Genomic DNA, 144179 nt, shown 5'->3' on the forward strand with positions numbered 1-144179 from the left:
ATGACTTGGATAAAGCTGCCCTGCTGGGAGCTAGACCTTTCATCCCTGGATCAAACAGCTTTCCTTTCCAATCACCACAAACCAGGAAAGAACGTTTGCAGACAAAAATGCTGTCTCCAGGGACAGTGACTGGCTCTGAGTCTGTGCTTGTACTCTGCCAGAATCTGGGTCAGGTTAAATACAGATGTCCCCTCCAGGGCAGATGGGTACATAGTGTTTGGGACAGAATATGTGGTATCCAACTCGGGTATCCCTTGTTCTAACACAGAGTAAAGAACACACTGCTCTCCTTTGTCACTGAAAGTAGTCCATGTAGATCTGAAACTCTTTCAAGGGAATACTTCATCATGGAACGTGGTAAAATTTGTCCAGCATCCCTGGATAAGAGTTTCAGGATTCAGAAAAGATGACAACAGTCAAGTCTGACAGAGAGCTATATTAGTTAATTTTGAGAAGAAGTTCCTAACATTTTGGGATCAAAACGTGACAATGGCTGCGATGAAATAATTTCAATGTATAATGCAATAATTTTTGCTAATGTTTCCAATATCTTATATAACAACAACAAAGCTTAATTGCTTTAGATAGCTGGTTAATTGGGTCTGAAAAAAAAAGGAGGATCATTATGAATTTTCAGTGTGGTTCTTGTCTTACATAAAATTATCACCACATCGATCTACATTAATGAAGGAATCAACCTAAGCAAACACTTAATGATTACCAAATATCTTTACGCTGCTCTCACAAGAGTTGTCCAGTTGTATTTTTGGTTGTAACCAGTTGTACTTCTTAGCAGAAGATGTAAATATTTAAACCTCACAACATCTTTGTTTGCTTTACTGATTACACAGTCGTGTTGTAGCCTTGAATAATGGCTTTTCATATCTTCGCCCCCTTTCATATCTTCGCCCCCTTCTCTTTCCTTCCATGAATTCACATCGCACGGTTTTGAAATGACTTTTTCCCACTTTTCATTAAATCCAAAACAGCACATGTTCTAATGTGAAACATCAGGGTAGTCTTCTCCTCCCTTTTGTGCCATTTTCTCATTTAATTCCAGCTGCGTGAAGCTGACCCATTTACAAAACAAACGTGTTAGAGACCTGATTTCACCCTTCAGTCAGCCCAACATATGTAAGCTCTGTTGTTCTTCTGTTCAGCTTTTTTTTTTCTTTCCGGTAAGCTTGTTTGCTGATTTGCTAACAAACGAGGATTGATTAATGCCACACAGGCAGAATAAAGAGTTCTCAACTTCGGTTTAACTTTTCCTCACAGTTTATTTTTTGAGCGGGTGGTAAAATCACATCAGTATTTGCTTAAAAGTGCCTTGTTCAATTGAACTGGTATTTGATCAGTATTTTTGTCAAACAGACACTGGAAGAGTGTCCAGTGCCTTCCCATTACTCACAGTAAATCACAGAAGTACAGAACAAATACACATGTATTTCTAAACCAATAATAGCAGACTATTCTTATGACTGCCTTCAGAAATAACAGTTTTCCAAATGTACGACTCATACATGACTTAAGAATCTAATGTGAGATTTCAGCTCATGAAATTTCAGAAATGCTACAGTGATTTGGTACATTTTTGTTATTGTTCTAATGGAAACTTGAATGTCAAAATAAATAAAAAAAAATAAATGATAAAAACCTTGAAAAAGTAAATATCGGAAAAGAAAAAGCCCATTTTGCTTTGCAACCTATCACAAATATGCACTGCTCCACTTCTACTACTAATATGCTCCTCTGCTAGGTCAACTGATGAGCAAGTGATAATCAGGATGAGAAACAGAGATGGTTAAGAAGCTGTCTACAGCTGATGTTATGCTTCTGGTATGTTAAGAAAAACCCTGCTTTACAAATAGCAAAGTGAAAATGAAGAAAAGGAGAAGGTTCAGTAAGTCATCTTTCTCTTTCGATATCTGAGTCTTAGGCAAAAGGCAAATGGCCACATTTTTCGCTGATTCAACAGTCCACTCTGTGTATCAAGTACTTGTTCAACCTTCCTGAAGAGAAATGCCTAGAGATTTGGGTCTGTAAATATCAGCTGCCAGTTGATCCACATGGGAGAAGCTCTTATTTCACTTCTTATTTTCACTTATGAAGTCAGCACAGACATGGGCTATGCTTCTGCTGAAATGAGGCTGAAAAGAGTTCTGTTCCCTGCAAGCTGAGCAAGGAAAAATATAAAATCCACATCATTCACGGTATGGTTTCACTTGGAGTACTTTGGAAAGAGTGCAGAAGATATTTTGCTGCATGCACACCATGGATACAGGAACGATGCTTGTGTTTTCTTGCTTTCAGGTTTTTCCAAGTTCCAGAGCACAGGATGTTTTATTTCAACACACTAAAAATCCAGCAAACATCCTGAAAGCCCCTAAACCATGAGCTGGGATCAGTTAAAAATCATTATTGGGCCCTGAGCAGCTTGTACCTTAAATAAGGGTTATTAGGTGCAACACTGCAAATTCTCTCCCTTTACTCATTTACAAAGACCGTTTTCAGCTGCTGATACCTTAGGAAAGGTTGGCTTTTAGACTATCTGCAAAAGAGAGATTGCAATGTATGCTTTACCTTGAAGGCAAGAGCAGTGAACTCCATTTGTTAAACAAAAGCATCCACTAATTTGTGGGAATAAGATAAGTAATAAATTCAAATATTTGCGGAATATTTTGTAATTTGTTTAGAGGACAGAACCTCAATAAATTAAATAGAACTTCCTTTATAAACCGAAAAACTTGTTGGTATCTGCCGATAGCTTTGTTTTGGAGAGGAACTTATTTGCAGTGGCATTAACAGACACATAGCAAAAAGGTAATAGGTTTCACAATAAAAATGTAGCCTGTGAAATGCACTGCTTGTACTTTCTTGCAGGCAGCAGAAACTTGACTGCCAGTGAAATCCTACAAAAAGCTTATTTGCTTAGGAACGATGTAGTCTGCATTGCCTACCCTGACATCTTGCTAGTAATTCAGGATGACGGTGGGAGAAGGATTAAGCTCACATTTCCTTTACACATCAGCTGTGCCTCACGCTGATGCACAAATCTGTTTACAGAGAAGGAAGCACAGGCCTAAATCTGAGCCATTAACAGCACTCACACAGTAGAAGTATTTAGAGTCACCGAATGAAACAATGAATGTTCGAACTACAATCAGGAAAACAGTTATACATTTATTAATTTTTTAAAAATCAGATCTTTTATCTTTCTTCAACACAAAAACTAAAGCCAAGTTATTTTCCTTCTCTCAATTTCTGAGAGCAAAATGTGCCTCACAAGCTGCGCATTAAGCAATGGGGCAAATGGATGTAGGTCCTTGCCACACCTTAGAACTATGGCATTTATTAGTATTAAGCTTCTTCCCTTATCCAGCAAGAGGTTCTTACTTGCACCTCCGTGCTCGCGTTGCACACAGACTTGTTGCTGTCAGCTTCACTCCAAGTCACACAGCGCCGCCTGACGTCCTCAAAAAGCAACAATTTCTACAATTGTTTTCTACTATTTGTGAAGCCACGGAGAAGCCAAAACCTCAACGTTACGGGACATTGCTTCCCACGTCTGCTACAGAAAGGGTCGCTGGAATGACTTGCCTCTGCTTTCATCAAAATAACCCTAATATCTCGTGCATGAAGCGACGATCTCAGAGTCAATCGTTGCTGCTCCTGATGGAGCCGCTGGCCGGGAACTCTGTGCAAACGTTGTATCAGTGCTCAGCAGTATGAAACCCCCAAATATTGCGCTGGAACTGCAAGAAGGGCAGCACGGAACAAAGCAGAGAACACCGTAGGTGCGTCTCCTGTTCATCCGCGCCTTGTGCTTCTTGTCCCTGCACACCAAAATGTTGCCGTTGAAATTGGAGAGGGCCCAGCAACAGGCAGCAAGGACAGTCACGGCTGGGACCTGCTTCAGCGGCGGAGCTGCAGAAAGAAAGAGTGCTCCGCGGCTCCTTGTCTCGACTGAAGGAAAATCGTCTTTAACCAAACGGGGACGAACGCGCGAGCTCCTCCGCCGGACTCGCGGGCAGACGGCGCCACCTGCTGGCCGTTCGCGGCGGGCCGGGGCTCGACCCGGATGACGGGCGGTGCCCGCCAGCCCCGCGCCGCCGCCGCCACCATGAGCTTCGCCGCGCTGCTGCGGCTCCGCGGGCCGCGGCTGCTCCGGGCCGTCCTCCGCCCGCAGCGCTGGAGCCGGCGGCGCGGCGGCAGCTGCGAGCCTCCGGCGGGCGCCGCGGTGCGCATCGGCTGCGCCTCGGGCTTCTGGGGGGACACGGCGGCCGCGGGTAGGCGGCGGGAGGCGCTGGCGGGCACGGGGAGCCGGGCCGGGCGGGGACGCGGCCCGGCGGGGAGCGGGGCTGACGGAGTTCCTCCCTGCAGTTCCGCAGCTGCTGTACGGCGGGAAGCTGGATTTCCTCGTCTTCGATTACCTCTCCGAGATCACCATGTCGCTGCTGGCGGCTGCCAAAGCCCGCTCTCCCGTGAGTAGCGGCTGTCGGCGTACAGCCGGCTTTGGACTTGGCTCCGGCTCCGCCGTGCCCCTTCCCAGCCCCGTGTTTGCCGTTGCAGGTGCTGGGTTACGCTCCGGATTTCGTCTCCGCTGCCATGGCTCCGTACATAAAAGATATTCACAGGAAAGGTGCGCTCCTCTCCGTGTTCGCACCTTCATGAAGCGCGGTTGCGAAATGAGCTCTGTGTAGGCTGTGTTCCTGTTTGTCACACCGGTGCTGTGCTGCCCTATGGACGTGAGCTCAAAAGACGCGACAAGAAGTGCGCATCTGGTGGGGGGGATGTGTAGGGCACGGGTGAAATGTTTGCCTGCGATTGTAAACGTGTATGCATGCCTCTGGGTAATTCTGTTTGTAGCTTTAGTTTGAGAAGGGAGAGTTGCCTGAAAATCTCTTGGTTAAAATATGTAAATCTCGTGGTTTAACACGATCTTTGTCAGCATTCCAAAGCAGTTCTAATACTTCGGTTTTGCCTAATGCAGTTGTTTTTGTTTACATGACTACATCTTTACAGCTTACTGAGTTCGGGTGGAAGAGAGAAACCATTTCCTCTGAGCACCCAATACCATGCTAATGTACTCTGGAATTCAGAGAAATAGATGTTTCTGCTAAAGTGACGTTGTTTGGAAAGTATGAGTGCTTTAAAAGGTCGCTGTCCCCATGTTGTACCTGTAGGAACTGGTATGATGCTGTCATTTCCTCATAGTGTTTGTCTCGGTGGTCACTTTCACCTTTCTTGCAGGAAGGGAAGAAGATAATTGTAGAATTGTAGAATCACCCAGGATGGAAAATACCTCTGAGGTCATCCAGTCCAACCATGCACCTATCACCAGTATTTCCCACTAAACCGCATCCCTCGTACAGCATCTAAACATTGTTGAACTCCTCCAGGAGCGGTGGGGTCATCCACATCATAAGGCCTACCTGCAACAATTAACTTTTCTGAAAGCAGTCCCTCATTGGCTTAGTCTGATCTCCTTTTGTTTTACCAACTTAATGGGGCTCAAGACTTAGTATTTCACGTGATTAGATGCCTCATACCTCGCAAAGGTTGTGTCTTGCTTGTCTTTCAGCTTGCTTTGAGTTGTAGAAATGGAAGTGACTGTTAATGCTTCTGTGCTTGTTCTTTTTGCAAAGGTGTTCGTGTCATCAGTAACGCGGGTGGGATCAACCCTCTGGCTTGTGCGGCCGCTCTGCAGGAGGTGGCAGAGAAGGCAGACGTTGATTTGAAAATAGCTGTTATTACTGGAGATGACCTAATGAGTGAGGTATGGCACTTTGCCTTTAGGCTTAGTAGGACCGTGCGAGTTATTCCGTATTGAGAAAAAAATTAGCCCAAATTTATTTTTTGCATCTTTCTGTATTATCTTTATTCATGGCATGGATCAGAGAATGGTTTAAGTTGGAAGGGACTTTTAAGATCGTATAGTTCCAGCCCCTCTGCTATGGGCAGGGACACCTCCCTCTAGACCAGGTTGTTCACAGCCCATCCAGCCTGGCCTCAAATGCTTCTAAGGAGGGAGCATTCCCTTTTAAAAGCATTTAAAACAATCACTCTTGTTTTTTTTAATGCACAGAGCATGGTGAAGAAGGCTAAGTTCAACTCCTTATTTGCAAAGTACACCTATGCCTCTCTGGGAACTTAATGTGCTCTGAAATTAACTGCCTGGAGCTGCAGAATTATCCTTGTTTTCTGGCCACGTCACCATTGCTGTTACAGTGAACATTTCTGCTGGCAAGGTTTGACTTGCTCGGTCTTACAGGAATTAAAGATGATTTGAAAGCCTAAGGAGTATATTATGTCATGGTTGTCGATCATCTTTGAAAGAAAAACCGTTCTTTAACAACTGACTTAATCTTTATTTTCCAGCACTAAGAAAAATAAGTGTCTAGAGCTTTTAGTCATTCAGCTGATTTGCATTTGTTGTTAATTTTAATGATTACACTTCATAGAGTTGCTGTGAAATGAACCTGTTGTCTGATGCTAATGGAAGTTTTACAGTAGATGCTACAAAATACTCCTAAATTTGGTGGTCTGTCTTCTGACAGAAAGAGAACCTAAGAGGAGCTGGCATCACTGATGTGGAGAGTGGCAAACCATTTCCAGAGAGTGTTCATAGCATGAATGTGTATCTTGGGTGAGTTACTTTAACAAGTTGGTTTTTGAATGGAAAAATAATTTTTAGTATATTGACTGCATGAACCTGTTTTGATTTGCAAGTAACCACCTAGGCACTTAAGGTTCACCTTTGTATGATTTAAGAAACTAGAAAATATTTTCTCCTTTTAAGCTGTAAATAAATTTTTAATTTAGAACCTTGCCAGTTGTGACTTTAGCATTACATCTTCTGAGAATCCTCAGGTTTGATTCAACACCAAGTTGCCATAATTACAGTTATTAAGACTGTTTATTCCAAAAGTGGAGCATTCTGTCACTGCATGGTGGAATTGTTAAGGATTGCCATTGCTGGAGTCATGCACAGCCCTTCTATTGAAATAATGAATCATTATGACTGGCTGCTGTTCTGGCTTGTACCATTATCTTGTACCATTCTATTGCACTTTGCAGAAATGTGTCCAGGCAAGACAGCAGGGGTTTGGCTGTGCTTAAGACAGCATATATTTGTTCCTCAGAAATGAGAATATTTTAAGAAATTGCTCTTTACATTTGTATTCAGGGTTTTCTGTTATAGTTGTTGCTAGATTTTCTTTTTAACCTTCTGTTAATCTTTGCCTTGCAAGATTACAGACCATGAGTAATGTAAATGAAATTTAATAAACAGTGATTAATGTTTATAATATTGAGAAGGTGTTAATTCCAGTTCAGGTGATTCATGATTCACAATTTTAGGAAAGGCAACTCATAGCAGAGAGGACAAAAGCAGACTAGTATGAGGAAGGTACAATTTAAAAATCCATTGTGTATGGCTCTGCTTCACTAATGGAAGCTAAAACAAGTGAGTCTTGATGTTGCTTTATTTTTTTATTTGTTTCAGAGAAACAGTATTTCTTTATGGGCCCCTTCTCTGGGATGCATTGAAATGTAAAGCTATGAACCAGCTTCTTAAATCAGCAGTTTCATCATGTACATTTTTCTTTTATAGTATCTGCATTAGATGCTTAATCATATAAATCTCTCTTTTGGTTTGTATATGTGTATGTAGGTATATATACACAATTCAACTTCATAGTGTACTGGATAAAATCAAGAAGTTCTGTAGATACTTACAATAACTTTTTAAATTCCATAAACTTAGTTATGTTTACAGTTTGATTCTTGGTTCAGTACATGAACTACAGCTGAAAAATTATCATTGTTATAGATTATGAAGTATTTCTTCTGTCCCTCCTGATTTATGTTCTGTGGATTGAGTTCATGTGTTTCGTTTTTTTTTTTCAGTAAGATGCAAGCTTACTAACTGACTGCTTTTTAGATGTAGTTACATGGCTTTATTAGTATCCCATAGAAATCCATTTGCATTACACTGTGCCCAGTGCATGAGTTGTTGTACACTGTGTATTTTTTTGTCTTTCCAATCAGTATCCTTAATTTTTTAATATTAAAATGTCAGTAAATACGTATTTTTGCTTACATCATTAAGAACTTCTGTGCATTACTTTTTTCCTTAAAAAAAAAAGTAGGAGTAAGTCTATTAAATCTGTCAAAGAAGAGCATTCTTAGTTTTTAAAGACAGATTATGGTTTGTGTTTTTCAATCCACAAGCAATGGCAGAATCATTAGATAGCTTTGACCAGAGCACGTGGCTCTGGGGTTCTAAACCCATGCTTTCTCACTGCTTGTCCTTGGAAGCAGTGAAATTGCTTCTAATAAATTATTTGAGATACGAGGCCAAGTATCACTGAGGATATCAGTAATCACATATAAGAAGTTGATGACAGTTGGTCATAGGGTTCTGTGGCTACAGAGCACTCTTTGGAAAGCAGCCTTCATCCAGAAGAGGTTTGTGAGTTGAAGGCTAACCCTCAAATGGCCCAGGAAGGGGTTGGACCCAGAGTCATGCAGGAAGCATGGGTGAGTTACTTGCACCTGTGCTTCCTGGACCAGCCACCCCTTCCCCAGGTGCTCAGTTCAGGCCATGACATGACACTACCCTCACATTTACCAACCTCTGCAAGCCCAAGCAGTTAAGTTCAAGCCCGGCTAATTCTGACTGGGCCAACTTTTACTTGACCAATCTGGAAAACCTGTTGCTTGAGTTTCTTCAGAAGTAACAACTGCACGACACTTTACTTGAAGTTGGCTGATTCTTTGAGTTCCAGTAATTGAGATTGACGTCAAGGGTTTAAGTTTGGAGGACCACGTCAGCAGCCTGTCTTTGTGAATAATATCAAATTACAGAATAGTTTAGGTTGGAAGGGGCCTCTGGAAGTCATCTGGTCAACTTTTGTTAGTGTTGGTGTCCCTGCTGTTGGTCTTTATACACTCACCTACAAATGAAATAGGAGTAGTTATTATTTTCTCTCAAAAACACTTTGTATTTTCTATTACTCATGGTAAAAGTGATCCAAAACCAAGATACATTGTGTTTCAGGATATTTTGAATGAATGTCAAGACAAGTCTTTCAGTTGTCATGAAATTGTCTGAATGTTTGATGCTTGCTTTTATAAATATTAACAACCTCTTAGTTGTTGTGTGAACAAAGCTGATTTCATGCAGACTCATTAAGTGATTCTTGTTTTGTTTGTGTCAAAAAGTAAGAATACATATTGCTTTTTACCTGTAGGGCAAGACCAGTAAGCAGAGCTCTTGACCTTGGGGCTGACGTTGTAATCACTGGTAGATGCGTCGACAGCGGGATTGTATTAGGGCCACTCATTCATTCTGTAAGTACAAGCTATTTACAAGGTGATGATGAACAGAAGTGAATGACTATTTGGAAATCGTTAAGGTTTTTTTGCTACTTTGGAAATTTTAATTGAAAAATGATGAGCTCTTTCATTTTTGTTTCATTTTTTTGGCATGCATGTATGAAAGTTTTTACTGCCTTTTCACTTCAGCTAAATCTATAACAGGGATATTTATGTTCTCAAGTACAGTGAAATTTGAAACAATTTCAGTGAAGTGGAGGGAACTTTGCCACGTTTCACCAGCATTTTGCTCTTGTTTTTGGGTTGCTTTTTATTTTTCCCCAGCTTTAAAATTCAACGTAAGGTTAAAGAACAAATGTATTTCAGTACCGCAAGGTGGCAGTAGTAGATCTGGTCTTGTTCAGTGGGTAAGCAGTTTTATTTTAAGTAGTTGAACAATGTATCTCAAATTCACCAAGTTTCCACAAGTAATAGGAGCAGGATATGTGGATTTCTGAACTGCTTTGAATAGGCTGTAAATACAGCAGGTCGAGGGAGCTGATTCTACCACTCTGCTCTGCCTTCATGAGGCCCCACCTGGAGTTCTGTGTCCAGTTCTGGCCCCCAACACAAGAAAGACATGGAGCTGTTGGAGTGGGTCCAGAGAAGGCCACGAAGATGATCAGAGGGCTGGAGAACCTCCTCTGTGGGAACAGGCTAAGAGAGCTGGGGCTCTTCAGCCTGGAGAAGAGAAGGCTCCAAGGGGTCCTTATAGCAGCTTTCCAGTACCTGAAGGGGCCTGCAGGAAAACTGAGGAGAGACTTTTTATAAGGGCAGGTAGCGACAGGACAAGGGGAAGGGGTTTTAAACTGGAAGAGGGTAGATTTAGACTAGATATTGGGAAGCAGTTCTTTACTGTGAGGGTGATGGGACACTGGAACAGGCTGCCCAGTTAGGCTGTGGATGCCCCCTCCCTGGAGGCATTCAAGGCCAGGCTGGATGGGGCTGTGAGCAACCTGGTCTGGTGGGAGGTGTCCCTGCCTACAGCAGCGGGGTTGGAACTAGGTGATGTTAAAGGTCTCTTCCAACACAGACTATTCTGTGTTTTTGTTAACGACCAATTGCTATGGAAAATAGAGGCTTTCTTTTGATGCATATTTTAAAAATCACAGAATCACGGAATGTCAGGAGTTAGAAGGAACCTCAAAGATCATCTATTCCAATCCCCCTGCTGGAGCAGGAGCTCATAGATTAGGTCAGCCAGGAATCATCCAGGTGGGTTTTGAATGTCTCCATAGAAGGTGACCCCATACCCTCCCTGGGCAGCCTGTTCCAGTGTGCTGTTAGCCTACCTATAAAGAAGTTTTTTCTAGAATTTTTGTGGAACCTCTTATGTTCCAGCTTGCACTCATTACCCCTTGTCCTATTATTGGGTGTTACTGAGAAGAGCCTGGCTCCATCCTCCTGACATTCATCCTTTACATATTTATGAACAGTAATGGGATCACCCCTCAGTCTTCTCCAAGCTAAAGAGACCCAGCTCCCTCAGCTTTTCCTCATAAGATGCTCCACTCCCTTAATCAGCTTTCTGGCTCTGTGCTGGACTCTCTCAAGCAGTTCCCTGTCCTTTTTGAACTGTGTCCCAGAGCTGGACATAGTACTCCAGATGCAGTCTCACCAGGGCAGAGTAGAGGGAGAGGAGAGCCTCTCTGGGCCTACTAACCACACCCCCTGTAATACACCCCAGGATGCCATTGGCCTTCTTGGCTGCAGGGGCACAGTGCTGGTTCATGGTCATCCTGCTGTCCACCAGGACCCCCGAGTCCTGTTCCCCTATGCCTAGGATAAGTTGTTCCATCACCTTGCCAGGGATGGAGGTGAGCCTGACGTGTCTATAGTTACCTGGGTTCTTCTTGGCCCTTTTGAAGACTGGAGTGACAGTTGCTTTCCTCCAGTCCTCAGGCACCTCTCCCATTCCCCATGACTTACCAAAGATAATGGAGTGGCCTAGTAATGACTTCTGCCAGCTCCTTCAGCACCTGTGGGTGCGTCCCATCAGAACCCATGGATTTATGGATGTCCAGGTTGCTTAATTGGTCCTTAACCCAGTCCTCATCAACTGAGGCAAACTCCTTGATTATGACTTCCTCTGGAGCCTCAGGGGTACAGAGCTCCTCAGGACAGCCTCCAGCAGTGTAGACAGAGACAAAGAAGGCATTGAGTAACTCAATGCTGTGTATCTTCTGTCACCTGGGCACCCGCCTCATTCATTAGTGGCCCGACATTGTCTCTGGTATTAAGTTTTATCTGCAGTGTATTTGAAGAAGCCCTTTCTGTTTTCCTTGACTCTTCATGCAAGTTTTAATTCTAAGAAGGCCTTAGCTTTCCTCCCTGCATCCTGACAACAGTCTTGTATTCCTCCCATATGACCAGCCCCTCCTTCCATGGTCTGTAGACTCTCCTCTTCCACTTGAGTTTGCCCAGCAGTTCCCTGTTGAACCGTGCAGGTCTCCTGACTCCCTTTCTTGACCTGTTGGGATGCTCTGATCTGGAGCTTGGAAGAGGTGGTGCTTGAATGCTAACCAACCATCTTGGGTCCCTTTGCCTTCAAGTACCCTATCCCATGGGATTTCCCCTAGCAATTGTTGACCTTCCTGAAGTCCAGAGTTGTGATTCTACTCAGTATTCTGTTCCTGCCACGTGAGTTCCTGAACTCTACCATCTCATGGTCGCTGCAATCGAGGCTGCCCTCAGTCTTCGCTACTTCAGTCAGACTCTCCTAGTAAATGAGAACAAGGTCCAAGAAAAAAATACATCAGGGAAGTTTCTGTTACACTGATTGTTTTTTACTTATCTCTTGCTTTCTGTTGAAGTCTGTAGTTAAAGAGAAGGCATACTGCTAGGTGGCATACTGCTAGGAACTGATGATTTTCAGAGGTTGGAAAAATATAGTGCTTTGCTTACATGTAAAAAAAAAAAAAAGGTGCTAGACTTTTTTGAAGAGGGATTGACTTTAAGAATTTACATTTTTGAGGGGTGATAAAAAATTTCAGTGAAAACTGAAATACATCAGACTATTTCCAGGGATTTTCTGCTTAGCACCTCAGATCCACCTACAGCTCTTGCCAGTTAACTAGATTGTTCTTTTTGCAGTTAAGTAAAAATATGATAAATATATTGTTAATCAAGTCCTGTACTGTGTGAGACTTCTATATAAGTAATATGTTTGTATTTCTCTTCTAGTTTGGCTGGAATAGGGATGAATTTGACTTGCTAGCTGCAGGAAGGTAAATGATATAAGAAGAAATGGGTAAATCTGTATTTCATTTGTATAATGCCAGGATAATGATTTTTGAAGCATTTTGGGAATTTGGATATTATTACTGAGCTCATTATTAGAAAGTTATTCAAAATAAAGATTTTGGTTATGGTTCTTTAAGGCTCACTTAATCCTATTATGTTTGAAACTGAAATTTAAAAACTATTGTTTTGGAACCAATTCAGTAAAATAAAAGGAGAAAATTAATGATTGAACAGGTTAGCTTCCTGTGACGTCTCATGGTACAGAACAGTGACTCCAGCTTTTTCTGTTTGTCCATTAGTTTGAGTAGTTGAGGTTGACAGCAACTATTGTCTTCAAAGATATGCCAGAGGAGTCCTGGTCATAGGTCAGCATGCTTACCTGGTGTTGCAGAAGCTGAATATGAATAGCCCCACTTGCAAACCCTAGCTGTAAATCCTAAGATTATGAATCTGTTGTGGAAAGTACTAGGTGAAATCCTGTCATCTAATTTTGTTTTTCTGCAGCTCATCGTACTGCACAGAAGCCCATTAAAATGGGTGGCTACTTAAGTAGGCTGATTGCACGTAGTAGTAGTGGCATTAGACCTCCTATTGCTAGAGAATTATTGCAGAAAGAAACTCCAGCTCTGCTGACTTGGGATTGAAGTTAGTAATCAGTTTTGAGAGATCAAGATCTTGCCTGTAATTCACTCACACATTTAAGAAATACCACAGTTAAAGATTTGAAAATTGCAGTGTGTTCTGTTCAGAGATATCCTTCATGCTGTGTGAGATTGTACACCTCTTGATTAAAAATGGGCCTTGCATGTTTTCAGTTACAGACAAAGTGAAAAGCTAAAATACTGACTTTAGATCAATACTTTCTGAACTGACTAACAGAACTTGACTTTTGGTGGAATGTGCCAAACGTTTTTTCATGTGAAACATTGCTCTTTTAAACTCTTAGTCATCTTCCAGAATTCCTACTTATGTTTAATGTAGTTTATAAACAAAATTCTAGGGAGGAAAAAAAATGAGCATGTTCTGATATTTAGCTTTATTTCCATCGTATGATTATATTTTCAGACTGGATTTGTGATGCGTCCTTTTACAGAATATTTTGTTATTTGAGCACTTGCTGTTTTCCCAGCCTTGCAGGTCATCTTATTGAATGTGGTGCTCAGTGTACTGGTGGAATATTCACTGACTGGCATTTGGTACCAGACTGGTAAGTAACTCTGACAACAGCACGTGTGTTGGTATGTAGACCAAATCATAGAATCGTAGAATGGCTTGGGTTGGTAGAATCATCGAGTTCCAACCCCTCTTCTGCAGGTGGGGCTGAATATAAGGTCATCTGTTATAAAAATCAGTTTCTAATTCATTCTACCAATAGAGCAGCTTGGTTTGAAAGATCATCTGCTTCCAGCCCCCATGCCATGGGAGGAGTGTGTGTGTGTAATGGAAAAGACAGTAAGAATACTTTAGATGTTGAGTTAGATCAGAGTTGTGCATTGTCCAGGCTTACACAGCTTGCTTTGTCAGAGATGCCAAAGTCCTCTCCTGCTATGTATTCCACCGTGCTCCTTTTCTGTATGTCCCAGTCTCCCAGTTTTGAACTGTCGGTGTCTGCATACACATTACTGATCTTTGAAATGTTTTGTTTTTGTAGCATGTATTACTTGTGTTCAGATGTACTAAGTGAGACCTTCTCGTAGGTAGGTGTTTCTGCCTGCTGAGAACTGCCATGAGAAAAGGCTCATGTAGTCTGCTTTTGATGAACTTGTTTTTAAGAGTAGCTTAAAAGCAGTTGTGGGGCATATTTGGCATGCAGTAAGTGATTCTCCAGTTGCAGTTTATTCCTGTTTTCCTTGGGATGAAAGGAAGGAGTCTTGACTCATGCGTTGTCCATCGAAGTCAACACTGCCTTTACATGATGGAGAGCTAAAGAACTGTGGGAAAGATACAAGAGAAAAGGATGGTTTTTGTTTGGCTCTGGTCCTGCGGGGAACCACAGGATACATTTTTCCTATTAAAAATCTTGGCAGCTCTGTATTTTTGAGTATTTTTCAATCAAAAATGGCAGTCACAGGCTCTTGTTTGTTGCTGCTGAGAATGCATGGTTGATAGTGATGACTGTGTTGAAAAACAGTGTTTCGTAGCTGGGAATTTGTTCTATCAGAAAATACTATTCTGTTCTTTGTATCTGTTGTAGTCTGCGTAGGAATAAATAGGAGGCATTACTTTGAGAGTGCCCCAAGTGTTATGAAAGCTCTTGGTTTATAAGTAAATGAATTTTCCATTTGATAGCATAGTTAGTAGTAGCCTGTCTGTAAGTTCAGGAAACTTGATGGTATGAATTCCTCTGATTATTTGGACACCCTGAATCAGTTTTCAGTGTGTGCAAATCTATATAGTCAAATTCATTTCTTCACTAATGATAGAAGTTGGAGGCCTGCTGGCTCAGGGCTTGCAGAATTCACTTGAGTATAGTCTGTTAGTGATTTGTACTTACTTTAAAAAGAGCTACGTTTTTAAGCCTTCTGAAGTAATCTGTGTAATCTAAATCTCAATAAATCAGATATGCAAGTTTATATCTAAACCAGCCCAGTGAAGTCATTAAATGTGGGAAGAAGAAGCCAGGTCGAAATGTCTGTTCTCAGTAGTATGTTATGTCAAAGGCACGTTAATTTCTCACCTCTGTGAGTGTGGTCCTGTGACTGAGAATGCTTAGCATTCATGTCTGCAAACAGTTACTGGGCCTTTACATTAGAGCTTAAGGATATTTTCACAGTACTTACATTGTTCTCCAGTGAATGCTAGAAGGCAATCTCTCTTGTTCCCTCACATTTCATTGCAGAAGGTAGGTTTGGTTTTGAACAGTAGTCAAGTTGCTGTTCAGTCTTTGGCTGATGAAGCAGATCTGAATGCACTGCTAAGAATGACTACTGGCTTTTCTGAGTTTTGAACAGGAAGAAAATACAAAAGAAAATCAAATTTTAGGCCTATGAAACTCAACTGTTTGTTGTTCCCAGTTAGGCAAAAGCTGCTTGAGTCATTCCTTGTGTGGATTCTCTGATGCTTAGCAGAGAAAATTGAAGAAATCATTGAGTTTGTAGAAGACTAATCAGCATTCTTAAATTACTGATTATAAGTAAATGCTGTCAAAGAAAACACCTACTCCTTTTCTGTTATTTGTGCAGTGATATATATTAGGTGAAGAAAAGTGAGTAACATGTCACTGCTCCTTGTTTGATCCCCAGTGGCATGGCACTCAGGAATTCATGCCAGTGTCAGAATGGACTGTGATGTCAGAGGTATATTGATAATGCACAGCTTTGTATTTCACTTTGATTAACCCCAGACGTTGCTGTCTCGTTATTATTTAGTGTCAGTGGGTGACTAGTACACTGTTCTGTTTTGTTTTGAAATGCAGGAGAGAATAAGCTAATGCTGATCAGTAAAATAATCATTTTGAGGAGATGATAAACACTGAAATTTTGCCCTAAGCCAAGAGTGTACAGTGGTTGAGACTGCATAATCCTCTGGCCTGGGATGACCAAAAGGGTAAGTCAGTAGTTGTAGTCTCTTAAGGGCTGGATCCAGATTGCTGTGGGGACTAGCATACTGGATTCTGTTCCAGTCCCAGATGAAGCAATGTGGTGTGCCTTTTTCTCTGTAGCACCACCTATTGCACGCAGCTGAAGCTGCCTGGCAGCTTGTTTGGCCTGAAATTCTCAAGGCATTTAGAGTACGCATGCTGTGTATACTGTGAAATTCCCTAGTTAGAGGAGGTAGGTGTTATGATCAGTACACAACAGTGCACAACAGGAGTTTCAGCAGTGCTTGGATATGTGTTGATACCTACATGTAGGTATGCATGTGTGTTACCTATCCAAAAGCATGTGCTGACCTTGCTGGCCACAGATAAATAGTTTTGAATGGGTTATAAAAACATTGCTGGAAGTGATAGCAATTCTTACTTTTTGCCCAATAACATTCTGTCTAAAATAGGTGCCCAGGGAGTTGGGGCACGTGGTTTAGAGTTCTCCTCAGCATAATGTTTGTTGTGTCACCCAGGAAACTGCATTATCTATAAAGCTAAAAGTTGATATCACAGCCAGACTGGACTTTGGTCTGCCTACATGTCGTATGCAATATTGTGGATTCTTTTTCTTTCTTGTGATCTTCTGCTAGTGAATGTACAACAGTATGCTGTCCCATCTTCTGTTGCCAATAATCAGAAGATGGCTTCTTCAGCAAAACCAGTTTGGGGCCTTTGTTACCACTGTAGTCAATGAGGACCCACTTTAACTGGTAACTCCTCCTCTAACCAATTGGAACGAGATTCTGAGGATTAGTCTTAGCTTGGATTTATTCAGTTCTGTGGTTTACTGATACATATAATTTAATTGTTAAATACCAAAAATGCAACTCAAAACACATTTTGGATGAAGTGATGTTTGTTATTCTCTCCTTTCACAAACTCATGTTTATTATTCCTTCTGCAGTTTAACTATTAAAGAACTGCTCAAAATGTTTCCAGAGTAGTACTTTCATATTTATCTTGAGTATTGTATTATATTAATTACAAGATGATATAGCAATTAGAATTCATTTCAGGAGTTTCTTTTCAGAGTCATTTATATTGCCTCATCCCACTGAGGAATTTTATCTCCTCCAGTAAAGAAAGCTGGAGAAGGATTCTATTGGGAGTATAATGACAGGACAAGGAAATAACAACTTTAAACTAAAAGACCATAGATTTACATCAGGTATTAGGAAGATATTCTTCCCTGAGAAGGGTGATGAGGCAGTGAAACAGGCTGCCCAGAGAAGCTGTGGATGCCCTCTCCCCAGCCATGTTCAAGGCTAGGCAGGATGGGGCTGTGAGCAACCTGTCCTAGTGAAAGGTCTTCCTGCCTATCGCAGAAGGTTGGAATGAAATGGTCCTTAAGGTCCCTTCCAACACCAGGCATTCTATGATTCTGTCACTAAACTGCTGTAGTTCTCTTATTGAAGAAAGAACTGCAGTGCCACCTCACTCTCTGCCACTTTGGGTACTGTAACTGTTGTTGACTACTAGCAACGTTTAGGTTCAGTTTTGTGATCTTGCTGTACTGTGCTAAATTACAGCTTGGCTGTGGGCTGTGGTGGTTTGTGCTGGCATGCTACAGAGCAAGTGTCATATGCTCCATAGTCATTCAGCACAGTGGTAAGCTGGGGAAGGAATTTCTTCTTCCAGTGGAAGGTAGATATAGTATATACTAGAAGACCTCGTGCAGGTGTTTGCTGCTAGGTGGCTGTAACTCCAGGATTAAATAGCTGTCACTTGACTGAATCATGTCATAGGGGTGGCTTAGCTCTGTTTGTTTCCAAGATAAAAATTAAAATTAAGTGTTATCTTGCAGCAGCATAAAAATAGGTTTTTATTTTAAGAAGGCATGCTTTAATATGAATGGTTACTGACATCTCTGAGGTAATATAGAACACGTGGATTTTCACAGTCATGTTTTGTGTAATGAATCAAGTCTTCTGAGGGTAAGGCTTGGTTAAACTGAAGTTCAGTCTGTGTTAGTAGTTCAGAAGCAGTGGTGGGAAGGTGTGTGTCTGCAGTTTACCTCTTTTTCCTTCAGAACAATTTCACTGGGGAGTAGGTGCATGAACATCCTGTCTGTGATGGCGACTTAAAGTAGGTTACAGGCAGGGATGTCTGCTCCTGGTGCAGCAGGGCAGACTGGATTATCTGTCTCAGCGGAAGCAATTTCACGTTGGGTAAGTGATTCGAATAAGCTGCATTCAACCTGCTAGCAAGGCACCTGATGCAGGCAGATAAGGGATAGGAGAATAGCACTGAGCAGTTGACAGCTCTTTAATTCTTGTCTTGTTCAGTCTGTGATCATAGGCTGTGTGTGAGTTACTTTGCTTCCTGCATGTGTCTCATTACCTGTAAAGTTGGGATAGTTACAGACCTTTAGTAGATATTATAGAATAGATAAAAGATGATTGGTCTTGACTTAAGAGGTTTGATGGATATTTCTTGGATGATGGATGATATTTCTTGTATGATGGATGTTTCTTGGATATTTTCTTGTCACTTTAAAATGGAGAATGTTACATCCTGCTGCCAACTTTCATCCCTTTCTTTCCCTCCGAACAAACAGACAAAAAACAAACCAACCCTATATAGTAATCATTTAGAATCAGATTTATATACTGTTTGTTGTATTCACAACAAAGTTCGGTTTATGTTTTTTCTTTTTCTCCCTCTTTTTCTTCTTTTCTTTCCTTTTTTAATACCCTCTATCTCGTTCATGGTTTAAATAGTTTCAAAGATGAGACAAATGAAGTATAATCCTTGCTGATTCCTGGTGGGCTTTTCTAGGTGTCCTCCAGCTACTGTACTTTCCAAGTTTTGTATGCTAGCAGTATTAAAGTTGCTGATCTCTGGTAACAGATCTTCTCTCTTAACTCCATTATTTTAAAAAAGGATTATGTTTTAAGCTTCCCAAGATAAGGAATCTGTCCAAACTCCCATGAACTTTTGCTAATGTCATTTCAGAGTTCACTGCTTTCTTTGCTTACTTCCTTTAAAAGTTTGTGAATGCATGTTATGCAAACTATGTTCTTGTAACCTTTGCTAATAGCCAGTTTGGTTGTACGTTCAGCGCATGGTTCCCTCCAGCACCCAAACATAATTAATTTCATTTTAATTATATACGAAGGACCTGAAGATCATTGACTGTAATGGGAATGGTGATAGTAAGCACCTTTTCATTTGAGAAGGGTTTTGCTTTTTCAGGGGGCTTTATCTCCTTTATTTGGATTCTTTTTCTCTCTCTAACATTGATTTCCACAGATTTCTAACTTCTTTTGAGGGGAAGTGAGCCAGGTAGCCCTTCTGTGAGAGTGTAAAGACTGCTTTAATTTTCAGCTTTTTAATTCTAGGTTATTTCTTTTGCTCCGAGAAGTGATCTGTAAAGGAAAAGCCTTATAACATGGAAAGCAAATACCTGGATATCTTCCACATAACCTTGAAAAATCTACCCTGCCACTATATAAATCAGCACGAGCTCATTACTATGAGCTATTTGATTGCTTTCTGTACGTTAATCTATAGAGAGATGTAGTTTTCTATTTTACTGCTTTTGTCTTAGTTACGCCTTGTAATTTTCTGTTAATTCCTGCTTTTATTATTGTTTTGGGCTAGACATCTTACTTTCACGTGTTCCTGTCTTCTGATTATAACTCTTCTGTGAAAACTTATCAGAAAAAAGGAAATATTGTCCTTCCTGTGTTTCTGATTATTTCTGTTTCCTACCCCCTTTGTGCTTTGCCATCCTTTTTACAATTTCAGACTGCAGAATACATTTCCTTGTGTTCACCCTTGATGCTGGGTGTGCTGCTGTAGCCAGCTGGGCTAGAATTAGCCATCATGTTTTTCTGCTGAATTTACTTCCTTACTAAAAGTTATCTAAATCTTCCAGCTTCTGCTCTGCTTTTGGTGGTTACATTAGTAATGTAGTTAGCAGTGTCATTCTCCACTCCTGCCTGCTTGCAGTTGGTGTTTGGTGTTCCACGTGTCATTCTTTGATGGGCAATAAAATGCATCCTCTTATTTTGGTTAACTTATTTAGTGCTTTTCCTTCGCTTCTGCAGAAGCGCCAAGCTACATTCTAAATCTTGATCAAGTTTACTTAATTAGTAATTACCATGAAATTGTGCTATGTCGTTCCTCTTTTCACCTCATATTTATCATGGCTTCTTTCAATGTTTTCATTATTTTAGGCACAACATAGGCTTTCCCATTGTAGAGTGCTCTTCTGAAGGAGACTTCATTATTTCCAAACCACCGGACACAGGGGGGCTGATCTCCTTTGGCACTGTGGCTGAACAGCTGGTGTATGAAGTGGGCAATCCTCAGCGCTACCTTTTACCAGATGTCACCTGTGACTTTTCTCAAGTTTCCATCACTGAAATTCCAGGTTAGTCTGCCTGTATGTTAAGAGATGTGTAAACTAGATGATCCAACTGAAGCCATTGCTTTAATTTCCGTGTTTTATCTGTGTATTCCTTGCCATATCAATTCCTTAAGGCATCATATTGTAACCAACTGATTTTTTTCGTAGAAATAAAGTTCCTTGCAAGGACTGAGTTCATTTTTTCCAAGGAACTTTGTTAGAAATTGTCTTAGGAATTGTAACCATACTCCTAGTGTTCTTACTGGTAATCTAAGTCTTTGATCACTGCTCTTACTGCTTCACTTTTAAGGCATATCTAACACCAGCCAAGACTTTGAACTGTGCTCCACTGTGATTTTGTATTTTTTTTTTTAAACTCCAGCTCAGTTTATTTGCTCAAAAAGGTGTATTTAATTAAAAAAAATCATTAGAAATGTAACAGTGAGCAGCTGTGTTGTTCTAAGCATCACTTAATCATAGTGTTTTCCCTAGGCATACTTAGTTGGATCACAGTGGTAGAAGCTTGCTTAGGTAGAAGACATCCACTGGAAAACATGTGTTAGAAGAGGTGGATTTCCATCCTCAAACCTGCAACAGTCACATGAACAGCCAACAGGCTAAAGGTGCATATAACACTTGTTTCAAGTTTGGACTAGAAGGCAAAGCAACAAAACAAAACTCAAAAAGCCCTGAACTGCGAGATTTGTTGATTGGATTAGAGCGTGTGATCAAGTTTTACTCCACCTGTGACACGTATATTCATTTTCCTTCTAATGGAACTGAACCTGTGACAGTATGCTGAGTGCCTTTGTAAGACTTACAACAGCTGAAATTTCAAATTAAGAACTTCCTGGGAAAAATACATTGGTTCAATAATAAAAGTACTGTAAAACCGTACAGTGAACCTTGTGCTCATGCAGCATAACTGAACGGCACTCTGATAAGAGCAGTTTATTGCTCGTAGTCACTAGTTTTGTCTTTTCTTTTTTTTTAAGAAAAAAGAAAAAGAGAACACTAACCTTCCTATGAACTCTCAGCTTACAAATGACCCGATATGACATGTTTGAACTTAAAATGAACTTTCACATGAACTTTCAGTTAGTCTTCTTAGAAATATAGCAGATGGAAAATGGACAGATTTCTTAAATATTTTTAGTTTGAAGTGCTTTGACACGTACACCAGTAAAAGCAGGGCATGCTATCTGGTTTTGCTGTTTACATTGCTGATTTTATTGTCCTGCTGGATTAGTGACAATGTTTGAACTGAGAGGTGCTTCTGTTTTCTTTTAGTCAATGGATGTCATGCATTTTGTTTTGTTTATGTTACTCCTCAACCAGCTATATGAAAGTCTTCCAGATTTTTACTGACCGTAGAGATATTGTTTTCTGTTGACAAAGAAAACAGTTTCTTCTGTTGAACAAACCTTATTTCAGCCTTGCAGAGAGTGGTGATATTTATGCGTGATACATAAAACTAAGGTCAGTCTGATTCCGTTTTTCAGATATGTGCTGAAGGGATTTTTTGTTTGGATCACATCAAAGTATTTCTGTAAAGCTCGAAACTGTTTCCTAAATATCTGCAATCACACATTAGCTGCTGTGTAATGCTGTCGTTTTGACATGAGATGCTGATCCTGCACTGCTGATTTTTAAGGGACTTCACCTACTTATTCCAGTTCAAACTTGAAGTTTGAACCTGATGACATGGCAGCATTTTCTCGTTTCTTCTTGTTATTAATATACCTGATACTGAACAAAGGAGTTGCACAAGAACATATATTCAGATTGTTCTGTTTCTATGATCAAGAAGAATGCTGAAGTTAAACGATCCCTTCAGTTATGAGCTATCAGCAAATAAGTTTTCACATCGTTCTGGTTCTGTTTCTTTGCCAAGTGTGAGGGACCGTTGTCCACTCCAGCAAGCTGCAGTAAATGATGTGCTTTGTGTGTGTGAGCAGTGACTGGTTGTTAAGTGGAAAATAACTACTGGATCTGAACTTCTAAGGTTTCTTTCTGTGTTAAGTAATTATAATGTTGATATAAACATTTCAAGCATTTTGTTAAAAGACACGTTGAAGTTAGAATTACAGCCATCATGTTTCAGTTCAGAAGGCAGAGAGGACTGTTTTGTAGAAGGTTCTCTCTTCTGTGGTGGTACAGCTATCAGTGATTTGTTTTTCTGATAAAATGCATTTGGTTAACATAAAGCATGTCTTTGAAGTTATTCTGAAGAAGCTTCAGTATTGATTTTTTTTTTAACCACTCCAGGTTTTGAAGGTGGTGCAGTGAAAGTTCATGGAGCGAAAGGATCACCTCCTTCAGCGTTTTATAAGGTATTACTTTCTTTCTAAGTAAGGAGTACCTTACACTCTATATAAAATTTGATATTTTGGAGAAAATAAAAATATTTTCTGCCAAAAATCGTTGCCTCTTTAATGTCTTTACACAGACACGCATCAGTGCACACATGAAAAAGACCAAACGAACATTACTGGATGTATAGAAATGTGATTATTTATGTAACAGGAAAATCCACATATAGCCAGAAAAGGCTGAAATGGTTTTTTTTTAATAATAAATTGTGATAGATTACTCAGCTTTTCAGCTCCAGAATGCATCTCATGTACCAAAATGTGTAGGTACAGGAGATATGTAGAGGTATAGGAGATAATTTAAGATGACAGTGAGTAGTGATTGTGAGTTTTACAGTTCTACAGGTTTGACTTTTCTTGTGATACCATTTCACATTTGAAGTAGTAGAGTAAGTTTACTGATTATCGTGCTTTCTTATCATTCCACTACTGAGATTGTAAAAAATGTAACTGTTAGAGAGCATTTATAGTGTATCATTACTGAATCACGTGTGATTTTTAATCCCTTTCTTGTTAGGTAAGTGCCACTTACCTTGATGGTTTCAGAGCTACTGCTGTCTGTCCAGTGGGAGGTCCGAAGGCTGTACAAAAAGGAAAACTCACTGCTGAAAGTATTCTCAAAAGGTTAGTATTTGTTGCTCAAAAGGGGTTTTGGTTATTTGATATTCGGAGATAATGAAAATAGAACGGTGACACGATGGTATCACATTAACCTTTAAGAACCATAGAAGACAGAAGTCGGAGGATGTTTCAAGACTTCAGTTAACTGAAATGAGGTTTCCTACACAACCTGTAACTACACTTTTAAGCTGTTTGACAGAGAGGAAAGGGTTAGGAAGTACTGTTCAAAGTGAACAGGCGAGACCCAAATTTATTAGATTTCAGACAGATTTTTATTTGATTTGTTTTCCACAGAACTCATTATCAAAAACTTGGAAGCTATGAAATGTAGATGGTTTACTAAAATTGTTTTAGACAAAATACCGTATTACCTTGAAAATGGGACTAATATTTATTTTTGCTGGAACAATTCTCTTGTTGGTAAACAGCCTGACAGACCTCTGGTCATGTTGTCATGCCAGGATATTTGTAAGAGGGATTCCTCTTAAATATAATTGTACTTGCAGAAGTCTTGGACCATTTATTCCAATAGCACCCAAACTTTGTAGTTATGTGAGCTACTGCTTTCCTCTCAGTTTTATATAAGACTTCTCTGTCAGTCCATCAAATTATACACCTGTGGAACAAGCTCTCTGGGCTCTCTAGGCATCTTTTAGAAATCAAGTAAATCAAGTATTATTTTTTTTCCCATGCTCATTGGAAGAGAAATGGCCTCAGTGGTAGTATACTGACCACCTTCATTTTTTTTATATCAACGAGAATCTCACTTTATATTTAAGCCCCTCTCATGTTCCAGGTGCCTTGTTTAATATTCACAACAGTGGTGATACTGCTACTGTCTTCACAGTAGTCAATTGATGGAAAATGTTTTTCTCATCCTAACATAATTCCAGTGTTTCAGCTGATTAAATCTCTCAAACAGCTAGAAAGTTGCCAGACAAAGAAGGAAAGGAAAAACAGTTTAGTTGATTCAGAATCTAACTTATTTTTCCAGTCTGCAACATGTTAAAATTTTGGACTACTTCTAATAGTTTTATTAGGTTAAAGCATTTTTCCTCTCATATTTTTTACTGTGAGTTTTCTGTCTTTGGACTTCGTACGACTGTTAAAAAATTAAAAGATGAAGATCATTCTCGGTTTGTTCAGTGCTTGAAAGTTAGGCTGCCTTTTGATGAGAGCCTTTAGGAATACCAATTTAGTTGTTGAGCCTGCCCCCAAAAATGTCTGTTGCTGTTTCTCTAAAAGCAGCATGTGTTTTTATTGTGTATTTAAAAAAAAAAGAAGTTAATTTCCATTATTAATCACCATTGGCCAAACACAGCATTCTTGAAACAGCGTGCTTTTGGTAGAAATAACCTTACAGAATTACTGTGAGGAAATTCACGGGGCCAGAATAGACAGGCGTGAGTAGTGAAAATGAGTTATTAAAAGTTTTGTCAAATTCTTGGCATTGGAGTTGTATGTTCATTAGTGGGAACTGAATATCTGTACGTTTGAATAAAAGTTCATCCTCCAGTGGTATTTTTCTGCATTGATGGCTGTGGTGTAGTGAGGGAGCTGCTTGTATTTATTGCTGGGTCATAATGTCTTGCTGGAGAAACAGAGGTAAAAACTGAATTACTAATGTGAAAAACATTGCATGTACTGTAATACTCTTTCAAGCAGTTATTTTTTTTTTAATATAAAAGACCATTTGTCTGGCTTTGCTCATCATCTGTCATAGAACTTGATTAAAGAAAAGGCTCAAACTGAAATGGAGGGATAAATTCAGAGGTACTTTGCCTATATCACTTTGGATGCAATATTTCTGTTTGTTTGTGTAGTAAAAACTATCAGTAACCAGCTTACATTGCAGAGCTAATTCCTGTGACCACACAGGGATACTACAGAGAATTACTTTGAGACAGTTTACTAATTAAAAAAACAATCATTTGTTGCAGGACACGTCTCATTTTCAGTCAGCTTGGGTACGAAGATTACAGTGCAGTTAACATACAGGTTTTAGGGTCTGAAGATACATATGGGCCGCACGCTAGAAGGAGTATAGATGGTGTAAGTATGCAGTGCAGTGTTCTTAAACTTGTACTGACCTCCTCTTCTTAATCTCTCCATATCATTATCTTGTTCCCTAACTTTAAAGAAAGTCACTGTCATCCTGGAATTTCACCCTGCCATCTTGCAGAGAGTTCAGTGTCGTACTTAGTGTACAGAATTACTGACAGAGTCTTTGTATTGGGTCTTGCAGAAGATAAGGAATCTTAATGTTGTTCTGATCTGTTCATCTGAAGAAACACCTGAAATGTTCTTACGGTGTAGACTTTCATTGCGTTAGGGCACAAGTCTAGAAGACAGCAGTATAAAAGAAAAGGCAGAGTTGTTATTGCTTGTGCTAAAGCTCTGTGGGTCCCATCTGTGGAACAGTCCTCAACTACATAATCCTGTAGCATGTCTTGTGGCTTGTTGCATTCATCTGTAAGAATGTGAATGATGACTGCAGCCACTGCAGCCACTGCAGCTGTGATATCCAGATTGCTTTCCTTATCTAGAAATGGAAGATCTTTCCATAGGAGGAAGACTGTAAATTTTGTCCCCACTTACATATGCTTAAAATATTTAGACAGTTTAGATTGTTCCAAAACAGTAGGATCTAATTCTTTTCTGTCAATGAAAGCCTTACAAAAACCTTATGATACATTTGTCAAAACTCAGCTCTGTGAGCTTGGTCTTGGCAATGCCAACATGTGAAAAGCTGAAAATGTGTCTGTGTAAGGAAAGAAAAAGAAAAAAAAAAAAAAAGAGAGATAGTGAAACTTTTATTATAGAAATTATTTGCTCTTAGAAATGAGACAAGTTGTCTGCAGCTGTGTGTGCTTTAGTGCTTGAGCTTCAGTTTTGTTCTGCGCAGCAGCAAGAGTTGCTTCCTGCAGAGCCATCTGTGATGTGGTCTTTTCAGGATGACAAACCCTGCTACATTAAATGTGTTACTGAGATTGCAGAAGGAAAATACTGGAGCATTGGAGCACATTTTCCAGATATTCAACTTCAGTGTTCTCTTTGCACCAGTTCCTTTCAATTAGGCATCATAATTCATTTTTTAATGATATCATTACATGAGAAGGTTTCTGTGATGCTCACTAGAGTGAATAATGGTTTGGAAAAGAACAGCTTCTCTGCTCTTACTGTTCAGTTTGCCTTGCTTACATTATACTGAAAACATTTTCCAAACCAAGTTGAATATTTACAGTATTTCCTGTATTTTAGCCTCAGTTTCCAGGTCTTACAATAAAATTAAATGCAGCAGTTTCTCTGTACGTGCTTTCCATACATGCCTGCAATAGGAAGGTTAAAGCTGCAACACAGGAAGCTGCTTTGCAACCTTATCTTCTTCACACTGGTTCTCTGACAGAGGATCCTAACCCAAATAGTTCTCATCTGGAAAGCAGTCGCAGTAGCTTCAGAGGAGTGGGGGAAGAGTGAGGGTTGCTTTGCCATTTAAAACAAAGCTGTAAACTCGTGAGAGAAACACATGCCCTTTGGTAGATGTATTGTCTTTCTGATTATGTCTTTCTGCACGAAATTAGTTGTGCTTGTTTGGATTGCAAATAACAGTGGTCAAAATCAGAGCCATGTTGTGCTGAGTGGTATGTTATCACACAAGGGAAACAATCTGTGCTTCAAAGATTCATCTGCCTGAATTTAAACTGTGCACTGGCTGTGTATCTCAGAGTTGGATCCATTTAGTCTAGAGTGAGATGATGTTTATAACACTGAATATTCCCAGCAGAGGATGATAGCCTTGAGAAATACGAAAATCCTTGCTTCCTTTCCTGTCTTTCCAGTCTCTCCACCTGTTTCCATAGCTATTCTTTGCCACTCTGATTGCTTGCTTTATCAGCAGAAACAGTGGACCCGAGTCAGCACTGAGTGACTCTGGTGGTATTTAATTGCTAACACTTCCTGCTCTGATTTTTCTGTTCTTGAGGAAGAAGGGATTATGGCAGTGTCACAGTATCAATGAGTTCATGATTTAGAAATACTGGATGTGTTTCACGTGAAAGTTATATATTAACAGTACCTGACTTACTAGTTGGTTTTGCAAAAGCAGCGCTGAGCACGGGTGTGAGCAAATCCTTAACAGTACAGAAATAATGCTTCATTAACCAAAATGCAATAGTTTTCTTCTAGCCCTTTTACGCCGCATTTCTGAACTTGAAAGATAAATTTGTTTTGCTGTTTTTTGGTATGTTTTTTAATCGTACGGTAATAGAAGTGACTGAAATGGTCTGCAACTTCAGTTTTGGTATTGGATGAACGCACAGAGGTCAGGACTCTGCTTTCATAGACCACTGCATGCTCTCGTGCATCTGGACAGGGCACGAGATTGGGGCTTAAGTGCAGTATTGAAGAGGTAGTGCAGTGCAGAAGCAGGAGCAGATGCAGATGTGAATACATAAGCATGCTTTCTGTGAGAGTATTTTTATGTGAATCTCCAGACAGCTTTGTGAGCTCTTTAAAAATAAAAAAGAGGAAAGAAAGTTTCAATTTGTAGCATTGCCACGTTTTTCTTCTAAGGCCCTTCATTATTGTGCTTTAGCTGGAGAGCTGGGAGCTTTTTGTCTTGCTTTGAGTTTGTTCATTTTGGGATTTTAGTATGTATTTGAGTTGGAGTACAGCACTTAGTAGTCTGTTAAAATAAAATAACTACCTCTTTGGGATGATCTTACAGTAGCCGGAATGACTGGCATAGCAGTACTGTATGCTGCATGTCTTCTGAGCACCATTTCAGCAGCTGTCAATAGGAAGTGCAACCGTGTTCTTACATTTTGAAGTTACTTAAGTTCCTGAAGCTGACTTGAGATTTTTCTATTGTTGTCATGTTCTACAGTTATTATTTTTGTGAAAATGTATGGTGTATATGCTTGGAAATCATACTTACGAGACATCTGTATTTACTTTTATGCCATGTTTTTAAAGAATGCAACTTTACAGAAACATTGGTAATGAAAATAAACTAAACTAAATGAAACTAACTAAAGTTAGGAGATGTATTAAGAAACAGACAGTTTAGGAGTTTGGATCCGTGTTTTCTTTGGTTATTTTGAAGAGGAAAGCATTTATTTTTGTAAGTTTAAAATGCTTACTTGAGTCTTAAAACTTGCTAAGATTTTTTTTTTTTGTATGATACTTGTTAAATTTACTTGAATTGTAATTAATGTATTTTTTTAGGCGTGATGGCTTAGTGGTTTTCCCTATGCCAGCTGTGCAAATTAGCAGTCGCTCCAATATAGAACTATTGAATTCTAGTTCTTGAAATCAGGAGCATCCATTCAACTTCCTTCAGTGAATAAGCATCTAACCATACCACAGGAAAGCTGAGTTGTGAGTTTTGTCTGACCACAACTTGAAGTCATTTAACAACTGCCTGCATATATTATCTTCTCTCCTGTTCCCATCTCTTAGGAGAAAAATGCTGCCAGCACAAAGGCTCTCTTGTCTTTTCAGGGTTAAGTCATGAAAAATTTGGTCAACTGTAGGGTAATGCTGTTCCCTGGTCCAGAAAAAACTCCCTGCAGGAGTCATTCCATTCTTTTCAACTGACATAAAAACATGCACTTTTGCTCCACACCTCATCTCCTGTGCTTTGAGGCTGTAGGTGCTCATAGGTGTTTGTTTCTGGCAGCATGTGGATCTCGAGTGTGGATCTTCTTGTGGAAATGTCACCAATTTCTCTATAGGTAAAGAAATAGGCTTTTTTTTTCCTAAAATCTGGTGAATGTTTTACACTAATAAGAGAAATGCTATTTTGAAATATTCATGATTTTATGCATAATTAGGGAAGCTATCAAACACTTCAGAAATTGCTACTTAAAAGAAGTTGGGATGAACTATTGTATGTATTGTTTTTGTTGGAAACCTGGTATTTTTTTAGTTCTATTCTCTCTTTAAACTCCCAAGGATTAGGTTTGACTTCTTTTCTGTGAGCAGATCTATTTACTTTGTGATGCTAAGGGAAGTAGCCTTGGCCCCAGAGCATTCTCAGTCCATTAGAAATAGGACTACAGTTTGCTTGCCCATCTCACTAAGTGAAGCAGTTTCCTTACAAATTAGTGTTTGTTACAGTACTTGATTTTGAAGGATGTTTTGATGCACAGCATTGTAGCAGTCTGAAGTACCCAGTGGTTGATGTACTGGCAAAGATGATGTTAACTGAAAGTTACAGATATGTTGGATGGAAAGCCACTAACTGAAAATCGTAGTTAGTACTGAGCATGAGATGTCCATTACATCTGCTTTGAATGCTGACCTACAGTTGCTTTTTGATTTGACAGATATAACTGCTGTTCTGCTGCTAAGCTAATCTGCTTTTTCAAAGCAGGGTCCTCGAGAAGCTGTTATTTGGCTTGCAGTACATCATAAGCAAAAAGAAGCTTTAGAAATCTTCTCCAAAGAGATTGCACCAGCTGGAACTGGCATGGGTAAACATTCACATCTTTCTCCAACAATATAATTTAGCTGTTTATGTAGAGAAGTCAAACTTTCGGATCTAATTTAAAAGTTTTAAATAGTATACTGCAGAGAGAATGCTGATGGTCCCCATCTGAGTCTTTACTCACACTGTGCATGTTAGCTCCCCAACTTAAATTCTGATCTTGCACTATTATGTCTAGCCTCATGTTAATGTATTTAACTTTTGACTTGGAGTGAGTGTGTTGTACTGGATTTTTTTCATTGACCTCTGAAGTAAAGACAAAACACCAGGATTTAATTAAAAGTCAGTCTTGGTTTTAAGAGTATATAGTTTTAAGTATTTGCACAAAGGTCACCTGTTGTGAAATCGTCTCTGCTTCTTTTGTTTTATTAGATATTTGTTCCAAGAAAAACTTTGCATTTATTCACTGTAATTTTCATTGCACTGTCATAGCTTCTAGGAGAACTTATTAACGGATCACTTTGAGCACATTTTTTTTTCTCTCTTTTTTCTCTTCTCCACCCACGTCAAATCTAATTGTTACCACTGTATTCATCTTAGTTGTAAGGTCTACATTATATGCTGGGATCTGACTGCTGCTTACGCTACGAACACTCATTTAATCTTTTTAAAATCCATTTAAAATTTGGAGAGCTTCTTCTGGAAGACTGGAGGTCGCCTGCGTTGCAATTGCTTCTCTGTATTAATAGAGAAATGTATTGGGGATTTACATGAATCTTCAAATTAAATTGTTTAACCTGAATGTCAACTTCCAGAACACGTTTAGAATCCTGATTCATGGTGGCTGAATGTTGCTGTGCAATTAAACAATTGGTCAACATTTTCTTTTGGTGGATTCAAAATTGTTTGGAACTAAGCATGTTCTCTGTTTTTAAGGTGGTGTCAGAGCTGCAGATAGCATAGTATCTCTTTTTAGTTGTGTTTATAAAAGGATTGATGCATGGTCCTCTTTTTTTTTCCCCCTTTTTTTTTACTCCCTCCTACAAAACAGAATACAATCAGTTAGAAGTAATTAGGAAGATTCATTTTAAAATATTTTGCAATTGTGAAGTTTATTTAGTGGATCAGCATTTACCATAGATGTGCATTACTTCCAAAGACTGTTACGTTAATGAATGATACTGTTTTCATGGTTAGATTGAGCCACCATTTCTGAAGTTAGTTAAGGATTTACAATTGAAGTAGTGTTTTTCCCTTTTCATCATTCTTGTGTTCTGTTCCTGAAAGTAAAATCTCTACTTGTTCTTTATTTTATATGTACATAGATGATCCCCTAGCAAGTGTCTTTCTGAACAAAGGAAAGATGGTTGGATTTAAAACAGTTGCTTATTTTTAGGATCTGAAGTTGACACATACACAGTTGTCTCTCCAAAATTCTTGGTGTGTGCTTTGTCCAGTTTTTTTTCACTACTATTGTCTAAAAGAATAAACAGTAAAAAGTCTGTGGTACTTGACTTGAGTAGCACAGTACTGTACAGTATTAACAGTGAGTTTCCACAGTATGTGAACATTTGTTTCTTAAGGTGACTGGCCAGCTTTCAGCTCATGTTATCAGAGCAGTGTCTTTTACTTAAGTGAAATTTAATCACTTTAGTCCAAATATATTTGAGCTATTTACCTGGTAAAACTTAGAGGGCAGTTTCAGCTTTTCAGTCTTTACAGGGAGCAAGAGCAGGATAAAAAGCAGTATTTTTTCCTTGTGGTTAGTAGGTGTGTTGCAGCAGTGTTCTGCATAATGCTTCACAGCAGAGACTTAAAACTCAGGCTGTTAGATCTTGAACGTCAGAGATGTGGTTTTTAGCTCATTTCTGTAATGTGTTTTTAATTCCCCTTGTTTTTATTGACCACCAGTGAGGCACTTGAGCACACTTGCGCGCTACCATTCTGCTGTACAATTTTCATATTATTAAAGTTGCAGATGCTTAAGCAAAGAGAAGAATTTCATGCTGCTGTATGTAGATGTCATCCAGGAGAGAGGGATTTTATTATGTGTTTGGAATACAGCATTTGTACTGTAAACTGCTGTTGAGCTGGGTACCTCGTTTACCACTTCAAACAGTCAGTTTTCAGTTTGATTACTTAATGGGCTTAAGGAGATACAAGCTATTAAAAAACTAAACCAATCATTTTCTATTTTTTGCAGTTAGTACCTGAGATTGGTTAACTTCCATTTGGTGAAAGAATGCTTTTTGTTCTCTGGGTTTCTCAATAATTTGAAAATTGATAATTGTGAGTTTATTTAACAGTGGCTAGCAATTTAGCCTTTAATTTTCAGACTTAATAGTACAATTTTAGAGCTGTTTTCTTGTTCTACAAAGTGTGCTTTTGTGTACTTTTTAAATTTGGATAGATTTTTCTGAATAGAGCCTAGTGGGGAAGAGTCTCAAGAAGCGCCTTGCAGAATGGAAGTGTCGCTAGTTGTAGTTTAATAGTTCAGTAGCTAAGAAGTGTTTTATTAATAGCTTAAATCATGTGCTGACCCTTATTTCACATTGAAATGACCAGAGTTTGACACTAAGATGACAGCTGGTTAATACAACTTGAGATTTTAAAGTACTTGAGTGTATGTAAATATTATGACTGATCTCATAAGTGCGCTGGAAGATACTTCAAGGAACGTCGCAGTTCTGACTATTTATTGCAGTCTCCGTTTTTGTTTGAGAATAATATTGCAGAAGATAGTTTATCTGCTGCGTGCAGAGGATATGTAATAATTAGAATGTATAATTGACCAACGTTTAAAAAAGTACACAGTTTGTACTTTTATTACACTACGTTGTAAGAACTAACTGTAAATATATAGCAAATACATAATTCCTTAGTGTATATGATAAATACATTAACCAGCTTTTGTTTGAGCTAATTCAGTCGTCACAAGGAGACACGGTTGTACTTTGAACACAGTGAAGTTTCAAAGTATCAGCTATTGAATTTAAACTACTTAAAGCTTTTAAATCTCTACTAGATGTGTTTTCTAACATGATATGGGCTGTCCAAGTATTGGCAAGACCATCCTTATTTGAGTTTTGTAGAGTGAGAAAGTGAAAAACACTGAGCTGCAGAATGAAAACATGCTTGAAGGAATCAAAAATGGTGGACTGTAGATTCAAACCTTTTAAAACCCTGATACCCAATGGAAGGGCACTAAATCCATCACCTAGAAAGAAGTAAATTTAGTGGACTTAGTGCCAGACATTTCTCCAAGTCTTGCCATATATTCAGAAGTGAATGAAATCAGTAGAACTGAAGTGGCACCATTTCCAATGCTGACTCATTGCTTGTAATGCCCTTGATAGTTTGTCATTTCAGGCTATGTCCTCAGACCTGGGAGTGAAATTGTTCTAGGAAATGGCAAGTCACTGGATCAGACCCTTGAGACAAAATGAATATTCAGTATGATGGTACTATACATGCAGATGAACGGAATATAGGTGGATTAAGAAAGTCTGAAAATGTTTTATCAACTTGAGGGCATTCACATTCTTTTTACAAGTGCTGCTCTGATGAGGCACAGAAGCTGATAAATACTGATGCTGAGTAACTGAACTGAGTTGATAGTCCCTCCAACTGAAACTGACTGATTGCAGATTGGATGACACCATTCTTAGCAATGCTTATCTGCCTTGGGGGACTAATGAATGCAGTTTGATAACAGAAGATGTTCATGCAGTGTTTCTGGGAAAATAGATCAACAACTTTGATTTAGCTGATGGCCTTATGTACTTGATGCTACAGTCTGACTGATACTCTCCACAAGTATGGCAAATTATTCATGCTAGATTTCATTGTAGATAAGTACACCTTCTTCCAGCAAGAAAGAAGGGAAACATCTGCACAGGTATTTACATAAGGAACATGCAGTAAGCGTGAATTGCAGCACAGGTAGATCTCTCTATCTCAAAGGTGTGTTGGTTGAGTTAAGGAGACCACGAGTGATTTAGAAGCGGGCTTGCTGCTGTGGTCAGACCTGCTGTTGGAGAGTGGTGCTTAACGTTTCATTGCCTTCTTTCAGTCTTGACTGAGAAATGCAGTAGGGAGCCCTGGGATGGAGGTGAGGTTTTGTGCTCTGGTGCAATCTGTTCACACAAATAACCAGTCGTAAACCACAGTCAATTTAAGATCTGGTTCATCTTCTCAGCCTGAAGTCTAAACAGGAATTGTTTGTGTATATGTTAAATATACTTGCAAGTGCTTCAGTCCTACGCACGTTAACATAAGCAATGGATTCAATAATTCTAACATAGAAATGAATGATGTTGCAGCTGGCATGTAACAACATAGGTTTGCTTTGCAATTACATTTATGTGCAGGGTAGCTGCAGCGTGTCCTGAGAAAGATCTGCATTTACAGAAGCTTACACTGGAGGAGTTTGCAGGAGTAGTGATAGTAAACAGTAATAGAAGTCTGTCATAGCATTAGAGTGTGAGTACTTGATGCTTTTAGATTTTTATATTGTTTTCTTGTTAGTTTTCAGAGAACTGCTTTGACCTGGAAGCCAAGTTTCACTGTATGAGAGCAGACGGCTTTCAGGAGCTTTCAGGAAGTTGAAATAGATTTTGGAGCAAAATCTGGTACCCTTAATGAGCAGTTCAGCTGCCTAGTGGGAAGTGAGCCATGTGACAATCCACAGATAATTTTAAATTAACTTTCTGAGCCTATTTTCAACATGACCTTACCATATCCCACTTCCTTGCCCAACAACCTAAATAAACTAGGAGCATAATTCAGTCAGCAAATAATGGCAGTTGGTTTTAATATTGCATGGATTTTTTTGTTGTTGCTTAAAAGAGCATACAGGTAGTGTTTGTAGAGTCTAATCTTCCCTGGATCATTTGAAACTGTGTAATTGTAAGAGATTAGTTTCCATTCTGTCCACAACCGTGTCCTTTGCAGCAGAACTTGGTGGGTAGAGAGTTGATTATTCATGGTTAACTTATTTGAGATTTATTTATTTATGAAACAGCGTGCCTTATGAAAGACTTCAGTAAGGCACCTTGCTTACATGCTGTTTCAGGGAAATCACTCCTCCACTGAACGTGGATCATAGAATCATAGAATCATAGAATCACTAAGGTTGGAAAAGACCTAAAAGATCACCCAGTCCAACCGTTCACCTATTCCCAATAGCTCCCACTAAACCATGTCCCTCAACGCAACATCCAGTCTTTCCTTGAACACCCCCAGGGTCGGTGATTCCACCACCTCCCATCTGATCTGGACTGTAACATCGACCTGTGCTATGTTGCTCCTGTGCTACCACTTGGTCTGCATTACCAAGGCACCAAACCTAAGCTAAGGCAACTTGCTGAGTGGTAGAGGTTACCAGTGTGAACTTATTGCCACCACAGTGTGTTTCTTGGTGTTTGGTCAGAGAGAATACACCTGGAAGAAGCATGAAGGAAAGTTAGCCAGGACAAACTTGGGTAAACACACCATTTGGGAAGCTTAATTCCTAGGCTAATTTAACATACACACTTTACAGAACTGCAGAGGAAAGAAATAGTAGATGTATCTTGTATGCATACTATCTGTGCCAAGCAGACAGGATAGAAGATAAGCTAGGAAGAGCAGAACTGTTTATTTCAGGAATACTGATCTGTTAGATAAGTTTAATGGTAGAAAAGTGTAACAACCAGGTGTTGAGAAGAATGCAATCACAGTACTGATTTACTACAAATCTTGAGTCATGCTAGTGATTAAAGCTCCTAAATTACCTATGTGGAAAAGAGAAAGAAAGAATGGGATGTGCAGTGTAGAGGAACCTAAAACCAGCTATGTTAGCCAGTGAAAATGCTTGAGAGAGATGCATCTGAAATGGTTAATCTAATAAAGCAGCAGGAAATTGTGTATGGATCTGGTCAGAGTTGTTTCTCTGCTCTCTTGAAAAGTGAAAAAAAACCAGTAGCACTCCCATCTCTCACACTAGTTATTCTTCTGCCAAATGTATTGCCTGACCGGCATTAGCACACATAAAGAAAAATCATCAGGTTCTTCTTTCGAAGCAGTTTATGCTTTGCACATCTTGAGACAAAATCTTTTTTTTTTTTTTTAAGACAGTACTTTTTACATGTTCATCCATTTTACCCGTTCTATAAAATGTTTGGTTGTATTAACTTGATACCTTATGTAATTTGCTAAATGTTTCCAAGTATTAATAAATCTGTGTTAAAAAATGATTTTAACTACCTTAAGCAATGAGCTTTGATATTTCGGAAGGTGAATTTAACAGTTATTTTGTGAATTTCATTTTCATCGCCAGCACCTGGCCTCACTGGAGTTATTGGAGGGCGCCCTAGAATGTAAGTTAATTTTTAAAATAAAATCTTGCTTTATTAATAATTAAATTTAAGTAATTTCTGCATTCCTTGAGCTTTCTGAAATTGTTCAGAAAACTATTGCTAATTATGGGTAAAAAGCTTTCAATTTTCCAAGTAGTTGTGAAGTATGTGAATAATCTGAAGATTTTCATTAATTTGTATTTAAATACATTTGTGATTGCTTTGTGTGCCTAGATCTCCAGTTTTGAAGCCATTTTTCTTCCATTATCCGAAGAGCAATGTCCAGGTAAGACTTAACACTTAAAGCCTGCTCTGTTTCTTTTGGAGTCCCAGAAGAGAAGAACTATATACCCCAGGGGACTTTGTGTTCACAGGGGGGATAAAACTCCTGGCAAGTCACAGACTGTCTCTCTTTTCTCTTCTGCTCTGCCTGGCTAGATTCTCGGCTCAGCACTAGAGTAAGGTTTTCACTCTTTCTCATTTTACTTGATTTATTGTCTTCAATTCCAATTATATTGTAATCCTAATAATGGTATGAGAGCTTCTTCTCTCATTCAGCAGCTGAGGAAGCAATCAAAGGCCAAAATGTCGTTCTGTGTTGGCCCACAGCACTGAGTGGGGGAAACTGGCTGCCCATGGGCTGCAGAGGTATACTGTTCTCTTGGAAAAGAGCTGGATTAAGGGCTGTGCCCAGTTGGTAATAGTTAATAAATAGTTAATGGCTTAAGTCCAGCTGGCAACCTGTTATAAGTGGTGTCCCCCGGAGGTCAGTGCTGGGGCCCATCTTGTTTAATATCTTTATTGATGACCTAGATGAGGGCATTGAGTGGGAGGTGGTGTGGATCTGCCTGAGGGCAGGGAGGCCCTGCAGAGGGATCTGGATAAGCTGGATCGCTGTGCTGAGGTGAATGGGATGAGGTTCAACAAGGCCAAGTGCCGGGTGCTGCACAACAGCCCCATGCAGTGCTACAGGCTTGGGGATGAGTGGCTGGATGACAGTGAAGAGGAAAGGGACCTGGGGGTGTTGGTTGGTGCTCGGCTGAACATGAGCCGCCAGTGTGCCCAGGTGGCCAAGAGGGCCAGCGGCATCCTGGCCTGCATTAGAAATAGTGTGGCCAGCAGGGGCAGGGAGGTGAGCATCCCCTGTACTCAGCTCTGGTGAGGCCGCACCTCCAGTGCTGTGTCCAGTTTTGGGCCCCTCACTACAAGAAAGACATTGAGGCCCTGGAGCGTGTCCACAGAAGGGCAACGAAACTGGTGAGGGGTCTGGGGCACAAGTCTTATGAGGAGCGGCTGAGGGAGCTGGGATTGTTCAGTGTGGAGAAGAGGAGGCTCAGCGGAGACCTCACTGCACTCTGCAACTTCCTGAAGGGAGGCTGTGGTGAGGATGGGTTTGGCCTCCCAGGCAACAAACAGGACCCGAGGAAACGGCCACAAGTTGTACCAGAGGAAGTTTGGGTTGGACATGAGGAAGAACTTGTTCTCTCACAGAGTGGTCAGGCACTGGAATGGCTGCACAGGGAGGTGGTGGAGTCACCGTCCCTGGCAGTGTTCAAGAGGTGGATGTGGAGTTGTGAGATACGGCTTAGTGCTTGTGGTAGCAGTGGTGACAAGAAAACAGTTGGACTGGATGATCTTATAGGTCGTTTCCAACCTTGTGATTCTATGATTCTAAGTACAGTGACAGGCTTCTGTTTCAAGTGATGAGGGAAGCATTAAGAGCACAGGCAGCAAGAGAGAAGAAACCCCAAAAACAGTTAACTTAAAGAAACCAGCAGAACTAACTAACAAACTTTGTAAATAAATTACAGTAATCAATTTAGGGATTCAGAAGATTTCCTGAAAGGACTGTTCTGTTTCATTTTTAAACACGTGTTTAGTGCTCAGCACAAATAAGTGTTACATTTTTCTCAACATCGGTGGAAAAGAATTTAACATTAAATTCTAAGAGGAGATACCAGACAGTTATTGAAACCACACTGACAAACTATGGATAGTGGAAAAGCATTGCAAAACCACTTTTTGCTTTGGAAGAAGTTAGAATAGAAACATTCAGTTGGAAGACACCTACAAAGATCACGTCCATCTGCCTGATCGCTTCAGGGATGAAGAGGAGTTAGGGCATATTATTAAGGGCATTAACCAAATGCCTCTTAAACTGATGGTGTGGAATGAACCACCTCTCTAGGAAGCCCATTCCAGTGTTTGATCACCCTCACAGTAAATGAGTTTTTCCTGCTATCTGGTCTGTACCTTCCCTGGTGCAGCTTCGTGATGTTGAAGTACTTACCATTCTTATTGCCACTGACATTTTGCTGTCAGTGGCTGATGGATGGCTTGTCTTTTTTAATATTAAACTATTGTCTTTATGGAAGTTCAGGCTACTGCTTTATCAAATCACAAGTAAAATTACTAATGAGCACTGTGTTCCAAATGTGGTCAAATGCCTGCTAAGATTAAATAGTAATTTCATTTAGCAAGGGAAGACAGCATTGTCTCTTAACAATACAGAAAATCAAAATGCTTGCTCTGAGGGAATGATCTGGTGAGCAGGCTAATACGCTCGTAATGATATTCTTTGTCACTGTTGAAATGCAACAAAGGTTATATAAAAGCATGGTCTAAGTGATTCGGTCCCTGTGCCAAAGTTTTAGCCACGTATTAAGAAAGATCTCGATAGAGATTGCAGAGTAAATAAGGTATGAATTCACTTCTTTTCTAGATTGGAATTTCATTTACAAAGAGTCCAGTTGCCATAGAGATAAACCTAGAATTTGATCTAAACCCAAAAATACTACATAAGGAGATTTTCAGATACATTAATATTGCCACAGTGGGTTCTTTTGTTTTGTGTTTGATAACACTTTTCTGGATTTCAGGTTGGATTCAATACCTCATTGGTTATGTGTTGTTTTCAGTGCTCTTACGCAACTGTCCTGATTTTACCATAGGTCACGAGTGGTTTTACAGTGCAAAACTGAGTTATTTTCCACGTATGCTTTTTCATGTTTAACGGGTAACCTAAAACTTGTGCTAGGAGAAAGAATCCTAGCAAGCCTTCTGAAAACAAGAATAATTTTCTCTTTTTTTTTTTTGGTCTTCCCTTTAAATAACCACTGGAGGCCTTTGTTGCCATTTGCTGTTTTCTAAGAAAAATCTTAAGCAGTTGAGAAAAATGATCAAAAAGATTTTGTTTAAAATGTTGCAGATGAATGTTTAATTAGAAAAAGATATTCATGTGTTGTGCTGGATTTCTTGGCCTAATTTGACAGTTTGGGAATTGGTATTTTTTTCCAGATCAACTTATTTCTAAATGGTCAGTATGTTGAGACATTTGAGGAGGATCTCACGTTTACATCAGATGAGGCTGTTTCCTTTGATCCACCCAAGATTAACGCTGAATTGAAAGGTACGATCATCCTCTACTTGCAGTGTATCATTTCCCATCTTTGTCCAAGAAAATCACGTGCTAAATTTTGTCTAAGAAATTGGTCTTACCTCCTTACACTATGCATTATGAATTCCTTTGCAAAACTCTTAAGCCACTTTTCTTAGGAAGGATGGCGATTAGCATCAGACAGTATTGCACTGGAGTCTATACCAAGGCTATATCAAATTGCTTTAAAAAAAAACACCATAGCCTTAGGCACACTTGAACTCTGACTTGATATTGAAACATGGTTTGAAAGTATATTTCAAGATTATTGTATTAATCCTGGTACAAATTGGTTTTACTTAAATCAAAGTACTTGCACTCAGAATGGCAGGCAGAAGTACAGAATCCTTAATAATTTGGATAAATAAATTCAGCCGTATTACATTGGGCTTCATGAAATGAGTAAGAATGGGACTGACCTGGAACTAGTAAGTTTTGAAGAAAGAATATTAGAATAATGCTTCCTTATGACCATTTCTATTCCACTTTTCTAATCCGTATGTCTGAAGAAGGAAAGGAAGATACCTGGGTGAACCAGTGAGCTAAGATGAGCAGGTCTGAATGTCCACAGTGAAGTGTTCAGTCTGAGTTGTTCATGGATGCTAGGTATTAGATTAAGGATTATAGAACCTTTTAGGTATTTACAGTTTTTCTTATCCCTTCTAATGGCAGAACTGCATGCTGCATTTTGTAACATACAGCGTTCTTCATAGTTTCCTTTCGATCCAGACAGAATCTTTATTGTTATATTTCTGCTCCTAGAGAGATGTGATAATTAATTTAAAGCTGTGGACAGAGCCTTTCAAATCTAAATCAAGTAACTTCACGTAGAGATTATTTGTTCAAATTATTTCTAAATGTAATACTAGTCCTGAAAGAATAATTTAAATCTTCGACTGTGTGTATATACAAAAGAAAAAGTGCATCTTAACATTTTGTACCTTCATATCATCTGAATCTGGATCCAAAATCAATGAGTGGAATTTCTCAAAACTACTAGCAGAATCTGTAATTGTAAATTATGGAAGATATTGGGGGATTATCGTCATCACACTCAGTGAGTTAAGGAATAGAAGATGATGGTTGCTCTAATAAAGAGTCTAGCAGAGTTACTGATTTATTCATTTATTTACTTTTTAATTTCAATGTAACTGCAGCACTAAATATCGGAGGAAGAAAAAAAAAAGCAGTCAGGCTTCCTGTTGCTTTCAAATGCCTTCTTGTCATTCGAGAAGACTTTCTGAGGTGCCTGAGATCAGCTTTAAGTACTGAATTCTTCAGGCTTTATTCAGGCAGAACTCTACTTCTGAGGGTCAGCAGATCTTCTCTGTTTTTTTCCCCTGAGAAGGACCTCTAAACTTTTGCCCTTAGTTGTAAATAGAAATGTTTTCTCTATGTGACTAAATACTTACCTACTTCTGTGACTTAACATATGGACAACATAGATGAGAAATAGATGGATTAGACTGTAAAAGCAGTAAACTCTGCTAAAGCATTTTGTCAGCATTTAGTAAGGAAAGAAGTATTTTTTTCTTGGTTTCATGGTTATCTCAAGTGTGAGGGACTGCTGGTTGTCTTTGAACAGATAAGAGAAATATGCGAAAGTGGATTTCAAAAATTCTGCTAGATGTGGTTCTGGAAGGGTGGAATTTGAATTTACTGTTTGCCCTCGAAGAGGATTCTTCTGTAGATTTAAGATGTTTGTTAAATGAGAACAACTTCCTGATAAACAGATCATGAAGGATAAATCAATAAATCAATAAATGAGAGCAGCAGAGTGCTGTCTTGAAATGGTTTTGTTTAAATGAAGACTGTCAGAGACTGTCTGAAACGTTGTTGATGACTTCTACATCTTCTATAATTTGAACACTGCCACATTGCAACCTTTGAAAAATATTTTTTCGTTTGGAATTGCAGATCAAATAAAAATTAAAAAAAAAAAAAGAAAAAAAAAGAAAAGCAGTTTCTGTGCTGTACAAAGTATGGCAGATCTGGCCGAAGTGAGGAATGAGCTTTACCTGGACTCTTTCTGCATCAGAAGAGGATCTCACTTGCTTAATCACAAAAAATATTCCCCAGCTATATAAATATACCCTTTAATATTTTCTGGCAAGTTTTATGACACTCTTTTTGTGGAAGTGAATGTAGAAAAGACTGAGCATCAAGCTCAAAACACATCTACTCTGTTAACTCTTCTGTCGTGTATTTTCCACACTTCAAGTTCTGTTTATTACCAGTGAAGTATTATTATACTAGACTAACCCATAACTAATTTCTAGATTTTCCTTTAGGATGTGAGTAATGTCCTCTTTCTGTTGGTGCAGCTAGATCAGAAAATGTTTGCTGTGGTCAGCCCCAGATTGTTCCCTGCTAATGGTTTCCTCCATTGGAGGTTATCTGACATTTCATTTACAAGACCTTCTCTTCAATACAAGTTTGAGTTTTTAACACGTTAGACTGACAGTGTGCTCTAGGCTGAATTATTTTTCTAAAAGAAAGGGGAAAAAAAACAAACCTTTTTTTTTGTCAATTTTTTTGTCAGTTGTTTGTCAATTGTTTCCTGTGGCTGATGCCACCTGGTGTCACACCAGAAAGCAGGAAAAATGTCACTTCTATGCCATGAATGTTCCTTTTATTGGGTTCAAGGAGCAGAGAGAGGATATAACCTGCCCACTCATGTGCAGGAAGGTAGAAAATCACAGGAGAGGGTTATAGGAAAGGATGAAGGATGGGAATTCTAAATGCAAGACAGATAGGTGGATAAGTTTGAGATGCTGGCACTGAAGCCAGGGATGCTAGGAGAGCTGATACGTCCAGAGGGAAGTTGGGTTAGAAGGTTGAAATGACTGGATTCTCTCTGCCTAAAAAAAAAAAGGATATAAATTATACTTCAAGTTTAAGTGTTAGGCTTTTGTCACTGGATAACTGAGATGTGGTGGCAAGGTGAGCACTTCATCTCTCCTTCAGAGGAGCAGCTAGCTGGTGGCTGCCTGCTGCTTACTATTGAAGAATTGCAAGAGGTCTGTGATGTATGTCTAAACAATCCAACTTTGTTTATAAACTCTGTGGCTTCAACAAGATTGGACTTCTGGATTTGGGAAGGAGTGGGGCTGCTTTTTTTTTTTTGTTTAATTTATAAGTAGATAAAAATAATATTTCTTGTTCTATGAAGTGCAGTAGTAATAATGTTCATGAAGACTTGAAAATCCAGTATTCCAGACAAGCTAAAAAACTGACTAGCTTCTGATAGCAAATGCAATTATGACCATGAAATGCCTTTTCCAGATGACACTAAAATATTTGCAAAAAATAACCCTTATAGCAGCATGTAGGAAAGCAAGAGAGATGCAGAGTCTTCAAACAGAGTTTTAAATCTGCTTTCTACAGACAACAAATTATCAGTAAATAAATGTATTTTCTACCTACACTGGAAGCAGAGAAATCTATATGTTAACTGGAAAACAGCTGGTCAAGAAATACCACGTCTGCTAAGCCTCCTTCAGAGGTACTGCACTGCTATGATGGAGATGAATTTTCATAAGCAGAGGTGGCAGAACAGGGGACGTGTGGCACAGCATTCAGCTATGTAAAAGTAAAGCTGACTTGCCTTTATAAATACACATCAGGACAGAAACAGTCAATTTTGTGGTTTTGCCCCCACCCTCACAACTTCTTCTCTGGTATCTGTGGTAAGAAAATTTTGACGTTGTTTGTGAGAGTACTACAGCCAAACAGGAAGACTGTAAAGACAGTTAGTTCTTCAAAATGTACCATTGTGTGTAGCTGTCATTACAGTGCATTCATTTTTACGTTGCACAGATCTGCCAAGTGGTCACCATACCTACCGCCTAGAGGATCTTGCCTATACTAGAAGTGGAGACAAAGGCAACTCTGCAAACATAGGTATTTATCTTTCTTCTCAAGGTGGTTTAAGTCTCTCAACTAAGAGGCACCAAGTGCTCTCCTTAATTTTTGGGAAATCTCTTAACATAACTTGATTATTTCTTTTATTATTTCTCAAATGAAACAATCCATATGAAACAGTATTTAATTAATGCAGTGTCTGTAGGTCAATGTTCAGCAGCTGTTTGAAATCTGAGGTATTAAGAAAAACACTTGAATGTCTTTTAATATAAAGCTTTGTTTATGGTTGCAAAGAGTAAGCACCCCAAAATTAAGAAACATATTTTTAGGGTTTCTTCTGCACATCTGTTATTACTTCTTCATGTCTGTCTATTATATAATATAATTTCTTGGTTGTCTGAAGGTGTGTACTATTTCTGTATGTTAATTTTATGGCATATAGATGGCTAAAATATTGTTAGGAAATACCAAATTTGCTCTTGAAAGTAAGAGAATTTAATTATATTGTAAATCCAAGTGGTACGTTTCAGTGTGCAGGCTTTACGTTGATTATGCTGCTTCTTGCATTGATTAATAATTCCCTCTGTTCCTTACTTCTGCATGCAACAATTGGCTCTCTAACTTGTTCGAAGATGAGAGCGTGTGGTGTTCAAAGCTCAGTATGAATTAAAGGTGCGTTTGGGATTTGATTTGCTATTAGCTGTCGTGCTAAGACTGATGGATTTTGTTTACATTTAAGGAAAAGGTTTTCTTGTCCTTCTTTGTGAAGCTTTTCTTTGTGTTGAAGAGGTGTTGATTTTTTTTTTAATTATTATTATTATTATTTTAAATTATTTTATTTGTTCTATCTGTGGTTGACTATTAATACAGTACAGCATTGTCAGGTCATGAATTGTGTGTGCACTGCCAGTGGGCTTCCTCAGATATAAAGAAACTATTGCTTTGTTAAATGAACAACAAACTACTTATGAGGTGAAATTAATTTTAAGTCCTTACATAAAGAGATCTGTGACATGAACCTGCTTTCCTGATCCTGCTGTGGAACATTGGCTTCAGCATAAAGTTACCTGGAGTTTATCAATGCATACTTACAGCAATGAAAAACTGTCATTTCTTGCAGTTAGTGGGCATTAGAACCAAAACCAAACCCACTACTGATCTGATTATGCTTTGTTAATGGTCAGCTACAATTACTTTTCTAAGTCCTGCATATCGTTTAGGGGAAGATAACTTAATGTATTGTTTCTTTTGCTGTTTTTTTGTTTGTTTGTTTGTTTGTTTTGGTGGGGATTGGTATTTTGTTTATCTTTAGGTGTTTTCCAGTGGCAGGGTCCTCTTGCAGCTACAAGAATGAAATTGTTAATATCACGTACTTCGGTAGCCTTCTTCCATGTCATGCACCACACTGCCTCTCTACTGACAGAGGAAAGGCTGTCCTGCTCCTTTATTCAGGTGTTCATTAAAGAGTATCCATACGTACATTTTCAGTTGAGAGGATGACCTCAAATCAGTTTTGACAGGGTAATTACAAATAGGTTTCAATAGCTCATATTTCAACTATCACTAATTTTACCTAACAGGTGTCATAGCACGGCATCCTTTGTATTATCCATATCTAAAGAAAACTTTAACTGCTCAAGCCTTGGAGAACTACTTTGAACACCTTTTAGAGCGAGAAAAACCTGAAGAAGAGCTGGTTTCAAGGTGAGTAGTAAGGAACTTGTGCAGGACAGTTGTACGATAGATTTGTGATGGTGTCAGAAGGTATTTTAAACTAAATTGAGTATTGCAGACCTATCTGTATTCAACTTTTTTTTCTTTAATGTATCTTTCTTTGCATTTTTAAGTAAAAACTTGTTGCACTGCATTTTTTGTTTTGTTCTAATGAAGAATGTCTACAAAACAGGAATAACTTGTAGTCTGCTTTTGAGAAACATATTCCTAGTCTTGAAACTGCAGGAGCCTTAGTAACTGAAGCTTCCCAAGCATCCAAGTCACTACATGACGAGGAATTGGAAATCCCTGTCAGATGAGACATCCTGTACTTGCAGAGTGAGGAAGTAGTGCTCATTCTCCTAAGTGTGCCCAGTAAAGCAGATAAGAGGTTTTAAGCCTGCTGTGTCTCACTAAAAACAAGTGCTTTGATATTTCAACAAACTCTTTACCCTTCTAAAACCTGTTTTGATATAACGTTATTTATTCTACCACAATGGACATTTTGCCAAAATCTTTACATCTTTTTGTGGCTGCCAAGAAATAAGTGTCTTTTTGCTTGGTCAAAGAGCATGAGTTAGAAAGGTGCAGCTCAAAGCCCAGAGAACTTGGAGCTATTTTAACTCCTGGTCTTTGAGCATCATGATGAACTGATCTACGCAGAACCCACCGTTTCATAAGTGCTAACAAATCTACAGATCTAAGAAATTCTAATATCTAGAAAGTAAATACATTTCCTCTGAAACAGACCAGAGAAAGGGGGAAAAAAATAAAAAATGTCAGGCCTTCTAATGATACCTATAGAAATGGATTCATTGTGGTTCCTTAACGGTGTTTATGTTCATAAATAAAAGTTCCAATTTGCTGTGTCTGGGTAAAGCCAATTAAATTTGATTAATTAGATTATCTGTTCCTGGGTTTGGTTTCTTTTAATGATGTGATAGTGGAGCTATTTGAGACAACTGAAAAAACTGTGTGGGAAAAAGAATAGATCCATATGTGGAACTCTTTAGGATTATTATTATGCTTGTGTGCTTCAGATTGCTGTTAAATTACTCATTTATTTTTAGATTTTACTGTCATAAGAAAGGCTGTCTTATTTTCCTTCATTTTAAATGTGAGTTGTTAAGCAATAGACATTATTTTTGCTATTAAAAACATACCAACTGTGGTTCTGCTTCAATACATAACAGAGATTGCCAGCTGGTTGCTTTTAATTCTTTCTCCTTAAGGCTAATGAAATAAACAGAAAAGATGGGATTATTCTCAATAGAGAGTGTTGTAAACTCAGAAGCTTGAAGAATGTAGGCAACACAGCAGCAAAAGATTCCTTAGATGAGAGCTGGGGTTGCGCTGCATTGCGTTGCATTGTGTGCCCCCCAGCTCCCCTGGGTTGGCCCTGCCTCCCCACCAGGTGCTCAACCACTGGTTCAAAAAGTGACTTAGCATTTCTGCTGCAACATCTTTCAGTATTATTTCTGCAGTTACCTATTTCTAAAACAGAGAATTGCATTTCTATTAGAACTGTATCCGTGAGGGCATTTTTTTAAGGATTTCTTGCTGTGAAGAACTGAGGAACAAAACAATGAATTTTTGGCAGATAGCAAAACTTTGAAATTGCTTTTGCATATACATTTATTATGGGGAAAAAACATAGACTCATGTACCTCTCTACAGTGTGTTTTATTGCAAACATCTCTTTTAGCAGCTGCTTTCCCTTGACAGGAAGAATGCTGTCTTTTCCTTGATACCAACGCGATAAACAAATTTTATAACGTTATTATTTCCATACGTTTCTAACAGGAAATTTACAGGGAAACCTGGCTTCTTTGAACAGGTATGGACAGCACTTTAAGGAAGTAGTTAAGGAGGCACTCCGTTGTGCATAAGCATAGGAATTGAGCTACAGCAGTGAATTTTCCTTCTTTCATTGGTTTCCATCACAGCCTTAATATTCTTTGAAGAGTCGATTTGTTTTCTGCACTTTTAAAAGCAGCTCTTAAGCATGACCTAGTGCAGTTCAATCAAAAGTTTTTCTTACTTTAGATCTCAGTTTAACATAAATTGTTTAATTGTGCTGGTCAAATGCATGACCACATGTAATTCATATATTGTTGCTGCTTAAGACTGCTATGATGGTTCTGCTAAAGTGTTTTATTTTTGTGTAGGAGTGTATTTTTTGTGCAGAAAGATTTAGGATGTTCAGATGCTTCGGATAGGTCTGAACGTATTGAAAATGCTGCCTCTGAATATTGCTTCTGTAAATCTAGTTCTAGCTAGAACATCTTACTCTAAATAGTTATTGAAGATGCGTGAAGCTAACGTGCTTCTCTTTGATGTTCTACATTAAGATCCACAGCTCACATTGCGTGCTTCCAGAATTGTTGAGGAGGGTGAAATTTAATGTGTTCCACTCCTCGTTTGCTTGTTGCTGTCCAGGTTCTCTCCTGATTATTTGAATGGCTGATTTTCGTGGAACTTCTTTGAGGAGCTGAGGTCTTAGCTTCTAAACACATGTTCCATTATTCTGATTCTGATGCAGAGATCTACCAGTGGTGAAATTGTTTCTTACCTGGAAGTTTTGGGAGATTTCATTTAGGGTAAAGCTTGCAGTGTGGCATATTGATGGACATGGTATGTGGTCACTTGGAATTTAAAAAAAAAAATTGAAAATGTTGTGAGGTTCTCTAATCCTTGCTGATTACATTATTAGTCAGTTACATAGATGACATTTCTTAAATTACTTTATTCTACTCATTCCTGTCGAATGCTGAATAGTATCAACAGCAGCCCTCATTTTTACAATGCTGAAAGGGACTGGAGAAGATAAACCTCAACCACAGAAGAGTACTGCAAGAAACTCCAGCTTTTTTAGAGAACAGATTTGAAGAATTTGTTGCAAACAGATGAAGATCAGATAAATGACTAAAGAGAAACAGGCAGCGCTGGAGGAAATGTGATTTAAACTGTAGCAGTGAAACATCTGGAGACACAGCAAGAGCTGAATAAGGTCTTTTTCAGTTATTCCTTGTGTCTTGCTGATGTTGTGATGAAATTCTTTCCTAAGAGGGAAGGAAAAAAAAAAAAAAGGAAAGCCATCAAGGCCTTAGATAAAGGAAGTAATGGAGGAAAACAAAAAACCAAGGAGCACTGGAAGAGTACACAGAAGGAGACAAAGCACTGGAAAACTATGGAATGGCAAATGGAAATATGCTATAGACCTATTTATGGAATTTGAAATAGCTTTGCTAGGAAATCATGAAGCCATTTGCCAGACTTCCACAAAAGTTTCCAAATTGGAAATGCAGCAGCCAAAAGCAAGGGTGAAAAAAAGCATACAGTGGCAGTGGAACAGGAAAATGGGTCTGTCATACTAAAATAAAATTGTTTTATCTTAACAAAGCACGTGGCTCCAGCGAAGTGTTGAAATGTAGCTTTACTTGTTATTTATTAAAAGTTCTCCATAGTTGCAAGAGTTTGAGCTAGTGAGTCATGGTTATTTCTCAGTTATAGTGAGCATGACTTCCAAATCAGCTGGCAGACAGTGTCAGCAAAAGTGAGTTCTGGGGATTATGTGATTATTTTTTTCAGTATCAGAACTAGGAAATATTAAAAATACTTCCCTCTGTCTGTTGTGTTTTCTTAAATCACACTGGATTTGAAACAAATAGAGCTTTCTAAATGGCTGGAGTGATGGAAATGAGAAAAGTGGCGTATTAGCAATCTATGAATTTTGACATTGAATAGGAGGAGAATTATACTTTATGATCCTCCTTTAGAACTATTAAGGGCTGACAAGTGGGTGTAAGGGTAAGAAATAAGAAAGTAGGAAAGGTTAACCTTCAGTTTAACTCCTAGGCTTGATTGACCAGTAGAGGTTGCTGTCAGAAGCACGCCGGTTTCTGCACAGTCTTTTGCTTCTGTTCTGTAAATGACAAAAATGAGTTTTTGTCCAAAAAACTTGTGGAGAGGTGTAACAACAAGGATGTGTATTTTATTTTTCAGATATGAATTGCCAGGAATCCATGCATTAAATTTTGTTTTGAGGAATTCCCTTGGTGGTGGTGGTGTAGCATCCCTAAGGAGTGACCCACAGGCATGTATTGATTTAATGCATTTATCTTTTGTAACTGAATGTTCCACTGTTTTCCCAGTAATTTGTTGTTAGCTGTGGGACTGTTCACAGAGTAGGATGGTGCTAGGTATGAATTGGGTAGCAGAGCTGAACTCAAGTTTATTTTATCAGTAGGTAACAAATACAACAAACTACTCAATCTGTTTAGGAGTAAATGTTTTTTCATACTTGACTACATTAATTCACAAGTGAGGCAATTAAATGAAAGAGAGCAATATTAATTATGGAAAAGTACAATTCGAGTAAACCTATGATCCAGATCTTGATTGAAAACTCACTTGAAATCTCTAAGGATATATAGTGATACACATTAAACATACTGACCGTGCTCAATTTTTACACTGACGATAAAACTTATACTGGTTAAAGATATATATATATATATATCCATATTATACAGTTTTAATTTACAAAGACTGTATATTTAGATAGTAAGTGGTTGTTTTTTTTTTTTCCTTACAGGGCAAAGCACTTGGGCAGATGCTGCTGGATTTCCAGATTAAAAATGTTCCTGATTTAAAATCATTGATAGAGTAACAGATGCTTGATACATACGTTTTTTTAACACTTTTGAGTAATATAAAAATGTCATAAGGAAGAACTGGGTTTCTGAGTCACAGAATCACAGAATGGACAGGGTTGGAAGGGACCCTAAGGATCATGAATCTCCACCCCCCCTGCCACATGCAGGGCACCAACCTCCCCATTTAATACCAGCCCAGGCTGCCCAGGGCCCCATCCAGCCTGGCCCTGAACACCTCCAGGGATGGATGGGGCATCACAGCCTCTCTGGGCAGCTGTTCCAGCACCTCACCACTCTCTCTGTAAAGAACTTCCCCCTGACATCCAAACCTCAATCTTGCCTCCCTCAACTTCAAACCATTTCCCCTTGTCCTGCTGTTATCTACCCTTTCCAAGACTCAGACTTAAGTCACCGCAGAAAATCAGCGACAGTTCTCTCTCAGAGGCTTTGCTATATGGTACAAATTAATAACTGCTTTGAGTCATGCCAGACTAATAGCTCCGTCTGTGACTAATAACATTTGATGGAGAATTAATTTATTTCCTGTAAAATAGAATTAAACAAATTGCAACGTAACATTTAATTACGAGACAAGATACAGTCTTTATTCCAAGATGAAAATTACCTCCTGTTCCATTCATCTCTTTTCCTTCTCTAAACCTTTATTTGAAAATTAAATGGACCAGTATAGTTGAGCTCCTGTCAGCAGTCTTTGTCCTGTGTGTCGAGTGAAGCTAGACAACCTGCTGTGCATCACCATGAAGTTAGCACTGCCTGGCACTGGAGAACAGCTTTCCCTAATGGGCCGTGAAGAAGTTTAGTAATCGTTACTACTGTGTAGCGACCAGCAGTAAATGCAGCCCTTTGGTGGTGATCCATCAACTTTCCAGCTCTTTGTCCAATTAATGACAGATTTATCTATTACTTCCAGCATCTTTCTAATGAATGGCTTAGGTTGGAAGGGACCTTCAAGATCCTCGAGCTCCAGCCTCCCTGCCAAGTCCATCTATCAGTCGAAAAGGACTAACCAATGAAGCGCTCTCTTGTCTCTGTTCCGACTCCAGTTATCACCTCTGCATTTCCCTTTCTCCATCCACCCTTTTCCCCTGCTGCAATATATTACTAGTCTATCCAAATTAGGGTACTGAGAACTTTTTCACTTGATTAAGCGGAGACTCCCAAGATCTATGTCAGTTCCTGTGGCACTGTCAGGATAGAAATTCTGGCCCAAAAATTAGCTCTGTTTCTTCTGCAGAAGCCATACAAATATTACTCTGCACATTCCAACATTTCAGAAATGAATCTTCCCTTTTATTTGGGGAAGACCGTACTAATAGTATAAGAAAAAATGATGAAAATAAGTATTTGGTGAACTTCACTGAACTGCTTTCCTGAATCTCACACTGTGCTACCATTATTACTAATTTCCTAGCCCCTTGCTTGCTAATGAGGATTATACAACAAATTGTTCCCCTTTTCTCTGTGGCTTTAACTTGAAGGTATAAGCAAGAGCTTTATCCATCTCAACACATTAGCCAGCTGTAGATGCTACCTGTGTAATACGGTTCATGGAAGGTGTTCTGAGAAATGGATTGTCACTTCATTGCAGAAAAGCGTGCAACTTCATATGTTTCTGCTGATTTTCATGTTTACATTCATTGCTCATTTAGAAAACTGTTGTTAATCTGGAAGCCTTTTACCCCAGCAAAATACACAAACATATTGAGAGGAAATTAAAAATAAAAAGCTGATAGACCTCAGTGGCAAACCTGCGGAGATGAGAAAGGCAATGGTGAATATATGCAGTTTATTCAGTGTGCTGCTTAAGGGACTGTAAATGTGTATGCAGCTGTTTTGGAATTAAAGTATACATTTCTAAGTATAAATTTGTTAGAGTCATTTTAAGTTGCTGCTTCTTCTGGAAAACTGTGATACTTATTTCAGAGGTTCTTAAAACTCCTTGCTATGGGTTGTTTCACTTACCTGCGGTTTCATGCTTTGTCTCGTTGGTTCCCCTCTTCCATCAGAGTTTGTCTTCTCTGTGCTTTGCCTTTGTTTGATACAAAAATGGAACGAGCAAATCACAGAATCACAAAACGATGCACTTCTGTAGAGTTTGGCACTTAGAGCTCTCCAGAGGAGGCTGTAATTTGCTTAAAAGAACTCTTCAAAGGGACTGGATATGGGAATACAAAGGGGTTATTTTGTACCTCTGGAATTACCCCGTTTGGATGCATCCCTCACAAATGCATTTTCTGTGTGTTATGTTTCAGTGTAAAGCACATGGCATTGCCCATTGGGTGCTTTCCTTGCAGAAGATACTCTCAGAAATCTCTGTCCAAAGATTTTATCCTCCTTAACGTGTTCTGAATTCATGAACTTGTTTTTGTTCCAGCAATCACAGCTGACCTGAAAGCTTGTTAAAGCTGCATTTGGTTGTTAATCTGTGAGCGTGTGTGCCGTTAGCATTGGCTTAACTTCAGTTACCGAATACATTCTGCAAAGCAGGGCTGTTCCTTATGTAGGCAAGAACTTGCACTTCCAACTGCCTTTCTTTCCTGCCTCTTCCCGTATGCTAGCTGTGAGGGCAGGATGGAAACAGCACTGACTCAAACCCTAAAAGTAAGGACCCATCTAACGTGCTGGGTTTTCAGTGTAATGGAAGCTGGCTGACACCTCTTACCTGGGAATTTTTTGTGCCGTGGCTCATCTGCAATACAAAACAGAGGCTGCATTCTTTCACCTCCTTCAGCTTTATTACTGCATCTCTTGTAGCTCTCAAAAGCAGATCATGGGGTCTGCCATGAAATAATTCTTCCGTAGCAGGTAACAGTCCAAACAAGTACTTCATTTGCTGCATCATATTTAATATTTCAAAGTGATCTTGCCAGCTTTGAGGCAATTTAATCTATTAAAGTTCTAAAAGTTATTACACGAAAGTGATCCAGGAAGATGGGAAATAAGTTATTGGAGGCTTAATTTGAGGCACAAAGTAAGCCTTCAGTTTAGCCATCTCTGATGAAAAGATTTTCATTCTTTCTTTTCCTGTTTGAGCAGAGGGAAAAATAATTACATACCAAAATTTTGTTTTGCACGGTGGCAGTTTGAAAAAGATGGCTGACTGTGTATTGGTGGCCTGCAGATTTGCCGTTCCAAAGTGTGAAGGGTTGATTTCAGAGATGACTGTGGTGTTGTACTGAGTGTTTCGCTCACAGCAGTTTCAAGGTATTATCATCAGGACGGTTTTCACTTGCTGCCACCACGTATGTGAGTTGTGTGTGGATTGAAGCCGTTCCACACATCTGCCATCTGTGCGATGCCTTCTGTGCTTGTTCCTTTGGGGCTTCAGACTCTAAAATTGAGTGGTTTCAGGGGGAGGGAGAGACGAAGCTTGTTAGTGCTTTGGTATGAGGGGATGAGGAAGTGACCGCTGCATAATGGCACACCTGTCACCTTAATTCCTTTGAAACCCTTACCTGTAGCAAGGCTTTGAGTCTCTTGATGATTCTTCTTCAGTTTCATCCTGACTTGAAATGGGGATTTGGGGGATTAAAGCTCGTGGATATTAAGAAGGCAGACAAAGGATGTCTCCAAGTAAAAGATCTAGTTAGGAAATGTCTGTTTCTGCCAGGGAGTTCAGCTGAATTTCCTCTCTCTTGTGCTGGGTGGGAGAGAGATCTGAACTGTAGCTCTGAAGGATTACACTTCCTTCAACAGAGATCATGCAGGCACTCCTTTGGCCATTCTGGGAGGAGGGAGCCTTGAGACAGTGGGGCTGGATGGAGGGAGCCTCAAGGTGGAACATTTATGCTTTCAGGAGGGAGAGATGAATGATTCTGTGCCAGGACTTAAAGTGGAGTTTCTGAAAACCTCTGGCTGTGTCACAGTGCTACATCTCTGGACCAGCCCCTATGGCCATCACCAAGTGGCTGAGGCTCTTTATCGTGATATTAGTGTTTTTAACCTGGACCCTTTCTCCAGTCCCTTAAAAATGTGCCAGTTAAGAGTGCATAGAGCTCCTTGCCCCTGTTTTCATTTACTAGTAGGCATGAGCAAAAGCATCAACCCTTCTGGGTGTATTAAAACATCTGGATTTGAAAGATTTGAAAGAATTACGTGACTGGTAGCTAATCCACTGGTTCACACCAGCACCATGAGCTGCATCTACAAGGTATTTCCTCCTTTGTAACTGACTGGAGAGAGCTAAGCCTTTGTTGCGTAAAAGTTTGGCTGAGACTCTTCAAAGAAAATCCCAAATGCCTGATCGCATTGGCAAGCAGTGCTGGAGCTCTGGTCTGTGCTCGGAGGCTGAAGGAGGATCCTGTGGTTGTGTCTGCAGGTGGAACAAGCTGACAAACATGGGTCCCTCAGGAAGCTCTCTGCTGACGGCAGTTCTCATAACGTGTTGGCGTCACCGAGGAGTGGTGGAAAAACTGCTTTGTGTCAGCGATAAGCCTGATAGTTCTTGTATGCGGGAACCTCCCTGGAACAGTTCTTGTATGCGGGAACCTCCCTTGAACCTTGGCTCAGCACGTGTCATGGTGGGCCTTGCCCTTCGGACCAGAGCTGTTCTGCGGTGGAAAGCATAGGGAGCTCTTTCCTTTCTCCTGGAGCAACCAAAGGAGTCCCACAGCTTGAGGGTCGTCGGGGCTTCCCATGCACAGACTGCAGGCTCTCGGGTTGAAAGTAATTTTATAGGAGAAATAATTTGCTGTTTCACATCTGTTTGCCTGTGGCGAGGTGCCAAAGGGTTACACAGCTGCCCTTGTACTTGGCTATGTGGCAACCACCACCGTGCACACAACCTGCAGGAAGAGCCACTGGGAAGGTAATGACTTCAGACAGAACCCGGCGTTGAGGGCAGACGTTCCAACGACCTGCCTCCTATTCCCCATCGCCTCGCGTGCACAGAGGCGAAAGCGGCCGCACAAAGGCGGCGGGCAGGGAGCTGCGGCTCGACATGTGCCAGGTGCCACGAATGCCGGCCCCATCCATCATCCCGCAGCCCGGGGGACGGGAAGCGGCTCGGCCACCGAACCCTTAGACGGGTCGGCTTTGTCGGCCGCTCTTTCATAGGCTTCGTTGCCGCGATGTATCCATTTACATAATGGATTAGCACGAAGCAAAACGCACGGCGACGCCCCTTCGCCTCTTCCCGTTCTTTCCGAGCCGGATCGTGACGGGGACTCGCTCCCCCGTGCCGGTCCCGTCTCGGACAGAGCCCGGCGGGCGGCATTCCCCGCCGGAGCGGGGCGGGCGCTCCCCGCACGCAGCCAGGGGCCGTCCCGCGTGCCCGCCCCGCCCCGGCCGGCCGCCTAGAAAAGCGGGGCCGTTCGGCGGCGCCCCGCTTTCCTCCCGTCCTCGGCCCGGCCGGCCATGAAGAACGCGGTGCCGCAGGCGGCCTCGCTGCTGCTGGAGAAGCTGCTGCTCCTCGTCCACGTCCGGGCGCTGCCGGCTGGAGCGGAGGGCGGGGAGCCGCCGCCGGCCGCCTCCGGCTACTACGACACGAGCTGCTTCAGGCGGGGCGACCTGCTGGAGGTGCCGCGCACCCTCTTCGTCCACTTCGGCATCTACCTGGGCGAGAACCGCGTCGCCCACCTGATGCCCGACATCCTGCCCGCCTTCACCGACGACCGCCGGCAGATCCAGCGCGTGGTGACGAACAAGCGGCTCATCCTGGGCGTCATCACCAAGACGGCCAGCATCCGCGTGGACACGGTGGAGGACTTCGCGTACGGCGGCAGCATCCTGGTCAACCACATGGACCGGCTGTTCAAGGACCAGGTGCTGGGCAGCGAGGAGGCCGCCCGCCGTGCGGAGAAGCTGGTGGGTGCCACGGCCTACAGCCTGCTCTGGAACAACTGCGAGCACTTCGTCACCTACTGCCGCTACGGAGCTGCGGTCAGCTTCCAGACCGACAAGGTACGGCCCCGGGGAGGGGCGGCAGGGCGTCCCCAGAGGGAGTCCCCGGCTCCCGAAGGCAGAAGCGCCGCGGAGAGCCGGCGGGCCGCGGCCGTGCTGCCCCACGTTGCTCCGGCGCCGGGCTGCGGGACAGGAGGCTGGCTGGGAGCTCAGCTCCCACTCGCTGCGTTAGCCAAAGCTCCCGCGGTGACGGAGCGGCAGGCTGCGTTCTCTCACGCAGCGCATGAGCGCTGTGGCACCGGCAGCCCGTCCGTACCGGAGAAAGCAGCGATCCCAGCTGTCATCTCGACACTTTCCTCCTTAACCCTGACGTTTTTCCTTTCTTTTCCTTTTTTTTCTTTCCTTGCAGTTCTGTGAGACTGTCAAGATGATAATTCGTGACCAGAGGAGCGTTCTTGCTTCGGTGCTCGTGGGTTTAGCGTCCATCATCTGCCTGGGTCTGGCACCCTCCACCGCCCTCCCCACGATCTTCATTACCTTCGTTCTGTGGATGGCTGGCTAACAGCCCGCCTGCGGCTGTTTGTATATAGGATGTACACTACTGTATTTATGAGGGCACAAATTACTTGCTGGCGTTGTGTAAAGTTACTTAAGCTTGTGTGCTGCTTTTAAATGCGACTCTGTCTAGAACACAGTGCACAAGGTATAGCTTACTGTGTAAGCTGAGTGATAGATTTCCTGAAAATCTCAATACTTTCTCACACACCTTTAAAATAATGAAAAAGTAGGGGTGCGATGCAGTTCTGCTGCGTGCCTTTAGCTTCAAGTGATTCTGCTCGTGCCCTTCATGCTCTTTTATCTCCTAGCTGTGTGCCTGGGTGCTACAGCTATTAATAAAAGTAGATGATGGAGTACCACACAGCGATGGGCATTCAGAATTACTTACCTCTTACTTTGGTAGATCTTGTTAATGTTCAGGAGTTACTGGCTCCATTCCTGACATGTCCTTTTGTGAAGATGCAGTTAGGTAAGCTGACTATTTTTGATAGCCAAGAAAAAAAGGGGGGGGGGGGGGGAGAAGGGCCTTGCCTGGGTGCAGTGCTGCCGTAGCACATCTGGCCAGATTGGCATTGAGTTCCCTCCTGGGAAATGGTCACAGGTCTCTCATTCGTATCAATTGCATAAACAGCAAAAAAATGCATACTTAGCAATTTTCTCATTGGGTTGGTGGTACAGAAAGCCTGTGATTCGTCAGCATTTTCTTTGCTGCTGGTAGTGGAGGGCATGGCTAATGTAAGTGGCTGCAGAGAGCTTCTAGGCAGTACAGGAGGCAAACAGTTTGCTTTCTGAAAGCTTGTGACATGCAGATGCCGTGGGTTTCTAGTCTTGTAGGGCACATGGCATGGAGGGGGAGGAAAATGAATGCACATTTATTTAGTTCTTTCTTTCCCACAGTAATTAGAGCTACGTGGGTGCTGTAAAGTATCAGGGCTCATTGGTGTGGTTCCTGTAGCCTCTGTGAAGGAAGATGTCTTTCTATACTCATCTCTTGCAAATAAGTATTCAGTGGCAAACCAGCTAAAAATGTTCCATCTCCAATGTTGCATCCTTTCTGCTTATCAAGACTGTGTAAAGCTGGATTTGAAATCATGTTATCTTGCCAATGATTTCAGTACTAGAAGACACTCTTTTTTTCTTTTTGCTTACTTTTTTTTCTCCTCAGCAGTGTCTTAATGTATGCAGATATTGTTCAGCTTCTGGAATGTCTTGCTCTACATGCACTTACATGTCCATGCAGTGTGCTTGCCTCCCTTTCTAGTCCAAGGCAAACACAGCGATGTCTTTACCAAGGATGCAACCTCAGACTTACTCCTTTCTGAGTGGTGTTCAGTATCCTGATCAGCTATGCTACTGGAAGGTGCCATTTTTCCCCCCAGTTTTTCATTAAGGCTTCGTTTAGCTACATTGTAAACCCCTTTCTCCCTCCCTAAACCTCAAGGCTGTTTGAAAATTGGATTCTTGAACTGTGAGCCTAATTGGCTGCTCTCTAATCATCTTTCTTCTGCTGCCTCACTATAACTGACAAAGAATGCAAAGACTAGAGTGAAATTCCAGTCTCAGAAACAACAGCACTCTAAGAAACAACAGCACTATTGCTGCTGTCATCAACTGAGCAGGGATTTAGCATAGCTTTCAGTACACTTCGCCAAAGGAGTTGCATATCAATTACTGTTGAGTCCTTGCAAACAGCTTCTCTTGTGCTTTCAGAGACCGAGGTGCTCCACATAACTGGGTTTGGTAAACTTTTCAAGTTAAGGTGTATTTATAATTAATGTGAATTGCTTTTTCATAGAGTTTGTGTTATTTGCATAAATTCCAATGAGTTTTTTTATTTGCTGTGCGTAAGGTAATGAACTGTAGTCACCAGTCACTATTGTAACTATATAAAAAGAATTTATTCATTTGAAAATGTCTACTGGCCTCTTGATATGGAGTGTAATGTCACAGCATTTCTCTGATGTGTCCCATTAGGGCACTGAACGGGCCATTAACACGCACTTACATAGTGTTTGATTACAGGTGGGCTTTTCTTTCACCCTTTATTTACATGGGATTTACAAGAATTCCAGTAATCCTTATGATTCGCTTATACAATAAACAGAGGGGTCATGAACCAAATCAAAAGCAGGATTGGCAGAAGGTGGAGAAACATCCCTCTCTAGATTCTGTATCAAAGGGCCAATGCTCTGCCTTGATGATGGTGTTGAACAAGGAACACCCAGATTAACTCACGGCACTGCGCTAGGATTCTGATAGGCATCTGTATGGAAGAAACGGAACCAGCTTCTGGCAGATATCCACTATTAGTATTGGAGATTTCCCCTCAAATTGTAGCGTTTCAAGAAGCTTACAGAATACTATGAAATAGTGCAGACTGTGGCTGTATCCTTACATCAGGGACAAGTAACAGCGTGGGTGAAGGAAGAGAAATCCAGCTGCGTGGTGAGGAGTTTTTCCTACTGATGGCAATTCTAGCAGAGATGCAGAGATTTTGTGAAAGTCAGGCACAAGTCAGATAAGACATTCACTATGGGAAAAATAAAGCTATCAGGCATGAATTCTCATGTTCAGCTCGGCAGGTGGTGGTTATGCAGTCAAACATTTTGTTAAATGTCAATGTAAACTTTTTTCTGTAATGACTCAAGTAAAAATAAGCACTTGCCCTAGGTTAAGCCTTGCGTTTCAGCCTTGAGCTCAGCCACAGCGCTGCTGAAATGAAGGAGCTGGCTATAAAAGAAAAACACTGAATGCTGCGGAGCAGTTCATCTGTTGGGTAGTGCTTTTAGAAGTGACGTTGTTCACTGATGGCTGTTAAGTGGTGGTGACAAGGAGCGTAAATTTAGAGCTGCAGGTCATTTTAGTGGTGGGGCTGTTCTGGGAAACTGTGTGGTTAAACGTGAATGTGTAATGGAGGAGTGTAACCACTGCCCTGCGCCGCTGGGAAATGCACGTAGTGAGGACATCAAGTGAGAAGGAGAGATGTTTCACTTTGGCCTTTCCAAGGAAAACAAAAATTAAATGAGCATTCACGAGGCTCAAGATGTTTTTACAAAAGCCGTGTTTAAAGCAAGGAAAAAGGTTCGTAAATGAAGGCATTAGAACACTGAGTTTTCTGTCTGTATTTATTTTAGCTTGGAACATAACTGATTACTCATTCTGTGGGTGAGTAGTCATCTGTCGCTTGATTTCACCTTTGGGTCCTCCTGTGCTGAAGGCAAACGCTATGTACACCACTGAGGCTTTTAATGAAAACAAAGTCAGCATTACTTGTTAAAGTCTGAGGGGCTGGGGAAGAGGGAATTAAACTTGTGTGTGACTTGACGTCATCCAGACAGGCTTTAGAAAGCAAGCTGCAGCTACAAGAAACACTGGTACTGTGATCCCTACAAGTGATATGGTGCTGTATTTCTTACTGCGTGTTCTCATATTAAAGTCACGTGCCACTGAATGATACAGAACTGCGTTAGGCACTCATTAATTAGCATCACCTTTTTCCATTGAAATGAAAAAAGTTGTGGGGTGACTCTTGGAGCCATTGACCCTGGCTTTGAAATAATAGCTCGATCCCTGGAAGCACAATCGTCCTGAATGGGCTGACTGATCTGAAATGAAGATGCTACAGCTTGCTGGTTGGAGGCCCTTTACTGCAGTGTATTGCTCTTCCCTGTAAGCCTCACAGAAATCTTTCAGGATTCTGTGCTTATAAAGCAGAATGTGTCCTCTACTGTAGGAATAAAAAGTAGTTGAGGGCTGGTTTTTGGAAAATTTTCTTAACACTCAGTTCTCTGTTGTATATTGTGGCATAGCTTCACTTCTGAAGTCACAGGAGCACTTAGGGTATGAACCTGAGAACACAGAGACTGTGGGGAAGCGTGGGGCAATACTTACAATTCTTAAATCATAGTTACACTGATTGGAATACAGCAGTTCTCTGTGGCAAAGCTGATTTATGTTTTGCTTCTGTCTCACAAGGTGGAAGACTTTTTGTGAGGTGAGGAGTAAATAGCTTTACTATTATTATTAATTTTATTTTTTTGTATCCCATAGGCAAATGTATTCTGTGACTTTCTTTCATTGATTTAGCCCAGCCAGAGTTTTAAGGTGTAGGTGTCTTTGCCCATTTGTTACACAAACTCTTAGGTTCCTTCCTGACTGAGCAGTGCTAGAGCGGAAACAGCAATACGTTATAAGGTTTGCCAAAATGTGATAGCTGCAGCTTTTCTGGAGGGGGGGGGCCTTTTCCCAGCACCTTCTCAGACTGCCTCCAGCAGACTCACCAGACTCTGGATATGGCCGAGAGGTGGCCACCCTTCACCCTTTTCTAATTTATCTCATAACTGGGACAGTTGAGTTATTTTGATCAAGTTGGGCAGCACCTCTGGCTCCGAGTTCGAAGAAGGAAATGGCTCCCTCAATCCACTGTGAGCTGCATCAGGTTGTGTTGGGACCCTGCGTGTTTTAGCGCTGCTGAGAAAGCTGTTCTTCTCGTGGTCCGTGGATGCTAGTGAGGCTGTGAGTGGGAAGCACATCCCAAGGCTTGATCAGGAATTAGAAAGACTAAGATTGGGATGTTCCCGACTTCAACAATTGCAGCCATTCAGGAAACTTTCAGGTAGAAAGAAGGAAGACGCCTTCAGGTAAGAACAAATGTTGGCCACTTTGGTGTAGCATTCCTTTTGTATTCAGATACCTGCTGTACCAAACTATTGCCTTTAGTTTCTTCTTCTAATTCTCCCTTAGCTTTTTTTTCCACAAAAATCTTTCCTGTGTCTGCACCTGGGAGAATAAACGTCTTCCTGTCTTCTTGCCTACTGCAAGACTTGGTTAACTTGCATAAGATTGTGTGTTTCTTACATAGAACATAGCAGATAAATGAGATGCACAGTTCCTTACCAGAAGGCAACTTCATTCCCTGTGAAACCTGAGTTTTCTGTGAGGCTAAGAAGATACACTGCTTCATATAATTAAGAATTACAAGCAAATTAAGGGTTAGCTCTGCTAAACTTGTCAAGCTTCCTAATGCTCTGCATAGTCTCAGACCTGACTCAGACTCGCACCTATGTTCCCTGCAGTCTTGTACCTGTATGTTTCCATTGAGCATTGCACAGCAGCACAGAGAAGGGTGGGTCTGCCAGTGTCGCATGGTAGGAAGAAAGTTATTAATTACTTCTGCTCTCAAGTGAAGAAACGCAGGTGTGACGATAATGAGAGGTCTCCTGTATCCCTGCCTGAAAGATGGGGATTAGAGATCAACCACAGTAACTTTTGCTGTCTCTGGTTTTGTATGAGATTGTACTTAGCTCCAAGCGTATCTTCAGGGGGAGGGAGGCCCCTGGCTTCAACCACACTCCTTCACAGTCTGTCTAAACAGGGGGGTAATGCACAGACTAAGTAACCTGGATCCAGTGACAACTTGGTGGCCTGCAGAACCTGAAACAGCATAGCTGTGGAAAACAGAACTGCATCTAGCCCATGTGGAAGAAGGCTGTTTGGTCCAGCATCATGCTATCATGGCCCTGCAGCTTGTGGGACATGAGTGAATACCATCTCTTGATCCTGTTTTGTATTCATACCCACTTGCCTGAAGCAGAAACTCAGGCTTTGATTCATGCAGATGTGCCCCAGACTGTTTCAGTTCCCCCCAGAGCCTCATTTTATTCATGGGTTACTTTCACCAGGTTGCAGCTTAGCTGGTTTCAAAGAAATCCTTCCTGAGGTACGTAACTCCTCCTACATTTTGTAAGGGAGGCCCAAAGGCATCAGTCAGGGCTGAAAATCACCCCAGACTGGAAGGTGAGTGAATGGGAACTGCTGAGTCACAGCCTGAACCTGGAAGGTGCAAGTAGGACCGAAGTGGTGTGGCATGCTTGCACCTTGGGGGAGACTATTGGAGATGGGGGATTCAGTAGTCCCTTCAGTAATCGGTACATGGCCTGCAGTCGTTGTGGTCAGCACCCTGGTCTTCATTGCTAAGAGCCCCTCCTCATGTCCCTGTGGCAGATCAGGACCCCCTTCGGTGCCTGATACAGTTATGAGCTACAGATATCTGGCCAAAGGTTGTGATACAGGTGGCTGGGACATCCCCAGTGTAAGCTGAAGTGTTGACCCAGGATAGGAATATGGCCTGTATTTTGCCCTGGAGGGCAGACCTTCCCCTCCTGGTACCTCTGAAACATCTGTACTATTCTCTGTGAGCCTTTGGAAGTCGCAATGGCAATTGTGTAAGTGTTAGGGTGTGTTGGATCCCTGTATTAGGGAAGGCTCACCCTCCAGCTGGCTCAGTCATTGGTCCATGCTGTGAAGGGTGCAATGTATGGGAACTGTTGAGGCACAGCCTGAAGCACTGATTGATCACCTGGGAAAGGACTGGGTCAGCCCTGGGAGCTCAGGTGAAGGCAGTTCAGCTGTGTGACTGGAAGACCTCATTTAAGAGCTGACTGCCACTGTAATCTCTCTTGCTGGAGATCCTTCCTTTGTGGAGTCCTTCTGTGAGTCTAGATCTTTGGAGGTGGGGGAGCATTCTTTCTGTAACATCTCACTGTGTTGGTCCTGCTGCCGTTACAATGAGTAAGGCTGCAATACCTGAAATCTTTCTGGAGATGTCGCCTGCGATGCCTTCTGTCGCTTTGCTGTGTTCTGTTCTTTGGTCTTTTACAGAGCTTGGGACATGCACAAAACTCAGCTCCTCTGGAAATCTGAATGTCTGACAGATTAAGATGTGAGCTGGACAATCAGAGGCAAAGTAACATCTCTTTGTCAGCTATTTAGCACTGATGATTGTATGGAAAGGGTGACTTCGTATTTTCCTTTAGGTATTGCTCCAAACTGCAGACAACAAGCAGACTGCTTCAGTCACGCTGTAAGAGCTATTCCATTGTCATTCTAAATTGGTATTTGTATAACTGGATCACTTGACAGACCAGGGTTAGCCTGGGAATGTCCTTCAAAAACTTTCCTGGAGAAAGCAGTAATTCTGCTTGGCCAACAAACTGAAATTCCAGTGAGGAACGGAGCATTTCTATTTCAGGTGTCTGAGCAATTCCAGTAACTCATATTATTAAGGCACTGAAAGTTATCCAGGCAATAGATCTGATACATAGTCATGAAATGTGTTTCAAAATTATAATCAGGGTTTCATGACTTGTAAAGAGGTGTTTTTGTTTTTTTAATACTAGCAAGCTGAAAATAACTATGCAAACCAGTCAGAGAAATTACTTTCCTTTGGTAACTTTATAGTTTGCATTTTCAGTTTAGGGAATGTTTGTGTTAACATCTCTTTCACAGACTGTTCAGTCCTGCAATTAAAAACAAATCTGTGCTTGCAGCAACAGTCTGTTCTTATGGGAAAGATACTGAATCTGCGGTACCAGTTTAGAGCTCATTGTGTAGTTGAGCAGGAAGAGAATGCTGAATGAGTGTGAGGCATCTGTTTATACAAAGAACATTTCATCCTAACAGAAAATTAGTAAGAAGTTTCACTTGCACTGCATATTGAAAATTATCCTGGTGGGAGAGATCCTCAGTAACTCACCTGCTCTACCATCAGGCACGCAGTACTGCAGGCTTCTTTGTTACAGCACCGTTGTTCGATTGTCTCTTCCAGCTGAATTCAATAGGAGCTTTATTACTGACCTTGCAAGACTAAATTGGAAATGCTCCCTTCCATTCCCTGATCTCCCCAATATCTTGTGCTTCATAAACATAATTATAGTGTTCGTAAATGAACCTCCTGGTCACTAAGGAGCTTGCACTGAATTCTGTCATTTTAGGTCATTTTGCAGTTCTATTCAGACAGATGCTTATGGATAATCACTTCTGTGCAGCCATTTGTGCTCTTTCCTAGCTTTTTACTAGGTTAGGCAATGCATCTTTCAGCTGGCTTCTGAAGGTCTTTTCTTGTGAACTTGGCTACTCCCTGTATTTTTTAGGAAACTTGGACTCCCCATCCAGAACTGCAGAAGTGTGTCCTTTACAACCAGACACTGTTAACAACTTAACTGCCTTTGAGAGCCTTGAGCTTGTAGTCAAGGGGCAATTTTTTTGTTAAAGTATGGGAACACAGGAATGAATTTGGCAATATCCAAAGGTCACTTTAGCCCTGAATCATTCTCTGCCAATAAGCAGTGAGTGTTTAGAGCACAGGCAGAGTCCAGCTATAGTCTCCAAAATTTCCATAAGCGACAATTCATCATCTTCCTGTTTTGAGGCTTGCATTCATGACACTGAGTAAAATGTTCACCAATGAATTTACCCTACACAAACAAATTTCTCTTGTTCTTTTCTTTTAAATCTGTCCTGCCTTTGAAAGCTTCTGAGACAAAGTTAAGTGTCATACAAAATGGCACTCTATTTTAAATTGGCTGCCTGGTGATTGCATTAGGGGAACAATGAAGAGTCATTTCACATGGCTTTGCTCCACTTGGTCTTAAAGTCTCAGATGTTCCTGGTGTGGAACTGAAATTTACTGCTTTCCACAGGTCTGCACTGGAATTCTTCTGAAAATGGTTCATTTGGCACCACTATCTCTGTACCATGGCTGTTTTCAGAATGTTATTATGTATTACACCTCTTAGTCCCATAGTGTTGTGCTGGAATATGCCCACCCTTGCTGGGTTGTATCCTTCCTACAGTGGCTTCTTCACAGTGCCTGCCATGGATGCAAGCAGCAAGAAGTCCTGCACCAGCCCAGAACTGGATGATGCTGGGAAAGAGGAGCTGCAGGCCTCCACCTAAGAGCAGGGTTTGCTATAAGATCAAGAGCTCCCATCTAGTGGATATGCAAGAAAAAGCTTCCAATCTAGGCAGGCATTTAAAAGAAAAAAAAAAAAGAAGTCTATTATAATGTAAGTCATAGCATTCTATGCGTATATAATATATGAAAGTAGGATAATATATGCATACGTCAATGAAAGAAGCACTAAAAATGCAGGTTACATTGTTTCATTTTTAATTACATCTCTAAACGTAGCACCATATCCTTAAAGCCTCTGGAAAAATATGAAGAAAATCATAAGTTGTTTAGCTGTAATTGGCATTGATGATTTCCTGAGCTTCCTGACTCAAAAGCCTGTTAGCAGCTCACAGCAGCTGGATTATGAATTAAAAGGATATGAGCTTGATAAATCAATGCCTTCATGATCCTCGGAATAAACTGGGATTTTAAGCCGAGAATAAATGGCTGAAGGAAACTGTTGACAGCCTTTCCACTTTTTAAACTACAGTGAAAACACAAAGTAAAAACTGAATCTTGTTCTCTCCTGTTGCATTCAATATGATTTATTTCCTGAATGATTAAATATTCAAAAGGTAACGCGATATAAAAATCCTCAGCCTTCCAAGTAAACCTCCAGTTAGTCACTAGGTCAGATCAGAAGTGGTCGAAGATTTTATCACTTGATGTGTGCTTTGTTCCAACACTGGAGCCAGGTTATAAACTTTCACAGAAAACCACCCTAAATTCCAGTATTTTCTGTCAATAAATGCAATTAACTTAAAAACTGAGCGGTGACAGAGAGGAACCATCTCTGATCTTTCCAGGTCTTCTGGTGAGCACTGGGAGACCTACTGTGTGACAACAGGAGGCCCGCTCTGTGCTGCTTGTGCTTCATGTTGCAGAAGGAAGAAGTCAGTCTCAAGCCTGTTAGGGCAGTGTTTTGTAACTACCAAAACAGCCAAGCCTCTTTAATTGTTGCTGTGGATGTGCAGAGGATGTGCTGCCACTTCAGGATTTGCTTAAAACATTTACCTAAAAAGAGATGACAAAGAACCGTGCAGCTGTATAGAAACAGCAGGCATCAGTACTAAAGGAAATGATTCTCCATGCCCAGCGGTCCTTCCCCAATTGCCTTCTGTTTCTGATACTCACCTCTTTGTCCACCAACCCTCTGCAGAGTCACTTTTTGCCACGATGCAGTGCTGCTCCTTCCCTTACATGGATCCCTTGCATTAGCAAAACCGGCCCATTTTTGTGATTTTCTTAAAGGTGTGCCTTTGTTGCACTGAGGGGAAGAAAGTTCTGAAGGTCATGAGAGGTGGGAAAAAAAAACCCCACAGCAAATGAAGAGATTTGATACACTTTGTTATACACATTTCACATCGCTGCACTCAGCAATACCGGCTTAAAACTGATTTAGTTCAACTAACTTCAGAAAGACTGTTGCTATGTTTGTCTGGGAAGCAGAACATGCTTTGGGATCAATTTTCATTAAAAAAAAATTGATAAAAAGTACTCAAAAATAAAAATAATAAGGAATGCTCTAAAACCACCAATGTATCTTTTCTTCCAGCAATTTCTGCGGCAGAAAGCTGAGCAAGTGCAAACGGTACCTTTCAAGATAGCAGACTCTTCAGGCATGGGGATGCCTTATTAGGAAGATCCTTTTAAGCAGGCAGTGTGGCTATTTGATCAAATGGCACTGGAAAGAAAATGGACCAACTGATTGAAATTCCTTCTAGGCAGCTTTCTATAATTAGATTTACAATCATATTATCTCTATGTTTTCTACGGAGACCTCTGTCTAAACTTCAAAGGATGTCTGTTTCCTTTTAAACAGTTCCACTATCTACATATCAAACCTGTCAGCGTGCAGAAATACTACATGCCCTCTTCCTGTTCCAGGCCACAGCAAAATTTACTTTGACAAAAAAAGGCATATGCCTCTGCTAAGACATTACAAGTGCAGTAGTAGTCCGCTCCAGGAATATATGCTGGGACTTGCTAGCATTCCCATGAAACAAGTTAAAAAAACATAATGGACTTCAGTGTTACCGCTACCGAAAATAACCTACGAGGAAAAGAAAAGCAACTGTCTGATGCAGTGCTGTAAAATATGCAAGAAAAAGGCCTCTTTCACATTTTCAAATTTAGCCAGAGAAATAAACAGCACAAACTTGGCAGGACTGCCTTCATTCCTCATCCATCAGACTTGTGACGGTTTCAAAAAGACATTCATGAGGAAACTAACACAGCGTCTCCTTGACACTAAGTGGAATTTGATAAAGCTTCAGAGTAGACAGCATATTGTTTGCAATTGTAAGTAAGTATTTTTCTAACTAGAATTTATGCCAAATACTTAGAACTCTTGTAAAATAACCCACCAGAGAACTAGCCTTTATCAGGTTCATAAGTTAAAAAGGTATGTAGTAAGGTACCAATTAAATAAAGCAGTAAAGCAATACGTACTCTGATAAATAACATTCTTCTGAACCTGGTCCCTTTTTGCTATGCTTTACTACATCTTAATTAAAAAAAAAAACAAAAGTGAATCAAAACTTGACATTAATTTAGATGAGTGGCATTTCTCTATGGAGGGAAAGCGTTGTTATAGCTGAGAGAAATAACACTTTGTTGGGAGCAGCTGTCACTGCTAGAAATGGGTATTAGCATGTTAATCAGCCTTCTTCTATCACAGCTTTCCAAATGATATATGAGCTGCGTCTCTGAATGCACAATGCAGTCCAGTCCTACGTGAGAGAAAGGGGAAGACATGGAAACAAGGTAGAATCTGCTGCAAGAAGTGCCTGTGTGGAGGAGGAATAGAGAAGTCTTGTCCCCTCCAACTATTCCAACTTACTTAACACAACTGCATGTTGTATAAATAATTAAAATTAACTAACTTTTAGATGCTTGACTGACGGGTTGGTTTGGTGAGGATTCTTCTGCTTCCACTACAGGCAAAGCAGTGTTTCAGAGAATGCAGTCTGGGTTCAATAAATGGCTTTGTTTTAGTCATGAGATGCTTTCACGGGTGCAACCTCTGTTTGGAAGAGCTGAGGCTATGAGGTACACCGCTGAATACTGCATTCCCTGTAAATGTTGCCTTATTATTGGGAAAAAAAAAACACAACAACAAAAAGCACATGAAAACATTCAGCTCAAACTTTATCACATTTGATAACCTGTGGCACAATCTGAGACAAATACAGGTTAGAAACAGTTGTTCTCAGTAAAAAATATACCAAACAATTGTCAGAGAGAAATAAACAGCAAACACCTGTGGGGAAGAGGAAAATGACAGTTGTACTACCCAATTAGCACCTGTGGATCTTAATTTCTTTTAAATGGGGGTGGAGGTCAGCAAGAAAATCTAGTGAATCTTTAGTTCCTATGCCTGACTTCGATGTTTAACAAGAAATAACAAAGCAAACCTCGTTTGGGATATTTTATTTCTGTCACGTCATAAAGAGAAATACCTGACAGCAAAGGTGTGTGTTTCCTTGAAAGCTGCTGATGGTAATTACCGCAATGAGTTAAAATTTCTTTTGTAGCTGTTCAAGAGCCAGCAGTGATCTGCCCATAGGATGTCACATAGGTGAAACACAGAGAAAACGAGTGAGAGGTTTTTCATTAGAAGCTGTTGTCTGCGTTCTGTCAGCACTCTCCACAAGCAGTAGCAACTGAGCACATGGGGTTTTCTATTAGAAAGTGAGCAGGCTCCAAGGCAACAAGGACACCGAGCTGCAGCCAAACCCAAAACTTTATTTACTGTAAGGCACTCCCAACTCATTCCTATTAGAGATTTCACAGCTGAGTTAGACACAGTAACAAACAACAATAAACCATCAGATAACCTGAAAGGAAAAGAGGTGGCACTTAATCTTGAAGGTAATGGCAATTCTGGCCATTCACACTATTACCTGGAGACATCATTTGTAAAACAATCAGTGTGTCAAGCCATTATTGATTAAAAAAGACAGTAAAGCTTCCTCTTAGAAAATAAAAACCAAGCAAGCTGAAATAGCGAGTATCTGACACACTGTGCTGAAATACAGATTTCTGGTGGCACATACATGTCTAAAAGCTCAGGAGCATATTTGTAGTTTTTCGGGATTCTTTAGCTGACAAAGAACACTTCTGCCTTTACAGCTTAAGGAAGATGTACATGAGGAGAAGTCTTCGATGAGTGCATTTTGTCTGTGAGCATCTTCCATTTGTTCAGACCCCAAGGCACTTGGATGGCAACTCAGGAGCTGGGGTGGGAGCGTGTGGAAGGCAGGGGGAACCTCTGACGCCAGCAGCCGCCCCGCTGCCTCAGACCGGGCCGCAGAGACAGCTGCACGGGCAGCCGCGCGCTGACAGCCCTCCCTCAGCCAACGCCCGCCCGTTTTAAAAGCGCTCGCCCGCCGTGCCCCGCTGTGAGCCTGGCGCTGATTGGCTCCTGCCTCCCGGCAGTTACACCTGCCGCCCAGCTCCGCTAGGCCGCGGGCTCGGGCCGGGCGGCGTCGTGCTGCGCCGAGCGGCGGGGTGAGGGAAAAAGAAGAAAAAAAGAAGTAATTATAGCGTAGAGTCTTGTGAAAACCTCTTGCCGATTTCTAAAGGCTGATTGTAGGCTGAGGCGCGGGAGGGTCTCAGAAGGAGATGTAGGGCTTCTAAGTACCGCGGGGCTGGGTGCTGGCTTCAGCGGGAGGCCGGAAGGCGGGGGACAACGTTGTGTGCGGTGTGCGGCGTTGTTGTGGCGATGCTTGGGGCAGGCAGCGCTGGGAAGCCACGTAGGCGGGTGTGAAGTAGGCTGTGTAAAGAGCGGTGTGTATTTGTGCGATGGGGCCAGAAGGAAAGGCTCAGTGAGGGGCAGAAAGAGCAGCAAGCTGAGGAGGAGCAAGCGGCTGTGCTTCAGGCTGAAGAAAGTGGATGGGATTGTAACTGCCAGGGAGGCGGGGAGTTCCTCAGGATTTTGCTTAGTGGAGCAAAATTCAACTTCAACTTATTGTTGATAAAGCAAGTTTAAAATATAAGGGATGTTAAAAAAAAAAAAAAAAAAGGACTTATAGATTATGTAGGTGTCTCATGTTTTGTTTTGTTTTGTTTTGTTTTTTAATTATTTTTTTATTATTTCATTTCTTTTGGAGAATAAAGAGCATACGCTTGGATGTGCCGCTTGGGCAAGGGATTGAAGTGTTGAAGATTGCCTGTCTAAGTCTTGCAGACCTCAAGGCAGAAAATTTGGGAATAGAAAACGGCAAGGAGAGAAAGAAAGGCCTTGAAAAGGAATCTGACTTTAAAGTTATTTTTTTTTTAATTGACTAGAGAAGTTCGTAAATTACTGTATAGGCTTCTCGGTCTGATTTGTTGCCTGTGACCTAGATGACAGAAACCAAAGGAGATCTTCACATGCCATCAAATAGTGGACATAGTAGTAACAACTCTATTGGTAAAGCTCCTTAGCTTTCACAGAATCACAGAATCGTAGGGGTTGGAAGGGGCCTCCAGAGATCATCGAGTCCAACATCATGAAAGTGGATAAAAGCATGAAAATGAGGAACTCAGAAGTGGAATAATCCCAGTCCCTTAGTTTTGACAGACAGTTCCACCAAGCTTTATTAAATACTGATTTCATGTAAATTATTTTTGTCACTAAGTTCTTTGAATTCTTTAAATTAATTAACATAATGCATTTCGGAAGTTTTCTTTGGGCTTATATCCAATTTTAAAATCGCTGGTGCTTCTGTAAAATATAGTGATAAGGGAGTGGATTTTGTCACTGCAGATGGCATTTAGGTCTCTGTACAACTGAGACAAGCTTTATGAAGTAATCCATTACTGTACTTGACGAGACAGCATATTTATAAAATAGCTGTGATGTGACTTGTATAAAATTAAAACTTTAGTATGGAATATATAGTTGCTGGTTAAAGTTCACTACTATGTTTTGAAATCAAGTACATAGATGATACCAGTTGCACATAGTATTGCAGCTTTATGCTGCTCATTGAAGTCACAGGAAATAGCCAACTATGGTGTGTGTTTCTGTGCCCCTGTGGCTTCTATATGTGAATAGCAGCTTTTAAGTATCTGAGTTGAAATATCTATAATGTTCTATTGAAGCTATTGCAGACATGAATGAGGAGAATTCATCTGCAACAAGTGAATCTGGCAAAATGAGAGGTGGTAATCAGGCTGCTGCCTTACTGGCCCTACTAGACAAGACTGGGTACACCATGATTCAAGAAAATGGGCAAAGAAAATTTGGTGGGCCTCCACCAGGTAAGTGTTTTTTTGAGGTAATAAAATTGAAGTATGTTTTCTGTAAGGATAGCTACGCTGTATTTCTGTGTATGTCAGGAATGTGCTTTCTGGTCCACTACTTCTCTGTTGAACCTGATGGCTTTTTTATTTTTCATCTTGAGAACTCTGGAAGGTGGGTTTATCTACTTCTACCCTTAACTTATTAAAATAGTTATAATCTTTCATGCTGAATTTGGGCTTTATTTCTAGTTTAGGATGGCATTATTGAACATGTCTATCAGTGCGTATGGCAGAGATGTAAATTAAGGACTATACACATATGTTCAGGCATTTCCTTGAGGACCAGAAGGGCCAGAAGCACGGATCTGTTCTGTGGAACTTTGTATTATTACTTTTTTTCCTGGAGAATCTGGCTCCAACCTGTGAAAACTGATCTCTTTTTAAGAGGAAAAATGCTCATGGTTTTTGGCCACTGAAAAAAAAAGATTGTCCCATGTTGTACCTTCGTAGGGTGTCTTTTTATAGTGGATGAACGGAGGAGGTGGAACCAAAATGTTCAGACCTTTTGAATGGCATTGGGGGAAAAAGAATACAGGCACTGGGGGCTCTGACTAAAACTTCCTAAAAAATGGGCAAGAAGTGCAGGTAAATGTTTGTAACTCCAAATGTTACAAGTAGAAAATACAACAAGTTCTCTCTCTAGCAATTATATTTGATGTATTAATATGTATCAGGCAATTTTGAGAAGTAAAAAATGATTTAAATGCAGACTCTTGCAACTGACCTGTTGCTATTTAAAACACTGTTTTAAGTAATGCTGGTTTGAGTGGCTCGTCATACAAGTTCAAGGGAAAGAAGCAGATGACTGTTAAAGATTCTGTTAGCACAATTAGTATTTAAGCTTTCAAAATCTAAAAAGATGCAAATACGGCAGTTAAAAACCAACAACTGATAGCCAAAGTGTGTTGTGTGGAGGTGCGGCTGTGATGCTTGTCCTAAGATTTTTTTGCTGTACTTTTTAAGGTTGGAAAGGTCCTCCACCACCTCGTGGATGTGAAGTTTTTGTGGGTAAGATCCCTCGTAACATTTATGAAGATGAATTGGTCCCTCTTTTCGAGAGAGCTGGAAAGATCTATGAGCTCAGGCTGATGATGGAATTCAGTGGTGAGAATCGAGGCTTTGCTTTTGTGATGTACACTACTAAAGAGGATGCCCAGCTAGCCATCAAGATTCTTAATAATTATGAAATTCGTCCAGGGAGATTTATTGGTGTCTGCATAAGCTTGGACAACTGCAGACTATTTATCGGAGCAATTCCAAGAGAAAAGAAGAAAGAAGAAATACTAAAAGAAATGAAAAGAATTACAGAAGGAGTGGTGGATGTCATTGTTTGTCCAGATGCCACAGACAGAACTAAAAATCGTGGATTTGCTTTTGTAGAATACGAGTCCCACAGAGCAGCTGCAATGGCTAGAAGGAGGCTACTCCCAGGTAAATCTGTGTTCAAGAGAAGTTTTGGAGGACGGTGTTTTTGGGGAGTAGAGGTGAAGGGATGTGAGCCCCTTTTTAGAAAACCATTTTAAGCGTATCGTTTTGGAAGGGGCTTATTTGTGGAATGGAAAGTAGAAGGGATTGAAAGTATTGAAAGAGGAGGGAATAGGTAAAGGTGAAGTTAAAAAGGAAACTGGGCAGTGTGATTCCCGTCCACACAAAGGGTTGTAAGGTTGCATTTTGCCACTTACTTCGTTCATTGTTTCGGGTAGTAGACTGACACATTTTGCTTAAGTACATGCAAACAACAAACGCTGCTGTTCCATGTGTTACACATCATATTTGTTTGCTTTTTCTAAAGCTAGTGTATAAGAATGATTGTTATTTTCATCTTTTTTTACTGATGTTATCCTTCTTTGCTGTAGGAACGTTCCAGCTCTGGGGTCGTGCAGTTCAAGTCGATTGGGCATGCCCAGAGAAAGAAGTTGATGCAGAAACAATGCGGAGAGTTAAAGTATTGTATGTAAGAAACTTAATGATTTCTACTACGGAGGACACAATTAAAGCTGAATTCAACAAGTTCAAGCCACGAGTAGTTGAACGTGTAAAGAAGTTGAGAGACTATGCTTTTGTGCATTTCTACAACCGAGAGGATGCAGTTGCTGCCATGTCCGTGATGAATGGAAAGTGCATTGATGGAGCTAGCATTGAAGTAACTCTGGCGAAGCCAGTTAACAAAGAAAGTACTTGGAAGCAACATCTTAATGGTCATGTAAGCCCCTGTTCTGAGAATCTCATGGAAATTCCTAGCAGAGAAGACAGTCACCAAAAATCCGTAGAGAAACCTGCAAGTCTTTCTCTCAGCCTTAATGGTCAGCACAGTCCGAGTTCTCCTGAACTTGAATGGTATCCATACCCATTTCTTCCAGGAGTAAAGCTTATTCCAATTAGCATGTATTCTCTAAAATCCAGTTACTTCAGTTCTGCTGTGATGCGTCTGGATTACTTTTGCTACAAAAATAACTGGTTACCACCAGAATACTACTTGTACTCAACCACAAGTCAGGATGGGAAAATCCATTTGGTGTGCAAGGTGCTTCTTCCGAGTATTGCAGATGGTTCGCAGAGTTGCTTCATGTCACACAAACTCTGTACCACACTAGAAGATGCCAGGGAATTGGCAGCGCAGATGGCACTTCTACATCTAGGTAAGCATAAGTGCTTTTGAGTAGTTCCTAAGAACCAAAGCTAGGAGAGTTTATTTAACATTGTTCTCTGCATCTATTTTTGGATATCTTCGCTCACATTTATTATCTTAATGTCAATGTGCCTACTATGAGAAGACATTTTTGATATGATAAGCTCCTGTGATAAAAGCTTTTCATAACTGAGAAAGCGGGCACTAAATTGCTGACAGTACGTTACTGCTGCTGCTCCGTAGAAATGGATAAGGTAAGATGTTCCATTTGACATCTAGTTCCTGCCCGGTATTTTTCAGTTCTTCTGTAATACTGAAGCATCCAAAACACTGAACTGATTTCTAGGTATTAGTGGTTGTAGTCTTCATTTGATCAAGCTTCATTCTAGAAGAAATCAGAATTTAAGACCTTAGGTAAACAGATCTGAAGGTTGTTGAAGAGCCATACCTGCTATATTCCTCTCCCCTGCTTGCGCTCTCAATTTTTTCCCCTCTTCTCTCCTGTTTAGTGGGTTGGAAAAGCTACTGCTGGATAGCAAACTGTTAAAATAGTGTTGATACTCTTTTCTTCCTAATACTATCACTAAGCAATTATTCTGGAATTTTCTTTGTGCTGCAGTGATTTTTTTTATGGTGTTTTTTTTTTGTTTGTTTGTTTTAAATGCAGTTTGTAGCAGACTTAATTTAGACTTGACTGTGAAATGAAAGCAATCCTTTTCTTAGTGTGTAGAATCCTGTTTCTCATTGTCTTTGATTTTGCATGCCCAAAAGGTCTTAGAAGAGAAGGAATCTCTGAAACCCAAAGCCTAATGCACTGTCTTCACTTCAGCAGCAGTCTGTTCAGTTTGCATGAATTGGTCACCTCCAAGAGGCTGATGGTCAACGTGAAGAGAATTATGTATTTTTAATAACAAAACATTAAAATTTTATTTATAAGTTTTTATAAAAGCTGCACCAGGTTTTGTGAACATTAGTGCCTGTTTCTTTTTAGAGTTGTACCTTTTATAACCTGTGTAACCCCAAATGCAAGAAGATTTTTAAACTGGAAATAGGGATGAGAGCTTAGCTTGTTCTTTAAACGAGAGCAATGGCAGCTTCCCATTCTGTGCTCGGCCATGCATATCTACCCATCTTGTGGCTTACAGCTACTCTTACAAACTGATTTTTCTCTCCTGTACTCTGGGAAAGAATCACAGGAACAACTACAGGGGGCTGTTGGTCTGAGAATGACTATTCACAGCTGTGGGCAAATCTAGAATGAAAACAAGCTTAAAAAAATCAGAAGTATGTATTGAACTCTTCTTACTCTGCTGTAAGGTAAAACAGCAGGTCTTTTTTGATTAGCACCGTTGCGAGATACCTAAAATCTGGATAGTCTCCCACTAATTACATGAGTGATCTCCTGTACCTAGTGCAAAGCACTGTTTTTAAAAAGGGATTTGTGCTTTGAAGTAACTGTACTTGCTTGTTGCCATATACAGTAGTCCTGAACAGACAGCAATACAACAACCTTCCACTTGGTGTCACCTGGATATTTTGAAAATGACCCGAGTAAAACACAGACTTTGAGTTTCACTGAAAGATGAACAGAGGAAGAAAGTTTAAAAACAGAAAATCGGGTTTGTTGAAATATGAGGAAATGATGAGTGTAGGTGTGCAGTTGAGAGAAGGGAAGAAGTGGAGCATGGCCATGTGCTGAAGCTCCAGAAGGGGACACCTCACTGTTCCACGGCACAGAGAGGAGAAGGGAACAGAACAGAAAGAAAATTGAGTGCTGGAGAGGAAATGATGAGATTGTTTTCTGTTGTTCTTGAATCTCACTTCAAATTGGTCTCTCGACGCTGCCTGACGCCTTGGTGCTGTTCACAAGCTTTTACCAGAAATTTCCCTCAGAAACAGAGCAGTAATGTTTTCTTGTGAAATTGTGCTTCTGTTGGGTTCATGCAATTGCAGGGGTATTATTTTATGGGTATATAGATACTACATTATTTTAAAATAGACCCACCTGATGGTGTCAATTGTCGTGATGTATACAGGCAAAAAAGGAATTATGTTTTATATACCTAGAATCACTCAGTGTTCCAGCTTCCAGGCTCAGATTTATATTAAGAACTGGAGTTTGATTGCAGTGCTATTTGGACTATTTCCTGGGACAGCCAGTTCCACATGAGAGAAATACTGCGTTCCTTCCCTGATTTGCAGAAATTTAAGTAATGAATTTCAGTAAGTGTGGATATCTGTCACTGCTGAGGCCTCTTTCATTTTTAAAATGGGGATTACTGTTTTAGTGTCATGGGAGTGGACTTAAAAGCTTATAAGGGAGTGCTAAATCAGTGCTTAATGTTAACTTTGCTGCTGAAAGCTTCTAATCTTACCCACCCAGGATTTGTCCTGAAGATCAGATCATTTTTCTGGTCCTGCTGCTTGCAGTCAGGGAATGCAAACTTTTAAATCTGAGCCTGTGGTAGGTAGGAGAACTTGAAGAAAAAGAAAGATGGAACGAGGTTGGACCATGTGTGTATGTAAAATAAGCTGAGTGAATTGAGTCAGTCACTTCAAACTAGAAGTGGGTTTAGTGCCCTTTTCTGGTCAGTTGATTGTGTTGAAGACAGTTTACAAAGCACATCTAGCAGAACTTGGTTCTTAGTAGCAGATGTACACCTCAGTCAAAAGGCTTAATATGAAAGGCTGCTGCTCTGACTGTTAGATGCAACAAATTAAACTGTATTAAAACAAGGGTCTAATATACATATTAAAATAGTCTTCATTAATACGTTGCTTTCAGGGAAGGTGAAGCAAAGGGTCACTATTTTAAAGTTTGTTTGTTAAAGATAGAGTCTAAGAAAGTCTTCAGGACCAAAGAACTTTATTTCAGGAGTAAGCTTGCTAGAAACTTACATAATGAAAGGGAAAAAGAAACTGAGATTAAGTTCTTAATTTATAATTCTGTTTTCTGTGAGGTCCTATCTGATGTTGCTTAAACTGTTGACTGAAAACCTTACTTAAGGATTTCAATTGGTCTTGGGGGGCAGAGAAAAGAATGCAGCAGTGGGATGAGGCATCAAATGCTTTGTTACATCCTTATCTTAAGTCCATCTTTGAATAGGTAATGCAGTATGCTTGCTGAAATTGTCTCTTTTTCTTCTCCTCCCCCCCTCTTTTTTCCTCTTCTGCAGACAGCTGTACACCTAACTCAGCTTGAATTGCCCTGAAGTTGAGCAGTTGAAAAATTTGGTAGTTGTTACTTTGAATCTTGCCATGAAAAGAAGACCACACTGCTGCGTGATTACTGGAAATTCAGATCTCATGTTACCTGCTGAAGGATTTTTCAAAAGGACGTGTTTTAAACTTTGGAAGATGAGTGCAATTCAATGTTAAAAAAATGTTTTACTTAGATTAAATTTGTTTTAAAGATAATTGCTTAAAAGATTTCATTACCTGTAGTAGTTTCTACAACAGTAGCCTCTTTTTAGTGTTGAAATAGTTTAGTATGACTCCTGCCCCCTTGTATTATGAATTTCATTCAGAGTATTTTTTCAGATTGTGTTGCAAGTAATCTTAAGTACACATTTAAAAGCCAATGCTGCCAGTGCTGCCTTTTCAAGCAAAAGCAACTCCTGATATTTCTGTTAGTGGCTGTATATGAAATACCACGCAAAGATTTGCTTCTGTAACAGCGCACATTTTATAGGAAGAACATTTCCTACAAACGTTTCCTTCTAAAGAGATGTCATTAATTTTGCTTCTTTTACTTTGTTTTAAAAGTGGATCTGTCTCCTTTAAAACTGGGTAAATGCTTTCAGCTCCTGATCAAGACTAAGGATATAATGACACGACCTGTACAAGTAATGTTGTAAGCTTCTTTTTTAACTTGAAAAGCTGGTTGGAGGAAAAAAGTAGATAGAAAACAATGCAATTGAGTGCTTTAAGTTGAATAACTTTTCTTAATGCAGTCAAACATTACAGTTGGATGTTTCATCAATATATTGCCTTTTTTGATCTACCTAAATGTTATTTATATTTAATGATAGCTACATAGTTGTTACAAGTGTTGTAAATTTTAATGTTTAATACTGTGTTTTACTTCTTCATTTGAATTTGGACATTAAATTCATGCTGTTAGCATTTGGTGTGTGTACTTGAATACTAGAATTTTACTTGTAGTACATTTGCAAACTGACTCTGTAGCATTCACTTTGCTTTTTGTAGTTGAAACTTTGGCCAGAGGCTCCAGTTTGAAGTGCTTTGCTGAACATGAAGTTGAATTCAGTGGCTTACTGTTTCCTATAAAGCTCATGTGGGAGGAAGAAAGAGGAGGCTTGCTTTATCTCATATTTAAATCCCCTGAGACCAAGACAAAAAAAAAAAAATAAAACCAACAGTGTTTGGGTAAAATAACTCAGCATTATGCTGATAGGAATGGGAGAACTAATTTCCAAGTCCTTGTGCCGTTCAGCCTGAGTACTGCAGTTTGCAGACTGCTGCAGTGAGCTTTCTTTTGGTCTGCTCTGAGTTCCATGTTTTTATTGCAAGGTTTTCAAATAGGCATCTTTAAAGACACCTCGAAAATACAAGTGCAAGAAGATCTTGATAAAACAGTGTTCTTTCCTCCTTATAGAAGTTTGGGTGTACATGGCGCTATTGGCTAATTAAGGGAGCTCTGTCCCAAGTAAAGTGAAGCTGCATATTCATTTGGGTATTGTCTGTGGCTGGTGGGGGTGAAGGGCTAGCCAGTACTGCAGGAAGCCTCGGGCTGTTTGGATTGTAACTTGCCCCATATTTTGAAGGATTATGGTGCCAAAAAAAACCACCAAAAAAACATCAGGTTTGCTGCAAGCCAGGAATTCCCATCATTACTAGTGTGGACAGGTACCTTCACAATTATTTGAAGTGTTTCTTGTAAGTTTGACTGTACACAAGCATGACCAAATGCATCAGTGGAACAAGAACTGGGAGGATGTGAGCCATGCACAGCCTTCAGCCACAAGTCGTTATTTGGTCTTTGTTTTCCAGATCAGATCAAAGTTGTAAGAAAAGCAGCTGAAGCAGCAGCAGCACTTGGTTGCTGTCATTCAGCATTTTTTGGAAGTTTAGAGTACATCACTAAAAGTCTCCATAATTAGTGTTAAAAACATGAGTGTATTTCCCATATTTATAAAAGTCTCACCAGAGACTAGTAGCCTTTTGTAAAATCCCATGTATTGCTTCTAAAAGAATTGTGACAAAAAGCAGAGCTGTGCATATTTATACACATAACCATAATAGAAGCATCCTGCTTTAAGCTTGCTGTAGCAAATAAAGGCCCTGTGGAAGTAGAGGTCATTTAGAACAAAGTTGTGTGCATGTCATTCATACTAAGCTAACTTCATTTAAAAACTTGCCCTACGTAAGAAAGACTGATCCTTAATCTTACTTTTTTCATCTGTTTGCTTTTAAAAAGCATTATTACAGCCTTGTGGCATTGATGACAGGTGGTTAAGCCAGTGCTGGGCAGCAACTGGGTTGTGGGCAGCCTAAGCCTCCCAACCCTTGTTGAGAAGGGTTGAGGTATGAAAAAGCAAGGCAGCTGGTGATCATTAGGTTAAAAATCTTAAGGTAAAAACAGCACTCAAGAAGTCAGTTGTTTTACAAGTATCATTTTTCTCTGATTTGTTTCATACAGCTGCTGTTCATAACAATAATGACCAGGTAAACATCTCCTCAAGCTATTTGTTCTTCAGCTTAACAGGAGAGGGAAGAAAAACAAATGATGGTTTAGCAGTGGTAGCTGCAAGTGTCCTGCAATTAGAACCCTAGTAGGCCAAAAGTGCCAAGACAAAATTTAGAGTAGTCATTTAGAGCATCCTTCACCCTTCCAGTCACTCATGTGCACTGCATGCACCTGAGCTGCCATGGGTTGGCCCTGCCTTCCCACCAGGTGCTCGATCACTGCTTCACACTGTGACTTGGCATTTCCACTACAGCGTGACCTGCTTACTACACCACTGGCTACACTGGTATTAAAGCAACTAAATCCTGTAACATCTGCAGGGGGCAGAGCCTACATCACCTTGTGAAAGGAGGACTCAAGCCATAAAGATGCCAGCAGGGTATCAGGAATGGTGCCTGGCACATATAGTGAGAGCTGGCCTTTTCCAAAACTGCATGGCCATACGGGCATAGGCTACTGCAAAACTGCAGTGGAGAGCCATTATTTGGCAAAAATTATTCAAGTATATTTCAGCAGCAGCTTAGTTTTTGCTTAAATGGTGTTCCATCCAACTGACACATGTTTGACCTTCTGTTTGTCCTTGTCTTGTACAGAAGCTTTTCTGTCTACAAAAATATAAGCAACACACAGAATAACTGAACAACCACCGACAAAGCAGGTAGAATTTTTAGGACTCTCAAGTGCAAATACATGCATAGAATTGGAAGAATATCTTATGTATTGCTCAGAGGTGGGTGAAATTTCAAGAAGCGTGAGGGCACCTGTATATTTTCAAGAAGAACTATCTTGTTTTTGCAGACTGTCTCAGTTCTAGTCTCACAGTTTGACAATGCAGTGATGCTTTTAGCTAAGGTAGCAGATAAAGTTTTAGACTTGAAAGAGGTGAATAACACAGAGCAATACCCCTTGAGTACAGTACTGTCTTTACAGATCAAATTCTAGTGATCATACTCCGTACTTTTACGCTGGTGGTGGATAGGCAGAATGTTGCCATTTTTAGATGGGGAGGGCAAGTCGTTCAGGTACAGGACTTAATTTGTGATTGTGCCAACTATTTTGTGACAGTGATAGAAGCTTCCAGTGCAGGAGCCAGGAGCATTCAGAATGGCAACTTGCAGCTCACTGAGGCAGGTCTGTATGTTACAATTCAGGTAGGAAGGCAAGTTCCTTTAGAAAGTTGTGGCTGAGTATTACTGACGTAGAGGTGTTCTTTCTCTCCCTCCCCCCAGCCTCTCTCATCTAACATCACAAGGAGGTTAATACTGATAAACAGTTTCGACCAGAGCTAGAATATTCTGTGTGGATATTGGCAGGGTACATATTTGCACTCAAGAGCCAATGAAAATCTGTGAAACTCATTGGAATTACCTTGATGGAGAAATACTCAAAACATGACAATAACACAAGAGCAGCTGGCCATAATCAAGTACCCATTTCTGTAGATTTAACTGTAGGAATTAACACTTCAGGTTGTACAGTGCTGCCACAGGCTACAGCTGCTACTGACTTCAACTTTCCTGCAGAGGGAAGTATGCACTAAGAGTATAAAAAACAAATAGCAAGTCAAATGATGCTTGCAGAGCTGGAGATGTCACAGTGTCTGAGTGAAGAACAGAGGACTAGAGTGTCAGGAATGGTATTCACTGAATTGATTTGTAAGAAGCCAAAACATTTGTCAGCTTTCTGAACAAATGGAAATTGGGTATTTGTCAAGCCAACAGCAAATGAAAAAGAAACATCTTAAGAAACAAAAAGAAACATCTCACCCCTGTATGATCTTTATGAGTCTGCCTCTGGGCTGTGATACTGACAGTGTTACTGTAATGAAGACAAAATTAGTATCCCAAAAAGAAGAGCTCCAGAGGTTCCAGAAAGACAGGATGCAAGAGGAAGGACACAACTCCTGGATCCTGGGCTGTCCTGAGGTGTCACAACTCTTTCAGAAATGAAGTGGATCTGACTAAGAAGGAGTTAAATGGCAAAGAAGGGATCAGGTATGTGCAAAAAGGTCATCTCAAGATGTTACAGGATAACACAGATTATGAGGACCACACAGTGGTGTCAGAGTGCCCCATTTCAGTTGGTTTAGGCTGAAGCTTACATTCTTTCTAGAATCCAAGATGTTTAGTTGTTAGTGCCTCTATGCAGAGGAGGGAGGTATGTTGGAAAATGTACAACAGCTCATCTGTGGCAAAAGCTTTCTCATGGGTGTGGAGAGCACCAGTGCCTTAAGTCTTACAGTACAGACTATGATCAGAAGAACACTGATAAAAAAAAGTTTGTTTTTTGACTAGAGAAAGGAAAAGAAAAAGCCACCTCTTGTCTAAAGCAACAATCATGAGAGAAAACTACCCACACTCTTCTTTAACATCTATGAAAACTTTAACTATGTTTTTTCTCTTCAAAAAAGCATACTGTTTTCAGCTACCTTGAAATTGTGTTGGTTTTGTTTATTCATCCCATCCAAGGATTTAGGCTGTCAAAGTGCAGAAGTAAAACCAGAGAAAACTTCATTACCCAGTTCATCCAGCAACACACATACACATCAGTGAATTTAGTTGGAGCAAGTCCAGTAACATGCCTAATCTTCCAGAAAGGTATCAAAGTCTGCACAGTGCCAAATACTGCAACAGAATTTGGATCAGGGCTGCCTAGCTTTGAACAGAGGCAGTACTTCACTGCAAAAACTCCTGGTTTCTCTCACAGGGAGGGTGTATATATATATATATATATATATATATATATATATATATATATATATATATATATATATAAAAATAAAAGCTCCTTGAGAGCTCCCCTTCCTCAGGAAACTCAAACCTACTTAGCACTATGAGTAAACTGCAGGGGTACCCTAGTGAGCTGTGAAGCAGGTGAAGATGGCTCTATTTAGCTATGGTAGGACCTGCATCACAGAGCTCATGAGCTGCTCCTGTCCCAGGAGGGGAAGGAAAGAAAGAAAAAGAAGTGGGGAAAAGGGAAGGAATAAAGAGGGAAAGGAAAGGGAGAAAGAAAGAAAAGAGGGAAGAAGGAAAGGAGGGAAAGAAACTAAAAAAAGAGGAAGCCGATAGAGGTAGGGAAGGCATCTAAACAAATAGGAATTTACAAGCAGTCTGGAGAGGAGCAACAGCAGAGCTCAGGGCAATTTTATTATCTTGTTTGAAAGTTTATGAAAGAATTTATGAGCAAAAATCTAAGTACCAGCAAACATTTTTAATTGCATTTGCATGAATAGCTGCCTCATAGCTTGTTTTAAGCTTGTTGGATTTTTACGATTCAGAATGCTAGGATAAGCAAATGTCTGACTATAAATAATATCCTGCCTGAACAATCTTAATGTAGATAAGGCATAAATGCATTACAACATTGAAGGACGAATTATGGTTAACTTATTCACTATTTTAGGAATAACTGAACATACTTCAGTAATTACATGCAGTAGCTGTTTAATCAACAGTGTAACATAACTAATATTAACAGGTACTCGATCTTCTGACTGCTGCAGGAAACAAGCTGTCTTCTTTTTGAAAAAGCTGTTCTGATAAAAAATTCAAATGCCTCAGCACTCCTTTCTGTCTCCCTTGGATAGATAATAGCTCCTCACGACTCAGAGGAAGTAAGGCAGCTTAAGCCAATGAGTCTGAAAGCAAAATGACATCTCTGGAATAAACAAACAGACTACTGGCAAACACATGAGATTGCAGTGGTGGCTAAGCCAGCTGTGCACGGGAGAGCTGTAAAACATTCACTGCATCTCATCATCTTTGCTTTCCTCCTTGAGAAACTCAACCTGGTGATGTTTCAGAGCTTTCTTCATGATCTTCATTCTTCTAAACGGAATCTTTTTTCCTTTTGTTTAGTTCAGTGTTCTGCAATTCAGCCCTTTAGGCTGCAGGAAAAGCACCAAAGAAAGGCCACGGATTCAGACCTGCTGCAAGTTTGGTCAGGCTGGATATTAGGAAGAATTTCTTAGAAAGAGTAGTGAGGCATTGGAAAAGGACGCCCAGCAGGGTGGTGAAGTCACCGTCCCTGGGGGTGTTCAAGAGGCATGTGGATGTGGCACTGAGGGATGTGGTTTCTGGGCATGATGGAGGTGGGTTGGTGGTTGGACTTGGTGAATTTAGAGTCATTAAGGTTGGAAAGACCGCTATAATTCTAAGTTCCAGACATCTCAAATCAAAAACTGTGCTCGAGGGAGGGCATGGAACGTAGCCTCCCATAACAGTACGAGAGTTCCTACCTTCCTGTTCCTCCAGGACCATGAGGGGAAAAGGTTTCTTTTATAGTTGATAGCCACCTTTTCAGTCCTTTTCTGACAGAAGCATCAGATGACAAAATGTAAATGAACAAAATGAGCTGATGGAGCCCTTCTGCAGAAGAGGGGCTTCAGAAAGCTGTTACGGTACTTCAGCTTCCACTGACACATGCTGACTTGTAGGAAAGAGTATAGGTTACAGGAGGTTGCAGATGGGTTACTGGTGAGCCATACAAAAAACCAATATATTAAAAAAAAGCCTTGAGAAAGGAAACATCTACTTGTTTTGGCCTAATTTCCAGGGCAGCTTAACAAGCTTTATCTCAAGCTGTGCCCCTTTAATTGTCAGCTCTCTTTAGATTCTTCTTGCTTCATTGCTTCTGCATAATTCTGTAGACCTTAACTTGGTGTATTTCCCTTCATTCTCTTCTTTCATTGACTATTCTTCCACAGTAGCCTTCAGTCTATTACTGTATTTAAGTGGAAATTACTTGCTGCTTTTTCATTGTCAGCTCATACTGTCTTTTCTTTAAAAGAATCAGAACAGAAGCATGAAGGGTGTTTTGAAAGGTTTTGAATTTCTTTTTACTTAGAAGAATGTTGACAGCTCTCAGTTGTGCTGTTTACTGTCAACACACGCTCGTGGATTTCCAGATTATTTTCATGTAGAGTATGCCCAGCTCTAGGGTTGCTTTTATGATTAGCAACCAGGATATTGCTCTAATTATGCATTCAGTGCTACTAGCGTGTGGACTTCGGCCAGCTCAGATGTGTCTGCCACTGGTTCTGTTTTCTCATATTCTTAACATTGCTGTGCTATAGGAAGCCTATTTACAGACATAAGCATCAAATACAGTCTCAGTTCTTTTCATTGCAAGCAGTGTTTTATAGAGGGAGAGTTTGATACATCCATCATGTACATACTCTAATGATGATCTTTGGCAACATGATACCTATCCAATGGAAAAATGGTCCCATATGATCTAGCCATGTATTTTATCTAAACAGCTACTGTGGTAGCACCAAAAGAAAGGATGAAAGTAAGTTTACTGGCTGGTGATTAAGATATAATTACTTGATCACATGCTTGCAAGTCCTTATTGCCTATTACTTCACCTGTGTGTGTTTGGGTACTATGAGCATGTAATGGGAGCAAAATTATTTCTCAGCCTCCTATTACTGGTTTGATATTACCTGGATTGTCTACTGTGCATCCACAGCATGCTGTTGTAGCCTCCTGATGGAAAGGACCCAAAGCACTCCATCGACAGTAGCACAGTAACTTTGCCCCTCAACATCCAAGGACTCCTCTTAGGGAGGGATCATGGGCAAAATGCTTATCTTCAGGGGACAAGATGTGAGAGTGTGCTACATATGAGTGAAAGATTAATGCTTCCACTGGCTTTGCAGTCCTGTAAATGGGCTAGAAAGAGCACCTTTGCAGAATCAAGTCTGCAAACAGCCTTCACCAAGAACCTGACATGGCACCTGTTGTGACTTTCAGAATTATTTCATTACTTCTGGGAGATTCAAGGAGCAGAGGCTGTATGAAAACAAACTCAAGTCATGTCAGCCAAAATCTCTACTGAAAATTAACTAGGAGGCTGCAAGAGGAAACAATAGAGTGAAGTACAGGTGAAGAATACAAATGTTTATGGTTAACTGGCATCTAGGTAGGAAGAGGTAGATGAGGTAAAGACCCCAGAAACAAAGCACAGCTTTCTGAAATGAGAGTTTGAGCTGGGGATGCAGCATCCACGTAAGGCAATGACTGCGCAAACCCAGCTCACTGCTGGCGCTCCTGGGCTGGGTTCCCTAACTGCTGGCTTTCCCAGGACTCCAGGGCACCCACAGTAGCTGCTCTAATCAATATGCTCAATTTCTCCTCCAGATAACTGTCTTTAGGAAAGGCCACTGTTTCTAACAACTTGTAACAGAAAAAATAGCTATTTAGTTTTGGTATTATTACTTCATTCCTGGGTAACCGGGGGCTAAGAGGTGCACAACAGAAGTTTTTCAAAAGTAGATGCAAGTTTAGGTCAGCAGGGAGGGATCTTTCCTATGTATGGAGAGGGAAAGCCTGGCGTGCTTTCCTGCCCCCTCTCTGTGCCCCATAGTCTGCTACCACTGCTACCCCTGCCCTGCTGGTACCTCTGTCCCAGCGTGGGCAAGAAGAGCAGCACTCTGCTCCAGACTGTCCTTTGGACATTTCTGCATGATGCCTAATTAGTCACAGTTGGGTTTTTATTTTTAATCTGCAAATTAACAAGCTAATACCAAGACATTTCTGTTTGTGGTTCTTTTTTTTTTGTTTGTTTGTTTGTTTTTTTCCCCATTTTTTTTTAACTTCTGCTTCATTTGTAACTTCTAGGTTTTTTTGTTTGGTGCTCCCTAACATCTCAAGGCATTAGGTTTGGCCACTAGGACATGGTTAGACACAGTCTCTGCTACACAGAGCTCCAACAAGGAAAGGTTTCCAGCATCTAACTACAGGAAAGCCGTGATGCGGAGGCACTGGGATAATCCAAGGTACCCTGCAGAGGGAGATAAGGAAGGCCCTTCCAGGCTCTAACCAGCCCTAAGGTAGCATAGCCTTTGTAGCTGTTGTGCTAATTTAGGAGTGGAGAACCAAAAGGGCTGTAACAAGTAATGTGTAAAGCAAACACTGGCCCAAAGCAGGAAGAAATTTAGTGCATGTGCTAATGCACGTGTGTTAAGTCCTGACCTACATGAGAAAACACACACGTTTCCAGAGTAACAAGGCATCCTCAAGCTTGGAATCATTCCAGTCATTGATGAGAACAATATACAGATCCAGGACAGAAAGTAACATGTTTTTTTGGCTTGAAAATATAGGAACTGTTACCTCCGGGGAAAAATAATCCAAAACAAAGACATTCACAAGGAGCTCAGAGAAAACATCAAAGTGACTGTGGATTTGGAGGAGAAAATGTATGAAGAAAGATTAGGAAAGCTGAATATGAATGCTTGGCTAAGCACCAATTTAATAAGGGATCAAGAGATAAATCTACAACTATTTAATTCGCAGAATGTAAATGTCATTGGTGAAGCAGACTTAAAAAAAAAAATGTACAGAGAAGTTTATTTTCCAGTGGATTGGCATCAGAATTTTGGAAAGCAGCAGGAAGACAGTGGTCTCTTCTCAGCGTCCCACGCAAACATTGAAGTCAGTTTTTAATCAAATCAGCACAAAGGTAGTAGATCAGGTTGGGCTTTGAAGAAAGCACAGCTCAGTACGTGTAGTGAATGCTGAGATATGGTATTCATGGTGAATCCTTGTACTTGCAGGGCAACAGGCAGGGAGCACTATGCAACAGGCAGTATTAATCAGCCAACATGGACAAGACAACTAACTGCAAATAATTACTGCAACAGTGAAGGCTCTGATTATTAAATTAATTTTACAGCTTTGTCCAGCAGCAATGGACCAAAGCCTGCATTCACTGTGACATCTCCAGATCTGAAACTCAGTGCCAGGCTCTCCAGCACCAAATGTTTAACTAATCTGATTTTGAGAGGCGTGCACAGCCAATAGGCCTCAGATGTATACATCAATATATTTCTGCGTGCATGTGGCTATTTTAATTCACCAAGGACAGCTTTTTGGTTGGAAACAAATACCACAGAAAAAAGGATTGCTTGCAAAAGATCTTTTGTTCCAGACTTGGATAATATATTTCCATGGGGAGAGTCTGTTCTTGGGATCAAATCATCCCCTCACTTGGATATTTCAGGGGAAGTAAGGCATGCCTTGAGGGATATTTTTTACTACTATGGAAGACATTATAATGGAGGAAGCCAAGGGACTGGGCAGTGCCAGCAGTGCCCCAGCCTGGGCAGGTCCACAGGCTGCATGGGGCAGGTCTGGGAACAGCTGCCTCAGGGGGACCCCCAAGCAGCAGTGGGCTGCAGCTAAGCACAAACTCTCCTTTCAGACACATGGTAAATCTCAGCACGCTCAGAAGGTAACAGTTTGGCCAACTTCCAGTTTTAAAGAAATTAAACATGTCTTTCAAGTCACTAAGGCAGCCAGATCCTATCAGTTCTCAGTACTTTTCAAATAACGATGCTGGCTTTTCTCCAGCAGAAGCAGCTTGGCTTTTTCTGCTGCACTGCTGTTATTTTGAGCCAGGGTCCCAATACACAGGCTTAGAAAATGAGTTTTTGGAAGATGAATAAAAAAAAAAATAACACAGAATTCTAACACTACATCTAAGAGATTAATCTGACAGAGAGGAAAAAAAGCCAACTAAATTACCTGATTTAATTACCTGAATGGATGAACTATAATTATGTAGTAGCATCATGTGGAAAAGGCAGCACACGGTGGGGTTGCAGAAGACCCTTGGGCCCTGCAAGGATGGAGAAGCTGCTCCTGCAGCAGCATCCTCTCCCACTTTTCTTGCCCCACAGATTTCAGTGGGAAAACTTGCACAAGCCAGATGCCCCATCCCTGAAGATTTTCAAGGATAAGGTCCCAGGCAGTCTGATCTAGCTGTTGTGTCCCTATAAGGGAGTTAGATGGCCCTCAGAGATCCCTTCCAACTCTGTGGATTCTATGATTTTGATCAACAGTTTTTAGCACAGGTACAAACACAGCCTTTTGCCAAGAGGAAGCTTGGCCAGTCCTAGCAACCTATATAAATAGTGCACAACTTCAGCAGCTACTTGTCAAATTTTGCTCCATTAAGAAAAGGATTAAGTCACAGCTTTTGATCTACTAAAGAAACTGGGGTATACAAGAATATTATGTCAAATGCATATTATTTACACCAAGCATGCCAGTGGTGGGATGGTGGAGCTCTGTTACCCTCAGTCACACAGCATCACTTTGGAGTGCTCCTTTACCATCAGATCTCATTACAACGAGGTGGGCACTGATCTCATCTACACAGTGATGCAGAATGTGACTGACTGAAGTGTGGGCCATTCCAAATGGGATTCAGCCTGTAGGGAAGAGGATTACACAGTAAGCTAGAAGCCAAGCTGAGTCCGGCTGGGTAGGGGCAGGATGTTGGCTGCGCATCCAGCAGTACATGATTATCTCCCTCTTCTCATCACTCAAAGCAGCACCTGGATGAGCATCCAGCTGTGTTACTCCCAGCACAAGGAGGAGTTTGGTGGGGAGCTCCTACTGGGGTTTGGAGTTGTGAAGGAGCTGAGCACCCTTGGCCTGGAAAGCAGCTAAGGGAGGATCTGATGGTGGTGTGCGCTTCCATGAGTACACAGAGGACAGCACATCCTCCTCATGGAGCACAGAAAGTGGTGGGCACGCATAGGAGCAAGGGAAAGTCTGGCCTGATTATTATTATTACTACTATTTTTTTCTAATGAATATGTGTGAGCATTCTGCTCACTGCAAAAGGCTGCCTGAAGTTGATGAATCATTGACCAGGCAGGTATGCAAAGCCTACCTAATCTAATGTCTATTAATTGTCTAATTGTCTAATTGTCTAATAATTAGACATTGGCCTGCTGAGGCAAGGGTTGGACTAGAGACCTCCAGCCCGTAATAAGGTCACAAATCTAAAGCATACAGGGTAGCAGCAAATGAACTATATTATATCTGTATTATTATAACTATATTATATCTGTACTATTTAATATTTATGTATATCCTAGTCTATCCAAAAGCAATGAGTTGTTCCCTTCTTGACTTTTCTGGGGTGAGGAAATGGTAGGTAATCATAGAATGGCTTGCGTTAGAAGGAACCTCAAGGGTCATCAAGCTCCAACTCCCCTTCTGCCAGCAGGCCCACCAACCTCCACATTTAATACTGGACCAGGCTGCCCAAGGCCCCATCCAGCCTGGCCCTGAACACCTCCAGGGATGGACGGGGCATCCACAGCCTCTCTGGGCAGCTGTTCCAGCACCTCACCACTCTCATAGTAAAGAATTTCCCCCTGACATCCAACCTCAATCTCCCCTCCTTTAACTTCAAACCATTTCCCCTTGCCCTGCAGTTATCTCCCCTTTCAAAGAGTTGATTCCCCTACTGTTTGTAGGCTTCCTTAAGATACTGAAAGGCTGCACTGAGGTCACCCCGCAGCCTTCTTTTCCCCAGGCTGAACAAGCCCAGCTCCCTCAGCCTGTCTTTGCAGGGGAGGTGCTGCAGCCCCCTGATCATCTTGGTGGCTCTCCTCTGGACCCTTTCTTGTACTGGCGGCTCCACACCTGGACACAGCACTGCAGATGGGGCCTCACAAGAGCAGAGCAGAGGTGGCAATCACCTCCCTGTCCCTGCTGGCCACCCCTCTTCTGATGGAGCCCAGGATCCCATTTGCTTTCTGAGCTGAAGAGCACACTGCTGGCTCTTGTTAAGCTTTTCATCCACCAGGACCCCCTGGTCCTTCTCTGCAGGGCTGCTCTCAAGGACTGTTCCTTCCAGTCTGTATGGATGCCTGGGATTCCTTCGGCCCAAGTGCAAAACCTTGCACTTTGCTGTGTTGAAGCTCATTAGAGGCCCCAGGCCCACCTTTTGAGTCTGTTGAGGTCCCTCTGAATGGCATCCTTTCCTTCCACTGTGTCGACCACACCACTCAGCAAAATTCTGAGGGTGCACTCAATTCCATCATTGATGTCATTGATGAAGATGTTAAAAACAGACCTCTGGGGGACACCACTCATTACCAGCCTCCACCTGGATATAGAACCATTAATCACCACCTTTTGTCTGAGGCCTTTCAACCAGTTCCTTATCCATCAGGTGGTCCACCCATCAAATCCACATCCCTCCAATTTGGAGATAAGGGTGTGTGGTGATTATCACTGCAATGGAATTCCAAAATCACAGCCTGAACCAATACATGAACATGTGAGTGCCTGGAGCCGGGGGGGGAGGCTAGAGTCACCCTTACTGTCTGTTTCAGCGATGCTTCCAGCAGTGTGCATGCAGCCTGAGTCTGCGTGGGCTTCTTCTCCCCCACCTTTCTCCTGTGGCATGAGTACAAATGGGATAAAGCTGCATTCCTCAGCTTGCCCCTTTCTCCAACCTGTTGCTGGGAGGGGTGAGTTAATTCCTCTGTCTTTGATATCTTTTCCTATAGCACCTATATCTCAAACAAAGGCTCTGTCATTGCCGTTGTTTGCTCTGCAATCACCTTGATGTCTTTCTCAAGGAGAGTTATGCTGCTGGTCTATCTCCTCTCACACTCTGATACTCCTTAACCTCTCAACCTCCTCCTTGAGCTCAGCCACCATGCTGAGCAACTCGTCCACCTGCTTGCACCTCGCACAGGTGATGCCATCCTGCCCTGGCAGCAGCAGGCTCAGGCACTCCCTGCAGCTGGAGGTAACTCAATGATGGTAGTGGTTCTGCAGAAGAGACCAGGCACCAGCAAAGGATTTAGTGCAGGAAGAGGTGAGGGCATACTGACAGCACACTGACATGACATCAAGCATCACACCTCAACCATGAAGGTATCACCCTTTGCAATTTTTATGATCACAGAGTTGGAAGGGACCTCTGAAAGCCATCTAGACCAACTCCCCTGCAATGAACAGGGACACCAAGCCAGCTAATGCTCTGTGACAGTTCCTTGAGAAATGGGGGTGGGAGAGAGCTCATCGTTTTCATTTCATTGAGTTCTGCACAGACATCAGCTTTTCACAGCCATATATGTGAGAGTAGGCATGTTGCTGGAGACATCAGATGGGAAAGGTCACTTCATCCACATCAAAATACTAACCGCATTTTTCTGCATTATAATTTGAAGGAAAGAATTGTAAAAGTCCTCATTTAGAGGACATGGTTTAAATCCCGCTGCTTCTCTTACAAGTTATATCAAAGAAAAATTGTTTGAGATGTCCAGAATATTCAAAAGTAAAAAGGCTGTGAAGTGTTTAATATTTTAAACACAAAACAGCAACAAAGCCACAAGCAAGAATTAGACACATTCACATTAGTTTTCCTTGTTCCTTTTATGTCTCCTGCAGTGGTGCCCGGCTTGCATCACAGCGTGACCCAGGAGATGCTAACAGAAGACTTACCCTAGCATATGCAACATATTTAAGTCTTTTATTAAATATATAGTTAAGTATTATGTAGATCGTTGTTGGTTTACATCTCAAAGGAAGTTTTGCAGTCTCTTATTATTGAGCTAAAGTGACAGAGTTTAAGTTCAAACATTTTGTATTCTGAGAAGCACTTTGCTGTTAACAAACATGCATTGCCAGGGAGTTGCCATAGCAGAGGTTTCTCTTTTTCAGAAGACCAATGGCCCTTCTAAGGCATTCCCAGAGAAGGCAGAGTGGTAGCCTCTGTTCTCTCATTGAGCCCCATCACCTTCCTCTTGGAAGGAACAAGACTGCTGCTCCCATTATAAATAACCCACATTTTATGACTGAAGTTCAAAGAACTTGCAGATGTTCTATGATTCTATGATACCCCAACATTTTATTGTGTCTTTTAGTTCTGTGGCTTAGTGTGGTTAATTTCAATGTTATTTCCTTGCCTCTGCTGTGTAGGGATTTTTATAGAGCCCTTCAAAGGAACATTACCGTGTCCTACGTAGAGATTATTTTATGTCCTGAATGAAAACCCTCACGCCCCTACTCTTCCATGCATTTTTTTAAAGCACTGATATCCCAGGCTGGATGTGGCTCTGGGCAGCCTGTTCTGCTGTTTGGCAACCCTGCAAAAGGCAGGGGGGTTGAAATTAGATGGTCACTGTGGTCCTTTTCAACCCAGGCCATTCTATGCTTCTATGATTGCTACTACAGAGACTCACCCTGAGCTTTTCTCTTCTGAGATTGGACTGTCTCACATTTTGCAGCTCAGGTTTACTCGTGGTCAAGTTTTCCTGACAACGCTCTCCAAGTTACACTGCTGTTTACTGACTCATGGTTATGGGCAGTAATCCTGTCCCCCTTTCGTTATTAAAATAAACAATTAACCTTTGTATTTTCTAATGCATAAGTTGCTGATTCCAACTCCGTACCACCACCTCTCAGGTATCTTTTTGTTGCAGAGTTTTTCTTAAAGCTCCAGCCACTGGGTGGAAAAAAAAGTCTCTAGCCAATTCAGTGATATTTTCCTATGGACTCCAGTCCAAAGAAAAGCCTGTAAGTATGGCTCAGGGGAACTCTGGAATCTCAAAACTCAGAAGACAAATAAGAATTTTTAACGAGACCTAACAAGGTCAGGTTGCTTGTGGCCTGACTTTGAGCGTCTCCAAGGATGGACAGTGGTTGTGGGCAACCCGTTCGAGTGCCTCACCACCCTTACTGTAAAAAAACCAAACAACCTTTCCTTATATCCAGTTTAAATCTCCCCTAAATGTATCAACCTACCACAGTTAATTCAGGCATTGCTTCATAAACGCCATCCTGCCTCCTGCATGGCTCCCTCTTTCTTAGGAAAAATTGAGAGCAGACTGAGAATAACAGTAGATTCCATCCATCACCTTCCTCCATAAATTCCTCAAAGCCCCTTACTCCATGACTGGATGGGCTTGCAGAGCAGGAAGACCCCAGGGCTCAAAGCATGCTGCTGCTACCAAAGAAGTCTGGCTAACAGCCCGCTCCTGACAAGCCCCAGGAAAGTTGTCAAGCTGTCCTGGGTGATTGCTGAGGCACTTTTGTTCTAGGAGACTTGCTATCAATCTCGTTTATTGGCACAATGTCACACTGTAATACTGTGAAAAACAGTAAAAAGGAAACTACTTGGATGGAGTTACCCCATATATGCTGTTCAGCTCATTTCTGTTCTCCTTTTGCCAGCCCAAATGCAGAGGGAGCAGCAGCCATTTTGTGCCACCACCACCATCCCCTTTTCACAAGGTGACCTCAGTGTATTTTCCCCCTTCCTCTATTTCCCACTTGCATTCATTTCAAGTGCCTCTCTCAAGTGGCATTTGCAGAAGTCTGGCAATACTGAAGTTAAAGGCAGAATTCTTACCAGCTTTACCAACATGACTGTCTATTAGTAAACATGGGGAGACTTGAATGCACAAAATTTAACTGCAGTTACGTTGCACAAATCACTCAATACTAGTGCTAAAATCCCACATTCTTTTCTCGTACTTGTGAGCCTTCTCTCTCCCTTGCTGTGACTGCTGAATCATGAATACTGCAATTTTTCATCTTTTTGTAATTTAATGCTTCCAGAGCCATGCAATTGCTGGCACACATGTGAAGCCCTGTGAACACACGACATAAATATTGAGCACAGGCATGCCTCTGTAGGCTCCATGCCCCATGAAACCTGTTGCAGCTACATCATTCTTTTCAAGCGCAGAAAAAAAACCTGCAATATGCTGGCATCCTGCTGGAAGAAAGACTGACTGCATATAGCCAAAGCCAGGACAAGAGAGCACAAAAGGACTCTGGTCAAACCAGACTTCTGAGCAAGCAGGATCGTTGTTGGAGAATAACACTGACGGTGATTCCTGCGAACCCAGACAGTCAGCATCTTGCAGGATCAGACCAATGGAGAGCGTGACATAATTAGAAAGAGTATTTAGAGTTTATTAATAAAACAGATGAAATGGAATGAGGATTAGAAGATCCCTTCTAATCCTTCGCAAATAATCCTTTTTTGAGATGTAAAACTAACGTGTGATTTATAACATTCAGAATGAGAGACAGTCATTTCTGATTAAGTTTTATTATGATGCTAAAAATGAACTTAGTCATGATGAGTTTTTCTGGTGCTAAAATGATATAAAATGCAAATCCAGAAGGATTCTTCATCTACTTAGTATTACTGCCCATATATGAAATCAAATAAGTTAAAAATGAGTTAAAGGTCACTCTTAAGAAAAAGAATCCTAATTTTCCTGGAATTTGTGTCTATTTTTCAGTAGCGCAAAAACTGCTACAGCTCTACTGGCTGGTGCCAGTAGAAAGAAGGAAAAAAAAGCTATGTGGGAAAGCAATTACCTTAAAAATCTTAACTTTAAAATACATATCTTTATGAAAGTTAGTTGAATTCAATTAAGTTAGTCATGATTATGACATTTCTGACAAAAAGGCAATGTTAACATCAGCTCCCATTTTTACACCGGCCAGCATCTGCTGTAAAACATGAAGGTCTCCCATGGGAGTCCAATCCCCAGTGCTAACTACTATTTAGGGTTTGCCTGTTCTCACGCATTGCTCAGCAGTAGTCAGGCTGAGGTGAGACCATGGAGAGACACCAAATGCTACAGCTCACCCCTTTTGTAACGCTCAGAGGTATTAGTAAGCAGAATTAGTTTTCAAGTTTGTCATAAAGAAAACAAAACTGGCACCATCCCTTGGTGTCTGTGTGAGAGAGCGTGCTTGCTAAGCAACAAGGGACAAAGTAAGCTTAGCTGATCTTAGCAGAGGTGAGTCATACAGATCCCCACGAACCAGCCCATTTCAACGCTCAGCTGTGTTCTTCTCATAGATTTTGGAAGTAAAACAGTGATCCGCTTTAAAAAAATACTTCATTGCATGGCTGAGTGAGGACCTCACATATGTTCCTTCCCAAACACCGTAGCGCTCAACAGCCATACAATCCAGCCATGCTCATTGCAGCCTCTGGACCCTGGCCGCTGATTCTCCATGGGCAGATGGGAGCAGGACAGGATGTAGAGCACACGGGCAGAAACCACCACTAAGAGAACCCCCACTTCCACTCGGGCTAGATTTGTGTCACAGCAGTTGGAGGTCTCAAGTACTCAAAGTACCTTACAAATCCTGATTACAGAGCATTCACTATTACCCCTTTGAGAAGAACTTCATTAAGCTGTTCAAAACTTCCTTTCTTGCTTATGGGAAAACTTCACACTGCATCAACAAACTAACACTCCATGTTAGAAGGCTTGTACTTAACTACAGATGGTTAAATTTTACTACAGCGGAAATACTCAAACCATACCACTTCTAATAATGAAATCTGCCACACAGCAGCTAATGAGGAAAACCAGACATCTCCCTGCTACAAACAGCTCCCACTGGCTCAAAACGTTATTCCAAAGCTTATGAAGTTTAGCTACACTTCGATGGACCATTTCCAAATAAAGCAGAAGAGACAAACATATCTTTTCTATAAACGTTTCCCTCCCTTCAGAAATTCAGAGAAGGACCAGATCTAGCAGATCATATTCAGGCAAAATATGATTTGCATTTAAATAGCAAGAGCTACTGGTGATAGAAGGCAGCATTAAATCACACATACTTATTACAGCCTTAACAGAAACATGTATTTTACAGCAGATGGTAGAAGTTGAAAGAAAAATTGAGCCACAAAATAAGTTCAGTAACATAAGTGCTTCCTCACCTAATCAAGCCACCACTGTGTTAGCATCAACTAGGGCACTGGTATCATCCATTTCCTCATCTCATAATTTAAATCTACATATCATTTCTCTCCCTGTTTTTCCCCATTCTCTGGGTATGTGCTTTATTTTCCTCACAGTGCTTCCCTGTTAGGCTCCTCAGAGACAGGTAGCATCAGACAGAACTACTTTCTCTTCTTTCGCCATCCTACTGGCAGAGCTCTCCACGCTTGCTGACACACAGGTGCTGATAGAGGGGGATGTTCTGGGGTTACATTTCAGATGTATTTCTCCATATAGCCACCTTACACATCAGAGCACAGCCTCCGAGTTGCAAGCATGACAGCATCAAAAAACAGCTTGAGACATAAAGCATGGTGAAAACAGCAGTCGGAAAGCACTATTTCACCCCCTTTCCATCACTCCCATCAGCAATTCCTCCACAGCAAGACTTAACCACCAGTTTGGCCGATTCATGACTCTTTACACTGTTGACATTGCATTTCACTGCTGATAGCAGTGAGGGCTGACTTGCTGATAAACACCAGTAGGATTTTGAGCACCAGCAAAACACAATCACTGCAAGAAACAAGGACACCCAAAGCACAGTAACATAGCACAGAATCACAGAACTGACTCAGAAATAAGCTACATAAAAATGGCATTCCCTGATTCCCTCATGGAACTCCCAACAGCACATACCTAGCACATACACTCCCAGGTACAAAGCAGCAAGCATGCCTCTTGAGGAGCAGAGCAGCTAAGGGCAGGGCTGCGTTCATCTGCAAGGTGTTCAGCCTGCTCACCTCCTGCCCAAGTGCCCATCTGGGGGAAGTAATAACTGGTTTTGCTCATTTCCAGTCTAGTTCATAGTGGTTACAGAGAATTTTTGATCCACAGGGACTTAAGAAGACTGGAATAGGCCACAGAATTTAACTCCTTGTGTTTTCTTTCTAACGTTGAGGTGCTGCAAATAATGCATCAGTCCAGAAATGAGATCTGAAATGAAAATTCTCACTGTAGTCATTTTTCTACTCTTTGAGTCACTGCAAGCAGAAGGGGTGCAGTGCTGAAGGAGTCAGGCAAAAAGCACAAACAAGACCAGAAAATTACACAACTAAACACACAAACCCGAGCTGCAAAACCATTCATTTCTTTGCCTATCTCAAGTTATCAGCAATTATTTATACACAGAGAAGAAATTGCTACCATTTTATGTAAAAAACATTCATGGTTTTGTTCTCCTATATGTAAAGGAGCAAAACTTCCACCTATTATTTTCCCAGCTGGAAGTTAATCCACATTAAATTTTGCTGCAGTGCTGAAGATTTTTGAAAAGCTTCACAGATAATTGAATTGCAGCTTTGATATGTGGGAACCGTCAGTAGGAAAAAGAGCATCATCCTCTGTTTGTCAGAAACATTTTTAAAACGCTAAGATGAACGCCGAGAAAAGAACAGATGAGCCTGTTCAACAATCCTGGCTGCATTACTGTTCCCAGCAGCTTTACTAACTGTGCTGTAATTTTGCATGGTTATTTCCAAGCCTTAGAAGTTAGGGGATGGGCTGACTTCAAGCCAGCAGTGCTGCAAATACCAGCCAAACCCAAGTAACCCTGTTCTCCATGAGCACAACAACTCTGCCCCTCTCTCTGCAGAGCTGTCATCTCTTGGCATTCCACTCAGCTGCTTCCAGTGACGGCTCATTTCATAGCACCCTTCCACTGCTGCAGGACCTCTAAGGCAGCCGTCCACTTGCTGGGTCCCACAAGGATTCTCTGGGAAAGTCTTACCGTAATCAAGTACGGGCAGCAGCTGAGTTTGGAACAGAGATGGAGTTCTTCTGGTGCTTTTCTCTAGCAGTTTTAAAGGATTTTGTGTATGTCCATAACACTAAAGTATGAATCTGGTGAGACATTGAGCAGGCTGCTCAGCGAAGTGATGGAATTACCATCCCTGGAGGTGTTCAAGAACCATGTGAATGTGGCACTGAGGGACATGGCCTGGAGTGATCACAGGCATGGCTGATGGTTGGACTGGATGATCTTACTGGTCTTTCCAACCTAAATGATTCTATTGGTTCAACAGAGCATACTTATACTTTTGCAGCATAATGATACAATTCACTTCTCTGCTTTCAAAGTTCATTTAAACTTCTGACTAGATGTATTTTCTGTTCTTTTTTATTTTTATTTTTCCAGTGAAAGTAGCTGTTTCATTGCACAGGGATTTGGGAAATGCCTATATAAGATTTAATGTTTCACCCCCAATTACAATTTTGAGTGTTGTAAAGCCAAAGCAGAGCTCGCTTGCAGATGGCAAAAACTGTTGGTGCTGCAGGAAAAGAATGGTGAGCATAAAACCCTAGCAGCTGTTCTGAATCCTGTGCATATTCAGGGGCAGCACAATACATTAAAATCTTCTCCTTGTACAAGGAGAACCATCTGTGGCTGCAATTTGATGTTTTCTCTTAGTCTGGAAAGCTGAAGAAAGCAATTGTAGCCGGATCTTCTGCTCTGGTAGTGGAGCAACTTCTTCCCCAAGACAGACGCTCTGTTTCACTGCTTGGGACATTCGTGACGCTTGCCTTTGTCAGCACATACAGACCTCCAACATCTGTATCTGGAAGAAAATGGCTCCAGAAAGCAAATATCTAATGAAGGAAAATAATCTTTAAAGTCTGCTTCCTGCTTTTTAAAATGTAATACAAAGGATGAAATGAAATTAAACACTTGCTGACTGATCAAAATCTCCAATGGTACACTCATTCCTGGCTAACCAGAGAAAGCAGGCAGCTGGTTCTCTCCTCCCAGTGACTAAGGTAGTTTCACACTACATACCATTTCTAAATATTTTGCATTCCCTATATCCTGGGCTTACACAATATGAATAACACTGCTGTCACAGAGTTCTCTAGATCTATCTGTGTCTGTGACAAGGGGACAGCAGGCCACAGGCCCACCAGCCCTAAAAGGGGAGGGAGGGGAGGTGTCGATGGGGATGGTTCAGCCCAGTTCTGTGAGTAAGAGGGCAGGGGACCTATGGACCTGCAACCTGGGAAAGGGGAAAGGGAAAAGGGGAAGGGTAGGGAGATGGGAGCTGGACCTAAAAACAGAATAGTGGCAAGGATCTGAGGAGGAAAGTTAATTTACTAAATATGATATCGGAATGCAAGATAGCACAGTATAATACAACATATAATTGGAACTAAGGCTAACAAATAAAATGAGAGAGTGTCTGAAACCAAAGGCCTTACTTTGAACAGCTGGGGAGCACACACACACTGCCAGGCAGCAAGAGGAAGAGCGAGTCCTGTGCATTGCCAGGACATTGATCTTCCCCTCTGAACGCAAAGTCCTCCAGGGTGTTTAGTTCTTCTCTTCTGAAAGGTGTCAGTCCACAGAACTGGAGTGTTAACTCTGTAATTCCCGTGCTTTACATGATGCTATGATGTGGAATAGCGATAACAAGAATCATAAAACCATGACACATAGTAAATCTTAGTAAATCATGGAATCACCAAGGTTGGAAGACCTACAAGATCATCCAGTCCTACCACCCGCCTGTCACCAACAGCTCTCACTAAACCACGTCCTTCAGTGTCTAATCAGAACGTCCAAACATTCCTTAAACACCAACAGGGCTTTGTTGGGCGTTGAGGCTAAATCACATGCAGCCATAGAATTGAGTTGGAAGGGATTTTTAATGGTCCAGTCCAACCATTCAACCCCCCTGCTACAAACAGGGTCACCTACAGCTAGATCAGGTTGCTCAGAGCCCTGTCCAGCCTTAAATATCTTGATAGATGGGGCATTTTCTGGGTAACCTCTCCCTGTGCTTCACTATCCTTGTTGTAAAAAACTTTTTGCTTATATCCAGCCTAAATCTAATGTCAGTGCACACACCACTATCATTATAGCTATTGCTACTCTTATTAGATTTATTATTCCTAGGAGATACACAGCTGTGAGCCACATTTGTGCTGTCATCACAGCCACAGCCACTGCTCTTCTCCTGCCTGACTGAAAGCAAGATGTGTGTGCAAGGCCAGGCCAGCTCCTTCTTCCTCATGAAAATGTCACCAAGACAAAACTAATGACTAAACCCCTTTCTTCTGTCGTGGCAGAACCAACAAAGCTGTCAATTGCGTGGTGGAAAATTATAGTAATAAGATAGTGGAAAAATTACAGTTAGTTAAGGATGGAGTTTATTGCTCTCAAATTTAGCAATCCTGTGGAGGATAGGAACAGCTTTTCTATGGAAAGATTTAACATCAGTGCCAAAAATTTGAATTGACACCTTACAGTAACCTGCCAAGGAAAGGAAAAAAATAGCATTCCTTCCTGAAATACTGCGGCAGAGTTAGATCAAATTAAACTCTTCTAGTACTGCTGCCCAAAAGTAAGAGTTGGGGAAATGGTGACTATTAATTATCCATTTGGATGCACATTCATGGAAGAGCTGCAGGGGTATTCAGCAGGGACAGCTGCTCCGGAGAATATTTGGAAATTCCAATGCTGACCATACAAAATTAAAAAAAAATAAAAATAAAAATAAAAATCTAAGCTTCTACTTACAAGGGGAAAATTTTATTTTCTTCAGCTTGTTAAGGAAAATGTGATTTTTCCATACAAGAACTTCTCAAGAAATTCTGGTGGGATACGCACTGCATTTATTAGGGCTAGCAAAGATTTTTTTTTAATTTAAGTTTTATACCTGGATTAAAAAAAAAGAAGTTAAGATGTTGCATTAGGTCTAAGTAATTTGACTAGTCATATGTTTTAGTATTTAGCCCTGCTATATTTAATATCACTCATATGTTTGCACGATTTCCTTGCAACAGAGTTGATCATACACAAGTTTTCAGTATTGACATCACCGCTGCCTATGTATATTTATTCACAGCACTTTTAATAAGTGTATGGAGATAAAATCTAATCTTTTGGCCAGAAACTAACATGACTAATTACATTCCTTTATGTATGTTTTCCCCCGAGGTTTCAGTATTTTCTGCTTTCTTCCCAAAGTGTAACGTTATCAGATTTCTATTAGTCATGTAATGTGTTACTTAATATAAGCAATACACAAAATTTCAGTTTCCATTTAGGGGAAAAAGCATTATCTATTAACACAGTGGGGAAAAAAAAGAAAAAAAAGAAAAAAAAGTTTTGTCTTTACAGAAAACCAGCATTAGTGCACAAGCTAGACCAGTTTTCACAAATAATTGGTAAAAATATTATAGATATCAAGTGCATTTACCAAAAGTGCAGATCTGGGTTCCTTCGTGCCGACGTGCAGTAAGAGCAAAAGGAAGACGTCAGTGGGTCAGTGATGGCAAATGCACCTCAGCAGCACAGCTGACCCTAGCATTTCAGGGGCCAGCGAAGGTGCTTCTGGTTTCAGGCTTTCCATTCCTGGAGCTGCCTGGCTGAGCTAATAAATAAATTCCTACAGTCAAAGGAGAACTATCGTTTTGTTTTGTTGCTGCTTTTTTGTTGCTGTTGTTGTCGTTTCTTTGTTTGTTCTTTTGCCTTTATTACCTACAGTTCTTTCTTTCTTACCTACTCCCACAGAGAGCAGCCTGCCTCTCTCCTTCATGCAGTTCTCATCAGCTGCTGTACAGAGGTGCCCTGAGCCAACATCTGCAGTCATTCCTTATAAAATACAACAGGCTGAACTGACATATAGTTTCAGCCATTGTCTGTCCTCTTAACTGATGGTATCTCCTCATTAAGGCACATTGTTTGGGGAAACCTGGAGAGCCACAGCTCTAAGTCCCCTGCTGTACATAATGGTTTTACTGCTTCCAAAGTCCTCTTGCACTGAGCTGCTAATGGGTGTGGGAGATCCTTAAGCCTTACCTATCACCAGTGTTTATACCCAAACATGTGAAAGATACTTATTTGGAGTATCTACTGGCAATCTGATTTCAAAGAGCTGCTGTGCTGGCAGTGCGTGTAGCAGTGACTGCCATCACACCATGCCTTCGGCTGTGGTCGGGTGCTATCTGCTCATTGCCACACCATACCATGAAATTATCATCTCATTACCATGCTAATCACAGTGGACTCAAGAGTTTGTAGCGTTTGGAAGACTGTTTACAATCTATTCATTCAAGAATAGTGAGAAAGAAGTGCAAACGAAACATTGACTCCCTGTAGCCTCCAAGTACGTTATGGATCTAAAAATTAAGGAGTATTCTACAGCCTAGGGAAGGCTGGTTCCTAACTACTGTAAACCATTTTTAATATTTCAATACACTGCTGGGTTGTATTCCTACGGATACTGTAAGTTCTTGTGTCTCTGTTGTGGAAACTCTTAAAGTGCTATTACTTCTAAAGGCTCCACATGAATAATATAAATACTAAATCAATGTTAAAATAAATGTGCTGTTACCCTCCATCACTCTGCAGCAATCTCTATCATGCTGCCAAATGAGCTTTATGTGTGTTACCTTCCTGCTAAGCTCCATCAGAGCTCCCATGAACATGCATTTTACTCTGCCAAACCAAATAATCCGTTGCCAAGAAGCCCACAGAGCTTATTTAATAATTATTTTTCTATCTTCGCACAGTTTAGACAAGAGTAGCTAAAATATTTGATTGAAAGAAGTCATTAATTAACATTTCCTTTGACAAGTACTCTCTTTCTCTAACAACAAGTTTTCATTTCAAGCATTTTTGGGGTCCAGAGGAGTTAACTCTTACAAATTAGTTGTCTTACAGAAAGCCTTTTGATACCATGTGTAAGAAAGCAAAAAGCTCCAGAGAGACAAGCAAAGCCCAGGCCAATGTTTGCCTTTCATTGGCTGCAGATAATTTTATAGATTGCCCACCACATCTATTTATTGTACGGCTTGCTTATGCGAGCAGTAACCGTACACAGCATTGCCACTGGAGCTACAGCATTCCAGTGGTTCCATGGTAACTGCCCAAGCATGCTGCCATGGATGCAGAGCACATAACTTGTTTGTCTTGCCTTCTTCTCTCCTTTGTCTTCTGAGAAATCTTAAATGAATACCAGAGTGAGAATGAGCGAGTTCACACATTCACTGCTACCACTCACCAGTCTTTACTCAAATTATTCTGTATGGATCAGAGCTTCAAAATATACAGAAGCCTATATGAGCACTTTGCTTTAGAGATTTAGGAGTTCATTTTCACTCTCCAGCGTAGTTTTGCAAATAGAAATGGCAGATAACGCATACACGTTAAGTAAATGTCAGTGACTAATTTAAAGATTGCAATTCTTTTTTGTACAAGATAGTCCAAAAGAGGGCATGCATACATGGAAGGAATACAATGAAAAATTTCCAGTTCAGGCTCACTAATAGCAACTTTTACTAAAATTATCAAATGTGGGTACTGTGTATGAGCAATAGTCTCTGTTGAATGAAGACATCTTCAACCTTTTTCCTTAACAAAAACATCTATCACATTTCTTTTGAAGCTCATTGTTCTCCGTTTACCAAGAGGGGAGATGACACAGCGTGATGACTCAATGATTGCGTCTGTCATAGTGAAACAGAGGATCTGGAGGGTAGGATTGAATTCCTCAGAATCCCTTCCTTTTCAACCACAGGCGTGTTCAATGCCATTTTTTCAGGAAGAAAAAAAAAGTTTACGCCATGAATCACCAACTTCTGAGTCAGTATTTCAGGCTTTTTGATGAAAAGCAGTTTCTTAGTTAAAAAATCTGAATTTTAAATGTGTTTTCTAGGCAGTTGCTTCACTTTGCTTATAAATGACTTACCCATTGTTCGCGTTTTGCCCTTGGATTTTTTCCTGAAAAAGAGAAATAAAAAAGGAACTAGATGAACACAAAACAAGTTATTTGTTAAGAAATACTGATTTTGGAACAGGCAATGAAAAGCAACAAGAAAGCATCAAATTTCAAGGAGATAAAGATATGGTTTAGTGGTGGACTTGGTAGTGGTAGGTGATGTTTGCATTTGATGAATGTAAGGGTCTTTTCCCATCTGAAAGATTCTATGAGTCTATGATTTAGATATCATTTGTTCTTCAATAATTATAGCTAAATAGGTTTGTACAGAAGCCATTTTACTGCCTTTGATGCTGTTCTCTCCTATGTTAGACCAAGAAGCTAGGAGCAAAGCCTCTAAAAGAGAATCAGGGCTTGTACCAGCTTTTTGTACCAGCTTCTTGTACCAGCCTTGAAAGAGATATTTGGAAGCACATCACTGTGATGGAGTCTGCCTGTTAATATTGTCATATTCTTACAGAGCCAGTGTAGCAGCCTTCTGGCTATGAGGTTTTCAGGACACAGTAGTACTGAGTCATTGTGGGGTTATTTCTGCTTAGATTGTGGCTCAGTGTCCATTTTGCTTTTTGCTCACACAAGAATACCTTCTTCAGACTGAAGGTATTTGGTATGTCAGGAAGCACTCCTGCTGCAGGTGCAATTTATTTCCATTTTACATGCTGCAGTTTGGGAAAGTGCTCATTCAACCAGTCAATGCAACCTACCCTACAGTGTCTGACGCATTACATACAATCTAGTGGGTGACTGGCAATTAATGTTGTGAAAGCAAGACAAAGTTACAAGAAAAAATGTTGGCCTCTATAAAACCTTACGAACATTTAATGGATATCACCACATGAAGTTAAATGTCACCCAGTGAAGGTATCTCCATCCCTCTCTGGGATTTCTCTCTGCATAAGTCACTGCTGTGATAGCTGATGATTTTGGATTTATGTATTAAGCAGGTGAATCCAGGCTTTTGCTGGAGGCACAAGAACAAAAGGAAGGCCTGCTTTCATAGCAGATATAGTACTGGCCTTGGCCCAACTCCCATTGAGGCTGAGGAAAATCTGAATTAAACTGCTGGGAGGAATCCCACTGCAGACATGGATATCCCACTGCCCACTGTTATTCTGACTCTCTGATCCCTCTGCAGAAATGATAGTCAGGATGCTAAACTACAGTGATGTTTGCAATAGAAAGAAGGAGTTCAGGTTCATCTTTAAAGTAAAGTCTTTGTTCTCCTAAGTTAAACATCGTGTTTTATTAATGTACTCTGAACTCTCACTTGCAAAGATAAGAACCAAGTGAAAATCCTGGAGCCTACCATAGGCAAGAATAAACTTCAGGTATGTCAGCTCCTCTATTGCCTTTCAAAAGACGCTATAGAGATAAATGGAGTATCTCCAGATCAAACAGAACTATTTATGAGTATTTATTGATGTAAGCATCATATCATTTTTGTGTTTCTTTTACACTTCTTATTTAGTCCCATTAGCTCATATGTTGTTGCAAAATTTATTTGCTAACAAGACCACCTCCTGGGCAGAGGTTAAAATGAAATGCTATTGCTGATCATTCTTACTATATAATGGTAATTTTCACCACATGAAGTGAACTGCAGCAAAACCAGAAAGGATTTCAAGAAGCGTTTTGAAACATCATGGCATCTCTACTGAGGAATATGGGCATTTGGGCCCCTTACTACAGGAAAGACATTGAGGCCCTGGAGCGTGTCCAGAGAAGGGCAATGACACTGGTGAGGGGTCTGGGGCACAAGTCTTATGAGGAGCAGCTGAGGGAGCTGGGATTGTTCAGTGCGGAGAAGAGGAGGCTCAGCGGAGACCTCACTGCACTCTACAGCTTCCTGAAGGGAGGTTGTGGTGAGGAAAGGTTTGGCTTCTTCTCCAAGGCAACAAACAGGACCCAAGGAAATGGCCGCAAGTTGTACCAGAGGAGGTTTAGGTTGGACATGAGGAAGAACTTTATCTCTCAGATGGTGGTCAGGCATGGAATGGCTGCACAGGGAGGTGGTGGAGTCGCCGTCCCTGGCAGTATTCAAGAGGCATTTGGATCAGGAGCTGCAAGATACGGCTTAGTGCTTGTGGTAGCAGTGGTGATGGGAGGATGGTTGGACTAGATGATCTTGCAGGTTGTTTCCGACCTTGTGATTCTATGATTCTATTATTCTATGATTGCATTCCATGTTTGCAGAAGCTTGTATGCAGCATTCCCTTATCTATCCATTTAATATAGAGAATGAGCCCACAGGTATGAATCAGCATATATCTCTGGAAGAGGGGAAACAGAGCTCCTATGCTTGTGCATGCCCTCTTGTGGACAGCAAGGGCTGAGTTGGTGTAGAGCAAATGAAGCATGAACCAATGACTGAGCAAATGTACGTTGCCACACATGTACAATACCCACCACAATGTAGAATGTTAAGACAATAAAGGCAATTATTGGCAGTCTTTTCCATGGTTCTGTTGGGCCAGTACTTGATGTTCTTTCTCAAAGCGTATCTTCTTCAAGGACAAGTAGCGGTTCTGATTCATGCTCACCGGTTCCCAAAAGTACAGCAGTGCATCACAGGGTGTCACAATGTTTCCTCATGGACACTGGACCATGCTGGAATGATGCTGCTCCTGCCAGCTATCCTGTGAACTTATAACCTCAAGGGGAGTAAAACAGATGTTTAATGTATGAGGAGGGGCGGGTCTGCCCTCCATGGTATGATGCAGGCTGTATTTCAGTCTTGAGTCGACACCCCCACATGGCTCGGGGCATATTGGGGCTGTATCCTGGTCTTCCAGGTCTTTGGCCTGATATGTGTGGCTGAATCACTGTATCAGTTACCAAAGGGGGTATATCTCAACTGGTCTTGAGATGCCTTAGCAATTGGAATGCTGACAAATGGATTTGCTAGATCCAGAACGTGGTGATACATTTCTGTTTCTCTACTTAATGTATCCATGGGTGAGGTGATGTTGGGTACAGCCACATGAATTGGCGGCGTGACTTTATTTAGCTCTCTGTAGTCTACTGTCATTTGGCATCTGACTTCCTGACTGGCCACATGGTGGAGTTATATGGGCTGTGTGCAGGTCTAATAATCCCTACTCACTTCAGCTCCTGCACAGTCTAGGTAATTTTTTCTTGCCCATCTTATCATCATTCCAAAAACAGCCCTGAACTTTCTTAGAATTCTTTCTCTGGTAAAACTGGTCTTACAGACATTTTTCATTTTCTCACTCTAAATGGGTTCTGCTATAATAAGAGTGGTGGTTTTCATGCTACACTGAGCACAGCCAGCTTTGTGTATTGAGCACTTGACCTTAAGTCATTTCACACTTGGTATAGCTGGAGAAATGGGAAGGGAAGCATCAGTTTTACTTTCTCAGCTGTGCTTCTGAATTTTATCTTTGTGAATTTCATGTTTTGTTTCATATCTGTAAGTTTGGTACGGGGATTTCAGCATATCATTCACTAACAGAAAAGTTTCTAAACTGAAAAGTTTCTGAACTTTGAGAGAAATCTGCTGGGATCAATAAGGAAGATGTGCACACACACATAATGTATTCTTAATCATTATCTGCCTCCTTGGCTTTTGTGGAGCATTCCAATGTGGGTGCTTTTCAAAAATGGGAGGCAAATAGATACCATTTTCTTAAGTTATTTTCCACAGTTTGCATTGCATGTGTGCTTGCACGATACTTGCTAGCAGGGCAAACTGTGTTTGCCTCTGAAATTTTTGAAGAATATCTGAAGACATTCTGAATAGCAAATACAAAAGAGATAAGGTTGGTGTATTTACATTTTTCCTGTGATAGTTATACAAATACACTGGCTATATATTTTTTATTTGCTCATTAAAAAAAAAAAAAAAAAAGAAACTGACAGTCCTATTATTTACACTGTTAAATTCTTTGACATTACATTCTCACTCTGTCACAGAGGACACCTGACAATTCTACTGTACCCTATTCAAATTTACAGCCGTAGTGTTTTGAAAAATTCACTATAGGAGGTTAATGAAGAGACCAGAGTGACACAGACAGGTACTCTATCTACGGTATCCTCCTGTTTTGCTGGTCATGGGGATATTTTCAGGGTAGTCTTTGTTCAGCTGCAAGGAGCTTCATTCAAGAAAATAAAATAAATTCCCTCACCCAAGCCATCTGCCACTGTTTATTTTCCCTTCATGTTCACTTACCAGCCACACTTAGCACATAGCTGCACCATTACACTTTCTTTTTTTTTAATTTAACATTTTTACCTCTTATAATACTGCCCCATAATTTAAAAATGCATTCCAGTTTGGATGCTACAGAAATTTGGCCTAACCAGATGTAGAATAACTGTCATGGGAAACATTCAGAATGAATACCTTCGGGAGGCCATGCTGTGAAAGGAGGCAGGCAATGAATTCTCTACCAGGGAAGAAACTTACAGAATCATAGAGTCTTCTGAGTTGGAAGGGACCCTTAAAAGTCATCTAGCTCAACTTCCTTTCAAAAACAGCGACATCTACAGCAGATCAGGGCACTCAGAGCTCCAGTCCAGCCTGACCTTGAATGTCTCCAAGGTTAGAGCTTCCACCACCTCCCTTGCAACCTGTCCCAGAGCTTTACTACCCTTATCATAAAAAACCTCTTCCTTCTATAAAATACATAAATAAATAAATGAAAATCACTACTATTTAGTTTGGAATCTCACCATCCATTTTCTAGGAGTTCAGCATCTTCAGCAGCTTCCCAAGGGATACTGAATATGAGAAGTATTTCTAGAGGAAAAACAAGCAAACACTAGAAATTACAAATATCTGCAACGTGCTGCCTGCTGATGTAACAGTCCTCAGTGCTGTAACAAGGAAAGATAGCAGAATCTCAGCCAGTGATTTTGGGGCTGTGAAAGGTACTTATCACTAAAAGTGTTACAGGTTGTGCATAGAGTATGAGCAGAACAAACCCAACAAGGAGGGCTGAGGTGATGATGATGCAGATTCAGATATTCTGAAATAGAAAATGCTGTATAACAAGAAATGCTTATGTTACTCAGAAAACAATTTTTTGGTAACTAAAATGAGAGCAGTGGCTCACCTCACATTTATCTCTGCAGACTTACAGACACCAACAAACAAAAGGTTCAATCATGAAGTATATCCACTGTAAGCTGAAGCCTCAGAATGGATGAGAGAAAAGTTACTTCTGATGACATAGGAAACATGTTCTCCCATGAAGCCAAAATGAATGGTTAGGGTATACAGTTTCACGTAAGAACAAATCGCCCACTGGCACACATTTTCTGCAATTACCTGTGGAACAGTAGCAGGTAAAGTTGAATTGCTTTGAATATTCATGAAGAGTAGCACACTGTCTGCTGCAATAACTAGATAAACTGTCAATGCCTTTTGCCTCTGAGATGAAGTATCAGTCTCAGAGGAAGACATCATAAGATAGGATTTCCAGCAGGGACCTTAGCAGCCAACAGACCTTTGGGAGCTTTGGCAGGTGTGACACCTGCATGAAACCCTTTACAACTAGGCAGAATTGACACGCCACTCTCTTTTTCTGTTCTTAAAATGCAAGGACTGTTACCAGTGAGGTCCAGCATTTGTTTTGTTAGATTAGCACTCGACGGATATGAAAGAAAAAGCTTCTGTTAGAGAAGCAAGAAACTGGGAAGAAAAGGAGGACTAAGAGGAGAGTGAGAGGGACTGTGTTGATAGCGAATGCTTTGTGGGCAGCATTAGACCATCCAGCCAAGGAGGAGGGAAGTAAAGCGTTTGAGGCTTTGCATTCAAAGAGTGACAGCAGAATTGCATCCCTATTGAAGGGAGCACTCAGATGTGCTTGTGGGAAGCAGGATTTCATCTGCAGAGATAAAATCTAGTGCGGCAGATGAAAGAAACCCAGTGAAGGGATTTGAAGAGAGACTTCAGATGCTTGAGACAGCTGAAAAGACACTTCATTTGTTAAGGCCAACAGATTAAAACAACGATACTTTCCAATCCTTGAAAAGGAGGAAGTCAGCATTTTGTTAAAAAAAAGTTTCATTTTCCTTCAGTTGGAACAAAAGGTATTGAATTATTTTTGGTAATGAGAACCTATGCTTTTACTTTTCTTGATCTATTCCAAATTAAGGAAAGTCTTTGAAAGCCTATCAGCCCTGTTGTGTTATTATATGGTTTAAACTGGGTATCTTCAAAGAACTTCCAATAAGGTAGGAAGCAGACTGCTGGCTGCTCAGTGTCCCAGTTCTTTTTCTGAATTTGTCAGTATCACAAACTTTCAGCTTAAATTGCCTCATTTTGTCTACTAAATCGCATAGTAAAATACAATGTTAAAAACATATAAGACGTGTGTTGATTTTCTCATCACCTGAAGGACTGCCTTCAGAACATTTTTCAATTTGTTCTCCTGTGCTCAAGAATCCTAATTAAATGCTAGAACAGAACACAAATCTACATACGCCTGTATGTAGTTAGGCTCACTCTGAGTCATCAGTTTTTCCCTCTATTTATTTCCTCCGTGTAACTTGCTCAGCTCATGCACCCCTACTCGTGTAATTGTAGGCAAGACAATTTCACTTTGCATTTTACTTTTAATTTTCATATATGATGCTGTAGTCAATAAATATCAGTTAAAATAATAACCTGCAATATACCCCTAGCCACAGATTCTTATTTTGTTTATTTTTGTATAATTTTTTTCACAAAACAAAAATGAACACCTTGTCACTCCATCATTGCCTGGGTTTCTTGTTGAATTAAAAAAAAAGACATGCAATCTGCTAAATGCAATTATGACTACAGATAGAAGTTGGATGAAAAACAACAGACAGCATATTCACTGCCAATTAAACTACAAAGTTATGAAAAGCCCACAAGATTTCAAACTCCACTAAACCTTTGCAGTGCTGTTCCTTTGTTGATTAGGATGATGGGCTTATGCATAAAAAGCATGGCTTGCACTAAACCTGAAGGTTTGTAATAATTTTAGTGGAACAGATGTTCTTATTTTTAATGTCATACTGAAGGATATTTATGAGTTTCTTGTCATTCACCTGCTGGACTAAATTCTTTGGAAAAAAAAAAAAAGTATTTTTGTTGCTTCTCTTTTGCTTAATACCCATTAATGGAATTCATCTTTGTATTTAAAACACTCATTTTCCCATCTGTTATTTCATCCAAAGTCATCCAGTGTAATTTTCAGTTTTTGACTAGACTAAGACTGCTACTAGTTAAAATTGAAAAATAAGAACAAAAACAAAAACAGTTTTTCAGGATTTGAGTTAAATATCTGGAAATATTTTGCATCTTAATTAAATATTGTTTCTGCATCACATCATCAGTTTCCACTTATTAAAAGACTTAGCTTTTTTCTTTTTCTTGGGTTCCTCTCAGGTGGGGCATTGAGAAAGGATTCACAAGAATTTATAGAATTCTTCTCAGAAATAGTCAAACACTAAAACAGAAGATTCTCAAAAAGAATTTTGGAAGAAACTTGTCAAAAAAACCCAAAAAAAAACAAAAAAAAGCAATAGTAGTACTACTTGGGCTCAGTTACACAAGAAAAAAAGCAGGAGGTTCAGAATGGATATAGCAAGTACTTAATATCTTCGTTTTTTAAGTTCAAGTGGTAATCCTAATTAAGTATACACTTTCACATCTAAGTGCCTAGTAATTGTAATATCTGAGTCCTCAGTAGAGGACCATCTCTTCCTCTTGTAGTCACAGTTGGAAAGATTAGAGTGGTGGAGAGGTGATACGATTGAAATAGCAAAAGGGACAAAGAGAGAAAGAATACTGACCCATCTCTGAAAAACCAGGCTTGCAGGGAAAACTCCACAAAGGAGGGATCTCCAACCAGAGATCCTTTTCCACTGGCAGTCAGCCCTTAAATGCAGTCTGAGAGGTGCAGCCAGGCTGCACTCTTCTGGTTACACAGGTGAATTCCCAGGGCTGAGCTGGTCCTTCTCCAGGTGATCAATGAGTGGTTCAGGCTATGACTCAACAGTTCCCTTGTACTTGATAAGAAAACTTCAGGCATCATTTATGCAAGTAAATAGAATAATTAATTGTGTGATAATATAGCGTTTATCACGACATCACTTGTATCAGATATGTTGAAAAATGCCCTCAAAAGAGTGGAACAAAATCTTACTTTGAATTATTTTTAGTTGGCCTGATAAGTGTGTAATTGATGGATATAAATGAAGATGGTACAAATGAAATCTGAAGCACCTTGAAATGAACATGCCCTCAAAATGCAATTGGCGGAGATGTGAAAGATGATCAGGCTGACAAAAGTTACTCTAACCCTGAGTGTTCTTCCAAGCAAAGCTCAGCAGAATTTGAGAGCTTGATTCATCAAGTTTGTCCAATTTTTAAATCATTTAAGTGCCTTATGATATTTAAGCGTGAGGAGTTTTTTATTCATACAGGTGCAAGCAGAAATCCACAAGTCATGGTAAATTCCTTGGTGACACGATCACAAACTCTAGGCAAAGCAGCACTGACCTAGTGCACTAGTTTTCATTTTTACAGTGTAATCCCTTTTTCCTGTTGTACTCTACTGCTGCACAAGAATAAAACAGATCTTGATAAGAACAACTGCTTCAAATGTAGTTTGAATGTTTACTGTAAAGTTGTAAATGCGTGGGGTCAAATGTCAACCTATGTCATCTGTAGGTGGGACACAGTTACAGCTATGTTTGATTGGAAAATTTAGTTTTATTTTTGATATTTTTTATCACATTTTCCTTTGCTGAGTCATAATGAGCTAATTTCATTAGTCATTTAACAACCAGAGAGACTGGAGGATACTTTGCTTGTGAAGATGCTGGAAAAAAAGAAGACTGTATTTTCTACAATAAGAGCTACCCATAGTATTTGCATTTGAAAATGGAAGTTTGATGTTCTTCCTCAGAAAACATCTTGAATAATGGAAGAACTGTGTTGCAGACTCATTTAAATTTCATAAACAAAGTTAAAAAACTCCAAGGGCAATCTTAATCTGATTTTTTCTTACAGTTACCTAAATTAACCAAACAGGAGCTGTTTGTCACTTGCTCCTAAACTGTGGCGATTCCTCAACCTGGAGCACTTTCTTTTACTCCAACACTGCTGCAGATCGAGGTTTGTGATTAAAGTTGCTATAGGCTCATGATAGAGTTGGCCTTATTGTAAGAGGAGAGGAAAGTTTCACTCTGTTTTTCTGCAAATCTTAAAAAACCTTATCTCAGACTTGCTATTACAGTTCAAAGAAGTCTGCAAAGCCAAAATTTGTGGCTGTAATTTATTTTCAAGGCTTATGATCTACATAAGTGAATTCAAATAATTCCCTCTGAAATATGGTTGTTTATAACATGCCAAATATTGAGTTATGTTTATCAGCTTGGTGGCTTTGTATCTAGGCTACAGTTTCCATGAAACAAGAGAGATATTAAATTCACACAAGACAGTAATATTTGGTACTATGACAAATCTCCCTTACAGCATTGCTGTGTGGGTTAAATATTGATGTTCATGCCTTCATTTGTACCTCACCAGCAGCTCTTCTAAAGCTCTTTATTTAACATTACTTTAACTATATAATTTAAATATTTAACTAAACAATTTTAGCTATATATATAATTAAATAACATAGCTAATCTGATAAAAGAATAAGATTTGCTAGTTGCTGTTGTGTATTATTTCAATAACAGGCATTTTCTCAAGTAATATGTTAATTTATATTTGCGTATCACGAGGAGATGAGGTTGAGGACAGAGTCCCATCTGTGCTAGGCACAGAACAAAATCTATAGAAAAGGTGGGTTCGTGTCCTCGGCAGCTCACTGTGTGCCAAGGCAGATGGAGGAGAAAAAAAAATAGGAGTAATAATAAGAGAAAAAATGTTATCAGCCATCCTGATAGCTACCAGCATGCTAGTAGCAACATTATTGCTAAATGACCATATCTCAAAAATTCTGTCCACTAATGGAAGAAGCATTTCTCTTTCCATCCATGTAGACAAGCTGACAGAATCCACTTGCCCTCAGAAAAGCCTGGCTGCAGTTGGTGGGCTTTAACATACAGATTGGTCTGGAAACTTGTATGCAAGGCACACTGCCACAGTCCCAACTGGGAAAGACTTGTCTTAAGTTCTTGAACTTAAGCATTTTTTAAAATATCTACATATTTATATAGATATTAATAGGTATATTAATATCTATTAATTATCTATTAACATAGGTATATTTTGTGAACGTGGTGGTGGTGACTATCCTGTTAACTCCCTTCTATGTTTAATACCTGAAGCTCTCTTTGTTCTCAACTGCACTTTACAAAATCCTCTCCTTAGCAAAACACATGCTTTCTGCCAGTTCCCAGCCCAGGACTTCATAAGTGGCTGTTGGAAGAAAGCCTTTTCTATTATTGCACAAATGGCAACTTTTTCGTGCTGCTTCCGTCTTGCAGCCATTTGTCCTTATTTTGCATATTCATTCTACTGAGCTATTGTGGGTATCGCATCAGTTCAAAAAGTTACAATGGTAATATGGAATTTGGCAAGGAAGGAAATGAGCTTTTGATGAGCAGTTACTTAGTAATTGTTTTCTTTGTACTGATTAGAACAGCGGGCTTTCTTTTCTACTCCACCTGGTACACATAGATTGTGGTTGCTTCCCTTCCCTTCCCTTCCCTTCCCTTCCCTTCCCTTCCCTTCCCTTCCCTTCCCTTCCCTTCCCTTCCCTTCCCTTCCCTTCCCTTCCCTTCCCTTCCCTTCCCTTCCCTTCCCTTCCCTTCCCTTCCCTTCCCTTCCTACAGGCTGTACTTGATGACTTTTTACACACCAATTTGTTCCAGAGGAACTCACTCTCTTGCCCTTTGGCAAGATAATTAATGATCTGAAATGGAAATAACTGAATTCCTTTGGTGAAGGCGTGGATCAAACTTTAAAACAGGTCATTAAAAATGGTTAACAATATCTGAGTATAGTACAGTGAGGAAAAAATATGGCAAATTATGAAAGGAATATTTATTGAATTTTATTAATCCCAGGTTAATCTAGAAAACTTAAAATTCAAAATTTAATTATGAAAGCAGCATGTTTACATGATTTCCTCAAGACAGCAGTTAGTACATGGCTTGTTAAATCAGTATCTTTATTATCTTCATTTGTTCTTACTTTTCCTTCTTAATAAATATAACATTAACTATTCTTCAGGGGCAATTATCTTTCACAAGCAAGTCAATTACCTTCATTATTAATTTTATGAGAAAGACAAATTTTATATGCTAATAAACTTACTTTGTTCTTAAGTTTTTTGTGATTTTGCATAACAGCATATTCCTCAAGGCATCTGATAAGGATTCACTATGAAGTATTGATGATCATTTTTCCTGGAGCTCAGGTTGGTGTAGCAACACCAGGAAATGCTTTATAGATTTTCCTTCGATGCTGATTACTTATGTCTTGATCTCCAGCAGATTGGCTGCTCGCCCTCTTTCTAATAAGGATTACATTACCATTAATTACTATTATTACCACAAGCATTATCGTCAATATTATTGGATCTGGAAGAAGAAGTGGACAGAGATGAGAAATAAAACCATATTTAAAAAGCAATACAGTGCACAGTGTGGCCTCACATGCCCCAAGCTTCTGCAATCTGACAGTATATAGAAGCTTGTGACATACATCTTTAATGATATAATGTTTCTGTTTTGTCTAAACAGTGCTCCAGAGGGTTTTGCCTTCTTTCTCTAGTGGATTACAGAGAGATCTCCTACTTTAAGTGTCTGTTCTCAGTTTTTCATGTATTGTCCTTTCAACATACCCAGAGCAAAAGCCGTGGATATTAAAAACCTGGATGAAACTCCTTACAACCTAACTGGGGTGAAGACAGCCTCATTAAGCCTCAACCTTCTATTTATCGTCAGGTCCTGACAATTGTGACATTATAGCTCTCATTTTATGGCCTGATTTACTGAACTGGGTGAGATCCATGGACACTTAGCATCCTCGGCACTCTGTCCATTGCCTTTATTTTGACCACCACCTTTTGGCAAAGACAACTGGATTTGAAGGTTACATGCCCCTTGGTAAAGCCTTCAAAGGGCTTATTGCTAAGGCTAGGGAAATTTTAAATAGAAAAGACCATTCCGACGGCATTTTTTACAGAGTTGGTGTACTTACAGAGCACAATGCCAACTCTTCTGCAGGCAGGGCTCTTACTGAAATTATTTGCTTAATACCCATTGCCTCACTCTTTGCTCAGATACACGGCTCTATCATCTTTGGGAGTTAATCTTTGGTTTACTTTCTTATGTCTACAAGCACAAGAAAAAATTGCTGCACATTTTTTTTTTCCCTTGAAATATTTTCAATTATTTTATCATTCAGGAATTATGTTTATGAACCTTTGAATTTCTCTATCCATAAATGTACTGAAGAATAATCTCGTACTTTTTATACTTTTGTACAATATTTAACTGGTGATGACTTTGAACAGGAGGAAAAGTATATGCCAAGGAGATATGCTATGGAGAAATCGCGTTGTTTATAATGAAGTAATGTTTATCTCTGATCTTCTGATAACTAAACATAACTTCGTGAATCTTCATGCTGTAATATTTCTCTGGAAAAAGGTCACGCACTGAGTTTCTTATTTAACTCCTAGGCAGAAGAGCAACAGAAGGATTTGCTAGTTATTTCTAATCACTACCAGATAGTCCATGGGGAGTTATTTGGGCCCAAGTCTGTCAGCAGCATGTATGTGGTGTTGCATTGCCTCCTACAATGTGGTAAACAAACTGTGTTTGCAATTGAGAGTAAAGCCCCTCATCAGCTGCCCTGATAAATCCTCTTGCAGAATCTGCAGAGATGTCAGCATGCTTCTCGAGTTGCTTGAAGTTTTTTGCACATCTCTGCAGTATCTGCAAAGCACCTGCTGGCAGCTGGAGGAGCAGACCTCTCCAAAGAGAAAACTGCTGACAGAAGAGTGATGAGCTAGAGAATTGCGCATGATTCTTTTTCTGAGCTGTCAGCATGCTTAATTTTGTCTTCCCTTTGATAAGACCTTTGTGTAAACTGAACCAGTATATCCAGTTCTAATTTTCTGCTTTATTCTCTGTGCTTGCATGTATTCCTCATGTATTGGCTTCATCCCTTATGCACCAGCTTAGAAACACCTAGCTTCATAGACCCAGGCTTGTGGCTTGATACTTGCTTTATAGAATTTTCAGTCTTGAAAGGCAGTTTTTCGAGAAGGCTTTAACACAGAAGCAAAGCTTGAAGGATAAGCATTTGTTGAGAAATGCCACCATTCAAAACTCAATTAAAACATCTAGGTGCTTTGTATAACAAATTCTAGGTGCAAAGTTTTAGGTCCAAATGGAGGTCATTTTAATTTTATCATTATTTCAAGTTTTACTACGAAAAGGTAGTTACAGTCAGTAAATGATTTAAGTGGCACAAGAAGCATAAAAGGAGCTTTATTAAGTAGGAATGGTAAATAAACATGTTTTTATGGTAGATGGGATAAATTTGATGGGCTTAAACTGCAACCATTAAGATTCACACTTTTAGCTATTTTTCTCACAAGGATATCAAAGCAGGGGGGATGTAGCCTGGGAAGGCAGATAAATCCCCCTTATGAGAAGTGCACGGCAGACAAACATGTGCAGTGAATGGCATACAGACAGTTCTCCCTGACTTCAAGGAAGCTGATGGACAGATCTGCAAGTATGTAATCAGCCCTCTAATTGCATTGGATGGTAACAATCCAGAATTAAAACAAGTGGCAGACTCGAGTAATGAACTGTATTCCTCTGAACCAGAAATCAGTGATGACTTTTGTAGATATCAGACAGCATAGTTCCTGCTTTCATTCCAAACTCATAGCAGAGACAGGAATACCAGTCACATTCCTTTCTTTGGTTGTTACATCTTCCTCATGCTTCATTGACAGTTTCTGTCTGTGCATACGTCTATAATTAGCATCAAAGAAAGAAGTAGCTTTGTCTTCTTCCTGCAGACTACAAAGATATAATACAGATGAAATAATTAGATATTTTGGCTCCTGTAATATCTACAGAGTACAATCTCTGCAGAGCAACAAACTGCCAGTGATGCAGACCTGTCCACGAGGATGCAGCCAAGGGTGCGGGGTGGCAGCTTTCCTTGTAATTGAGTACTTCAGAGTTAGACAAATCAAGATAAGTTTGCACCCTTCTGTGAAAAGGTGATGTTTATTACTCTGAAAACCAGTGCAATGCTTAGCACAGTATTTGTTGTAACTAAAGAGTTACAGAGAAAGCTTTGAGTATAGCTGTATATATTTCCACATGGTATTTACTGCATTGCATTTGAAGAACTGAAAAATACAGAAAGAACAAAAGCAAAAAATTGTGCAAGATCTCTGTCGTCTCCAACAAAAAATCTACTTGTTTGAACAGGGGCTGTTGTACCTGCTTTGTACTAGATGTTATGCATACGACTGCCTCACCATCACATTCTCAGCATTCTTATCCTGCCCTCTTAACTAGTCATCTTCTCCTCTCCAAAATACAACACTAGTGACCCTTCTCTTTTAGCTCAGTTTCTTTTTTGTTACCTGCCTTGGATGCATCAGTCTAACCATCAAATTTTGCAGGTTTGTTTTTTTTTTTTTTTTTTGTAAAATCTTTAACATACATGACCCAGCAAACAGAATGTGTTGATGTGAAAGGGTACTCCAGATGAGCTGTGCCTTTGCTGACACATATTGCTTACATCTCCTAGTCAGATCTGCATGTCACCCAATGAAGAAATGCAAAACATGCTGCAATGATTCTGGTTGCTCAAAAAAAATCAGAGAAACAATCATTTGTCTTCAGAACTGTTTTTAGCTTATTTCTCATTAGGACAACCAACAATGCATTCTCTTTTTTTCTATAATACTATGATATACTCTTCTAATCCTTATGGATAAGGGTTGTCAAGGTCCTTAAGCAAAGGAGACAAAGGGAGCTTCTCCAACAGCACTACAATGGGAATTTAAGCCAAAAATAGCATTACCTCCAATGATACCTATTCATTTCATACTGCATACCATATTTTCCTTTAAATGACTGCATGTCTGGGTGCCCTTCCATAAAGGAGCATCTATTTTTTTGTTTAGTTTTGGCTCACTGGCTTCATCAAAGGCTTAACGAGCATAAAGAAGAGACAGACAGCTGAATACACTCTACCCTTTTGACATAACAGAGTGGGGATTATGCTACACAGACAATTTGATGACAGACTGTACAGAGCATGTCACATACATATTTTTAAAAGCGAGCTCTTTACAGCAAGCTGTCTGGCTGAGTGTAAAAGCTTTTGTAATATGATTTGAAGGACAGGATGAGAAGAAAAGGCAAGTTACTGTATTGAACAACTTCACTTAATTGCAAATCACCGAGTTGGTTACGCAGGAGGTATCTGAGGATGCAGGTACAATTTTAATGAATATTTCCCCCAAAAGCAGAGCGCTCCTGTTTGTTCAAGACAAATTAGTTTGGCATGGTGCTCAGTGTGTTCTTTGTTTATGCCATTAAAGTAGAACAGTTTAAGGAGTGAGGAGAGAAAGTTTACTCTCTGCAGACTTTTATTTTTATTTTTTTAAGCCAGAATTGTGTTTTGTATTCTTATAATAGTTTCCACAAACTTTAAGCTTTATGAAAACCCTAAACATCTGTACTTTATGAACTGCATCTTTACAGATTAAAGACCTAGGTCAAAATTCTTCCTCTGTTAAATTCTTCTATTTTATAAATAGCAGAGCATCTTCAGTATCAAAGGCAAGCATTTCCTTTTTCCAGGGATATATTATAGCTTTGTCATTAGTTTCTTTCTTCAGAAATGAAAGAGCTAGAATCAAATACTCTCACTCCAGGAGCCAGAGAAAGGATCTCACATTTGTAGTAGATGAAAGGGCCAGGGGAATCGCTCACAGTTGTTTTCTATTTTGGTGAGAAAGCACCAACTTGGCCCAGGTTCACAGATCCAGTTTTGTCCCCAGAGATGCATCTCAGATAGAGAAACAAGTTCTTCATTCAACTGGAAACCAAGAACAAAACTATGGGTTCAAACTGACTTCCATTGCTTGGGGTCCCTGTTGTGGCTTATGTCCATGGCTGACTTGGACACCTTCCTCAGTTATTCAGTCTTCATGAGCTTAGCACTGAGCTCACGTTTTCTTAGCACACGTAGAGAAGATTCACAGGGTTAGTTTATTAATATGCCACTTATTTTCCTCAGCAAGTGTCAAGTGAAATCCAATCAAGAGGAACTGCAGGTGCTATGGGAATTACCAACTGATTGCTACATAATTCTAAATAATCCCTTTGGTAGAACTACAACTGATCTCCCCAGTGTTTTCCTGTAAGCCAATTAGAAACTAACAACTGAGTCTGGAAGACGTAAAATAGAATCATAGGACAGAATAGAAAATATTGGAAGTCTGCTTTACTTCCTCTATTTACCACAAGAGCCACAGTAATCTGCCTTTAAAAGAAAAGATGCTCAACGGAAATTTATAGGGAGAATGATTTGTAATGAGTTATTAGTTCAGTTCAGATGAGAAGTACAGCCGAAATAATTTGGATACTTGTAGATAGTATAAGCCTACTTTGAGCTGTTCTAATTTTTCTACAAACTTTTTTACTTAACATTTAAGGCAAGTGGTAAAAAAAATCCAACAAATACAAAATGCATCACTGCAAATGATAGCTATTTCTTTCAACTCTATGACTTAACACAGTGCTTCCGTTGCTGCATGCAGTCCTTCAGTTTTGGCATACTAACAACTCTTGCTCAACTAATTGTAAGAATCACAGCCTCAACATAGATATTAACTTAAGATTAAATTTAATTTGATTTAAGAAAAATAATCACTGTTACACCATGGTTTTTGAACCCTTCACCTCTTTCCAAAGAGTCCAAAAGCACTTATCTTCTTGAAGGTAAGCAAGGGGATCTTTTTGCACTTTTTGTTAAATTGAAGAAAGGTACTAGGCTTGTTTCAACTCTCAGCTTTCTCCCTCATTTTCCCCAGTATTATTCACACTATGCATTGTCTACACTGAGTTTAAGCTCCCTGAGGCATGGCCTGTTTACTCTGTATTATGAAGTTATTAGCACAGTGGTTCATGCTTTTTGTACTTCAGGTAGATTCAAGTACCTGTGATATTCTGGACTGTTCTCCACTAGGACATAAACGCTCTCACCCCAAGGTGACGTGCATGCATCTAAGAGTAATGAGTACACAAATCAGCCCAAAGACTGGTGGACACTTCTATGTACACATTGCATTGCACAAGAGATAACCAGAAGAGAAGTTACATGAAGGATGCCAGGGAACCATAGGGTTTTAGTGGAGGAGATAATTATGATGTGCAACTTCAGAAAACTGAATGATGTTGAGATACAAACAAGTGTGCTTTATTTGGTGAAGGCTCTACAAGATTAATTCAACAAAATCATCAAGTGACAGGATTTTCAGATACAGTTGCATATAGCTAAATAAACATAGCAAGCATGCCTGCTATGAGTTTTCTCTCTTGCTGATCATTTTTGGAAGCTAATTCTATCACAATACTTTTTGCATGAAACAATAAATAAGCAGAAATCAAGTGAGATAAGGTCTTAAATTATTTCATGTACCATTGTATAGTCACTTTTGAACAAATTGGTTCTTTTCTTGCTGAAAGATCATATTCTTGTCGTAAGAAGGATCAGAAAACACTACTGTACTCTGCAGATAGTAATCAAAGTGAATTCTATATTTTGAACCATTATTTCAGCAGAATGAGATACGAATATCCAGCTGCAATGCTACCTTTAGGAAACTTGTGTTTCACTACACAGTCCATGGGAGATGCCACTGACATGGAAAGCAAGGCATGTGTAACCCTAGGAAACTAGCCTTCAGAATCATCCATAATCAAATAACTCTGCTCACCTACAGTCCAGGTGCAGGAGATTCAAAGCCAGTCTGTCTAGAAGATGGGTTCTTTAATGATGTAAAACGAATTAGACCAATTAATAATTTTTTGGGTACTAATATGAATCCTTCTGTCAAAATAGCCAGAATTTTACCTAAACTAATCTACCAGGAGGCACAAAATAGATAAAAAGTAATTTAAAAATCTTAAAAGTGCTCTTATTTTAACTGTGCACATGAAACACTGGTCTAATGTGTTCCTGGAGAGTGAATTCAGTTAAGCATAATATTCTATTAAATTCACTGCTAAAATATTTATCTTGCACTGAGGGTTAGTTAAGACCATGCAACGGGCATGCTCTGTTTTCATGCTTTCATCCTGCTGAGGTCCAGAGATGGGCTATTCCAGCACATCCGGGTTGCTTGGGCCCCAAACTAAGATGCTCTGTACCTACCTTTGGGGCCATATTCTTAGAGCTGTTTTCCATTAGGAAAAGCAATGGATTTGGGGCTGCATTTCCTTCTAGAACTTGATTTATAAATAGTTTATAGAAGATGGTTAAATTATTGATGGATGTTAGAAGTGAGCTACAGATATAAGTAGCCAGTATCATGAATGTTAGAGCACACAGCCAAAAGAGGAGTTGGACCAGACAACCTCCTCAGGCCCCTCTCAGTTTCAGCCATTCTGTTGTTCTTGGTTTGCTAAAGAGCACTGAGAGCCATACACACCTCAGCGCATTTGAGATCTGCCACTTCAGAAAACTGAATCCAGGCTCCTAACCAAGATTGTCAGTCATCTTCCATCCTCCCAAGGAAGAACAGAGCTTGCAAGAGGCTTAACACAGTCAAGATGTTTCCAGGCATTACTTCTACCCTTGAAAGATGTTTCTGACTTGACATGAAAATTATAGATCGTAGTGACAGCAGGTCTTTTGGGTGCTTCTTTGCATTTTTTGCTGTATCTATATTGACATTTTCCCTGAACATTATTCCTTAAGCAGCATTATTTTCTAGGTAATCGTTCCTCAGCCTGTATTTCTGATGCAGGTTGGGCAGATAGGGCTGCATGTACAACTCAGTCCCAATGTTTCATAACTGTTTAATCTCTGCATGCTATTATCTGATGGAAACACTTTGTTTCCAGCCTATAGGCATGGAACGGGGACTGTAAGTACAGATCAGTTTCTTAAGAGTATCTCTTTTATCCAGTTTTCATGGTATCACACACCGTTAGCTCTGAGTTATAAGGGTGAATTCTCAGTAATCACATTGTCCATGTGGCATTATGTGGACGGAGGAGGCACGTGCAGTGTTGTAGAAGCTGAAATCAGTTTAAAATTTGCATTTGGGAGATCAGACAGATCTCACTTCGCTGCTTCTAGGACACGGGGATATGTGTCATGTTCAAAATACATACATTATTTTTATATTCTTAAAATTAAATAGAACTATTTGAACAGCACTGAATTATTGCTTAATGATGTAAAAAGGAAATATCATTAGGATGATTGCAATATAATCAAAACAAGAATTTGTCTCTCCTATCAGGGATTTATAATATTTACTCAATAATTAGAAGCTTAAATTTATTGCAGGAATGTAAGAACTGGGGTAAGGAATGTAATTAACCTTAGATTGGTAACATATTGACATGCAAGGAGCCACGCATGGACAATCCACCATATCTCATATACGTAGGTCCTTTGCCATGATCGTTTGTTTTTTTGCTTTTATTTTTTAAATTACTTATGAACTTGTGTTCAGTCATGAGTTTTGTTCTAGAAGATTCACTTCAGCGAAGGACTAAGCAATCATTTCACCACAGTCCCCTGAAATTACATTCTACTTTTCCCGCATATTTCTGTTTCTTTGGATTCAATATATGATGATTAAACTGCAAATACACTTGGCAAATTATAGACTGTAGGCAATATAAACTGATTAAAATAACACTGTTGTTTTACTTTTCAGGTATTACAAATGCACTTTTTCTGAGGGACAAACATAATTGGAGCTCTTTTGGCTTTATGTTTGAGCAAAGATTATAAAATCGTATTACCTTTCCACGTTAATCTGAGAGTATGCAATTCAGTTCTTTTTAAATTTAATCCCTTTTTATAGAGACAATTGCCTTGCTCTTGGTAAACTGGGTTTGATCAAGTAAGCTGGCTGAAAACTGCAAATCTTTTAAAGGAAAACCATTTTGTTCATTTATAAAATGTGACCACGATTGAATATATAAAGGAATATAAAGAAAAGTACTTGAATATGTAAATGTGGGTTTACAGGTACAGTTATAAACTACATAATATTCATGTGACTTTGTTCTCTGATCTCTTCCGTGTAGTGCCTATGAAAACTATGCCCAGACTTCCAGAAGAACTGAATACGATGAAACCCATTGACTTCTAGTAGACTCATGGTATTGGTAAGCTCTCTGTGGCAAATCATGTTTCAGAAGGCTTGAGAGGTGCACTTCTAACATATCAGGAGGAAGTATAACCCCCCCCCCTTGCTCCTTTACTTCATAATCATATTCCATCAAGCCTTCTGCCAGCCCTCAATACAAGAAATACAATTCAACTCTACCTGATTTAGAAGGGATTCCAGTCTGTATCACTCCTTATCATTCAAAAAGATTTATCCTTCTTTTCCAAGCAGTGCCAGAAACGGTCACTATCTCACCCAGCCATCAGAATTATAATAAACTTCCTGCCAGCGGGAAGATACCTGAGCTTAGAAAACACAGTTTAATACACTACGTTCATCCCATCAACTTTTGATATTTTATCCTTTGTCGGGCATATGTTCAAGGGTTCTTGGGGAGGTTAGAAATGAAATATATGAAGACTGGTTGATAGATCAATACAGAGCTTATTGCATACAATTTTTAAGTCATTTGCAAGGTAGAATGCTTGCTTCTGTTCAGATTAAAGTGTTAGATAATTTGTCCCAGTTCTACCATTCCTATGTAGCTGAATCATCACATTGGTGCACGCTCAGTATAGGTATGTGAAAATGTTTGGGGCAAAACATATAACAATTTGGCAGGGGGATGTACAGGTGAGTTAGTGTGCAACTTAATGGCTTATTAAGTCCTAATTAAGTAGGCTATCGAAACTTGTTTTTCTATTGAATTTTCATCTTTCTGTGAAGATGAACTTTACTCCATTTCGGAGTGTAGCTTTCATTCCAGTCTTGAGCATAATTTATATTTTAATATTCAGACTTTTAGTTTCTCTACAAAATTAAGTGGCTAAACAATTGTTGTCTATGATATTCCTAGCATTGGAAAGGCTCAGTAACAATCTGATCAAATGAGGTGAACATACATCCGGAAAAAAATCCCCACAATGAAATGAGTGCACTATTGCTACTCTCTAAGTGCAGGCAGCCCTACAGCTAATGTGTGCCCAGTGACAACGGATCTGCAGAGAGTGTTATTCATCTGAGATTAATGATCTTGGTACTAGACAGGAGTAAATGCCTGAGGAATTCTGATAACCATTCTAAAGGCATACTGTCATATGCTGGGCCAAGATAAAGCTCACGAATAGATGCATTTTTACACTGCGGCTTTCTCATAAGTCTAAGATAAATTTTCACCTGATTGAGATGGAAAGAACACCTACCTGTCTGCTACATAGCAGAGCCATAGAATCACCAAGGTTGGAAAAGTCCTACAAGATCATCCAGTTCAACCATCAAGCATGACAAATATCCTACCGCTAAACGAACAGAAGATTTAACCTCTTAGGTCTTTAAAGTTACAAACTTGGGGCCAGGTAAGTGTTGAAGATGTCTTAAAATAAACCCAAAAGGCTGTTCCATGTATAGAAGTCGTGGCTGTCACTGGATAACTTTAAAGGTGTTAAACGAATCTTGGGCACAGTTCCTCCCTCCACCCATCAGAACAAGGATGGCTACAGCTTTCCCATTTGTGATCCAAAAAAAAAGGGCGATGGGATTTCTTCCAGAAGAGGGGAAACTAACAAAATATGGATTTTTCTGCTCTACAGAAGAGATGTTTTCTGTCCTGTGTCAACAGGAACTGGAACTATAAGATAGGCATGCTAAGTTTTTCAGCTGGCCACAGATATGATATGAACAACATAATGGACACACAGTACTAAAACAGAGCTTTTCAAAGTACATGTTAAATTATTACTGTCATTACACACACATACAAGAAAAAGCTATTTTTATCTCTGTAACAGCAAACAGCTTTTTCTCTGACATTTTGTATTTAGCTTGATTACAGGTGTTACAAGCATCCTTCCATACACTCATCACATTCAACCTGCAGACATTAGCTCCATGTTTCATATTTTTCTTTTTCACCCTCTCCTCGTGGTCTGCATTTTATTCTCCAGCAGAGACTAATAAAAACTGATTTCACAGAGAACTTCCAATGCTTCTTTACCATTTTACAGGACTGCAAATGATCTCAGCGAGAGCCTTTTCACTGTCGCTCTCAGCAATACTGAAAATAAGGGGAAAAAAAGCACACAACAGCCCGGATTCAATACAACAGCTGTACTCTTAATATCTACTTAGGTGGCTAATTTATCTCAGGGAAGAGCCTAAAGCTTAAATGCTTTGCTGAGGTCTGGTGTTCAGAGATATAGAAGCCAGATTTTATGCAATCACTTCTGAAATTCTCAGTCCTCTGCACACACGTACACTTCTATCTGCCCTCTGTATGAACAAGGGAAGTTTTTTTTATTGCCTCCTTTTCTGTGCCATAGCCCATGCACCTACTTCTACAGCCAACATTGAACTGCTAATCCACTATTTTACACTGTGATTCAAATGAGTTTATAAGCAGGAAGAAACGGAAGGGAGGGACATTGATTGTTTTAATGTCTGTGAATTAAGATCTCCAGCTGTGGAAAACTAATGCAATGTATGGTCCTGCCAAACATCGGCAGCCATGGAAGTGCCTGCTTCCAAGGATTTGTTCAGATTTTGGTGAACACGTTCTGAACAAAGATAGCTTGTTAATTCTTGTTCATAATGAATTAGACAAAAAGTACAAATCCTCATGGTACAACATATTTATTGACCTTATTTTTGCCAGCTTTTATGTTTGATTTTTCATTAGAAAATTTCATTAAAATTTCGAATCTAGGAAACTAACTCTAGGGAAAAGTTCATGAATAAAGTATATGAATTAAAAAAAAAGACTTTTGTTAAAAGTATGACTGATGAAAACATTCAACTGAGAAAGCAGCACCAGCCCCAAACAAAGGAATCTAGATATGCTTTTTTTTTTTTCTTTGAAAAAACCATCAAAACTAAAGTGGAGGATATTTATTATTATCTTTTAATAAGTCCTGTCTTATCTTCTTTTCAAAATTGATTTGGAAAACCTGCCAGCAACAGAAAACATCAAGAGCCAGGAGAGAAGCAGTGCCTTATGGATCAGCTGCTATACTCCTGTAGCTTCAGAACTGTAAAGGACTCAATACTTTTGAGTAGCTGGAAAAATAACACCATTAATTATTGCAATAATTACAGAAAAGGCACATGGATGTTTTAATGAACATTGCCCATTACAGTGCAAGCATATTATATTGATTAAGCTCACACTACATAATTTTAGATCCCTGACATTGGAATAGTTGTAAACAAGCTTGCCAGAATAGAAAAATATGGGAGAAAGGAAACAAACAAACAGATTTTAGCAATGGTGTGAGGATGGCCGGTCCTCTCTTATTAGGTGCTGTGGATTGCTTGCCAGTCCACTGTCATTAGATACTGTTGGGTGTAGCAGCTGGATTTGTGATCTTTCTGCATTTTCAGCTGAATGTCTACAAGAGTAAGCAGCAAAACCAATTGCACACAGATTCTTGTGCTACTCCTCTAACACAAAGCTGACCCATTCAGACCAAATGAAATCCTGGCTATATTAAAGGCAACAATAAAATCTCTCCTGCATTCATTCAATTTTATCTTAGCTTCTTTTCTTTTTATTACAGCAAGCTCAATATAAACATCAAGGAATAAAGAGTTTATCTGTGTAGTCTCTGCTTGGCATCTCCTGGATTTCAAAACTGCCACTTCTCAGACACGTTACTGTGAGCTGTTCTACAAGAACTGAGACAGTGGAGCCAGGGCAGGATCAAGGGACTGCAGACAGCTTCTGTGTATCCATAGGGATGACTAAGACAACTACACCATTCCATGTGCTAGGTAAGAACATGGCATTGCTGTTAGATGGCAAGGAATTCATGGCTTCTGACCTTCTATTCTGTCAAGTTCCCTGACTTCCTTCCATCTACATGTGTCACTGTACCTTCTTCCTGGAGTCCAAGATATTTTTTTATGGTCACTATAAGTTGCTAGAGTTTGAAAGTTAAGAATTCCAGGCCTTTCAACCCCCCATCCCTCCCCGTTAGCTGTTTGTTAATCAAATCTGGGGGTGTTTTCCATAGCACTCTGTGAATTCAGAGCAAATACCTCCTTCTGCAGAGATTTCCAGCTCACAATGTTTTCAGGGATCGCACTTTAAACAGACAAGTTGTTCTGGTGTATCTAAGGGATTTGCACAGAGCTTAAGCTCAATGCACAGCTGAATGGCACGCGTGATTAAAAGGCAACTCTCAAAATCAAGTGGAAATAGATCCACCCACACTGGAAATAAAGAGTATTATAAACCTTTGAGGGCTGCTCACAAACATCACTAAACAGCTGACACCACAGAAAACAAAAGAATATAGCACAAACAAAATGGAATGCACTTTAGTATTTTGTTACTGTTATTTCATCCATTTACCCTCTGTGTGCTATCTTCCCTCATTCCATATTTATTAGGCCACTAACTGCACATCTGCAAGGCCTCGCTCTTCCTGCACAGCTCCACTGCCACATCCCTGGAGAGCTGCTGCCCTGTCACAGGGAGTTTTAGATGAGCCTGAGGAGCTGAGAGAGCACAGAGGGTTGTCTCAAAGTACACCAAATCCTTTGAACAGAACAGATCCTGCTCCAGGATCCAGCACAGTCTGCCAACTAGACCATGCTGTCTTAAACATGCAATAAGCTACATCAGAGAGGTCTCTCCTACAGAATCTGGTACATTCCAAAAGTCATCAGGAGTGGGCCATTGGCTCATGTGGCAGAATAACATCTGGCTTTGCAAATACATGCATGCATCTCCATCTCATTACTCTCCCACTGTATCAGTGGAGATGTCTGTAAATACAGACATCTTGTTCTATTACTGGAATACAAGGAATAAAAGAGCAAGAAAAGGAAAAAAAATTGCATCCTCACCTATAAGGAGTTGTGTTGTTTCTGATCACAGCCAGGAAGCAGGTAGAAAAACAAATAACCTCAGAGATGCTACTCAGGGTGAAGAGAATATTAAAGAGCAGAGTGGATGAAAGCAGCTGGATAAGCATTCTTCTGAGGCAGAATGTAAATGAAAAAAGATAAAATTGGCTGAGGCAAAACATGCATCTTATCAATTGTAAAATTATCTCTGTCATCACACTACCCAGTCTTTTCTTCTGACACTCATAATAACAGTAAAATCTAAATTAATGAGTTAGAAACAACTCTAAAATGATGATTCAGCTTTTTTAAGAGGAGAAGTAGTGGTATAATAGATATGTAGTGCTGATTGCAAAGTACAAGAAGGGGGATGGAAACTAAGAGAGTACTGAAAACAACAACAAAAAGCAGTCAGGAGAAAGAATGGGCCACCAGTGATAGAAAGCATGAAAAGGTGCCTGTTTAAATCCATGATCAAGCTGAAAAGGGGAACTGAAGAAAGCAAGGGTAGCCGCCATCACAAGCTTCCTTCATAGGAAGGAATTTCCTTGTCAGAAATGGTTATGGTCTTCTAATTATTTGATATACTTATATACTTAGGTGCTGGGAATAAGAAAGAGTGAAATAAGACATAGCCATCTGTCAAATATTTTCATTTCTAATTTACTCTTGTAAAAGAGGAGTAGAGAGAGAATTTGCATGCAAGTGGATCACATGGTATTGTTAGCTGGTTCTTACCACAGTCACATTTTTTAAATGAGTTTTTAGTAGTAGCACTGATATGAAACACATATCACAACTCCATAGCATTTAGAAAGAGAAATGTGGCAGTTAATTTATTATAATTAAATAAGAACGTGGTAATAAGAAGAGCTCATTGAACAGAGCAACTAATCATTGCGAGCTGTCTTGTTAACAGCTATAGATTTCTTTCACAGTAGGAAAGTCATCAATCAGAAGGAGAAGGATATTGAGCTCTTTTCCTCAGAGGTCACTCCCCACAATCAGAGTGGAAACTTCCAAATCTTCCTTCCTTTCTGCACTACAGATCTAAATGGTTAGTTATAACGTGATGCCAGCTAGGTTGGAAATGGTCTTTTAAAGCAGGATCCCTAGAGAAAGTATTTGTCTTTTGATCTCTTCCTCGCTCTCACTGGGGTAGACACCTCCTTCTGATGTGGTTACAAAGAGCTTGAAGCAGAATTCTGATCTAGGCTTGTAGAAAACAGTGTTAATCATATCAGATAATATTTACAAATCTTGGTAGACGTGTACCACACTTCCTTATGCTTTTGTTCTCACAGAGATGTCAGCTGGAAGAGACTTCCGGAGGTAATCTAGTTCAGCATTCTACCTGAAGCATGACTAAACCCAGCCTTATCTACTCAAGTCTCTCAGGACTTTACTTTATAACCACATTAGTAGCCTGTTCCACTACTGCTTTGAAGATTTTACTAACATTCAACTTTCACTTTTCAAATTATAACTTACATCCATTTGTGACTGTCTGGGGATTTTCCATTACCATGATATTTTTTTCTTGGGAGTTCAGATCCATCTTCTTGGTAATGCTCCTTCAGTAAGCTACCAGATCACAGAAATATATTCTTACAAACGCATGCATCCAGTGGTCAGATGAGTCATTATTTCACTTAGGTCAGTGAAGCTCAGCAAAGCTCAGCACTGTACCACAGCTATTTAGTAAGGTAAGTTGTTTTTTTTTTTCCTTTTTAAACCAAAAGCCCTGAGACTTGAGCATCTCACAGCACAGAGAACAATTACAAAATCTAAAGTATTTATCAACTACGTGTGAGAGCGTTATTAGGGTATGTTCCTGCATTTCTTCTTAAGATTTCTTTTACTCTTCCCTTAGATGTGCCTTCACCCATTACGGATGCTGAAGCTTTTGCTATCCATGATGAAAAATTCCCTATTTTAGGGGGCATTCCCTTTTTCAGTTAGGGTAAAAACAACCATGACCTAATTCTCAGTGGAGCCAACAGTAATATTTTGCTGCTCTTGCATAGTTTTAGATCACGACTTCCATGAGTGTTTCTAATGCTGACAAATACTTACCCTCCCACCATGAGGCAAGGTCCACACTCTGATCTTCCCCAGTTCTGGAAGTATTTACATCACAATATTGGGTTTTCTGGACAGAAGGTGAAAGAGGATTGGAAGTTAGGCAGAACGTTAAGTAAAAAATTCAAAATGAGGAAAAATAAAAATAACTTCCTGATCTTATTGTAAATTAGAAGAAAGTATTTCCTTGTGAAAGAGTGGATGAAAGAAAGTAACTACACATACAGAACACAGTATAATGCAGTGTCTCCATTAGAAAATATTTTTTACAGAACCAGTAGCATTTTCCACAGTTCAGAAACATAGGAGGAAAAAAAGCTATACACCTATCTCAGCGTGTAACAAAAAGAATGGTGACATAAGAAATACAATTACAAAGGTGTCATTGTAAAAGGAAATACAATGACAATAGAAAGGTGTCATAAGGGACAAAAAAGGACAGCTCACCCATCTCCAAAGACCAAAGCTCATGCAAGAAAACTCCACCAAGAAGGGTCTTTTTCCTCAGGTGGCTCAGGCATTGCGGCTCAAGTCATCTGAGGAGGCTTTTTCCTTCTACTAGGGGCTATAAAGCCCTTCTTGGTTCCAGGTTCTTACTGGTATTTGTTGAATTATTTGTAACCCTGCTCTTTCAGGAGTATTTTGAAGTTCCTGATCATCTTGCAACTATTTCCGTAATTGAAGTACAGTATCATTAGATTGCTGGTCAATCTTGGCAAAGGCCAAGTATTAGGCCAAGAAATGTGGCATGCTGCCATTAACCAATCTATTAATGAATGGTTTTTGTCCTGGTGTGGTATGGTGGCATATAATCTTTATCTGAGGGCAGGGTGTGAGGTGATAGATGCCAGCTTAGAAATTTCTGGTGCATTAACTACAACACTTTCTGTTCTTGGTTCCAATGATTTTAAAAGCTAGGCTGGTGTACCTTCCCCAGGCTTTTGTTGAAATTGCTGTACGAAGTCCATTAATTTGGGTGCTGTATTGGGGCGGGCTGTCACATACAGGTGAGTTTAAGCATGGGAGCATCGATCGGGGGCACCCTGCTGGTCTATCTTGTATTTTCTTTGGTTTTTTTTGTGTTTTTATAGGTCAGACCTCACAGGGATCCATCTCAGGTGGACCTTGTAACTTTGTTTTTTGAATCATCCAGGTCCATTGAGTTAGAAACCCACGTATTTTCTAGTGCAACGTTCCAGACTTGTTTTATAAGAAAAGTCAAGCTTGATTTTTTTCCTGTTAATATCCCAAGTTGTTGTTCTAACTTTTCAATATGATCATGAATGAGTTGATTTTTGTTCTCTAAGGTATTGTTTGAAAGTTCTGCTTGATTTAAGGCATTTAATAATGGCCACGCCATGGTGGATGTGGCTAGCTGTCACTCTTTTGTGCGCAAAATGTCTTTATCTTATCCAGAACTAATCTGCCATGCGGGTGGGAAAGAAAGATTTCAGTAACTCATAGGGGACCCCATTTTTCAATTTTGGCCATGCGCTCGTAATATGGTGGTCCCAGAAATCTTGGGATACATCATGGTATAGTTTTATCATTATTCTATAATGTTCTCCCCCTCGACCCATTTGAAGGTATTCCATATAAAGAATATTTTAATATTTTTAGCTTGGTTGGCTTGCCAAATGTAACAATCCGAAAGAATAACATGATGGAATGATACAAGAGGTGTAACGACAAAGGAATGAATGTGATAGAAAGGTGTTCTAAGGGAAGAAAAAAAGGACTGCTCACCCATCTCCAAAGACATAGGCTCACAGGGGAAAACTCCACAAAGGAGGGGTTTCCAGAAAGACATCCTTCCACAGTAGCAGTCAGCCCATAAGTGAGGTATAACAGGTTGCCTTCACCTTTGCTCCTAGGGCTGACCAGGTCCTTTCCCCAGGTGCTCAATTAGTGGTTCAGGCCATGACTCAACAATTACTGTACACAGTGCATTGCTGGTAACCCTTCAATGCTACATGGTTTGCAGTAAGTAGATTAATCAGAACTTACAAATTAACAATCCATATGAAAGAAGTTTGATAGTTAGATTGTCCAGCACGGAAAGAAAAGGACAAGATGTTGAACATAGCACTGTACATCAGACTCTTCCATACTTCAGGAAGTAACAAAGGTGTTCTGATGTTACTGTTTTTAAGATGTAAAACTCCCTCCAATTACACAGTATATTGCGAGTTCAAGCTCTGTAACAAAACCTATATAATATTTTCTTATATGTAAAAACATAAGCTTTGAAAGATACTAAAGGCCCCAGTGTGAGATAGAGGAGCAGCAAAGGTGAAGGATAATCTGCTCAGATGTAACAGTACCAGGTGCAGAAAAAGGGAAAGATTCCCCTTTCCTTCAGTCCTTAAACAGCAGAGGTCACCACACAGGGCACTCTTGAGAGAGGCTGGCTTTGCCTTCTCAGTGCTCAATCACTGGTTCAAGCTGTGTGATTTAGCATTTCCCATGTACTCTCAAAATAAAAATCCTCTGGTAGCTTGTGTGTTTGGATAGTCCTCACAAGTTCAGAGTTAATAGAACATAACAAAATAGTACAGTTCAGTTGGAAGGGGCCTGCAAAGACCATCAAGTCACCAACTGCCTGACCACTTCAGGGCCAGAATAGATGGGCAGGAGAGGAAATGACAGCCTATTTAGGGGGCAGGATATGAAGGGTAGGGGAGAAGGCTCTTCCAGGTGAATAAGTTTCTGCTTGCATTTGCTCCACTTGAACAATAACTATTGCTGTTCTGTAGTTTCAATACTCAATGTACTTGGACGTGTAGGAACACAGCATATGCTTTGCTAAGAAAGTGACCTACAGATCTGATTAAGTTTTCTGTAGAAGCACATACAAAGACAGATGCTCCACTTCTATAAACCATCAGAAAGGTCTTAACATTCTAGATGCTCTCATACACAATTTATTTAGTGAACTACACCATACTTCAATAAATGCAGGAACCAATTAAGCCTGAGAACTGATGAATAGTGCATTGCTGCTAGTGATCACAGTAGAAGAGAATAACATAATTTCTTTTAGATCCTCCTCCACCCCCAAATTTGCATGTTCTTTCTTTTGTTCCACATACTGAGGCATAGAGATTACAGTAACTGTTTGCTAATCTTTTCAGAAAACAATTTTCACTAGCTGCAGTGTAATATTTAAAGGAAACGACTTCCTTAAATGTGCAGCAAAAAAGAAAGCATTCTCAAACAATACATTTACTAATCAAAATTTCTCAGAGTATATCACTATTAAAAATTAGAAATGTAAATCATGCTCCTAAAGAGGTAGAGTTATTCCCAAATTTTGCCTTTCATCTTCTGTGTCAATTCCCATTGAGGATCCTTTGGTCCAAAGTGAGAACAAAGATCTGGCATTACATTTCTCTGTTCCACTGGTGAAATTCTGATACTTTTAAAAAATTAAGGTAAACTCCCACCTTCATTTAGTGACTGTATCTGTGTTGTAGGCTTTGGCTGTGCTCTAAGGCCCTGCTCTGATGGGACCCAACTGTGTAAACTTGGCTCTGAGCTCAAATGAAGTTAGGTGCAAGGCAGCTGTATGGAATCCTTTAGAGTCATAAGATAGGTAAAATTACAAACAGGTAGGATTGGTAAGGTGACTATGAGTAGGTAAATAATTCAAGATGAAAAAACAACGACAAAAACTCCACTAGAATAGTGAAGTATAAAATCCTAAAGAAAAAAAAACAAAACACAAAAACATCTGGTTGAAGATGCTAACTCAGCAACATCAAGGATTCACTTCAGCAAGAAGCAGAGCCTGGCCATTCTCCTGACCTTTCTACCTAATCAGAAAGCCTCTGGAATTCCTATGAGATGTGGTGAGCATACTAACACATAACCAATTCACTCCTTAGATCTCAGCTGTCTCTTGTTCACATTTGCCAATAAGAAATTACAATATGTGTTTAAGCTGAGAATATCCTGCTTGCAGAGCCTTCTGTGCAAGCTAATGTTCTCTGCATGAATTGGTTCAAAGAGGGAGGCCTGGAAAGTTATCAGGGCTCCCCACATTTGCAAGGGTCTGGTTCCTTCAGCTGTACAAAGCCAGACCTTGGCTGGGACAAACCTATGCTGTTCAGCTAGTTTGGAACAGAGCATGGGGTATGGTGGTTTCTGGGTCAGCACTGAGTCACAATGCAGTCAGAATTAGCACCTTGACCCAGAAATGGTACTCTGGGTCCTTCAGGTTAGACATGACCTATGACAAACAATGGCAGTCCCATGTGTCATCAGTGCTTGCTGGTGAACCTATGTTTCATCTCCACAAAAAGCAGGTAACTACTCCTGTGTTGTGGCTGGAGATGTTACAGACTCAGCTGCAGTTATAAGATACTGAATCCATATAAGATCATAGAATCCTTGGAGTTGGAAGAGTCCTGTGACAGCCATCTAGGCCAACTCCCCTGCAATGAACAGGGATTGTGATCTGTGATCATACTCTTTCAGAATTTCATCTTGATAGATGCACTCTATGTCCTCACCCTTTCTGTGTCATTAACTGCAAATGAACTGTTGAAACTTCTGGAGTATGTTCTATTATGGGACATTCATTATTTCACTGATAAGTTTAATTGCTTCCTCCTCAAATTACAGTGAGAAAAAACAGCCATTAGAAAGAATTAGAATAGCTTAAAGTTTTAAAAATTAGGTCCAAATTATCTTCTGGAATCAGGAAACTGACCTAGCCCATTTGTTTTAGGAACTAAATGAAAGAAACCAACCCAAACATAACACAAGCTATAGAGAAACGTTCTCATGGAAAGAGACCTGAGCCTTCCCCTCGTGTCACTGAGCAGCCCTTCCAAAAAGTTTGCAGAGAGGTACTTCATAATTGCTTAAATACACACAAAAGCCACTTTTTTTCTTTCTAGTGTACTTGCTTCAATTTCTGCCTGTGAAATAGGTGAGAATACACTTAATATTCCACGAGCATCCAGGGTCCAGAGGAGCAGTGTACAAAGTGTGCACAACAAGCTCTGAGGAATTAGACCTTGGTGCTTGTTAGCAGGTTTTTGCATAATTCCCACTGCACTTCTTTGTGTAAGAAAGAACCTTACTAACTCAGACATTTAAAACCTTTGGGAAAAGCAGAATGTTAAATAGCGGCACAAACTGAAAATGGTTAAATATGGGTCTGAAAGCAATGGTTTGAAAACATGAAATAAATCAGAAGTGCTTTCACTCTCATTAGGGATCAGCACCTTCCATGTCCTCGACCTCTTATTTTTTCTTATCCTACTCTCTGAATCATGTCCCATACATGACTTTCATGAAGAACACACTCAGTGTTCCAAGTCATGTTATTTTCAAAGTTATCTGTCATAGCCATTTTAATATCTATTATCTAGAGTAGATGGCCAGCCATTTTATAGAAGACCTGCACAGCCCTGAAACTTAATTCTATCACTTAGTCTGAAAGCTGTCATCTGTTCTGTAAAACACATTGTCTGGTTCTGCTGTCAGTAGTGGCAGACTCAATCCATGTGGTGCTTGAAAAATCAAACTGTGACCCATCCAACCTACCCAGATAGAGCCCCCACCCCTGATGCAGCCGTGATGATCCTGAAGCTACCTGCTCACTTTGGTAACTCCCTTACTCTGAGTATCATTACCATCTAATGGCTCTGGGGAAATCATGGAGGGTACTGCCTTGTGACCCATGCGCTTGTACCTACTGCTGTTAGTGCTGCAGATAAAATGATTCGAAGAGCTACAACCTGCTCTGACAGCAGCTGTTTCAGAGAAATGAATGTGATAACTCCAGCAATCCCTATGCTTCATTTCAAATCGCAGAAGGAGATTGTGAGTTTGCAAGGGTAAATGAAATTGCAATAGGAGGTCTGAATTTTGCTCTGGTTTGAATTTTGATAAGTAGCACAGAAAAGTAATATATATATATATATATATAAAAGCTGTTATTCTTTCAAAATGAAACACACAGTGAATTCAAAGTGAAACACACAGACTTGGGGTTTGGCAGGTTTTTGTAGCACTATTTGAAAAATACTTTGTGAATCCTGGAAGAAGTTGTTAAGACTTCTCAAAGAAGTTTTCCTTACAGTCGTTATCCTGGATGTGCAGCTTAGCATGTTTAAAACAACCAAACAGACAGCATCTAGCAATTTGTCTTTAAAAACCTCTTAGCAGCAGTGGTCTTTGCAGCTGCAATGGAAAGCATCTATATAGCTATGCCAAACACTTACTAAAGCTCGTTTTACAAAGACAATATTTAAACCCTGGTAACTGATGGATAGTCAGCACAGAGATAAAAGGAAAACACACATTTCTACACACAAGACACTGTCAAAGCCCTATCATACCCCATAGACCAGATAACAGCAGATAATAAACCTCCTTGGTGCTAAGTACATCACAGTATGAGATAGCGTTCACTGAACTAATGTGAGAGACTTTAGTGACTTTCACAGCCTCTAGGTCACAGCCTTGTTTAACCATCTAACAGTTACCTAAATAGCAGAGTGACAAATATACTTGGGTGATGGCTAGAAACTATTACCAAGAGGAAAAGATTGCAAGCTTAAAATAGAGAAATGTATCCTCTCTTATATTTGAAAAACTGACTGATTTTAAGTCAGCATTCTATTTTACTGACTTGAAGTTCCTTTTGAAGGAGAAATTTTTAGGTGTAAAGCCAGGTGAAATATCTGGAAATATCCATACCTGGACACCTACCTGAAAGCTATTTCTGTTGGTTTTGTACAGTGGGAACAGAAAATATTGGAAAAACAAATGAGGCATAAAATTAATGATGAATACAGTGAAATGAACACTAACAAGCAAAAATATTAGCCAGATGGTTATTCTTTTCTAACCAATAGCTGCTGAAGATATTGTTCAAGGAAAGTCACTCCAAAGAACTATCCCTCAAGCTTGTTGCTTTACACTCCCATTTCACTTCCATTGCAAACATTTCATTAACTATGTCCCCCTAGTGACATTTTAGTTGACTAAGCAACTATTCATTTATGTAACTTCTGCATTTAGATCATGAATGTGGTTCTGTTAGCAGAGCCTAACCTTGCAGGTTTCTTATCAAAATGCCGCAGTGGCAAAACAGCCTTGAGATCTTACTTGCTTACAGACCAGTCAAGCAAGAAATTGTATCTTTCCTTTACAGTTCTTGTAAAGCCATATTGGTCTGCCTTAGCAAAAGAACAGCTAAATCATCTTATCCATCGTATGCATACCAAAGAGTCAAAAGAAACTGGCCTTCACATCACAGTCATCTACTTTCAGCTTTGTTGATAACATTTGGTGTCACTGCTCAAAGGCTGAACTAAATCATTCGGCGGTCAGACTTTCTCAGATTATATATCCAGGCATCTCCAATTTGCAAAGAACTGGCAATAACTCCCAGCTAATTACTCCCTGTTCCAACACCTCTTAATTGCAGTAAACTGCAAACAAATTGATGGAAAAATACAGGATTTAAGGGACAGGATATAACTTCTTAACCATAAGCATCCAAAGCCACTTGAAATGCCTGATGGCATACAGCTGCCACTGCAGAGAGGTGTAGGTATCCCATATGCTCCATGTCATACTTGCCAGCTCCTTGCAGATGGCTGGGGCACCAAAGGGGATGCATAATGTCACAGGATACTTCAGTTGGGTCAGTCACGTCACTTTGCTGTCACAGAAATCAAAAACAAGCAGGCAAAGCTGCTTCCTAATTTATAGCTTACAGGTATACTGGCCATATACCAGGCTTGATCGCTAAACTGTTCAGAATCTCTCATACATTTTCCGAGCACTGTGTGAGATTTTGGTTGTGAAATCTGTCAGAACTTATGTTGTTGTGCGTTGAATCCCACACACAACCTTTTGAAACTATATGGGCTATCATTTCATGGTGAAATAACTAACAAAAACAACAGAACAAAATTAAAAAAAAAAACACCAATGTGATTTGTGGTTTAGTTGCTGTTATTCTGGAAAGTGAAAAAATAAATTAATGAAAGAATTTTAAATTTTAAGAATCAAGCTGGTTTCTAGGAAGATACAGCAGAAATCCATCCAATGCTTAAGATATGGTTGTTGGCAAGGAATTAGAATGGGAGTGATAAATATATATGGATATGGAATAAATTTCTCCATTCCTTATCACCTTCAGTGAGACTTAAACCAGGATAAAGAGTGGAGAAATTATATACAGACAATATTCATCTTGTTGAAATCAATCTTCCTGTATGCATACAGAACCATGGCACAAGCAAACTAGGACATGAGCAACTGGCTTCATTTGAAGCCTGATAAACAGGCAAGGTCTTATCAGCATGAAAGAGAAAGGTGAAAAAGGTGCAAGAGATAAGAGCTGGCTTCCAAACCAAGGGAAATCTCATGGAACTTACAAGATACTTTATTTCCCCTTCCTCTTTTTTTTCCTTTTTTTTTTTTAAAAAAAGGTGTGCTCTGCAAGTCCAACCTGAAATGCAGTGCTGCTTTTCTTCTCTAAAACACCAAATACAACTAAACTTGCAAAGAGATTACATGGATTAAGGGTTTCTGGTTAAATTCATACAAACAAATCCAGCAGGTATCTGGAATGTCCTAAGCAGTAGTGTTGGACCTTTGGAAATTATCACTCACAGGGACAATTTGGGTACCCTGCCCTGTTGGTTGGTCTTGCCCCTGGAAGATCCCATGGAGTTGGATCACAGCACAAAGGTCTCATAAACAGAAATATATTGAAATTAATTTTCTACTTCTGTTTATCTTCAAGCCAGTGTGGGGTACAGTGTGGATTGCGTATCAGAGGACTCAAATTTTCTTTCAGTTAGATGAGATAACGTGGGTAAACAGAATGGATTTGCATATGCTTTTTTTTTTATTTAATGTTAGTATACATTTCCATTACAGCCAGTCAGAGGAAGTGATTTCCTTCATCCTTACTCTCATAACCCCTGTGAGACTCCCTGTAAGTTTTACATTTCTTTTCCACATCGTATCTGTTTTTCTTTTTTGTTGTTTTTTTTCCACTTTAACTATTCTGTGTTTTTTTTGTTTTGTTTTCTTTTTTTGTAAATAGGATCAAGAATATAATTTAGTTCACATGCACAGCTTTTTTCCACTTTAACAGACAAGTGATGTCCAACCCTCTGATTAATACTCACTCAGCTAACATCAGTTATACACCAGAAGCTACTAGCAATACGTTACAAAATTCAGAAGACAGCGATACTGAAATAAGCTTTCAAAATTCAGAAGATACTGATACTGAAATAACATGGAGACTCTCACCAGAAAGCCATAAAATTAGGGTCAGTCATTCTTCTCTGACAGTGTGGCACTTGGTCCGTGCTTCAAACCCGAAAGAGCAGAAGGACCGAGGTTTATGTGGAAGTTAATGACATTAAAATACACCGTTTCTTGTTCTTCTTTGTAGATACTAGCTCATCATTCAAAGAGCTAATAGCACAGCAGGGTCTTCATCCATCCAATATTACTTACATTTCCATAAACCCATATTGTGTCTTACATTTCTCATGTAAATTCACGTGCACTTGTGAATCAAGTTATTCTGCTGTTCTTACTGAAATCAGTTCTATTGAATTCAGTTCATGACACTTGTACCAACAAACAGCTTTGGCTCTGTGAGCTTGCCCGCTCCCTGCCAGAAGCAGAAATTGACCTTTAAATTAATCACCTTCTGTTTTATAGATCTGCAGTGGTGGTTGTCTATAATAGGAGGCAGTTTGGGCAAATTTTTGGCGTTACATGATAGCTCAGAACATGCAATTTTACACTGGAAGCAGTAAAGTAAAAGACTTATTCAAGCTTTGCTAGTATAACAGCTTTGCAGCCAGAATTAAATTTTCACTCCTTTCTTTGAAACCTTAAAAAAAAAAAGTTAATTGATACCATTTTCACAAGTAAAAGTTCCATTCATCAATAAAAGGAAAGGGAACATTTACCACAAATAATTTTTCTTGTTTCCCATTTTAATAGGAAGACTTTGTTTAAAGGCTTCTACAGGCTGTTGTCAGTAACATATTTATGTGCTCTTTTAGTTAATTCGTTAGCATGCCATAAATCTGAGGCATGCAGCTTCTTTCCTCTGCTTCCCCGTGATGGTTTATCCTAACACTATCCGGTCAACAAAAATGAAAACAGCTCTTTCTGCTTCTAAGTTACATATTAGAACACCAAATACATACGAAAATAAAAACCCAAATATTTTATACTCTTAAATTTTGTATAGTAGCATTATTCCCTGTGTGTTTTGGGTGCTACTGAGTTCCCTGAAGTCTCTTGTGAGATAGTAACTCCTGTCTGCCCCAAAAGAAAACTAAAGACATCATTAACAAGGAAGATACTTCTCCCTCTCCATTCTTCCAATGTATTTTAGAGGAAGTAACGTGAGACAAAAGTTCATTTTTGCTAGATCCATTGAGTCCTTGCTTTGCCTTCAGTGGCAACAAAGAGAAGAGACCTGAGGGCAATAGCCAATTCTGATTAAACCCTGAGTTCTCTACAGGCTCTGAATAACTCAATATATAATAACAAGCATTTGATGCTGTAAGTATGCTGAGGAAGTTTAATCATAAGCAGTTTCACATCCACATCCAACCCCAGCTGCTGGTGACTGTTGTCTTTTTGATGTGTATCTCAGAAGGCTCTGCTAAGCCACCTCCTGCAGCACCCTGGTACTCCTGCAGCTTGCTGGGACCATCCACCTTGGGTGCAGATCTGAGAGGATTTATCCCTTTCTGCTGCCAGTTTGATGCCCTACATTAAGGTTTCATCTTCTGCAGAATAACGAACCTCAAGAATGAGTGCACGCTGCAGGTTTCCACTCAACACCAAGAAAGCACCCCTTCAAGACCAGCAATATTTCTTGGTCTGCCTTGCAGGTTTTGCATTAACCTTTAGCCCAATCACAACATGAAGGGAGGCCAGTGTCACAGAGGATCCTATACTCACTGAGTAAAGGGCTTTGGGTTTTATGTTGCAGCAGGAGCAAAGGGCAAGGAAGGAAAAGCAAAAATACAACAGCTTTATGCTTTGGAATTAGGCAAAGCAAAAGTAGTCTGCTTTTCCCCTTCTCTTCTGACAGGGTAAGAGTAATTGGGTTGATGAAAGGAGGCTTTCTGGAGCATCTGTAGCTGAGAGCCTGCAGCCCTGGGAGTTGTGGTCAGCCAGGCAGCCTTGAAGATCCCGGTGTGGTTCTCAACTCTCCAAGTGCTCTCATCACATCCACAGCTCCAGCTGACATCCTCTCCCTCTGGAAAATTTCATAAGAGTTGGCAATGTTGCATTTACTTTCAGCTACAGATACTCCTCATTGAGTTATTGTCTGATGATGGTTGGACAAAAGACAGTGTCTAAAATTGAACTGCTGAAAGCCTCAAGCTTTGAGGCACCTGTGTCACTAATACTGGCAATATGCAAGCCAAGCATGAACCTCAAGTTGAGGACAGAGCCAGTGCAGTTTGGGCCTAACATTAAACTGCTCCATGAATGTGATAGGCATTTAAGGATGTAAATTAAGAGGGGGTGCCTGTATCCAGAACCCAGGGATAGAAGAAGTGGCTTGATGCAATTGTGCTGACAGGCTGCAGAAAGGAAAGAGAAAACACCCACATCCCAAAACGAGCAATTTCTGAGATTCCTCCTTCCTTCAGAGGAGCCTGCAAAACAAAAGAGAATCTCTTGCATTTAAATGCTTTGTAGTTTGTGACAAACCTGCTACTTACAGTAGGTAATATAACATGTATAATAACAATTTATTTGCAGCTCCCTACTATTTCATTAGTCTCACAAGGCAGTGGATAAAATCCAGATGGGAGAGATAAGGTCACTCTGCCTGTGGCTAGTTGGCAAATCAGTGGCTATGACAGTGTCTGCTGATGGACAAGTCATTATCCTCTGTCAGCCCTCAATAACTGGGGTTATCAAAATTTATAGGTGTGGAACAGAAATAAATGATAACTTATCTACATATTATGGCCAAAAGGGATGTTTGGTGGCTTTATCCTCAGCTGAGGAGAACTAGAGAAGTCCTACTTCCTGCAGGGAGAGTCTATGGAAGGAAAGCACATGAGGATCCAGACCCCACTCATTAATTTTGCCTTTTAATTTTAACTGTGGACTGCATTAATTTTTAATAGCTGACATAATTTCCTTGGTTTTGCTTGAGATGATGAATTAGATGTGACCAATCCCTACTCATTGCATGGGCTAATGTTTCTGGTTTTGGCCCTAAATAAAATTACTCAATACTAATGTAATTGCTCATGGAGCCACCATCTGCTACGTACTTCCTGTATTAAACAAAGATCTTCTTTGGCTTAATATACAGGAAAGAGCCAGGCTATGAGTTACAAGAGGCGTCTTTCAAAAGGAAATTACATTTACTTTTTAAAGCTAATATGGTCTGAATTCCAAACTAAATTAGAACTATCCTAAAGTAGCTCCTGTACTAAGCCAACTCCTTCCCCTGACCACAGCTGACCTACAAACGCACAAGCAGGGTTCCTGTTTCTCTCTCAGCCACTGCAGTACTCTGCTTGCTAGCTGAAGCTAAGATCTACTGAGAACTGTGATGGCTCTGGTTGTACTGGTGGCAGCATTCACCAAAGCACTTGAATTAATCTTGCCTAGATGTACCTTTATCCGGTGTTATCTTCTGTATTCAGTACAGGAGTACTTTTGTAGACATAATTAACTCACTGTGCATGAAGAAAAATTTTGGACAGATCTTGTCATGTAAATCACAGATTTACAAAAGCGGTTTGCTGCCATTGAGAATCTCT

The 144179-nt window shown here is 40.2% G+C and overlaps 3 protein-coding genes and 1 long non-coding RNA gene across 10 annotated transcripts; all 4 read left to right on the top strand.

Moving 5' to 3' along the window:
* Positions 1–1286: 1286 nt before the first annotated feature.
* LOC125692426 (uncharacterized) lies at positions 1287–51898 on the top strand. 3 transcript variants are annotated; one of them, XM_048942925.1, is made up of 20 exons: positions 1290–4286; positions 4381–4481; positions 4570–4639; positions 5646–5776; positions 6558–6646; positions 9255–9354; positions 12562–12605; positions 13751–13828; positions 20389–20585; positions 22830–22894; positions 23451–23557; positions 25495–25606; positions 29928–30030; positions 36304–36343; positions 36557–36608; positions 39620–39731; positions 43578–43661; positions 45203–45326; positions 49341–49431; positions 49933–51898. In XM_048942925.1, exons 1-20 carry the CDS (start codon positions 4079–4081, stop codon positions 50005–50007), a joined length of 1983 nt encoding a protein of 660 aa, XP_048798882.1. In that variant the 5' UTR covers positions 1290–4078; the 3' UTR covers positions 50008–51898. The 3 variants fall into 3 exon arrangements, with proteins under 3 accessions (XP_048798884.1, XP_048798882.1, XP_048798883.1); XM_048942926.1 differs by having other exon boundaries at positions 1292–4286; positions 29931–30030; positions 49933–51897; XM_048942927.1 differs by lacking the exons at positions 49341–49431; positions 49933–51898 and adding an exon at positions 44255–44294 and having other exon boundaries at positions 1287–4286; positions 45203–45315.
* A 3409-nt stretch (positions 51899–55307) lies between these two features.
* On the top strand, positions 55308–60225 carry LRAT (lecithin retinol acyltransferase). The gene is made up of 2 exons (XM_048942943.1): positions 55308–55915; positions 56265–60225. The coding sequence occupies exons 1-2, from the start codon at positions 55370–55372 to the stop codon at positions 56415–56417; spliced, it is 699 nt and encodes a 232-aa protein (XP_048798900.1). The 5' UTR covers positions 55308–55369; the 3' UTR covers positions 56418–60225.
* Positions 60226–62812: 2587 nt separating this feature from the next.
* On the top strand, positions 62813–68850 carry LOC125692436 (uncharacterized). Of its 3 annotated transcripts, XR_007376659.1 has the most exons (5): positions 62813–62983; positions 63074–63134; positions 63229–63275; positions 66703–67452; positions 67828–68850. It is a non-coding gene; the product is annotated as an uncharacterized LOC125692436 (long non-coding RNA). The 3 variants fall into 3 exon arrangements; XR_007376657.1 differs by having other exon boundaries at positions 63074–63275; XR_007376658.1 differs by having other exon boundaries at positions 63074–63275; positions 66703–67448.
* A 161-nt stretch (positions 68851–69011) lies between these two features.
* Positions 69012–78686, top strand: RBM46 (RNA binding motif protein 46). 3 transcript variants are annotated; one of them, XM_048942935.1, is made up of 5 exons: positions 69012–69685; positions 71238–71396; positions 72402–72869; positions 73295–74077; positions 77244–78686. In XM_048942935.1, exons 2-5 carry the CDS (start codon positions 71249–71251, stop codon positions 77267–77269), a joined length of 1425 nt encoding a protein of 474 aa, XP_048798892.1. In that variant the 5' UTR covers positions 69012–69685; positions 71238–71248; the 3' UTR covers positions 77270–78686. The 3 variants fall into 3 exon arrangements, with proteins under 3 accessions (XP_048798892.1, XP_048798893.1, XP_048798891.1); XM_048942936.1 differs by having other exon boundaries at positions 69012–69659; XM_048942934.1 differs by lacking the exon at positions 69012–69685 and adding an exon at positions 70372–70563.
* Positions 78687–144179: the final 65493 nt, after the last annotated feature.

This window comes from Lagopus muta, chromosome 4, assembly GCF_023343835.1.
Source record: "Lagopus muta isolate bLagMut1 chromosome 4, bLagMut1 primary, whole genome shotgun sequence".
NCBI lineage: Eukaryota > Metazoa > Chordata > Aves > Galliformes > Phasianidae > Lagopus > Lagopus muta.

Excerpts from the sequence above, each read along its gene's own strand:
- LOC125692426 (XM_048942925.1), top strand. The coding sequence starts at position 4,079 with ATGACGGGCGGTGCCCGCCAGCCCCGCGCCGCCGCCGCCACCATGAGC. Across the intron at positions 4,640-5,645 it reads AAAAGATATTCACAGGAAAG|GTGTTCGTGTCATCAGTAAC; the intron begins GTGCGCTCCTCT and ends CTTTTTGCAAAG. Across the intron at positions 39,732-43,577 it reads GATTAACGCTGAATTGAAAG|ATCTGCCAAGTGGTCACCAT; the intron begins GTACGATCATCC and ends TACGTTGCACAG.
- LRAT (XM_048942943.1), top strand. The coding sequence starts at position 55,370 with ATGAAGAACGCGGTGCCGCAGGCGGCCTCGCTGCTGCTGGAGAAGCTG. Across the intron at positions 55,916-56,264 it reads TCAGCTTCCAGACCGACAAG|TTCTGTGAGACTGTCAAGAT; the intron begins GTACGGCCCCGG and ends CTTTCCTTGCAG.
- RBM46 (XM_048942934.1), top strand. The coding sequence starts at position 70,497 with ATGACAGAAACCAAAGGAGATCTTCACATGCCATCAAATAGTGGACAT. Across the intron at positions 70,564-71,237 it reads TAGTAGTAACAACTCTATTG|CTATTGCAGACATGAATGAG; the intron begins GTAAAGCTCCTT and ends GTTCTATTGAAG. Across the intron at positions 71,397-72,401 it reads ATTTGGTGGGCCTCCACCAG|GTTGGAAAGGTCCTCCACCA; the intron begins GTAAGTGTTTTT and ends GTACTTTTTAAG.